Below are 117,113 nucleotides of genomic sequence, written 5' to 3'. Positions count from 1 at the left end.
CACTTTATCTTAGGATATTAAAAACTATATATAGATACATATATATATATACATGTATATATATACATGTATAATGATTTCATGGCCAGCACCACTAAAAGCGAGAGGGCCCAGTTCTAATGCCACTTCCGGGTTTCCTCAGCTGACAAGCAAAAAGAAAGAAAAAAAAAAGGCCTTCAGCACAACTCTCCTCTCTGCTGCAACTTACGGGTTTCTTCTGCTGACAAGCAAAAAAAAAAAAAAAAAAAAATTTAAAAGACATTACCCGCACTTCTAAGCCCTCTGGTACAGAACACCCACATACACACACAATGCTTAACATTTGTTTGTTTGTTTTTTCTGGTGCTACTTCCAGGGTAAAAAAAAAAAAGTGGGGGCCCCAAGTGGTTAGACCCCATGTATTCATATGTACCATGTATTAAAAAAAAAAAAAAAAAAAAAAAAAAAAAAAAAAAAAAAAAAATTGGGGGGGGGGGGGGCGAGCCCCCATTTCCCCCCCCCCCCATTCCACCGGCCCTGTCAGTATATCCATTTAAGTTTTTCTCATCCCTTTCTCTCTCCCTCCATCTACTGGGAATCTCTCTGTCAGTTCTTGTGTGTGTGTGTGTGTGTGTGTATTTTTGTTTTTATCAATACGCAGATATACATACAGGAAGATGTATATAAAAATATTGGGATATAGATTAGAGAGCAGTAAGATATTGTAAGGCTTCACAGCTGAATGCAAGTGATAAATCCCATACATGCACTGTGTGTAGCTTTCATAGTTTGAGTGCGTAGAATAGGTTTGTTGAGTCATGCTTAATATGGAACTGTGTCAGTCATCAGCCCATGACTCCACATATGGAAAACAATATCGAGAAAATATAGCGAATCCCACAAAATTTCGTTTTTCATGCTAAGTACAGATTCCTTTGACTTGTTACTGACATATGCTGACATATACTGGGACATGTGAAACATCGCGGCGATGGCTATGTACGATAGTGACACACCACGCGGAATGTCGAGGGGGGTCCTCTGAGGCGCCCCCCCCCCCCCCCCCCAACCTAGTTAGGGTTAAGGGTAACATCATACCCCTGCTTTCTAAAAGATGTAAGTCAAGTGCTCTTTCATTATGCTAGAAAAGTGACAATATCTTTAATTTTCTTTATTTTGTTTTCCATATGTGACATCATGAACTAATGACTGAAACAGTAGTTCCATTTGTGGCATGACATGACAGACCAATCTTATTTGCTTGAATTGTCACATGCTACACAGTGCATGCATGGGGTATATACACAAACCATTTAATGATTACTGAAAAAAATAAAACCACTTTCATTCATCATGTCCAAATGTAATATCACAATCACAAAACTGCTGATGAAATGCTTTTTTGTTGTTGTCAAAACCAGTATAACAGGAAGTAGTCCATCAGCAAATTTACCAGATGAATCATGACTGAAAGGTCTTTCCCTTTTCTTTTAAAAATCAGATGTTTCATTTACAATATATTGCAGATCTGAACGATATGGTGTTTCCACTTAACATTTGGGAGCTTCCTACTTATTTGTTCTGTACGTCAAAATGATAATTATCACATATGATTGTGTATATACGTTGATCAGTTAATTCTTGAGCTTACAGTACATTTTCCTGGATTTCATATATTCTGCAACAATACTGTTCTATTTGAACTGATGAGTACCGCTGGCAGTATCAATAATAATTATAATAACACTTTCAGATTTCCTCGTTTACCTGCATTATTGTCTCCATTACATAAAAGCCGACTACAGTATATTGGCACACAGCCTTTCATGAGGTCAAGTTCAGGGTAATTGTCTACCGATAAAGCTTTCCATCTGGCAACAACTTGCATAGGTGGGAATTGCACTTTTTTGTCTCTTGAGTCACTTGTAATTTCTTCCTGAATTAAAAATAGATGTTACTATAACATACTAATCAAATATAATGCATCAAGTCACGCTTTTTAGTTAATTCATTTGCTTGATAGTCATCTTCCTTACTCTAAGATAATCTTTCTATATAAAATCTGTTTACAGATAAGTCTAAGTCTTGGATATAAAATGCCACACACGTATGAACTGTGATGTAAATTGTGCATCTTCATTACAAGATCCCATCTTCCTTTCTTTTTTTTTTGTACAAAATGCTTTAAAGTTCAACCATTTTCATTTACAAACACCATCATGATAACATGCAAATACTGTAAGCATCCTCAAATTCATGATAAGATTATTATCTAAAGCATAGATGTCTGAGATATAATACAAACTTTATTGCTGTGTGATTGGATAGCTGTCACTCTGCAAATCTTCATCTTTTCAAACAGGGGCACTGGAAGAATCACCATTTAAAAAATGCACATGTCCTTTCCCTTCTTCTTCAGTTAGAGCCAAATGTCCTCTTTTTGTATGGATCAGAAGGAATGATTTGAGTTAGACTTGCCAAACATTACCAGCTTCATTCTGTACATCTGCTTTATAAGCAAAGCTATTGTAAGATTGTGATATAATATCAACTGTTTCAACATTCTCACAAAATGATACTACATTGTAGTATTGCTATTTTTCTTGATCTACTCTACATGTAAAATTCCTGGTGTGTCAAAAATCCACCAACAATCAAAGTGTTTCCAAGCTTCCTATATCTCTGCAAAATATTGCATTTACGAAACTCTTGGAGCAAATGAAAATTCGAATCTGTGGAATCATTTTCCAGTACATGTGACATCAGGATAGTACTGTCTCAATATGTATCTAATTTTTGTCTCAGTATTTCTTTAGCTTATATAAGAATTCTCACTCATCTAAAGAAATGCCCATTCAAATGCTCTTTGCTCTGATGCAACAATTTAACTTGCACTTACATTTACTAATACTGAGTACATTGTGATTGATTTCGATGAAAATCTTCTCTTAAAATAGCATCTTCCATTCTAATGGTGGACAAATAATACTAAAGACAAACCACTGGTATTTGGACTAGCATTTTCCATTACCACACTTTAGTGAATTGATTCAAGATTCTTAATGAAGAAGAACTTTTGGGAAAAAGTTGTGATAATTTGCATGAAGTATTATAATTATTATAATTACAGACTTTTGCAATCCCATACTGGACTTGGTATACATTACCAAATTCTGTCAGAAGAATTAAACAGAATCAAAATTAGAAAAGAATATTGGGGTGGGGGGGGGGGGGAGGGAATAACAAGTAAGAATTAAAAGTGACAACAGACTGGATTTAAAAAGGTTAATGGTCAGCTAAAACAGCTTTTTATTTTGATCTTATTCAATCCCTTACAAGTGTTGTTCCAACAAAAATTCTCATCTCAGAAGTGGTCAGTGCATTGTTTCATTTAATATTTATTTTGATATCCATGCAAGTAAGATGTTTGTGTTTGTGCTTGTGGCTGTTGTTATGATTTCAAAATCATCATATTATATTGATATGTTAAAAAAAAAAAGTTTAATCATCAATTTTTGACAATCAAAATGTCTTCCTCCTATCTACACCACAATATGTTGACCTCTCTTTGTCAAAAATGAATGACCTGCAAAATTAAATTGGCAACAATATCAGATGCAAAAAGGGGTCTATATATTTATGTTAAACTTATGAAATAGAAGAACACTTCAAAATATTGTACTAATGATGAATTTCTCTTTGTCTAAACTCAGATCAGATCCCACAGTTCTGATCACACAATCTGTCAGACCTAGACTCATATCCTGAGCACAACAGCCTCCACGAGGGAGCCCTTTGGGAGCATCGGAACCTCATCTGTCCTGCTGGGGAGGGCCAAGAGTGCGTTGGCCTGGCGGAGACTGATCAGGCGGCTGCTGATCTGGTTGCCTGTCGTGGTTGCCCTGGGGACGCCATCATCCGTGCTCCAGTCTAGAAGGACCCGCTGAAACTCAGGGCGTGGGTCAAGTTCTATGTCACTCTCAATCTGTGTCATGGGAAAGTGTGTATGAGGAAACCATGCCAAAACACAACATGTAGTAGTTCCTCCCAAAAGAACAAACCAACAAACAAATCACAATAGAAAAGTAAAAAGTTAATGAGCAAATTTTAAAGTTTCAGCTCATTCCTTTATTATGTTCTCATGCAATTTAAGGACATCTTCAATTTATGTGAACAAAGTGAGAATTTAGCCATTTTCAAAGATATTGCAGCTTGCGTGAAATGCCATTAATACATAAAAGAGATTCGCCTTACAGATGAGTAGGCCTCATGAGCATATGTGCACCATAACATTTTCTTCATCAATATAGCAATGAAAACACTGCCACAATCCAGGAGGCTCTAGGGACCATTTTGAAGTTTTCTGCTTTTACAGACAGCATTTAATTGATGAAGAGATAAGTTTACTCACCCTGACTTTGATCCTCCTGAGGTGAGGATTTTCATATCCCATCATCTTCCGCAGACAAGGTAAGACGAAGTGGTTGAAAGTCACAATGCCCGACACAGGATTGCCTGAAGACAGGGATGAAGTAACCAGAACAAATACTAGTATTTAATAGTATGAAAGAAGCACAAGTCAAAAGACAACACCAGAGATTGCAATAGCAACGGTAACAGTTATACTTTGACTAGAATTGGGTATATCGTAAAGAATTGAAGGAGGTCCCTCCTCAAGACAAAGGCTCTAAACCTTTTCAGACTGTAAAATATTCTTGATCATTAAAAAAATTGGTGTGAAAGTGTCTTCTCGAATGTTTGATATGTACAGACTACCACACAAACTCAATTTGAAATTAAGGTTTCAGTATTGACTGGTGAATGATTTGATGTCACATATGCATCCATTGAAAAATGTGCCTGACATGAAAATGACACAAACCCCCAACTCTGTTCTCTCCTCCCATTTTGTTGTTGTTGTTGTTGTTGTTTTTTACTTAAAAATTCCTTAAAAAATTGATGAATCTCATCCATGACAGGAAAAGGATTAGCCTAATTGTCTGCCACTGCCTATTCTTGGACAGATATAACGAGCTCCTGTACATGTTACCCACACAAAACGAGAATAACAGATCATACAAAAAAAAAACGTCAAATATGTCTTGCACTCCTTTTTTCATTCTACATTTTGTTAGAGGTTGTGAGGCATGTATCATGTAACATCATATCAAAAGAAAATCATGACTCCTTACAAAGCCAGGATAGCAAACACTAAGGATCTGAACATTTCACTTCAATGTTTTCTCACCTGGTAGAGAGAAGAACAGCTTTGTTGATCCTTCGTGTTCAAAAGTACAAAATGTTGTTGGCTTCCTGTAGAGGGTCAAGCAGAAGAAAATATTCTACATCATTAACAAACCCTAAATAATCAAAGTATTAGTCATTCTTTTCAATTTATATTTTCTTAATTCATATTTGTCACTACATCTGCATCTGGCTACTCATAAAGTCTTGCAGTTTATCTTTCTTTGCCCCACCATCTGTCACTTTTTTTTTTTGGGGGGGGGGGAATTATTTTCTCTCTTTCTTTCTCTTTTTCTATTCCTCTGTCATTTACTTTTTTTTTTCCCCTGTCTTCTTTCTCCCTCTCTACCTCTCTCTTTCTCTTCCTCTCTCTATCTCTCCCTCCCTCTATCTATCTGTTTGTACCTATCTATCTATCTATCTATCTATCTATCTATCTATCTATCTATCTATCTACCTACCTATCTATCTATCTCAGCCTCCTTACTTTTGCACTTCCCTGACACTGATCCATGAATGCCAGGAATCTCTGCAGCAATAGACTATCTATCAAATTCTACAAGGAATCACTGAAGTTTGTGAACTTCAAGTCTTGATACTGCCTCCCTTCCTCAGCAACACTCACCCTGGCTTGAGGAAGATTCTTCCGAAGAAGAGATTAGCCTTGAGCTCCTCGGACAAGACATACTTGAGGAGGTCCTTTTCTCCCATGGATACACCTCCTGTAGTCACAATGACATCAGACTTGGAAGCTGCCCTTAGGAGGAGATCCTTAGTAGCCTCCACCCTGTGAGTGGACAGGTGGTGGTATAAGTGTTTGGTAACCAATACAAAAATCAGCATCAGTAACAGAAGCAAAACATCAAATGAGAAAATAGTGGAAGAATGTTTTCTTTCTGTCTGCCTTTCTGTACTGTTTAAACAATATCAGCTCAGGAAAATTGTATGACGCAATAAATGGGGACAAAACTGTGCACATTAGCAATGAACTTCATGTCACATCTCAAATGGAAAGGAAAATAATAATGATGCATCAGAGATTATGGCAAAGGGTGCACAAGCAGCCTTAAATGCTAGGTTGGACAGGAAAATGTTACACTATGGTAGCATGCATCATACATTCTACATTAAAACAATTATCCTGAGGTATAGCTTATCAAAAAATACAAGTGTATTTATGTCTTGCATCAGTTCGTTACATTTTAGGTGTAATAAACCTCTGTGCTTTGTAGCCCCTCTCCACCAAAAATAACCTTGTCAGAGAAAAGGAATGAACGATTGAGTACACTGTGCAGATTACATCTGAAGACCACTATGTCATTAAGTGATATTTTGTTTAGAGTATCAATGTAAAATGATGGTAAGCTTTTGTCATGGTACATAGCTGAACAATGCAGTGTATCAACACTCCCATCTGCCTCTTCAGATTTCACATTACTTTTTAAAATAAATGTTGTGTAAATATATAAAACTGTGATTATTGTTGCATATATTGTACACAGCAAGTCAGTTGTGTATAGTTTATGCTATCATGTATCCTCAATTTTACTGTACTTTTAGTGATATTTATGCAATTTGCTGTTGTTAAATGTAAAAAACCAAATGTATGCATACTTCAACATGACATAAACTTATCTTGAATCTTGAATACCAAACACTGAAAGAATATTTTATGAAATACGCATTTCTCCATCTCATTTTAATATTACAAGTTGAGCCGCAGGAATTGCATCATTCTTTGTAGATATGAGGTTTAAATTGCTTCATGTGTTGCTGTTGTGGTTGTTGTATTATCCAAAAGTACAGATATGCTTAACGGAAGAAGATCCTTACGTGTCAGGAGCAATGCCCATATCAACTGTTGGCATGTCCATTTCTTTCAAGATAGCCAACATGGAGGTACGGTTGCTGTCATAGATATGGCCTGGTGGCAGTTTCTCCCACGGCTCAGTCAACTATGGGGAAATGGAATGAGTGATGTATTAAAAGGTTTCTCTCATGGCAGTTTTAGAAAGACAAACATCAAAGATGCATCTTGGGACATTCATCATTATTCCCTTTTCACTAAAGATCCTCAATAAGACAACTCTTTGGTTTACACCATAGAGATGTAAATGAGGAATCATGGAGCACTCATCCTTAACCTCATTTTCATATTTTTTTTTTCTATCATTACTTCTGATAGCTTGTCATTCAAGTGCATCAAGAGCTCTGGTGTGCTTTGGTAAGGAGTTTCTTCAGAGCCACATGTCAGATCACCATGACATAGATAAAGAGATCAATAACATGACCACAGGAAGAGTTCTGACACAAACACCATGTCAAGAGCAGCAGGTAGAAAGGAATGTTTATAAGAGCAAAACAATTACAAATTCACATCTTCAAAACACTCCATTCTCATGCTTATATTGTGCAGACAACTTCATTTATGGTTTACATTAACAGAAGTAGTTTCACATTATGTTCTTTGTAATTTTCGTTATCAAAATCAGTCTACATTTATATATCTGTGGTTATCATTAAAGTCGTCACTATGCCAAGAGTTTAACAAACTTCTGTAAAAATATCACTATATTACTCCACCTACACATATGGCTAAATCAAGCCTGTAAAACACAAGACAATGTCCTTCTCTCAACTACAGAAAACCTTTTGCCATTTCAAGCACTTCTTGACATTACTTTTCTATATTAAAATTTTATTCCGTTGGGTACCACATTTTGTTTTTGTTTTTATCATTATGATTTTTTTTTTTTGGGTGTGTTCTCACTGCTTCCCTTACTAACCTCATTCCCAGTGGAGCACACTCCCACCAAAGGCTTCCGGTAGCACTGCATCTTGGTGATGCCTACCGAGGCGAGGAGACCCAGCTCCGGAGGACCAAGTTTGGTACCAGGGATGAGGAGTACGGTTCCCTCCTGCAGATCACTACCGACGGGTCTGGAGATGGGCAGGGCATATGGATAAAACTAATAAGAGAGTAGAGCTATGAAGCATTTAAATAGGAATTGTTGTGATGCTACTAATAATACTGTAAAACCAGATATTATCGCATGCACCAAATTTTCCATAATTTTGCCAGGAGCCCTGAATCATGAAATTAAAACAGTAATATCATATGCTAACTTCATGCCACGAAAAAGGCCGTCGGCTTTAACTTGCGAAAATTTCATGCCACAAATATTTCTGGTTCAATTACAATACTGTACTATCACCATGCCATTTGTAATATCCACATCTCTTTTAATTAAGTATATCATTATCATATCTCTTAATCATAGTTCATGAAAGTACTTCATGTAATTATTTCAAGCAAGTATACATTGTTCTCACAACTAGTCATTATATTTAAAAACCAAGCAGATGTTCTTCACTTCATTCATCTCTAATCTAACATCTTTTTCCACATCCTAAATGTGAGTTTCCCCATTTGCCGCCTTAAATCATACAAACATGATCTCAGCTTTCATATCCACTAACAAATCTTGTATCATAAATAGGCACCAATATGTGATGCATTCTGATTGCAATTCAATGTAGCTACAAATGAAACTAAGTATCAGATTTCTGTAAAATGATACTGATAACATACCTGATATCTTGACCACATTTTGGAGTGGATAGGATTCTTATTGCCACTTCCTTCCTGCCCTGTAAGGAAAAAAAATATACGAAAAATTCAGGGAAAAAAAAAAATCAGAAAAATTGTGCAACTCATTCCCTATGCTTCCAGTAGTAATAATGTTCATAAAAGATGAATACATTTAGTTCAAAGTGAGAACAGGATATGATATAGTGAAAGCACTCTCCCTCTCTCTCTCTCTGCACACAATTTTTTGCACAACACTTCTCAACTTTCCTTTATTTCTATACACAAATTCTTCCCAGAATCCTAAACTTAGGTAAACTTTTGTGTTTCTCCTTCTGTTTCATTTTACTCTGTAGACCTGTCTTCTACACATCCTGTTCTCCCTTTTAATGATCTTCCAATTGTTCCCATAAAAGCTTTCTTTGTAAAGAAAATAAACACATGTATACCTTGCTCACAGCTCACCTCTGCCCCTCGATTGTCACTATTCACCTTTTTTTTTTTTTACTCTTCCTATGTTGCTTCCATCCTCCACTCTCCTCTTTCAAGGGTCTTCTATCACAAGGACTACATACATATGGTGTTACTGTAAACCTCTCTTCCTCATTTACATCACCATGCAGACTTTCACAAAACACAAGCATACATATACCTCTCGTCCTCACGCAGCTTTGCATTCTATCAAACATCTGTTTATTTCCACTTGACAATTGTGTGGTAATCTCTGCTCTCCCCTACCAATACTCTACAATACCATCACATTTGTTAGACATTATGTCAATCATCGCTGTGATATGGCAAAAATATAAACAGGGACAAACTTTATAGTACAATCGTGTCACATATGGGGAATATCATGATCACGTTATCTCCTAGTTTGCCATACATACAGGCAACAAGTCATGACTGAACAGATTTTACAAGCTTACATCATCAGCTTCCTCCACAAGTTCTGTATCCTCCACCTGGACGACAGCATCAGCACCCTTAGGGATCGGAGCCCCGGTGGTGATTCTGATCACATGACCTGGGATCAGGTCACAATCGGGAACATCACCAGCGATCGTGTCACTGATCACTTTACGCACACCAGGACCATCGGATGCTGGCAAGGGGAAACAATGTGACAAGAAAGTCTATGTTTAAAATGAATCTTAGTCATTGCTCATCATAGAGCTTTTTGATCAATGTTTGATCTCCTTGAAATGACAGAAATACAAAAAATAGACTTCATCAAAGTCTGTTACCATTTTTGTTGTTATTGTGAAAGTAGACAATAGTTGATCAGACCAACACTGATTGCCAGGTACATCTGGATGATAGAGAAAGAAGAGTGCCCCATAAGGGCAAAGGAAAGTCCATTCAATTACTCAACATAATGGCAACTGTTAAAACTCTGCAGTCAGTGTTGCATCAATAAGACAATTCACCATTATGAAAAATGGGATTGAATAGAGGCGGTGATAACCTTCCCCCCCCCCCGAAAAAATAACAATCTTTGAAATAATTATTGGCAAAAAAGAATACATTTATATTCGTGGTAATATCCAGAGACTGTCAGACATTTCAGTTACTGCACAAACAGGTTGCTACAAATATGGCTTTTACCTTCAAATTTTTACAATCCATTCAAATTATAGCCTCGCCACTGCATGTGATTTCATCTAAAATTTGGCAAAAAAACCTCCCATAAAATCCTACACACAACTTTTATGTATATATAAAAAGTAAAACTAGACAGACAGGAAGCCCACTTCAACACATCCAGTACTCTAAAATGGGAAGCAACAAAAGACAAGTAGGCCCTACCCAGTCCAGAAAAAGAAAAGTAACACTTACCTATGACAGCGTATCCATCCTTGATGGAATTCCGAAATGGAGGCAAAGAGATGGGAGCCTTTATCTCCTCTGACACAATTCTCCCTAAGGCATCTGAAATTGAAACAGTTTACTATGTGTAAGGACTGTAACCAGCTGCACAATGATTGTCCAGACTGTAAATTCCTCAGCAGCAGGCTTGGAAGTATGGATCTGCTTCAGAAATTTGATAATAGTTCCGCATGACTGCCTAAAAGTAATCTAAAGGCCTTAACATCGTGACAAATGACAATTTGAGTATAAATGTTTGATATTTCTTCACACAACTGAGTCTTACATTACAAGAAAAGATCAATAATAATACCAAAGAAAAAATACAATGGTAGTACATCCCTCCAGAATGCTGATAATCAAGCCTTTAGATGAACTAATGACCATTCTGATAATGGACAATCATTTTAAATGAAGTGATTTCTATTCACAGGTATTTAGAATAAGCCGCGAATACTATTTCATCCGTAAATAAGTGGACAAATACAATTTGACTGGTCTTCGCTTAACAGGAACAAGTCTGAGTGCAGACACGAACCATGATATCATGTCAAACAACAACAAAGAATATACAATATTGCTTCTTCTGAAACCATTAGTAATGTTATTGACTGCTGTGCACTCCTATAAAGTTGTCTGTTTAGAATGAGAAGGGCGTTAAGTGGTCTTGAACACTATGGGTTCAGTGGCAACTTAACGCCCTTATCATTCTCAACCGACGAAGTATGCTTGAAGACATATGTAGAGACTTACCCTTCAGATCCACCTCTTCCGCTGGTAAGACTGGGGTGTTTTCCATAACGATCTTAAGGGCATCCTTGAAGGGGATGACAGGGTAGATGGAATCCCGGGGCCGGCGGGCCACCTTCTCTACATCATGGTGAACTGAAAGCAGGAAACTCACAGTGTCTCATTCATCCATTAGAAATAGAATACATTGTACAGAATGGCTATTAAATAGGTTGCCAAACACTGGAATCACATCATTTGACAGAATCCATCGGAGAGAAAAAAACAACAACAAACAAACCCTTGGGCATATTGTTTGATATGTTTTTTCATATAAAAAATGAATGATCCAATTCCCTTACATACAGACTTAGCTTGTCATGACAGTACGAGATAATCTTGTCAATCAATATAATTACAACATGCTTTGGACAATAACAAGTCATATCCTTGGGAAATTGGGAAGTTACCCACAGCATGATTTATATAACACAGAATCAGGCAGCCTTGGCAGCTCTGATGTAAGATATTTTATGATTACTCTAGAAACAAAAAAAAAACAACAAAACATGAACTTACATCCATGAAACATTGGTGTTGCTATTGCTACATATTAGTACCTTGGAAATTCCAACCCATCTTAGACCACAGACCACTATTCATCATCCATACTAAATTCAGAGCATGCCTTTATATTGCCTCTCTGTAGAAAGCACACAATACAGAGCTCTTGGAAAATAAATGCATTAAATGCTCTGGGACTTACCAATTTTCTGGCAGTGATGGTGATCGTGATGATGATGCGGATACTGTTTTGGAGGACAAGCAAAGCAGTGATATTGCCTTCAAACCCACAAGACAGGTGACAATTTCACATTTTCTCAGGCCAGATGAGTCTTAATACAGGCATTCTGTGATTTGTAACATATACAATTTACACAAATACACACCAAATAATCATCACATAGATCCATCAAATGGCTGACTCGCTACAGGGAAATTATTTGTTGCAAAGCATAAAAAGAGAAAACCATTAAATTCTTCTCAAACGAATCAACCTGTTCAAAAATGTCAGCTTTCATGAATTCATTTTTGTGAGAAAAACAAAATGGTAATGAAAATGATAATAATAATAGTGGTCATAGTGGTAGTGGTAGTGGTAACACTAGTAGTGGTAATAGTAATAGTAGTTTGTAGTAGTAGTAGTAGTAGTAGTAGTAGTAGTAGTAGTAGTAGTAGTAGTAGTAGTAGTAGTAGTAGTAGTAGTAGTAGTAGTAGTTTAATAATAATGATGATAATAATAATTATTATTATAATAACAATCATAAGACAATCAAATTGTATTTCTGCATTTAAGTGGGCAATCAATCAATCCCAATAAGGTGCTCGAGAAAATTCTTCAGTTTTTGTAGCCGTATCGACATCTGTCAGAAGCTAAATACATAATCATAAAAGAACTTGAACAAGGCTGCCAGTAATGTCAGCCTTGTTCTTTGGAATGATGAAACTGTGAGGTTCAATAAAGCACACTCAAAATACAGCAATTCACCAATCGCCCTGCACTAGCAAATAAAGAAGCAGGCATTGGCACATGCAGGTGCTCACAACATATACAGTAAAAACCCACAGGTGTTAATGAATGCATTTGTAACCCCATCCCTCCTACTCCCCCCCCCCCCCAAAAAAAAAAAAAAAAAAAAAAGAATACTGAAATTGTCAAAAAGTCTGTAGGCTCCTCAAATAAAGGCAGAACTATATGAGTAACATAAACACACCAACAAACTTCACAATATTCCTTTTCTTTTTATTCGCTGTTAAACATTTCAGGTTGTGTTCATGCATGTGACAAATCAATGCAAGTTCAAGTCCGGTTTATCCTTTCCTCATGCATTATTGCAGTGGACTCCCGTTATAACAAAGCCCTTGTGACTGACAGTTTTCTTTCGTTATATTGAAATTTCGTTATAACCAAACAAATAAACAATAAAAAACATAGAGCAGATAATGTTGCGGCCCAAATTCTTACTTCATTGTAACTGGAATTTTGTTATAACCATGTTTGTAATAACGGGAGTGCACTGTATTATGGAATATATTAGAACATACAACAGGTTCAAACAAAAGACACATTGAAGTACACATAAGTCATGTACATAAGCAATTTCTTTATTCAGCCATGTCTCAAAAAAGATTGTTCTGAACGCAAACATTTAAAAAAAAATATCATTGCTCATTATTGACATAAAACACTTGTTTAGTGCACCATTTCACAATAAGTTACTATACATGACAGCAAATCTTGCTGCAGTGACAAAAAGCATGCCAATGACAAGAATCTCATTTCCTGATTGGCTTTTGCTACATAAAGTTGCCATTCTAGCAAGAGTTGGTTTGATGTTACAACATTTTCTATGAAATGAGACCCACATGTAATCATCCTTTGCATGATTTTGAACGTCAAGGCAAGAAAACTAGAAGTTGGGTTTGACAATAGATATTGTCACAATAAATTACATGTATGTAATTTACATATCTAAATCTTTCATAGACTTGCTCCTCCTCTTCAATGGTAATTATCAACATCATAATTCCCTATTTTCTAGTGACATCAATCTCCACTATGGTAACAGTGATTGGAATTCCTATATTGCACAGGATCCCTTCCTCATAACATTGTACAGATTTTCTACAATTTTCTGTTGATGTTGTAAGTTGTCTTCATGTTTCCTAAGATCCATCATGTCACATCATGAATGTGAAGGTATGTAAAATCACATCTTTATTTGTTTTATTATGTCTACATGTCTATGTGTTTGCAAATGTGATTATTGTGTCCATGGTGCAATGCATTATGATACAGTTACATCATGATACAGTGAAAAGTATCATACAAACTTTGATGTACTGAAGAAGCATCAGACAATACCCTGAGAAATATCCTTTTGAATTCATACAGTGTATAGCTCTAGCAAAAGGAACCCACATCCAATGAATTCCTGAACTATCCTCATACTCACAGTGAATACAATTTGATTGTTTGTTTTTTAACAGGAGTGTGGCGATTTTATTTTCATCAACTTTGATAGCCAATAATTTGACATATGCGTCGTTGACTTATACCGAGTTGAATGTTTATGATGATGAAGGATGCATAAATATTCATTTTATGGGGAGATTCCACTCTATGTTTAAGTCCACTGATGAAAAGAGGAAAGAGAAACCAAATATTTTGTTTATATAAAGATGACACAGAAATAAGAAGTTATGGAATTATGCAAGTTTTACATGTGTAACAGGGCAGTTTGCAACTGCCTTATAACAGAAAACATAAAGCCCCTCATTGCATTACACCCCCCTTCCACTTTGTAATAGAGCACATAAAGTCCCTCACTGCATTACACTACTCCCCCTTCCAAAAGAATGTAGGAACCCAAATAACATTCGATGCCTTACCCCTAACACACAGCCCCCTTTGTTTTACGGTATTGAGCAAACAAAGAGCTTCGTGTATAGCCTGTATAGCTGTCATTTTTGCTACACTTGTTTGTTGGAGAACACCCTCACACCAAATTTGTCTGCTGGAAGACCCCAAAAGTTATCGAGATAGTTGTCATCATGAGGAGATGTTGGAGCCTCAACCAAGTTTATAACCTCTAACCTGGGCAAATGGGTAGTGAGTTGTTATAGCCAGGGTTTTTTTTTTTTTCTGGTTTTATTCCCGGTGTGTCCGGAATAAAAAGTGATTGGAACTCCACTAAATGAGTCGAGCGTGCCTTTATCCTGTGTCACACATGCTTTTACAATACAGTGATACAGTCTCAACAAATATTACAGCACGCTCACATCATTCTTCATATACAGTAAGACGGGCAATTATCTATTCTATTCAAGTGTATATCAGGTAATGCGTCACCTTTGTTGTAATGTTCAGCTTACCAACATGAGGTAATTGGTTGTTGCAGTCCTACTTGTAGTATCTAAATTTCATTGAATTAACTAACTTAAATTGAAAATATTTGAAAATGTGTCATCAAAGAGCAAACATTACACAATTGTAGAAGTCTATTTTACAGTCACATTATATGTGTATTGTAATTGCAAAAAGTTGGGCATAATTTTATTCATGTCATTTAGAACATGGAATATATACCTACAGAACTGACCTGAACAGAATCAAAACACCTTCTTCAGAATAAGAATGACTGGAAATTGCAGCAAACAAATGAATGCGAAAAGAAAGAAGTTTCCACCATTGGGATGACTAGCAAAGTAGTGAGTCACGCAGTGTGTTACCTATTTGGTAGGATGAACACATTGAATGAACAAGACAATTTGGCAGTTGTGAGATAAGCTGTGTTTTTGGAAACCGCCACACAAACTAACAACAACCATAGAAACAGTCTGTCATGTGCCGGGCTCCACTTTCTGTTCTTTCTGTCGATCATTGCATATCCGCTTTGTCTTGAGGTGCTTGCTGTTGTAGAGAAGGTTTGTCATGCGTCTCTTGGAGGGAGTGATGCGGGCGAGGAGAGGGTCCTCCATTAGCCGCTTGTGGATGTCCTGAAGGCTCTCGCCTTTCTCCCTCTGCGAGACGATCAGGTCCCTCATGTCCACGTCGTGCCGCACCTTGTCCGGTGGGGGCGGAGTCCAGACAACCTGGCTGTCGGGGGCGACGTGGTGACCATTGATCTTCACCGACCAGTGGTCCAAGTCTCCTAGGAAGAGCTTGAGGTGAACGACCACAGAACAGTTATGGCGGTCCTGCTTGTGGGCTGCTCCTTGGCAGCCTATTGGGAGGAGGAAGCCATACAGGAAAAACAAGAAAAGCACAATCATGTCCTTATGTAAAAGCTTGCAGCTTGGGTGTTTGAAACTAAAATGCTTGCTACAAACAATATTCCTGTCTGATTTGCATAATATAGCCTGCGGTGATAACTTGGTATCACTATTTCTCTAGAGATCTCTACATTCTCTGACATTTCAGGAAACTTATACATGTAATGAACTGATCAAAATGATTTACATAGAAATATGAAAACTGAATGTCAGAAAAAAAATATATAGTTATTTATTTCACACAGCATATTTATACAGGATATTTATGAAACTTGGGCCATCTGCATGGATAGCTTCTACTACTAAGTGAATCAAACTAAATGCAGAAGCTAATACTAAAAAGAAGCAGTCATACCATGCAGATCACTATGAGGATTCTTTGTCAGAATGTGTAACTGTTTAATGTAAACACAGAAGCAAATAAAACATCTTTTTCTATCTGTACATCAGAAGTCAGACTAGTAGAATACAAATCTCCTTTTCTATCTGTACATCAGAAGTCAGACTGATAGATTACAAGCTCCAAACACGCAACTGTAATGCCAACAACTAACTACAGATGAAAATATGGGCGATACGTGTAGAGTTTGTACTAAGAGAGTCAAAGTCCAAGACTAAAAGGTGCATCAGATATCGACAACTCACCTTCAGAACACCTGCCGTAGCTTCCACATCTCCTGAGACAATTGCCATGACCTGGGCACCACAGATACCAAGCCACGACATACTCATTTCTCCTCTTGTTCTTCCTGATCAGCTCCTGCAACTTCTGCCCTTCCTCTGTCGGATCAAAGAGATCGTCAACTCGGTTTCTCTCTTGGATCCGCTCCATCCTCTTCCAGATGCCCGTGTCCACGCTCTCGTCCCCTCTCCGCCTCATCACAAGGTTACGCTTCACGCTCCGCTTCCCGCGGGAGAGAGTGATGTCTTTGAGCAGGGGATGTGTTCTGAGGAACCTCATGAGGGGCTTTCCTGCTTGTATGCGATGTGTCTCCGCGTTGGACTTCCCTTTCTTTGCAGATGTTTTCTTGATAACTTTTCTTTGCTTGCGAGTTCCAAAAGGTCTCGAGAGAACGATGACTCTTTTTGATTTTACAGGCGGTGACTCATTGGTGTCCTCTGGGTCAAACTGAAACACACCCAAATCACCTTTTTTCCTTTCAGTCTTCTGTGAGGCACTCTGACTTTTACCATTGTCCTCTCTGAGGGCACTCATATCAATGGTAGTGATAGGCGAGAGGCGTCTCGCTGCTACTCGTAGATCAGTTGCTTTGGGACTGTCCGCCTCTTCATTTGAAGAATTACAGACATCAGCGTCATCAACATCTGTGTCATTTTCCTCATCACAGGCTTCATTTCCTGGGGACGTCCCATAATCCTTATCTCCATCATGCTTACCACTTACATACGCTCTATCCTCACAAATGTCAGCCTTACTGACATTCTGGCCTACATTATCACAGACGCTGCTGTCACTGTCATCTATATTTTCCAAATGGCTCATAATGTTTTCAATATCCACAGGATTATGACTGGCAGAAGATGCAATATCATCATCATCATCATCATCAGCACCACCACCATCATCAGTATCTGTTGTGTTTTGCACATCGTTTTCTTCAATCTCTACTTCCACATCTTTGCCATTGTTTGTTTCCTTCTCAGTTGTTGTCTCCTTCCAATGGTCCTGGTTCCCTTTGGGAGTCTGTTTGCTAGCTTTCTGTACGATGTGTTTGAAACTTTTGCTCACATCGACGCCAGATGTTTCTCTCAAGATGTCTCGAGACCTTACTCTATCCCAAGCCTCCATCCCATGTCTGGTCCTAATGCCACTCCGCTGTGTGTCAGAGTTCTCTGAAGGCTGGGGCTCACATGTATGCTTGTGTTTCTTCTTCTTCTTCTTCCTTCTTTGAGCAGCCTGGACACACAGACATAAAGAAAGCATCCTTGAGAGTTCTTGTTTTGGAGGCAGACATGTGGCTAAATCTTCTTCTCCTTCCATCTCTCTTCCTTCCTTCTTCCGTTCCTATGGTCCCTTTCTTTCAAAATCCTAGAAAAATTTGAATGGTTTCTCACATAGCCGATCAACAGCAAATGCATGGAAACTGATGCAAAAGCCCATGCAAGTGAAAAATCAGTGAAAAAAAAAATCTTGATTTCTAAATTTCATGTTAATACCGCATAATGTACAGCCATGTCTCGTTAAAATGCATTACATCACAATCTTACAACTGCTTTGTCAAGTTATTCCAATGACACTGCAAATGTAATGTAAGTCTTATGAATGTTCCATCACAAGCATGCATATACTTACCAACAATAAACAAGATGTCAGCTTTCCACTCACTGACTTTTCTGAAGATGCAATACCCACCCTTATTGATGTTTCAACACACCACATTCATCAGAACAGTAAATTCAAGATAAAATCAAACACATTTAAGAATAGAAACAAACACACACTAGCACTCTTTTGATGAAAAAAGACAACCCTTCCTTGATATAATCATCATGTCCATAGTGATGAAATTGAGGTGGGCAAAGAATTGCATTCGTGCCTTGCCAGTTGCAGTTAGACATTTGTTATATTTCACAAATTGGAAGCCACATATACCTGAATACGAGTTATCATTAGTGGTCCGGTGGTGGCCAGTTCTTTATGTGTGGCTGCTACACCAGCTTTCTCTCCTTTGAGGAGCTGAATGGCATGGCGCAAGGTAGGCAGTGCAAAGCCATAACATTCCTGCAGATGAAAGGATATAAAAAAAGTTTTTACACATATCTCCTACAAAGAAAATCTGAAGACATGTTGCTATATTGCATGAACAGGATATTACAGCCTTTCCAACCTGTACATTATTTTCAAACATATTGTTATAACATGTACGGGTTATTTCATCTTTTTCAACCTGTATATTATTTTTAAGCATGTTATTGTTATAACATGCAATGGCTACTACATTTTTTTTCTTAGCCTCCATATTATTTTCAAGCATCGTCATAACATTTACAATATCATTTACATGCACTGAATATTACATCTTTTCCAACCTGTATATTACCTTCAAACATGTTATTGTTATAATGTGGACTGGCTATTACGTCTTTTCCAACCTGTACATTACCTCCAAACATGGTATTGTCACAAGATGGATTGCTATTGCATCTATCAAATCCTGCATATTACTTTTATTCTTCTTGTGGTCATAAAAAAAAAAAACACTGGCTGTTACACTTTTTCCCATCTGTCTATCGTTTTCAAATGTATTATTATCATAACGTGCACTTATCAGCAATTTCAATTTGAAGTTATACAGCCAAGATCTAAAACAATTAAAAGGAAATGACATGAAATTTTAAAAAATCATGATACATTTACATTACTTTGAGCATTCTTATGCCTTATTGATTCAACCTCAGTATACTTTTCTCATGTTTCACGTTTTTTTTTTTTTTAATTCCTGAAATCCTTATAAATGTCACTGTGGAAAAAAAAAATGTCACTATGTGGCAAACCATATTTAAAGATACAACTCATGTAAAGTTTTATTATTTGAAGAGGCTTAAGGAGAAAAACCAGACAAAATAATTTCTTTACTGAACAACATGATACCATGTTTTACCAGTCTGTGCCCTCTGCTCTGACGAGAACTGATTTTTGCAGTTACAAACTGCTGTTTTGCATTATACTATTAGCATGTAATGCACATATTTGATAATCAGTGATAACTGATTTGGTGTATTTTCAAAGGACCAAATCAAGTGTCTTACCTGGGATCCCTTCACACTGCCAGGAAGATTGATTATTAGCGTCCTTTTTCTTATACCGCACATGGCTCTAGAAATCAAGAAGATCAAAGTTATTCATGACAAAGCTCCAGCTACCATGCAATTATTCATTATTTTGAAATGGGCTTCATATGTTTCCTTTTTAATTCACTTTTCTGCTAAATTTGCTGATGGTCAGTATCATGACTCATGATCACATTCAAAAACATTGGTTTGAGTATCCTCAAATCTGTGACTGCTGATCATGAAAACATTTTGGAAGGTGCAAAAACATGTAGTAACATAAAAGTCTAGTAGCTCCAGCTCACATGGAGGAATTTGTATTTGCAGAACTGTCCGAAAATAGTTCAAATTGTTTTATGACGTACAAAGACACCACCTCCTTCTGAAACAGTGTCTCCTTTTTTCTTTTTTTTTTTCTTTTTTTTTTTTGAGGGGGGGGTGGGGTTGGGGTTGGGTGGGGGAGGGCAGTTGTATTTTCAGTTTACAGGGGTGATATTGAGGTTTGTTGAGAAAATCGGGAATCAACATCTTCAGGTGATTTTGATACATGGAAAAAGTAAAATGCATGTAGACTTGAGAAAAAAAAATCTGAAATCAGATATAGTAGAGCAGATAAGCCCTCAAAATCACGTGAATTGTGCAAAATTTGACTAAAGCATGAAACTTTCACCAGTGCTAGTACATACCATAAGATTTATTTTAAGATCGGGAGGTAAGTCTGATTTGACCTCTGATGACCTCCAGAGGTCAATGTACTTTAGATATCAGAAAATCGATGTTTTTAGACATTTGCAAATGATATATGTGGTTATTTTGCACTAAACATGCATTTATACCACAGAGAAATCATTTCCAGATTCAACAGAGCACTGACAGGTTTTTATCTTTGACCTCTGATGACCTCCAGAGGTCAATGAACTTTAAATATCAAAATATCGATGTTTTTAGACATTTGTGAATGATATATGTGGTTATGATTCACTAAACAGGCATCTATACTTCAGGGAAACCATTTTCTGATTCCACAGAGCATTGACAGGTTTTAACCTTTGACCTCTGATGACCTTTGGAGGTCAATGACCTCAAAATATTATACTGATCTGTGATGTCATTGGTTAATGGTAACCATTGTTAAGATGGTAACCATTGTTAAGATGGTAACCATTGTTAAGATGAGGCCTCCATCCATTTCAAGCTTAATCGCTTATGATGGTGGTCTCCTGCATTCAATTATCTCTGTTGTTTACTGAAAAATACTGTATATTTTATTTCATGTTTCTGTGTATCAACATCGCTCAATGCAATCACCTATGTGAATCTATTTATGTACTGTTATCGATTTATTTCACTGCACTTGTTATTCTTTGTCTTTGTACTTTTTGAAGTTTGCATTCAAATTGCATTTGATTGAATGCAGAAATAAAAGCAAACAAACAAACAAACAAATGTACAAAACAAGCATATCTGTCTTACAATGAAATTGTCTTCATATTCTAAAGAGCAGACAGGTTTCTACCTTTGACCTCTGATGACCTTGAGAGGTCAATGACCTCAGAATATCAGAATATTGAAGTATGACATCATTGGTGAAAGGTCAAACATGGTAAAGTTTTACAAAACAAGCATATCTGTGTACAATGACATCGTCTTCATATTCCAAGGCACACAGACGAGTTTCTGCCTTTGACCTCTGATGATCTCGAGAGGTCAATGACCTCAAAGTATCAGAATAGTTTGGCATCATCAATGGTAAACATGATGATGTTTTAGAGAGCACTTGTAGGCCCTGTTTATTAACGAGCCATTACCGTTCACCTATGAAAATCACACAAGGTCAAATACCTCGAATGAAATGTGAGGATGTTAATATTGATATTGCGATAGTTAATAGTTAATAATTGTTTATAATGTAGGGCTTACAAACCATGCATTTCTGTTACCAAAAAAGTGGCTACTCATTCCGCAGAACTTTTCAGGTAATTATCTAAGTCGGGTATGTGCACAGAGCAAGGGGTGTCGATCTGTTTTCAAGTGGGGGGGGGGGAACTTGGAAAATATGTAAAAGCATAAGTTCATGGTGGAAAGGAATGAAGCGGAGGGGGAGGGGGAGGATGTGGGTGGGGGATTGGATTTTTGCAGGTTTAGACCTGAAATCAGTGATTCAGTGTAGCTCTTGTTTAATGTGTGCGTCATCACTTATACGGGAGTTGATGGGGTGTGGGCGCATCTCACCTACCCTCCTCCCAAAGACGATTTTTTTTTTTTTTTTTTTTTAAGAATCTGATGCATACGTTTTGGGGAATATTTGGAAAATTATGGATCACCAAGATGTACCAAGTCTATATGGATGGGAACCCAGCAAGCGCAGCGTTGGCGAGGGTAGGGTATTCCACTCCCATTCGACAGAGCTCTTGTATTTTGAGAAATGAGATTCAACGACCTGGCACACAGGCACTTTTGAAGGAATACCTCGAACTTGTATCAAAAAGGTGTAGTAAGTCAGCCATCTATGGAGGAAGACCAATCGACAGAAGGATGTGGGTGGAGGTATCCCCCTCCCACATTATGGAGCTTTTGCATTCTTTTGTTTGCAATTCAATGATCTCGTGCCACTCTTGGTTGAACTACCATTTTGAAAAAAAAAAAGTCCATACCCGAATGTGTAGCCATAATCAATGCATGGAGGAGAGGTTGATACAGCAAGAGGAGGGTATGAAAGGGGCTGTCCCCAATCCTTCCCATGCGAGGGAGTCTTTGCAGTAAGAATAGAAATGTAAAAAAAAAAATAGTATACACATTTATGATGGAATATTTGGGAAATTATCAGTAAAAGGAGTGTACCAAATCTAAGGGTAGAAACCGAGGAGGGATTGTTAATTGAAAGATACACTACCCCATCCAACAAGAGGGATTTTCTTTAATATGTCGGAACTGAAATTAAAGATCTAGTACATACTTTGTGATGATATAGAACAAAAAATGGGACAAAAGCACTGAGCGTATATGGAAGGGGACATAACGAAAGATAGTGTGGGGGAGAGGGTATGCAAAGGAGATTCTGCCTTTTAATCTGGTGCATACTATAGCTGAAATGTTCAGTGACAATTCATTTTCTGTCAAAAAAGTGAAGAAAAAAAAATCTCAATCTCAGGAAATACTTGGAGGCAAAGTTTTATGTCCCCACCATTCCCCCTCCCATATTTTCTCGGGAGGCGGGGCAAATGCCTCTTGCCCTCCAAAATGAACAATCGTGCATATATAGGAAAGCCTTTTCATCTTTGAAATTCAAATAAAAATATCTCTTAAAAACATTTTTCATAGAATAAGGGAAATTATCATTCTCCAAAGTATGTTATATCCTCTGTGGAAGGAACCAAGCAGGGGGAAGGAGTCTATCGAAAGGAGATATCCCCTCTCACAGAAGGGAGATTTTGCATTTCAGAATTAAATTTTAACAATCCGATGCACACTTAAAGTGAAAAACTTGGGCAGTTTTCTGCCTAAAAAGCAAAAAACAACAAACAACAAAAACTAACAACAACAAAACATAGTCCACATCTCAGAATTTAATGGGGTGGGGGTCAACTATCCCTGCCACCACCCGACCCCTCCTCCAAACTGATGCCCCGGTATGTGCATGTGTTTTATTCCACTTGTTGAAAAGAAGAGAGAGTTTTAAGAAGCAATATTGTTCAGTGGTCGCTATCCCAGTCAAGTTAATTGTTTATCAATAAGGTGATTTCCTTCACCTGTATACCTTAAGATGATGTAGGCCTGGTATTTGCCTTGCACGTTATTACATCTATTTCTTTTTTAGTATTCTCGTTTATATTTTGATGTGAAAGTTGTTTACTTTGCCACGATTTTATTTGTACATAGAAAAAATAATCCAAGACTGAAAATGAAACTGCTACAATATTTAATGATTGACATGATGCACATATTGTGTATTTCTATAGCAATAAAAGTGAGCAATTCAAAAGGCGTGTACTCATTTCACATGAACATTAGCGATGATCCTCTGACCCCTGGAGGATATTGAAAGCTATGCATCAAAATGTAAGAATATTGATGTCTGGTCTCATTGGTTTGTAATGGCCAGCTGCTTATGAAATAATAATTATATTAAAAAAAATGCATTTTGTGTGTGTGTGTGTGTGTGTTTGTGTGTCCAAAATTGTATGCAGAGTATTCCACACACAGTTCAATTTTGACTTCCATCTAGGACAATGAGCGGTTACTTTTTTCTCAACTACACAGTAATATCAAAATCTATTGAAAAAACACGGTGGCGGCTGGGTATAACACATTATCATTCCTTTTCGTTGGAGATCCATGCGGGATGGTCAAAACAAACATAAAAAATAGATATCTCAGACCTAATTGTTATAACAAAGCATCATATCCTCATATACCCAACCCAACCCTCTATGCCCAGACAATGTAAACCACCCCATGGGCTTACTTGGAGCTTTAGAATATCCTTTGTCAACAGAGAGAGACATCCAAACCTTTGCAGTGCCGACTGAGATCTGCCATGGAACTGATTGGTATTGGCTCTGCATCATTGACAGCAGACCTCGTTTCCTATTCTCCTTCTTCTTCTTCTTCTTCATTATACTGTGTAATCTTGTAATATTCTGCCATGGAGCCTTTTCTTAATTGGTTAAAGAAGGTATCCAAAGAGCTATATGAAGCAAAAAACAACAAACAAATGCAAAAACAAAAAGAGAGAGATATGTATCTTTAATAACAGAGCTGAATATTGAGTATCTCTCTCCTGAAGTGTTTCAAAGAGATACAAGAGACAGTGGCCGAGAGTAGCCGCCACCTTTTTTTGGAGTAGGCCTACTTTGTGTTCTTGCAAATGATGCCTGACATTTTTGGTCATTTGCCCTTTTTGAAGAATGCAGCAATAGAGCCACAACTTCCTGCGGAGTGAATATTGTTTTGTTTTGTTTTATTTTGTTTTTCAAGTGTGGCTGTAACACTGCTTGTTTTGCATATGATGGTCATTGCAGCTAAAGAGTGCATATCTTCTCTGGATCATTCCAAACTTCATGATGTTTCACCTGGGTGAATGGATCCCAGATGATGCATGCATATTCCAGGACAGTCCTGAGCGGCATGGAGTAGCAAAACACCTGAACTTTATGATACTCGTATCTTCGTCTGGAGAGAGTCTTTGGTTGAAGTATAACCTTTTTAAGCTGCTGTGGCGATTTGATTCCAGCTGAGCCTCCTATTGGAACTCCAAAATATTTTGCACAATCCGCTTTCTCCATGGTTTGCCATGAATGCTGCTATTCCCTGGGTAGGTCTCGGATGGCAATAGCTAGTTGCAATACACAGGATTGCTTCATGTGGAATGCATGTTGGGCCTCACAGTATGTTGAAGTTTTCAAGATGGTCCATGATGTCGCAGCTGTGGACTGTATACTCCAGGACCATGAGTCATTCATCGCAGTCATACTGTAACAACCCACCAGCTTTACACTGGCCAATACAGGCCCACCAGCTGGAAACTATGCAAATATTGCCCATGAGCTTGACATTTAGGCAAACCAGTCCCATAATGAGTCCGACAAATGGGGGAAAAGATCTATGAGACTTACACTGAATAGATTAAACACTCTGTATATCAGTCTCGTGGGCCTTGTTTTCCTCGAGTGTCGAGAAAATGGCCATATTTTCCTATATTTGCTAGTCTACATAACTAACCCAAACATAACAGTTGTATTTGAGGTCACTGCCATCACTCAAGAAACTTAAGCTTATTTCTGAAGTAATTGACCTCTCACATTTCAGAGACCTGTTACTATAAACCAATGCTCTGTGGAACATGCATACATACTTGAATCAAAACATCAGTGCGTGATTTGTACATGATTAAGCATTTACGATTACACCAATGAAGCCAAACATCAATACAGGTAAGCCTACACATGTGACCTCAGTGACCTCTCATTGTCCTGAGAGGTCAAAGTTGGATATAATGCACAGGCTAATGACCAATGTTCCATGAAATGACAAGATTTTTCTATTATAGCATAAATGATTGTACATCGGGTATTACAAAGTTGACCATTGACTATACATAGAATATCAATATTCTGATATTTTGAGGTCATTGACCTGTCACCTTCCTCAGAGGTCAAAGGTAGAGACACGTGAGTAATTTCTCTTGCTCTGTGGAATAGGAAAACAATTTAATTGTAATACAAATGAATATAACATCCAAATCATGTTTGTCATCACCCAATTGCACCAAATATCAATGGTCTGACATTTTGAGGTCATTGGCCTCATCATAGGTCATCTGAGGTCATTAGAGGTCAAAGGTAGAAATCTGACTCGAAAGGCTCAGTGGAACATTGAGGCAATTCCTCTTACAAAAATTAGTTTTTAGTACATAATTATCGTGTTTCAGTTATGAGTGACGCATTAAAATATCAATTTTCTGACATTTTGAGGTCAGTGACCTCTGAAGGTTATCAGAGGTCAAAGATAGAAACCTGTCAGGGCTCTGTGGAATATAAAGACAATTTCACTGTGACAAAAATTAAGTCTTAGTACATCATTACTGTGTTTTATCATTAACCAATGATGCAAAATATCAATTTTCTGACATTTTGAGGTCATTGACCTCTGGAGGTCATCAGAGGTCAAAGGTAGAAACCTGTCGGGGCTCTGTGGAACATAAATACAATTTCACTGTGACAAATATTAAGTTTTAGTACATCATTACTGTGTTTATCATTAACCAATGACGCAAAATATCAATTTTCTTAGATTTTGAGGTCATTGACCTCTAGAGGTCATCAGAGGTCAATTCAGACTTACCTCCCGATCTTAAAATTAATCTTATAGCATGTACTAACAATGGTGAAAGTTTCATGCTTTAGTCAAATTTTGCACAATTCTTCGGCTTATCTGCTCTACTAATATAAATCTACTGAATATCATACCTGTGTTTATGATATCTCGGAAAAGTTCAAAGAGGTACAGTAATCCAAATTATTATGAGTCCCTACTTATGAAGATAGGGGGGAAAGGGTATACATTTAAGTGTCTTCTGGTGAGTACTGTGAAGATGAATCAGCTTTACCTTGATAGGGCAGCAAGAGGAGTGACCTTGAGTGACCCCATAAGCATGGTCATAGCTAATCCAGGGGCTTCCTTCTCCAGCACAGCCTTTGTAGCCTTTGTTGCAGCAAAAAAGCAAAATATCACATACTTGGCACTTTTTTTTCTTTTTTTTTTTTTTGTATTTCTATTGCTAGCTTGGGTGTAGTCATTTTAATAGTGAAATTCTACTTACAGGATATTTAACTCAAATACATGTGTAAATAAAGTGAATGCAGAAACATCAGTAGTACTCATTATCAAAGGTAGGGACTCCCATTTGCATGCCTCAAATGAAGAGTTGTATAAATACAGTGGTATGTTGAAGAGAGTATCATTTTAGAAACTCCCATTAAGTATTGAAAGTGGAAGGTAACATTTAGTACATTTTTATTGACCGTTAGATTTTGAACTGAATTTTTTTCAGGGCTCACCGTAAATTCCAGTACATTACTAGGCTACCTTTGCAGACCCATGCACTGCATGTGTGTCCATCATGTATATTTTGTGAAGAAAGTTCATCAAAACTTACAAACATTTCTATATACATTCTTGTCACACACTCTATATGTTATTACATCAGCTCTTATACTTTTAGATTTGTGTTTATAGATAAAAAATACAGAAGATTGCAACAAAAAGGTTTAAGTGTGGCTGACACACAGAACTACTGAGTAGTTGAGTTTTGTGCATTATTCAAATTGTAGATAACTGTTGACTTCCAAATTTCTCAGCAGTGGCCTAAACAAGTCCCCCGAGGTTCATATTTAATGTTTTGCTGTATTTTGGGAGGTCTGTCAAAGGTATCCCCTACCTTTAAAGTTACAGGAAAACAGGACAATCCTTTCAAAACTTATGAATTTCTAAATTTTTGGTTATTTCTATGTGCTATCATTGTTGAATAAGAAGACTACAATTTGCAATCTTAGAAGGTAAAATTTATGATCAATATCCATGGTGCTGGAGTAAGAAATAAGTTTCTTCCATTTTCAAAAATCAGTGATCTCCCACTTTGAAGACTACAAAAAATGCCCTTGCATTGCCATGGGCAATACTTTGCCTTGTTGTTAAAGTCACAAGTACCAGTTGACTCACAAAACATAGACAAACATCAAGCAAAGACAAATTGAAAGACTAGAAATGTCGCTACGGCGACTGATGCCTCCGCCATAATGCATGATTCTCCCAATAGGTGTATAGTACAATGTCTTGACAATGTGTGATGACAGTTTCACATAACTGGCAAAATATCGAAATAACAGGTTTGTCAGAAATATCTTGAATGTTCACTTTCCACGAACTGGGTTTGCTATAATTGTCTATTAAAGAGTGCAGGTACACATATTTGGGGAATTGAAAATTTTTACTTGACTTCTGACCGACCTTATTATAAGTTTATGCATCAGGTATAATTTTCAAGGTATGAAGAAAGAGTGTAATTACAGTACAAAATATTTTTTTTTCATTTAAACCTGACCTTTGACCCTTAACCTTTGACCTTTGACCTTCTGGCTGGAAATTTCCAAGAGAATCTCCATCAAGTAATACATGTACATATATTAAACACTTTTAAAACTAATAATGTAATCATTGCATATACTAGTATACATGTATGAAGGAAATACAGTAGTAACATTTTGAGGAGTTGACCTTGACCTTTGAACCCCTGACTATTGACCCATGACCCCTAAATTCCCTAGATAATCCCTGCCAGTCAGTACATGCATATGTACCATGTTCCATGAAGATACATTGAACCATTTGCGAGAAAAGTGATATTGCAACATTTTCACCTAACCTTTGACCTTTTGACCTTTGACCTTATGACATGAAACTCTCTCTGGAGAATCCTTATGCAGTAGTACATGTCTACACTAAGTTTCAAGAAAATAACTGCGGGCATTGCATAGATATGGGGGAAATAGCAACATTTTTTGCATTTGACCTTGACCTTTTGACCTTTGACCTCTTGTCAATGTCACTAGAATCTACTCAACTAATTGTCCCATCATACATCATCCTTGGACCAAGTTTGGTGAAAGCTGCTTCATCCAGTTTTGAGTTATCACATAAACAGATAAATTTTAGGATTTGACCTTGATCTTTGACCTTTGACCTCTGTCCGATTTCACTGAAAAACTAATCAAGTAATTGTCCCATCATACATCATCCTCCAACAAAGTTTGGTAAAATTTGCTCCATACAGTCTTGAGTTATCGCGTAAACGGATACAATTTCATGATTTGACCTTGACCTTTGACCTTTGACCTTCAGCCGATTTCACCCAAAATCTTATCAAATCGTTGCCCCATCATACTTCATACTTGGACCAAGTTTGGTAAAATTCCAGTAAATATTACTCAAGTTATCGCGTAAACGAAAGCGGACGGACGTACGGACGTACGTACGGACGGACGGACAACCCGAAAACATAATGCCTCCGGCACCACTTCGTGGCGGAGGCATAAAAATATTTGCCATTTCTTCTCTGATTTCAATAGAATCAAACCAATGTCACCTAAAGTCATTTGTGGCAATGCCATGATATGTAGAGGTGTAGTAAAGAGGACTGCATATAAATCTACTAGCAGTACACCCACATATCTGAGGTTTCTTCACTGATACAAACAGCTTCTTTCCTCAAAGGATGATATTGACCTACATACCTCTGGAGTAACATCACGGTCGGCAAATCCTGTGCCACCAGTCGTTAATATTAGATCCAGATTATCATCATCAGTCCATGCAATGAGAGTTTCCTATACAGATAGAGTGATAAACAAAGATGGAAAATGATGCATTTTGATTGTAAGATGATATCAATTAATCAATATCAATATTTCACAATCAAATCTAAATGCATGCACATATAAGCACACATCCGTAAGTGTCCTCATACATTAACAAATTCATATCATACATAAAAATACACACACAGACAATATTAAACACTAAACACCTTTGAGACAATAATAAAACAATCTCAATACTGCACATGCTGTCAGATTTTGCTCATTTATGGCACACATACATACCTTGATGCGTGATATTTCATCTGGAACAATCTTCAAGCTAACAACTTCACCTCCAAGCCTGCATTGAAATACAAATGAGGTCTCAAAAGAAGAATTCTGACATTCATAATACATACTATGTTTTAGTTGGAAAGTAACATGCAATATATGGGCAAGTATTAAAGTTTTCTTGTTTACAATGAAATACCACAATACACACCTCCATCATAAAGATCTTGGAAAGATCACTGCGTACATAAGCGATGGAACTGGACGTACCTACTACATGTTCATACACCAGTAAAAATAACTGCAAAGGGAAATATAATATTAATGTTTGCTTATGTTTACAAACATGTAATGCATGAAAAAACTCTGTCAATGTCATCTGTTAAAATGCAGTGTTCCAAAATATGTTGAAGGAATAAGGTTAAATAAAGGTTAAATAATTGCAATGTGACTTACCCATCACTGTCTTCGACCAATGTCTTCAAATTTGGTCCACTCTTATCCACAGCTTCCTGCTTTGAACATCTGTCACTCACTGTCATAAATGGAAGAAAAATGTAATTCTATCAATTGAATGCTTTCACCACCAACAGTGTACAATGGGTCAACTTTCTGGACATATGACAAATTCTTCACGAACAGAGAAAAAAAAAAACCCCTGCAGATTCTCTTGTACTTATAAACTTGTAATAATTTTTGTGTATTATACAAAATGTGGTAGCATAGTTCACATTCATTTTTCTGGTCAAAACTTATTTAGGTACAGCTTTGAGCTTGAAAACATACATTTCGTCTCTGCAACATCCCATTAATGACTAAACAATCTCTTGGCCAGCCCCTAATGGTGGAAGAATGTATGTATACAGGCACACAAGAACTTGAATTTTTCATAGAACATCTATTAAAATGAGAACTGATCATTTGGTTTTGTCTTCCACTGATGCACTCAGCTATGCATACCTCTGCATTAGTACTCACTGTATTAATCCATACTACTACATATTTAAAGGTTGGTGAGAAGGTTCAGTTGGTAGTGTATCTGTATTGCAATTCAAATGGCTTAGAATGGAGTTGCGGTAATAGTCCACCTACTGGGGGTAAGCAATAGTTTGTGTACATGTACCAATACTGCCCCCTCTACAAGGAAGAATCAAAACAATCTGTCCCTCAGATAGAACATTAAAATAGAATGGAGATCCTGTGTGTGAAAGACAGATGATGTACATCGACTATATTATATGTTATCTAAATTGACCCTTGTCATTTAATTGATTGTTCTGACATTGATCATTTGTCCCATTTTACTATTGCATCATCATTCATGCAATTGTGGCTCCATTTACAATGTAATCTTGGATCATTGCGATTTGCTCCATTGCACAGACACCAAGTGCCCGGCACACTATGTACATAACAACGTGCATTCAATCAAGCATATTGACAGACAATGAGCTAATAGCATATAGCGCTCAGCACTCTCTCCATCTCAGATCTCGCACATTCTGCCTTGTTTCTAAATTCATCAAACATCAAAAGACAAGGATCTATTTTTGGTGCTAAAATATAAAACAAATAATAAATGTTTTTCATTCGTGCAATGAACAGAATATTTCATAGTGAAAGATGAAATTATTGATCCCTGCGTCTCATTGAATGGATCACTTTATATTTCACCTCATGAAATATTCTGTCCATTGCACTCATAAACATTCATTATTTGTATAATCATAGAATTGGTTTCATTTCTTCGCAAAGAGCAAGGTGCAAAAGCCTGGTGAAATGGTGTACTTTACAATGACGAGAATATCCATAGCCCACAAGCCACATCATAGAATAGGGTTTACAGAGATGCCAAGTTCAAAACAATTTTATGAGTGTGATTTTCATGACTCAGCGTCTCGGCGCGCGCACATGCGCACAAATGAGGGAGCGAAGCGACTGAGCGGGGGGAGGGTGAAACCCCTCTCCCCTGGTACAGGAAGCTTTTTTAATTTTTAGCTCTTAATGGTGCAATGTCGTGCATACATAAGTGACTATCTTTTACTTACTACTATTTTGAAAGGCAAAAGGGAAATACACCTTTAATTGCAACTATCACTTTAATCCTTTGAGCTAAGCGTGGGGAAAAAAGGTGCCATTCGTGAGACGGACCCTAAATGCGTGAGTCTCTACCTTTACCTTTACCTTTACCAAAGATACTGGAAGATTGCTGTGTAGCAGCAGTCGAGCTTCCAGGTCTATTCTCATCTATCATCAGCCCACGTATTGGTGGGTGGTTTCTTGTCCAGTTCAAAAGGCGGCAAGGTAGACAGGCTGTAACTTAGTAATTTTTATACTGCTCATCACACATCAGAGTTGACTGTTGGGAATAGGGGGAAAGGATCGTTGGTCTTCCCAGTGCCGATCAAGCCTAGTCTTAAAAGCATCTATAGATGGAGCTTCCACTACTTCTTCCGGCAGAGAATTCCAGTCCTCTATCATCCGATGTGTGAACGTATCCCTCCTTACATTTGTTCTGCATCTCGGCTTAGAAAGTTTGTACCTGTGGCCCCCTGTAGTTGTGTCTGCCAGTACAAAGAAGTCATCAGGGTTTATCTTGTATTCTTGTCATACTCATGTATGATCTTGTACACCTGTATCATATCTCCTCTTCCCCTTCTGTACGCAAGGGATGGTAGGTTGAGGAGTTTAAGCCTTTCTGTATAAGGCAGGTGTCTGAGAGAGGGGATCATCCTGGTTGCTCTCTTCTGCACTCTCTCCACTGTCTTGATGTCTGAAGTGTAGCGGGGAGACCAGACTGCAGTACCGTACTCAAGGAGGGGACGTATTAATCCTTTGTACAATTTGGGGATGGTGGAGATATCATGACATTGATATGTACGCCTGATACTTATGAGGACTTTGTTGGCCTTGTTTACTGCATATGTGACCCTGCACCTCAAAACAAACAAAAAGTTGCCAGACATGAATTTTTAGTTAAAACCATATTCTGAAAGAGCAGACTTTAAGCTTTAAAATGATGTATAACTCAAATCAAATGGACTCTCCTAACCTATCTAAATATTGGAAAGAAAGCACAAACTCAGGGAAAGTGTGAACTGAGAAAAGAGGCTCTGAAGTACAGTGTCTATTCAAGCGCTTAATTAATCTTCACAAAACCATGCTGGCTGCGCGATGAATGGGACAAAAAACAGGAAGTACACCACCAGAGTAACAACAATGAAGGGATTATCAGATTAAACTGAAATTAAGCAGGCCTCATTAACACATTCTGTCCATAATTAATGCCAACTTTCAAAGCAGTAGCACTATCCTTTCAAAAGTTATTATAGTTGAAAGTGAAGAGTGTGGACAAGGTTTTTCAGAAATGAAAAAGGGATTCTGAAGACACACCTAATCACACTATTCTACCAAAAATGTTCGAGATAAACTGCTAAAAAAACATACTTTCCTGCCCGTTTTATGATACCAAAGTTTAGCATAATGTAAAAGAAGACCCGCTCTTTCAGAAAATATGAAAAAGTCAAGTTCGGCTAGGTTGACCCATTTCACTCATCTTCAGTCCTCACGCAAAATCAGTGTGTGCGACTTTATGTTCGTTTTGAGGGGCACGGTCACATATGCTACATGTTGGTGGAATTTTAAGTTGGCATCTATGATTACTCCCAGGTCAGCTTGTAATTCTTGTGGATGTTCTGGGAGGGAGGCACTGGAGAATACCTTTGTGTCATCTGCGCAGATTCGTGCAGTACTGTGTAGCACCTCTGGAAGGTCATTGATATACAATACAAATAAGGTTGGTCCCAATAAACTTCCTTGAGGGACTCCACTCATCACATTACACCATTCTGATCTAGCTTTATTAACAGTTACTCTTTGCTTTCTGCCTCTGAGGAAGTCTGCTATCCAGGCCTTGAAAGTTCCCTGAGATGTTGTATGCGTCAAGTTTGGCCAAAAGCCGTTGGTGTGGTACGCTGTCAAAGGCCTTTTGGCAGAATGTGTGAAACCTAGTAGCTTTGGGCTTAGGCAATTGATGCCAACTTTATGTGGTTCGCTCTGGAGCCTGGTAAGCCCCGGTAAGGTAGGTGACGAGAAATTTGTTAAGTAAATTTTAGTCAGCAAACAGTTGGGGTCCATGGCCATGGCATGGGGTAGCTACACGCAGCCGCTGTAGCGACAGCGGCTGCACCTCTATTCCTTTGCAGACGTTGTCATTTTTCAGTGTGGTTGTGCGACTCCTTCATGAATATCTTTATTAATCGTGGAAAACTAAAATACAAGGAATTATCGTAATCTATGATAATCATTCAGTAATCGGTATGCGATTTTTTGTTTAATTACGTCAAAAACTCACCGAAATCTGTGGCTAAAATCAGGTCTGTAAACGTCCTTATTGCTTCACTCCTCATCTGCGTGTTATTTGAATGGCATTCACTCTCGTATACAACAACGTACAACGTAGGTAGTCGGAGAGGCGCCCTCTAGCTCTCCGACTACCTACGTTGTACATTGTAGTACTTAGTATACGAGAGTGAATGCCATTCAAATAACACGCAGATGAGGAGTGAAGCAATAAGGACGTTTACAGACCTGATTTCAGCCACAGATTTCGGTGAGTTTTTGACGTAATTAAACAAAAAATCGCATACCGATTATTGAATGATTATCATAGATTACGATAATTCCTTGTATTTTAGTTTTCCACGATTAATAGATATTCATGAAGGAGTCGCACAACCACACTGAAAAATGACAACGTCTGTGAAGGAATAGAGGTGCAGCCGCGTCGCTTCGCGTCAGCGGCTGCGTGTAGTTATGCAGCTGTCATTTGTATGACGCACCTCTTGACCCCCGGGATAGGTGCGTCAAAGTACCAATGTGCGTCATACCTTTTAGGTACCATGACGTACCCTCCGTCACAAAAAGTGACCCACCTCTATGAGACATTGACGCATTAACCAGTCAAAATGGTGACGCACCTCTTCGTGAAAATGACTGACCCTTGACGCACATGTTATTCGCAGTACGTGCCAGACTGGAATGCTGTAGAGCTCTGTGTGCGCTCAGGCAATTCGCTGCCTGCGAACTGTGTACACCGAACGGAACTTCGCCCGCGTGAATCCCTGTCGCCTACGGACCCTGGATGTTTACTTCGATCGCCGTGGTACTGTATCCCCATGTTGTGGGCGGCTGGGGAGCGTTAGTATAGTAGCTTAGCTGCACACTGTAGCCAGCTGCCACTACACTCCAGTACCCTGTTTCGATTCGAATCGGGGTAGAAGCATTCCGTTGTGCAATGTCTGCTTCTTTTTCTCTTCTTCTTCATCCGCTTGTCCCTTGCCTCCCAAGTATGAAATGATTTTTAGAGTGTTGTGTGTGTTTTTTGTAACGTTATTGCATCATTTTTCTGCAAGGAAGAGGTGAGTTTCTGTTCGTGTATTGATGTGCACTGCAGTATGTGCAGGTGAAAAGCGTTCGAACTGTCTTTCCCGAGTATCGTGGAAACTCGATGTATTTCTCGGCCTATCAAAGGAGATCTCATACAACAGAATACTTATAACAAACTATTTTCCGGTCAAAATGAATTGATTTCCTTTGTTTTGTATCGTTTATTGACTTGATCCTAAGGATCTTGTCGCAATACCGAGTTTCCAATGTGTATTTATTTTCACCTTATTTTCGCGTAGCTTTCGGTGCTGTAAGGCCTAAGCCTACTACTAAACTTGCCGTTCTCCACTGTCGTTTCTCACACATCGTTTGGTACGATTTCTTCCATTTTATATCACTTTATCCGTTCCCTTTATACTTTGAAGTATTTGACGTAATTCTTTCAAGTGTCTCGCACTGCTATTTTCGTAACGGCGATTTCTCCGCTTTGCTGCAATACTTTTTCGAATCGAAGCGACGAAGTTTGATACCAGCCGCTGTAGTGTGCCGTGTGTTGTCTTTTCTAAATATTTGTGTTGTTGGGAGGTGTTGATACTTTGTATTTGTTATTTATTTTTCTTATTTGTATTTGTTATTTATTTTTCTTAATGTTGATAGGAAAAGGCTAAAATGGTCTGAGTGATGTCTGATGGTGATGATGATAACTATGCTGGTGTAAAAAGACGGCTTACTGTGAATGCTGAGCGTACGTGCCGTTCGTTCCATTTTACTTTCCCTCTTATTCTTCTTTCCCCCTTACTCTTCTTTTCCTTTCCAAGAATGATTAAAAAAAAAAGAAATTACATACACCTCACAACAAAATAGAACCACGTGCTACCAACCTTCGTAAAGTTAAATCTAAATGTTCAATATCAGCAAAGAATAAGGGGAAAGCACGAATGACAATAAATTAGAGCGAAGAGATTGTTTTACATGCAGTCTCTTCGGCTCGAAGAAACTTGACACCCCACCCCTCTCCCCTTGTGGAAATTTCCACAAAAGCATGTGCCACACCCAGGTGCGTGCCAGACGGAAGAATGCGCGCACTGGAATAAACAGCGTGTAAATATCATGGAAATATCGATCGAAGAACCAGCTCATTAGTTGAATTAAAGGAATCATTGCAAAGATATCGTGATTCTATAGCCTTTCTTTTGGCGCATAGTAGGAAACATCAAACAGTCGAATATAATGTACTTGATCGTATATCTTATGTTCCCTGAACAATAAAAAAAAAAAGATCGATTAATCAGTCAATTAAAAATGCAACGTACTGAGCCAGAAATACTTAAAAGGTCTCGTATGCCCAGAGAAATTCACTACGAGTAGGTTCAATGAGATGCAGTCATCACCTGGTTAGACAACAAAATCATGACAATTAATTTCAGTTCACGCTCATGATAACTGCTTATTACTTATCAAAGTTTTGGCTATCAACATTCGTTCGTAGGTATTTTTTGTTTGTTTTGTATGTTTTTCCTCGTGAAAGACGTAATGATTTCTTCGTATCGAACGTAGACTGCATGTTTACCGTTTATCCAAACAGTAGGCGCCTCTAGGCGTACTTTCTGAATATATTCAGAAATTTCTATCAACATTTTAAATATATTACAAGACTCCCAAATACCAGTTGAAAAAAATTAAGAAATCGAATTTTTTTTTTTAGATATGAACAACAACAACAAAAAAAAAAATGCGTAGGAAAAAACCACTTCAACCTCGAATGACTTCGAATTTCTCTAAACCGTTCCCTAGTTCATGGACATCCCATAGAAACGCGTGTTTTGATATACACGTTGCTATGGCAAACTATCTAGTTTCGCGAAACTACGGCCTGGCCACAGTAATTTTTTTCCGTAACCTCCCGCCTCCCCTTCCCCGATTCGAAAACAGCTTGATTGAAGCCCCTGCCTATTTAAACACGAACCTTATTAAACCCAAGTTAGGTATATGGTTTATATGGCTAGTGTTTAAATAGAATTTACTATTTTAAGTTAATGCAGGTTTTAATAGACTCTCAGTAATGTTAGTTCCATAATCGTTTGTATGTGTTTTGGGGCCTGGCCTCTGCCATGCCTCGCCTTCTGTATACGTATGTACGCGTGTACTGTATGTATACATGTACCACATGGTCGACATCACGCACGTGGTTTTGCTCGCTGCAGGTTCCACGGTCGACGGTCGATGCTACACTACAGTGAATGCGATTGAAGGATAGCGAGCTTCGCGATGCCGCGGGCTGTATGTGATGATTTTAATCACAAATCGTGTTTGGTAGTGTGGTTTTGGAGCAAATTTGTACTCAAACTTTCTGAAAAGACCTTTAGTCTGACATCAGATAGAAAAAGAAGACATACGAGAATGAAGTGAGTATCAGTATGTTATAATAAAACTGATTGAAAATTGTGTCATTTTCGCGTTTCCAGGAGCCGGTGAATTCGGCCGACTCGCGATCGCGAGTTTGTTTTATTCTGTTACGGAGGGATACCATGCCCCATGCAAGAAGCCTCGCAAAATTACATGACGGTCCCATTAACGAACCTTTTGACACACTCTGGTTAAATGACCGACTATGACGCACATAATGGGTCAGTATTGTGACGGACATTTTGCTCCCGTGACGGCACCACGCGTCATCAAATTGGTGGTACTTGACGCGACCATGACGCACATTTCCCGGGGGTCAAGAGGTGCGTCATACAAATGACAGCTGCATTAGGCATGGGGTATCATTTCACTTCAGGGGCCCGTTTCATAAAACTTGTCATCAGTGACAACTGCCACATTTCTATGACAAATTTGCTCTCAGCCAATCAGATGCAAGGATTTCAGCAGCTTGTCACATCTATGACAACTTGTCACTGATCTGCTGATGACAAGTTTTATGAAACGGGCCCTGAACTTGATGCCACACGTACACGTGAAGAAGAACCTCCTCTGTCCTCATCCATCCTCCCAGTACAGCTTCATGAGTGAGCTACAACAGAGATTACTAGTAATCTACCAACTACCGACCGGGTACTAGGTTTTAATTCCGGTACGGATAGTGCTGGACAGCATAGATCCTACACTCACAGCATGCATATGTGCATGCACGTCAGTCATGCACTGCCACTGGTCTGACTGGAAGTTCCGACAGCTACTTGAACAGGTGGGACTATGACTCGTTGTGCTTTGCCACCCGACGCTGCTGTCAAGAGTCTGGAGTTTTACAACACACAGAAATTCATCTGTTATGCAATTTAATTATATTATGTTTATTACGTGAACTTACCAGTCAAAACTCCTACTCGAACTCTCTCACTTGCTGCTGCTGCCATGTTGGTAGTTTATCAAGAGCTAAGTTGCATACCATCTACACTCGGGACTGCCTTTTATGGCTGTAGTGTGTTATCACGTAGAGTTTTGTTTACCACCTGCTCTGACGATCGAGGGCACCCACCATCCTCGATGGGCGGTCGATCGAGCTGAGATTGTGCGCGCAGTGATGCGGAATGCGCTGTGCTAGCTTCGTTCGAATTCGCAGTCAATGAAAGAACATAAATATAGTAGAGAAAATACTTCGACGAAAGAAAGACAAAAAATAAAAGGAAAATGTACTTAGGAAGATAGATAAATCAGAGGAAGTCAAACAAATCATGTCATCAAACAAACTTAATTTACGGACAGATCGAGATGCAGACAGATGTCATAGATAACAAGAATAGATACAATATAGATAGATAGATAGATAAAAGCAAATTTCTAGGAAATCAAACATAGATAGAAAAAAAAATAGTGAGAAGGACTATGATCATAATATTCGGAGGTATCAATGTTATGTGACGGTGTGAGATCCTCGGCGAGGGAGCGAATCGACTGAGCGGAGGGGGGGGGGGGGAGGGTGTGCCCACGGTAGGGACTTTTTGTAAAAACAGAGTACAAAAGTTGCGTTTATAGAGCATTTAAAAGCAAATTTCTGGGAAATTTAACATTAAAATAAAATGAATGCGAAGGACAATGAACATACGGAGTACATTTAAGTGACGGTGTCAGATCCTCGGCGAGGGTGTGGGAGGGAGAAACCCCCCTCCCACGGTAGGGACTTTTTTGTAAAAACAGAGTACAGAAGTCGCGTTTATAGAGCATTTAAAAGCAAATTTCTAGGGAATTTAACATTAAAAAATTAGTGCGAAGGACAATAATTATAATACGGGGGGGGGGGTACATTTATTTTATGTGACGGTGTGAGATCCTCGGCGAGGGAGCGAAGCGACCGAGCGGGGGAGGGGGGACACCCCCTGCCACGGTTAGGACTTTGTAAAAGCAGAGTACAAAAGTCGTGTTTGTAGAGCATTTAAAAGCAAATTTCTAGGGAATTAAACATGGCGAAAAAAAAATTAGTATAAATGACTACGATTATTATTATACGGGGGTGTACATTATGTGACGGTGTGAGATCCTCGGCGAGGGAGCGAAGCGACCGAGCGGAGGAGGGTATAGATGGGAGGGGATATCACGGTAGGGACTTTTTGTAAAAACAGAGTACAAAAGTTGCGTTTATAGAGCATTTAAAAGCAAATTTCTGGGAAATTTAACATTAAAATAAAATGAATGCGAAGGACAATGAACATACGGAGTACATTTAAGTGACGGTGTCAGATCGTCGGCGAGGGTGTGGGAGGGAGAAACCCCCCTCCCACGGTAGGGACTTTTTTGTAAAAACAGAGTACAGAAGTCGCGTTTATAGAGCATTTAAAAGCAAATTTCTAGGGAATTTAACATTAAAAAATTAGTGCGAAGGACAATAATTATAATACGGGGGGGGTACATTTATTTTATGTGACGGTGTGAGATCCTCGGCGAGGGAGCGAAGCGACCGAGCGGGGGAGGGGGGACACCCCCTGCCACGGTTAGGACTTTGTAAAAGCAGAGTACAAAAGTCGTGTTTGTAGAGCATTTAAAAGCAAATTTCTAGGGAATTAAACATGGCGAAAAAAAAATTAGCATAAATGACTACGATTATTATTATACGGGGGTGTACATTATGTGACGGTGTGAGATCCTCGGCGAGGGAGCGAAGCGACCGAGCGGAGGAGGGTATAGATGGGAGGGGATATCACGGTAGGGACTTTTTGTAAAAACAGAGTACAAAAGTTGCGTTTATAGAGCATTTAAAAGCAAATTTCTGGGAAATTTAACATTAAAATAAAATGAATGCGAAGGACAATGAACATACGGAGTACATTTAAGTGACGGTGTCAGATCCTCGGCGAGGGTGTGGGAGGGAGAAACCCCCCTCCCACGGTAGGGACTTTTTTGTAAAAACAGAGTACAGAAGTCGCGTTTATAGAGCATTTAAAAGCAAATTTCTAGGGAATTTAACATTAAAAAATTAGTGCGAAGGACAATAATTATAATACGGGGGGGGGGGTACATTTATTTTATGTGACGGTGTGAGATCCTCGGCGAGGGAGCGAAGCGACCGAGCGGGGGAGGGGGGACACCCCCTGCCACGGTTAGGACTTTGTAAAAGCAGAGTACAAAAGTCGTGTTTGTAGAGCATTTAAAAGCAAATTTCTAGGGAATTAAACATGGCGAAAAAAAAATTAGTATAAATGACTACGATTATTATTATACGGGGGTGTACATTATGTGACGGTGTGAGATCCTCGGCGAGGGAGCGAAGCGACCGAGCGGAGGAGGGTATAGATGGGAGGGGGTATCACGGTAGGGACTTTTTGTAAAAACAGAGTATAAAAGTCGAGTTTACAGAGCATTTTAATTCAAATTTCTAGGGAATGAAAAGTAGAAAAAAATCACTGCGAAGGACTATGATCATAACTTAAGAATTAAACTGTTCATTTTACGATATGTACGGGCAGAGCGAGCGAGCCACTTTCATTTTGCCATTCGTCTGAAATGTATTCATTAAAAGCTTAAACCTGATCGCATTGTTCGAGCAATAAGAAATATTCTTATATTGCTAAAAAGCATAGAAGAAAGGAAAAATATAGGGTTTACTAAATGTATGTTCCACGGAGCACCCCCTCCCCCACCCCCTCCCCCCGCTTCCGGCGCCCTTGAATCCATAACCCATTGTTTGTTAATAAAGAATATTTTATTACATGGGCGACTTTAATATAGAGGTTCTGAAATGTCACACATCAAATGCCTCTTAAATTACTAGATAGTTTATTTCAGCTTCCTTTTTACCACTCATTACTATAAATCAACCAAAGTAACAAATAATACAGCTTCTCTTATTGATATTTATCATTTTGTTATGTTACGCCCACCCATAAATCAAATATTGTTTTACCTGATATATTAAAATAGACCACTATCCAGTTTCACTTCACTATCCCAGTTACCAAGAAACCAATTTCCATTTGAGAAGCATTCAGAAAAGTTACACCGGATAATTTACAGAATTTGAAGAATGGTTTGAATGAAGAAACTTGTAAACAAGTATGATATATAGCACTCACGATACTGATTTATCATATTTTGATGTTTTATGAAATTTTGACATTTTGAATTCTCATTTAGATAAATATGCTCCTTTGGTTGAAGTTAAATGTGATTATAAAAAGTATCCCAGATTAAAATGGATAAGAAAATCTTTTACGATCTATAAATCGAAAAAAAAATGTATATATATATAATTTATTATGCAGATAAAATCAAAAGTACTGAACAATCTCACTGCTAACGATACGTATAAAATATTCTTACAGGAATACTGCGTTATGAAAAAGGAAGTTGTATTACGCAGATCAGATATCCTTTGTTAAGCATGACGTAAAACTTGGAAAATAATAAATAGTGCCATCAATAAAGAAAATGATATAGCAAGAGTTGAATTTGATGATAAGGAAATAACAGACCCTCCGTCGATTAGTTCTGATGCATTTAACCTTTATTTTTCTCAGATCAGACATGATCTCGCCAAAAAATTCCTACATTTCAAAAGAAATTGTGAATTTCTTTAATCACCAAATTTAAATTCATTCTTTCTTTTTTTTTCTTATTCGACTGCTAGTTAGGAGGTAAGAAATATTACATATTAGGAGTTTGGAAAGTGAAAGAAGTTTGAGACCTGATTGTATTGATAATGTTATCTTGAAAAAAAAATGTAAATGAGAATGTTGTTGAACCTTTAACTTATATTTTTAATTTGTCATTAAATGGTGTTGTTCCGTCACGAATGAAAATTGCTAAAGTAATTCCAATATTTAAGAAAGGTAACAAAGGAGATATTTGAAATTATAGACCAATTTCATTGCTGTCATCTTTTTCATAACTGTTGGGAAAAGTTGTTTATTCGAGACTCTTTAAATTTATTAATTGTTATGATATAATTTCCGATTCACATTCGGTTTCCGTAGAGGACACAGCACTTTTCAAGCAATTCTCTCCTTTATCGAAGATAACCAAAGCTGTGATTGATAGGGCTCATCACACAGTTGGTGTGTTCCTGGACCTCTCCAAGCTCTCCAAGGCCTTTGATACCAATGATCATAAAATTAAAACATTACTTCGTAAATTATGTCACTACGGCATTCGTGGTAGGGCCTTGGAGTAGTTCAGGGGCTTCTACAGTATACCTTACAGATCGCAAAAGGGTATACGTTTCTTTATCTGGTCAAAACTCCCACGCAACCAATCTGTCAACTGTGGTGTTCCTCATGATAGTTTACTGCCATGGGACCTCTTTTGTTCATTCTGAATACATAAATGATATAGTAAACTTTCTTGGAAGTCACATATTGATGGTGTTTGTCACACAATATCTCGAAATATTAGTGTTACTAATAGAGTTAAATATTATTTTCCCACCCCCAGTTTTAGTTTCTGTTAAAACCAAGTAATCACTGCATGCTGAGCGGCTCCAACCACAACTTTACCTCTCGTCTTATTATAGTCTTCTTCTATCTCTTTTTGTCTTTTATCTTCACACCACGTAATAAGTTTTTTTTTTCTCTCTCTCTCACACACACAATGCTTAGTTTCTTTTGCGTTTCCACTTTTTATGTACATCGTATATCAATCATTTTGTTGTACGTGTATTACGTGCTATGTACCCTACAAGCACTGCTTTTTAACATTCCTCCCCATTCCAACATTTCCGTATACTATACAATATTTTGTAAACTTATCCTTTATTATCGTGATGAAATTTATGCATTCAATTTCTGTAAAATATTTATGTTTCTGTTGGAAATAGTAAAATGAATGAATGAATGAATGAATGAATGAATGAATGGGAAGTCGCGGGAGTCTTATTCGCCAGTGCCGTATAAATACGGCACTGTTATCCACTATGCCACGCGCCCCTACAAATTGATTGATTGATTGATTGATTGATTGATTGATTGATTGATTGATTGATTGATTGATTGATTGGTAATCAAGCGCGCCGGAACACTTCTGGTTTTTTTTTTTTTTTTTTTTGGGGGGGGGGCAAAATCTCAACGGGGGCACATTTTATGTGACGACGTGAGATCCTCGGCGCGGGAGCAAAGCGAGCGAGCGTAGGGAGCTTTTGTAAAACAGGGTACAAAAGTCGCGTTTATAGAACATTTAAAAGCAAATTTTTAGGGAATTAACATATTGAAAAAAATCAGTTGGAAGTACTATGATCTTAACATACGGGGGTACATAATAATGTGATGGTGTGAGATCCTCGGCGAGGGAGCGAAGCGACCGAGTTGGGGGGGGGGGGGTGTGGGAGGGGGGATACCCCCTCCCACGGTAGGGACTTTTTGTAAAAACAGAATATAAAAGTCGCGTTTATAGAGGATTTAAAGTAAATTTCTAGGGAATTAACATATTGAAAAAAATCATTTGGAAGGACTATGATCATAACATACGAGAGTACATTAATAATGTGATGGTGCGAGATCCTCGGCGAGGGTGTGGGAGGGGGATACCCCCTCCCACGGTAGGGACTTTTTGTGAAAACAGAGTATAAAAGTCGAGTTTATAGAACATTTAAAAGCAAATTTTTAGGGAATTAACATATTAAAAAAAATCAGTTGGAAGTACTATGATCTTAACATAAGGGGGTATATTATGTGATGGTGTGAGATCCTCATCGAGGGAGCGAAGCGACCGAGCAGGGGAGGGTGTGGGAGGGGATACTCCCTCCCACGGTAGGGACTTTTTGTAAAAACAGAGTATAAAAGTCGCTTTTATAGGGCATTTTAAATCAAATTTCTGAGGAATTAAACATAGTAAAAGAAATCACTGCGAAGGAATATGATAACTTCTGAAAACTTTTCATTTTACTGTAAGTACGGGCAGAACGAGCGAGCCACTTTCACTTTGCATATTTATCTGAAATGTACTCATTAAAAGCTTAAACGTGATCGCATCGTTCGAACAATAAAAAAATATTCTTATACTGCTAGAAACAAAGAAGAAAATTAAAAATGTAAGGTGTACTAAAGGTATGTTTCAGCGGGCACACTCTAGGACACGAGGCTACCATCTATACACTAAATTTACTCATGAGTTCCTATTAGTGTATAGATACAATGTTGTTAGTGTATTATGATTTTTGCCCCGTTAGGGGCGAAAATTTTTGTATTTTCAGTTATGAAATTACAACATTTAGACAAGAAATATGCCTTTATTGTTCATTTTGGTCTTTAAGTCAGTGATTGATTATTTGTTACAGGGGGCACTTGGGGGGGGGGGAACTCGTTTTGCCCCCCCCCCCAACATTTTGAATGCAAATCTATCTTATAAAAAAGTTGTGATTGAAATTCAGACGGAGAACTGCAATCAATCAATCAATCACAGGTTGCCAGTGATTGCAGTCACTTCAAGAGATTTGAGATTGATTTCTATCACGTCTTTATAAGACAGGCCCCTGTTTGTAACTTGAAATTTGTCTTGGCAATTTCAATTCACGTTCTGGTATAGGCCTACCATGGCTATAGACTTACCTACACCTATACCTGCATCTATGATTATGCCAAAACTCGACATACTGAAGCAGTGGCTTGGTGGGTCAGCCGGGGCCACTGAGAAGAATGATGTCGGGTCATCATTACCAAAAACTGAAAAAGTCCATCTTTTTCTGTTACCCGATCGACAGGCACATTATGTTTCCTCTTATTTCTGGCCCGAACGGTCCATCAGAGAGGGGAAAAAAAAAAACTTAGTGTCGATCCCTGCCTATGCCTATCATCATAATGCAGGGCTATTTTAGTTTCCTTTATGGGTTGGCACTAGACTCGTTTGTTTCCGACTCGAAAGATAAGTTGTGGTGGAAATAGTACATCTGACAACGTTAATATATTCAAAATGGCAGCCCCCATTGCAAAAGTTTTCGGTGGTAGAGATTCCTTTTACGTGCACTATGTATAGCGTGTTCTAGTTCTGCATGCGGTTGAGTGTTAGCAACAGTCCCGGCGCCGGCCCCGTGCGTGGGAAGATGTCTACGTTAGTTGTCTACGTTAACAGTTTAACACGTTAGATATCCACATCTGCATCTGGCACGACGACCACGTCTGTCACCATGGATGAATCATACGAAGATCATTTTCGGCCAGAATTTCAACGCTACAAGAAAAAACAACCTCCTCCTGATATGCACGATGTGTTGGACGTGGACGACGAAGAGAAATTCAATGGATTGGTAGGTTAAACACTTTTCGCGCGTGTTTAGTCCCACATGTTTTATTTAATGTGTGTGTAGATCTATCACTCTTTTGTAGATTTTCCTAATTAGTAATGAAAAGACCTACGCTAGTAAGATGTGGTAGTAGTACTCCTTTCGACATACCGATGAATGTACGTTGGATAGTAACAGCATGTGATTTGTTGATAAATGTGCGGGGATTCATCACGTTTATTCAATTACATTTAAAATAGAGTCTATAGTAGCAATTGACATTGAGGCCTAGAATCTAACAACACTTAGTTCTAATCTAAGACTAAATCAAGCCAAAAAGGCAAAGCAAAGTCCAGTTCTCCACACAGGGAGAACTGATGCTGAAATGAAATAGGTCTAGTGTAGACTAGAATAAAGATATAAATTTAGTTCATGGGCTTACAATAGTAGAATGGGCAGACAATCATCATCATCATCTCTGCGGTAGTGTCATGCACTAGTGTCTGTCGTCAACAAAACATCAGCAAACATAAACTGATGGTTCGTGGTGGAAGTGCCCCTGGCATGGGTTTGCCTGGGTCATGGCAAATGGGATCCTGGTGCTGATTTTTGAATAAAATTATGAGCAGGTCAGATTCTTTAGGCAGTATCGAATCTGCAAGATCACACTTGTGATTTTGCTTACATTGATTTCACTTGGGTGTAGAGACTGGAAACTAAACTTATTAATTTTGTCCCTTGTTACTGTTCTTTTCCATCTCAGCTTTGATAGGGTTCAAACTTGATTGGATTGTTCCCGATATCTTTCTAGGGGTGACTTAGATTGGTTTATGGGGGTATAGCATGGCATTAACTACTCCCTAATAGGTGAAGGCTGCATTCCATTTTTTATTTTTATTTTTTTATTAATGGAGGACTTGTGTTTTTTTTTTTATATATATGTTGTATATATATTTGAGAGTGAAAATCTGAGGGACTAAGTTCTCACACAAAGCACAATACTGGTCAATATGTATGTTACGGGTATCAACTGTTGTCAAGTCATACACATGTGAAAACAGAGATAACATATATTACACTGTATATTTATACTTACATGTATTTACTTTGTGATGGTTTCCAAAAATAGTTACACAGGATCATATTCTTACATTGTCATTGAGATGGTAAACAGATTTGACATCATTATGCCTTGGATTAAGAAAGCCATTTTGTTTGTTTCTATGTTTTAATGTGTTTGGGGTTTCTGGAGGATAAGAGGGACATGGAAACAATAACATTAGCAGAAGAGAATTACATGTTCATGATTGTCTACATTTTTCTTGAAGTATGAGAGCAATCTCTTATGCTACACAATTCAAGATATTGATATTATACATTTGATGGTACCTTCTATTCATATTCATTTCTTTTTTTCCCTTCTGCTAGTTGTATAAACTCAACCCCAGAGGTGATGCAATAGCTTCATCAGCACCATCTATTTCTGCCAAGCTGGGTTTAACAAGCCCATTCACTTGGAGGTGCCATGCAGTCCATGGATACCCAGGTAACATGATTGAACAAAATAGAATGACAGAATTTGTAACTGGTGAATATGTTGCTTGTAAGTGTTAGTTTAATTACCAAAATGATATTTAAATGATGAAGGCATTTGTAGGTGGCAAATTATGAGAAAAAGAAGGATCAGTGAAGAAATGTATAGACTTGTATGAAGAGACATGAAATGCTTTCATATGATAACATCATGTTCATTGTCATCTTTCCTATAAAGATAGATATTGCTAGGCAATAGTCAAATGTGTAACTCTGTAAAAAATACCTTTAACCTGTTGAGGACGAGTCCCGAATATACTTGGGCAAGTGTCTATGGGAAATGTGTGTCGTAGCAAAGTCGGCCCATCTTCAATGGGTCGAAGTATGAATAATGACTGGAATGTTGGGTGCATTGTATAACCAAACAAAATCTAAAATGTACTTTCTCTAGGCATAAAAACTGATTGTTTATTGTGTTTATATGTAAAACATAAGTCAAATACAACATTCATGAGCTCCCTTACACCTACACAGATTATAAGACATGTGTCTCTATATGTATTTGACTTTCTATCAGGCTTTCAGTATATCAGAAACCCTTTCCTACCCAAATGGCAAAGATACTGGGTAAAGCGCTGCATAGCAGACTACCCTTGCAAGCCAAATGTCACCAATATGGATGCCCATGCCCATGAGAGCAGTTTGACCAATCCATGGGAAGCAAGCAAGCAAAACTTCTGGTAAGTTTAAGTGCATAGAATGATCTTTGATAAGCAGAAAGAGAGAGAAGACAAAAAGAAGAAGTTATTACAAAGTTGACTTGGTTTCAGGACTAAATGTAATGTGAGACACTTTTTAGGGTTCAAAAATGTATAGATGGTAATGCATAGAACAGCAACCTGAAATTTAAATGGAAACGTGATGTTGTCTAGAATCTATTAGTTCCATTGACTCAAAGGAATATTTGAAAAAGGATGGACCTTATTTCAGGATGGAAGATGAATTTACAAATTCTTTGTGCAGGTATTTTGCAAGAATTGTTTTCTTTTCTTTTCTTTTTTTTAATTTTATTCTGTCCCAATCACTCTGTACACAGTATGGGTGCTGAGCGAGGTCGCACTGTCATTGACCAGCTTCGATGGGTCACCCTTGGCTACCACTATGACTGGAATGACAAGGTGTATCATGAGGACTCCCATTCCCCTTTTCCTGAGGACCTCCATCTCATCTCATCGTTCATTGCCAGAGTTCTTGGTTATGACAGCTTCCAGCCACAGGCAGCCATTGTTAACTTCTACCACATGGACTCCACGCTGGGTGGACACACTGACCACTCGGAATTTGACCTCACCGCTCCACTCATCTCATACAGGTGTGTGCAAGCATATATATATATATATTTTTTTTTTTTAATGATTACATCATACAGTGTGCTGTTGTTCCAAAAGCTGATGTCTTGTCATGTGCTGGTACAAGTACACACATACATGTATGACTGTGTAAAGAGATGAAATATACTGACTGTCATATAATATGGCATTTCAAAACACTGCAGAGCTCACTGAGCTGTCTGGATGTCTTGATGTAACTGTGTCATGTATTTATGTTATGTGTTATGTGTGGTCACATGCATTATGTTGTTCCTCTAAAAGTTGCAAACACACTGAATGTATGCTGAGAAGATTAAAAACAAATGACATAAGTCAATATTTAACATGCATGCATTTGCTTTAATCATTTATTTGGTCATAATACTTAAATAAAAATGCATCTGACTGACTGTAATCTACACTCGCAAGGCATTGTTTTTAAAAGATACATTTTCAATCTGACATAAGCCCAAGAACTTTAACCAGCATGGGAGCACTGTTGTTAACTTGCTTATTCAGAAATATGGAATTGGACATAACACATGTTTGACTGAATATGTGTTTTTTACAGTTTTGGACAATCAGCCATACTTCTGGTAGGAGGCCAGACCAAGGCAACAAAGCCCCTTGCCTTGCACCTGAGGAGTGGAGATGTTGTTGTGTTGGGTGGGGCTTCCCGCCTTGCCTACCATGCAGTTCCAAGGATCATGTATGCCAGTGAAGATGGCCAGCTACCACCATGCTTCAGTCTGTCAGAAAGAGACTCTGCAGGGAACTGCAAGGAGGAGGATATGAAGGCGTCAGGAGATGCAGAGGTGGGAGGGAACCATGAGAGCATCACTGGTGAAGTTGCAGTGGGTTCAGTAGATGGCAGACCATCTGAGGTTGTCATGGAAACCAACTCTCCCGATGCTTGTACTCCCCAAGAGATGAGTGAGGATAATGGGGCCATAGGAAATGGAGATTCTGCTGAAAAGAATTCATCAGTCATGACTCATGCTTGCCAAATCCGTCCACCTTCCAATCAGTGTCAGCCAGGTAGTGAAGCAGAGAGCAACAGTGACTGTGGTGTTCTCATGGCTAATTCTGTACTTCACAAACACTGCTCGATTACAGCAGCCATGTCGAGTGAAGTGGACCAGCTGTGCAGTGCCGAGCAGTGGGAGCCTATTGATGGCTATCTCAGAAATGCCCGCATCAATGTTAGTGTGCGACAGGTGACGGGCCCCGGGAAGGGCTTCCCACCAAGAGATGGAGGCATTGCGTACAGGGATAATCATGACTCCAAGCACAATGAAAACAAAAAGATGAAAGCTGGTGATGGATGAAAGCCTAGTCACATGGATGTGAGTTTAGGATTGAAGTCACATCTTTCTTTGATTTCTAATCTTTTAAATATGTACTCTTGTAGATAATAATATCATTATTCTTTATGCTGCTTCTAGAGCATATCACATCATCTCTTTATGAAATCATTCCTAGCATGTACAGCTATAATCATCTCTTTGTTATGAAGAAGTCACATGGGTCATTCTGCTGGCAGGGTTCCCAAATGTGACATCGAGGCAGAAATTCTAACTCTATCTTCAATGAAATTTGTTGAAATGTTGCATTCATGACTATCTTTGTGCTGATTGGCAGTCAACATATTTCGTGCTGCACATTTCATTTCTCATTTATTACATGTACCAAACAAAAAAGAAATTATAAAGACATCGTCCATAAAGTAAATGACGTATAAAAGGGCAGAATGGGGGGAGGGGGTAATGTCGTATCTAACACTAATCCAAGCTGTGTACTACTCATGGGATGAAATTACTCCACACACTGGAGTGTTCAGCAAATTGGAAATGTGTATGGATAGACAACCATGTATTGTGACTGATTAACAAATTGCCCTGCATCGAAGTAATTTACGTCAAATGTAGGGCAATTTGTTGATTAGTTTCAATAATAAACAACTCGATGGAAGAATTTCATGAATTTGCATATCATACATGTCTCTAGCAAGGAATGACTCCTAAAGAGGGTTCCACCATGGGGCAAAGAATGAGGTTTCAGCATGAAATAGAATATATGTTGTATACGAAAAACACTAGAAGAGCCAAGTTCATACGAAGAAGAAGCAAGCACTGAAAACTTGACTGTCTGGGACTAGCCACTGGCAGTTGAGTGACCAGCATAAATTTCCAGCCTTGCTCAACAGAGTAGATTCAGACTTATGATTTTGTGTGTCTTTAAGGATGTGGTTGCATTATTTGGCTTTGGGCTGCTGAGTAAAAAGTTTGGTGATGAGACCTGTATGTTTAGAAAGCTGTATGTACATGTAGGGAAAGTACATGGAAACACTGAATCAATTTCTTTTATTTGTGTAGTGTACATGCACCAATGTCTGTTCCTCGGATAGGACATTAAATGGCAGTTCCATGTATGAGTTAACCACAACTCACACACGTAAAAGATCCTACTTCATTCATTGATTGCAAAGAGCAGGGTGATAACCTGGTGAAGTGGTCCACCTACCTACCTACACAACTTAACAACACAAGAAAACAGGCGAAAGATGCTAGCCCTTTGTGGTTCACCCCCAGGTGACAAGCAATAGTCAGCAAACAGTACATGACTGTACCAACAAAGCAAGTTGTGCCGTGCATTTGAATGAATGAATGAATGTACCAAAAATGTCTGAATTAATGAATATATCAAATGTCTGATATGTCTAACAATACACATGCAAATGCCATGCCTGTGAATGTCGGTCCTTGTTGTTTAAGATTTATTTTGAAATTATGCAATTACTTAAGTGCCTGTATCATATGCAAATATTTAAGTTCAAGAGCCTTCTGCAGGTGACCATATGCACCAGATTAGTGTCCAACAAATATATACTAAAATATTGTTCACTATATATTGCTGGGGAGCAGCTGCATTCATCATACACACAAAATCATATCACTCTTTTACTATGAGGGAGTGGTTAGGTTTGTTACTTTACTGTCTCTGTGCCTAAGAGGATTATCAGTGGCCCATATAGTGTAAAAATAAATGAATAATGCTCAGGTGAGAGTACATTATTGGAGATGCACCACACTTGAGGGTATTCACATTTTATATATTTATATTGTTACACTGTGAGATAAAAATGTGCTTTGAAATCAGGTTATTTCATTGTACATACAGTAAGCCTTGCATTTTGACACATGCAGACCAGAGAAAATCTGTTGATTTATATACAACAGAAGAAATTAACATGAAAATTCAGGACCCTTTCAGAGAATCAACTTATTCAATTTGTTGACTTCTGCAGTGTTATCTCATGCAAGATTTACTGTATGTTTCGTGTAGTGTCACTAGGAAAGTTTTGCTACTTTTGTGTCTATGTCTTTTCTGTTAATCACAATAACGTTCAACAATCAAGAGTATTGACATGAGCTGCTAAGAAGTATGTGGTGCATCAACCATTCGACTTCCTTCTGGGAGCTCTAGTTCCTGGGATCTTGCTAAACTACAATAAATGCTGCCCTCTGTAGTGCGAGATATGTTAATGTTTTTTATGCCTCTTAATTATTTCTGTAAATCATCAAATTGTCTCTGTAATTGGCACTCTCTCCTGCACACTTGAGCTCAATTAAGCTTTCTTTCCCTACCCCAGCCCACCCCACAGAAACTGTGACTATAAGGAAGTATAAGATATGCTTTTTCAGTATGTTAACATTTTCATTTACCTTGAAGAGGCAGAGAATTTTCTATATCAAATGTATTTTTGGAGCTTGATGTATATTTGCAGAATATATTCAGAAAGTGGTGTAAAGTGCAATAAAGCAGAAATAAAACGTATTTGTGATTGAATGTTGTCTCTTTTATGAATGATTATGTAATGTATAATTCATTAAACAGATGTTGCTCGTGTTGAATCCAACTCATTTTCATTGTGAACATTTTCATGTCATATTTTGAATACAGTAGTAACTACAGTGCATTCCTGTTATAACAAAGTCCTCAGGATATGGAGTGGGTTTTTTTTTTTCATTGTATCGAGATTTCATTACAGACGAGCAGTAAATTATATACAGATGTATAGATATAATTTGGGTGCCTGAATTTTTACTTGATTGTATCAGAAATTTCATTTTAACCACATTTGTTGTAATGGGAGTACACTGTAGTTGTAGTTGCTGAGTAAAAAATCAATGAATGTGGGCCAACAGTTTCTGTTCCTGTACATTCTTGTATTTCAGGCAGCATCCTATGGAAAGAAAACATTTTCAGAGAACATGCCTTGATTCTTTGATACATTGATAATGTACAATCGATGTTTGTGCATGATATTTGTAATAAGATTGTGTGTATCAGTGTAATATTGATGCTTTCTATGTTCTTTTAGATAGCATATGATATAGACAAGAAATATGATATACTGTTGTAAAACATTTGGGGTGGGGCAGTCTTCTCATTCTGTTGAGGACGGATTGATTTTGCTACAACACACATTTCCCATAGGCACCTGCCCGAGTATACTCGGGGCTCGTCCTCAACGGGTTAAGGTGGGGGGGGGGGGGGGACCTCATACTGTTTTATCAATATCATACTATCTTTCTCTCTTTTGCAATTGATACATATTCTGTTAAAAATAGAAGTGAACTAATGTATATCAATTTATGAATAACAATTGATTTAAATACTGTTTTTTTTCCAAAATTTTAATTGAATTCTGAATATCATTTTACAATCAGACTCAATATTGTATTATAATTGTTTTTGTTGATGTAATATTGTTTCAATGTTTGTGGATGTACAAGTATACTGTTCGTGCTAGGCCTCCATGAACAACAGTGTTCAACCCATTGGGGGAGATACCCTGTAAAAATAATACAAGTAAGTAAGTAAATGAATGAACGAATGAATGAATGAATGACTGAATGAAAAAGTAAATAAATAAATGTAGAAAAGTATGCATTTACAGTTAAACATTTACAGACCCTTAAAAATCGGGTATATTTAATGATATCAAGATACATGTACATGTACTTCACAAATCAGTGATCGTATTATCTTGAAAATGATAATCATGTCCTTGTGTACCGCTTAAAATTCAATTGAGACATGCCTCCAAGCAGCTGACTTTCAAGTGCTGGGTTTTGCTACAGCGTTGAGCAGTGACTGAGCCAACACAAAACTTAACTGCTGGTCGACATTGTATAAAGAAAATAATAAAATTGTTTAACAAAAGTAGGAGGCGTGCTCATAATAATATTACTGCGTACTAAAATGAAGTTCAATACATCATGTACAACAGGATAGCTCGGCACGCTTTCAGAAACGAAATTATACAAACTGGCGTTTATGTATATGCGTCACAGCAATAGTCTGTTTATTGTGAGTGTACATGTTGCACTGCCTGATGTCAGGGATGACCGATGTAAGTCTAAACATATAAAAGTTATTCTGTATATTTAATGACACGCTCTTCCATAATAAATTGGATAGTGTGAAACGATGCATTTGATTATCCTATACCGGTATTATGTTATATAATTATGGTAAGTAGTATAGCATGTGATAAAATACCGCATCCTTGTGACTATTACTGTATATGACATACACGAGGGGACCATTCACAAAGCATTCACTGTACTTGTTATACGGTGTCTCTGCTCCCTTATCTAATTCATTTATTCGCACATGTATCATTAGCTGCCAAGACTTTCTTTTCATTGGCCCTTCGTCAGACTATACCTTTGTAACTCTTTCAAGAAGATCGTTTTTAGATCAAAATGTTTTCATTTGAGAATGCCGTACTTCTGTTTGAAAAACACAAGATGAAAATCTTATTAGGAAGACGAAACCATTCTCCCTTAGCCAATGTGTCTTTTATCGCCAAAATAAAACCATTACGCATTTTCCGATTGCAACAATAATACGGATGCTATAACCACGCATGAGGAAGATAACGCCCATAGATACAATATGTACACAAAATATATGTTAGCGTAACCTGTCTTACTTAGTTATACGAACATATACAGAACACAATAGTCATACTACATTATAAGTACATTTCCTCTTAAAGGGCAAGATTTTACTTGTGCAGATATCGACTTCAGCCATCACTTGTAAAACATGCAAACCGCATCAAATTTCATTTCCAAGCAAATATAAGACCACGAGGGCAGTTTGATGGGTGAGTCATTTAGTTTTTGAGGTACTGTATGTGGTACATGTTTATCCACATTTAAAAAAAAGACAAGGAATGCCTTATTTTTCAAAATGTTGTGCATGCATCGGTCATTAATTTGCTTCATAAAGAGTACGGTACACACACAAAAAAAAAAAAAAAAAAAAAATCACACTAAATGTGCCAATCTAAAACTTGTCAAAAAATCACCGATGTCGATAAATGGCGTCAAATCTGAATTTAACGGTCTTTAGAACACTGATACTGGTAGAGTTTGTCAGAGCAAGAATTGTCTAAAATCGTTGTCTCAAGCCTTATTGTCAAATAAGTTTGTCAAATGCAATTTACAACGCTCAGTGAGAAAGTGTGCGTTTAATAAATCTGCGCGGTATTATTTGAAATAAGTTTGCAGTGCCTCAAGTTACCTGCGCAAGTAATTACGTATATCATGTATTGCCGAGTAAGGATGAAAATTATACTGTTTGTAAACGCTGTAGTATTATAGTGTCAGTCTGATTTTTATAACTGTTATTATTACTAAAGCGCACTTATACAATATATGCAAGAAGGAAGTTTATGTACGTGTAATTTTACACCTTATATGCATTTCCCTAAGTTTCAGTTTCATTGTGTACTTTTGGAATAGGCCCCATGTCACAGTGGAAATTGACAAAAGTTGCCAAAAATTGACAAAATTGACCAAAGTTGCACAAAATTGTACAAAATTGCATAAACTTTTCACAAAGTTGCTCAAAATTGCGCAAAGTTGTACAAAGTTGCATAAACTTTTCACAAAGTTGCACAAAATTGCGCAAAATTGTACAAAGTTGCACAAACTTTTCTCAAAGTTGCACTAAATTGCGCAAAATTGTACTAAGTTGCACAAACTTTTCTCAAAGTTGCACTAAATTGCGCAAAATTATACAAAGTTGCACAAACTTTTCTCAAAGTTGCACTAAATTGCGCAAAATTGTACAAAGTTGCACTAAATTGCGCAAAATTGTACAAAGTTGCACTAAATTGCGCAAAATTGTACAAAGTTGCACTAAAAATTGCGCAAAATTGCACAAAGTTGCACTAAATTGCGCAAAATTGTACAAAGTTGCACTAAATTGCATAAACTTCTCACGAAGTTGCACAAAAATGTGCAAAGTTGTACAAAGTTGCATGACCTTCTCACAAAGTTGCAAAAAATTGCGCAAAGTTGTACAAAGTTACATTAACTTTTCACAAAGTTATGCAAAATTGCGCAAAGGTTCACAAAGTCACATAAAATTGTACTAAGTTCCATTAACCCGTTGAAGACGAGCTGATTTTGCTATTACACGCAATTCTTATGACCCCAGCCCGATTATACCCGGGACTCGTCTTCAACGGGTTAACTTCTCACAAAATTCCACTTAAATTCTTCTCCCTTCCCCAAATGAGGTCCAAATGTGCTTGCTCCGTGCATTCTGTGCGCTTTCCTATCTTGTTAACTCTAATATCTTTGGTACTATCAAAGAGTTAACAAGATAGGAAAGCGTGCAGTATGCATGGAGCAAGCACATTTGGACCGCAATCGGCAGTCAGGCACAAGATCGAAATACCGTTCTTCCCCAAAAGAACGGTTTATGGCTGTTTTGGGGCCTGATGACTAATACATAAACCTTAGTCCCGTCATGCTTTGCGATGCGTTGCGTGTTATACCTATGGCCAACAAATGTTTGGTTTGCAGTACCGTTTTTCAAAAAATATTTACGGAAAATGTCATGGCTCAATATTTTTTACAAAGCGCATGAATCATGAAGAATACATAATGATACTTCTCTGTTAATATAAAAGAAAATGAGCCGTGACATTTTTGATAATTTCCACTGGAATACGTAATTAGGCTCGATATTTTTGAAGATTTGAACGAACCGTTCCTTATAGACGTGTTCGAACAGGCGCTTTGTCAAATAACGCAATCTGGTAAGGGTATTGTTTGTTATCAGTTGGGTTGCAACTCGCTAATGTTTATCAATGTAACATCTTATCGTGAAGCTCAGAGACATAGAGTAGAAGGGGGGGGGGTGGAGCAGAATAGATGATTTGGTAATGTAGACAAACTATGTATTCACCTGTCAAATACAACCACATCACAATAGTCAGAAGGCGAACTGCATACATTAGTATTGCCAAGTCGGACAAACATTGTAGCTTGTCAAACCTATAGCAACATTCACTGCGGGTGACGATCATTCCATCCATTACAATGTTATTGTTTGTTATCAGGTGAACAAATGTTTGCTTATCGAAATTTAACAAAGGTGTGTGCATAAAATTTGACATTACGAAACCCCTCTATTGAACCGGGGGGTAAGATTATGTAATTGTACTTGTTTTGATTTCTTATATACCAAGATATGCAATTGAATTATGACAAACGAGCAGGGGAAAACATTCTAAAACGGTACTAAAAACATCTCCCGCTCTGCGTATAATTATGGGTCAACACCCTGTTTGGTTTTCAAATTATGGGGTTTGCTTCTCCTACTTGACCCCCCACCCCCCCCCCCCCCCACCAAGCATGCACATCAGGCCAGGTAGTTTTTGGACCATAGTAATCGCGAAATGGAACTGCATTGTCTTAGAATAAAAGTGCTACATATTGAGACACTAAAAATATGTGTGTTTGTGTGTATGTATGTGTGTGTGTGTGTGTGCGTGTGTGTATACTACTAATAACGTAACAAAACTGCAATACCTTCAAAAAGAAACTATACTGAGAAATATTCTGTGCATGTGTGTGTGTTTGTGTGTGTGTGTGTGTGTGTGTGTGTGTGAGAATGAAGTTACCATGTCACCCGTTCACGTATACGCAACTCCTATCATTCTTGCGTGCAGATCGATTAATAATTTTGATGTTTTTGGTTGTTTTGAATAAACGACTGCGTAGAGTCTATGTAGCACGATCTCAAATTCTACGCCATCACGCGGCGGGTGATTGAAAACAGCCAAAAACCATTCTTTTCCATAAGATCGGTAAATCGATCTTGCGCCTGACTAATCGGGCAGAACTATAATCACAGAGCTAAGAATACAACTCAGTCCGCCCGCAAGCATTGATTATTTATAAGATAAATGGTGTTAATATTATCTTAAAAAGATTTTAAAATTATACACGATTTTTGTGATATAAAGTGCTTGAATCGTAACAAAATATTTTAGAAAAATAAGGATTAATTCGTGTACATGAAAAATAGGCAATGCCACAATACGCCAAAACACAATCAGTGACAAAAGAAATACGCGCATCAATCACCAATCAGTTGCGTCGAATTTATTGATCACGCGCCTTGCCATGATCAAGTTTCACTGCGCAATATATGGGTGATTGCGCACGCGTCCATTTGTATTGTACATTAATTGGATATTGCGTACCACTATAACTGAGAAACTACCCACCAAGTGCGACTGAGTATACCCGCGTATGAATTAATTAGCACGCTTGATGACCGCGCGCTGTCCATTTGTTTTGTACATGAAAATCGCGCAGTTTCCAGTCTTTTCAATTAAGCGTCTTTGGTACTATGCTATATCCAGTGGTTAGAGATCGAAGGATAAAACCCAAACAAACTAAGAGATGACGTCATTTCGATTCATGGTGCGCCGGACGTGTCAAAACTTGAACTACTTGAAAAACGATTCTTTGCAAATTTGCGGCTGTTTCATTGGTTGAAAGTTAAAATGAGGTCTGTATCGATATTCACAAGAGATATCGATACGCCATCTTCATTCTTTTTCTCAAGTCGAATACTGTATAGTCGAGTCGAGTCAAGATACAAAAATATGTCGTCAAAAGCGAGCCCACTGCTGAAGAAACTCATGGAGTCTCATTTAGATATTAGACCAAGTGACTTGATCATTATTAATGATAAACACATAAAACAAATTATTTCTGATTTACGCGATTTCTTTAATTCTAAAGTGTTTATAATTCCATTTGATCAATTATTTTTTGTTTTTTGTTTTTTTAAATCATGATGATTATAATTTCATAACCCACATGTTACCGGAACAAGATAACACAGGAAGCCATGTACATGGCATCTGATATAAAGGTAAGCCCTAAGATTTATATTACTATTAGTCTATTCGAATTTGGAACAATTTAAAAAAATATATATTTATTTATTGTTTTGTGTTTGTTTTTATTTACATTTTTTTGTGTGTTGTGGTTGTAATAGAACGTGGCTCTAAAGGCAGTTTGGATTATTTAGGAATGGGGTGGGGGTTTTTCATTGCATTAGGCAGCTTTCTAACGCCAGACCGAACGTCAAGCTTAGTACGAGGTGACGTCTCAAATTCTTACCCTCGGGTCGTCTTCTAAATCTGAGGACGGGAGTCGGTGGAGATTTCCCCGATTCCACGTCGTCGCGACTTGTAACGACGTGAGTGACACTGTATTTCTTTGTAATGCCTAGATCTATATGATTATGGATAATAATCTAATTCTGCTAGTTTAATCTTCACGGGCCTAAAAGATAGATTGAAGTGTTAAAATTCACATAAGTTAAAGAGAGAGAGAGAGAGAGAGAGAGAGAGGGTGGGGGGGGGGGGTTATAGGCATTTCCCCCATCAGAAATGTTCCCCCACCCCCCCAGTTAACCCAAACACTAAAAATGACCTCTAACATGTTGTTAGAGACTTTAGAGGTCAATGACTGTCTAACATTGGCAGTCGCCAATTCCCCCGAAAATGTCAATCCAACTTAACACCCCAGGTTCTTCCTTCCCCTTGGCCTTCTTCTTCTTTCCTCTTTTTTCTTTTCTCTTTTCCTTTCCCCTTTCTCTTCTTCCATACCTAAAGAAAATTTGTGACAAATTTTAGACAAGTTGTCTGATTTTACCACACACTGGTAAGTGGCCTTATATTTGTTATATTTCAAAGTTTTTCTTTCATTTTTATATTACCCTTTCTTTTGAAAGCAACATCTATTGGTGAATCCATAGGATCTCATGAGCTCTCATAATAGGCGGCTGCCACGCTAAATGAGCATATCCTATAATGTCAAATAACAGTGGCGTATCTGGGGTCACTTGTCATGAGGGGGCAAATCCCGGTCAACGGGTAGATTTTCCCGGCCAGAGGGTTAAGGGAAAAGGGCTGATTTAGCAGAATTTCCCATTTTTTCCTTCCCGGTCAGAGCCATGGGTCAAAGTGCCCCCCCCCCCCTTTGACCCCCAGCAGATACGACAAATAATGCCTTAATAAAACTCTTATTTTGATGGGATCATTGATGGTCCCTGTAGGTGGGCAGCTTCACGTTTTCATTTATTCCCCTTGATTTTTAAATGTTATCTTGTTCAATAATGAATATAGGCCTACCTTGTGTTTTTGTGCCAGTGACAGAGATTCACAATGAGTAGATCTACATGGCTATTAAATAGTTAAATGCACGTCTACTTTACTTGTAAAGGGCAGGGCGAGTTTGTCTAGACCTAGATCAAATTGTTACGGGGTCAATATACTACAAGCAAAATCCACAACTAACGGCGCGTGCATAGCAGTTTCATGGCTACATGTAGCTACCATAGACTAACTAGATAATAGACAGCTAATGTGCGCGTAAACGTGATGAGAAACGCCTATTAAGCGACGTAGACGTAGATCGTGTTTATTGGATTTGCTCTGAGGCACGCACGAACGCACACGTATTTCAAGCTACTGGGCGCCGAGTCGGTCGGCTCAGCTGAGCTAGCTCGCTGCTAGCTTATCTTGCTAAGGGCATTTCACGCGTCATAGCCGCTGCATTATTACTGTATGTAACAGTACTCTAGTAGGCCGGTGTAACAGCGGAGCGGGTCCCCCCAGAGCAGCGCGTCCCCCCTTAGAGCAGCGCGTCCCCCCTCGTGGCTCTTTGCTAGAGGAGCGTGTCCGGGACTGTTCGCTGCGCCGTGGCACGAGCAGTGTGTACAGTGGCGAGTGAATTACTGATTTTAAATTCAATAGGCTGAGCGTAAAGGTATATCGATTGCGTTTCCTCGTGTGAGATCGATTCCGCACGTGCGCGATCGATTCCGCGCGTGCGTGCCTGTTATAAAGCTACGGGGGACGCTCTGCTCCGGGGGAAAACACTCAGCACTAGCATAATGAATCTCATGCGCATATTACGGCCGCCATCTTGACTCAGATCCAAGTAATACTGTAATCTGCGCAGGGGGGACAGGGGGCCCGGGACGCGCTCTCCGCTGTCACACCGGCGCCCCACCGAACTAAAACATAGTGGAATGCGTGTTCACCCAGGAAATGCGCAGCCACCAAAACTTGCTACCACCGCCATTTTGTTAGGTCAATTTTTCCTTAGTTAGTGTGGAGTGCGGGCTGTGTCTCCGAAGCGTAAGCCATTGTCATATACAAACGTGCATTGTTACGTCATAATCACTAGCCACTGGACGGCGTACTCTTGCTTGCGCGCGTACCAGTGGCCCAGTCTGACCGCGCCTAAGCGCGCACTCCATATAAGGAAAAATTGCCCTAAGAAGATGGCGACGCAACACGTTAATTTGGCTGCACGGTCTCGTGTATGTTGGGAATAGGGACACGCATTCCACTATGTTTTAGTTCGGTGCGGCGCCCCGGTTGAGCTGAGCTGAGCTGCGCTGAGCTCACGCGATATGAACAATCGAATATATTCATTAAGATTAATTTATTTCATTTCTTAAAGTTTAAACAATTAAATAATATTAACATATATATATTTTTTAAAATATATATAAATATGTTGTTGTATATAAAATTGTACATTTATTGTAAGACTAATGGTATTTTGAATTAAATGCTACTCAGACTGTAAATAACGTTTTGTGTTCCCCTGGGTGCATGTAAAATGTGGTCGCTTCACCTCTCTAACACGCAAGCCTATGGGGAAAAAAGACGACACTCGTTAAACACATGAGTGAATGCGCGCTTAGCCTTCTTGGATTACTTATTCTATGGTAGCTACGTACGAGCCGTAAATAAAACCTGTATTTTTAACACTAGGGCACCGGCGCGGCACGCACAGTTATCATGGCGAAGACATCCATTCGGTCTTGAAATACATTATTTTCTTGAATGTGCTGCTGTACCATGTACCTCTTCTAAACAGAGTTTTTCGTCAAGTCTACTACATGAAATCGTATATTCTACTAGCGAGATTACTAGCTAGGCCTGGCTACTAGATCTAGTGACTAGTAGTGGTAAGGATCTGCTTAATTAATATTCTAAACAAATGAAACATTCCATCATCGGCCGTCAATGGCGTGGTATGGGTGAGCAAGGGCTTGGTGTGCGAGAGGTCCCGGGTTCAAATCCCGGGGGAACCACTCTTTTTTCAGAAACGTATGGGCATTAGGGTTAGCCTTTGAAATTAATGGGTGTGGTGCACTGTGATTCAGACTGCAGTAGATCTACCAATTTTTCAAATTTGGGTAACCCAGAAAAAATGAACAGTGAGGTATATTCATGATCTGGTTATTGATTGTCTTTTCTCTGTATTTTTTTTTCTTTTCAGATCGACTAGTGTATATACTTAGATGGATAACATAAGTCCCTCTAGAAGTCATCACCGGTATGACGCTGGAGGCAGTAGGTGTAGCAATCGCTCCAGAAGTTATCACCGGTATGATTCTGTAGGCAGTAGGGATAGAAGTCACCAGAGAAACAGTCAAAGGTCTACATCTAGGTCCAGAAGTAGGGATAGAAGTCGCCATAGAAGCAGTCGAAGGTCTACATCTAGGTCTAGAAGGAGGGATACAAGTCACCATAGAAGCAGTCCAAGGTCTACATCTAGGTCCAGAAGGAGGGATAGAAGTCACCATAGAAGCCGTCCAAGGTCTACTTCGAGGTCCAGAAGGAGGGATAGAAGTCACCATAGAAGCAGTCCAAGGTCTACTTCTAGGTCCAGAAGGAGGGATAGACTTTCTAGAAGTCACCATAGAAGCAGTCCAAGGTCTACTTCTAGGTCCAGAAGGAGGGATAGAAGTCACAATAGAAGCAGTCCAAGGTCTACTTCTAGGTCCAGAAGGAGGGATAGAAGTCACCATAGAAGCAGTCCAAGGTCTACATCTAGGTCCAGAAGTCATGATGGTATGTATGTGTCCTGTGCCAGTGCCACTCACTGTGCCTACCTCATAGAGCATAAATAGAAAGATTTATAACTTAAGGTGTCAATGCACAGTGCAGTGTAAATATTCAACATACCTGTAGGCATGATAGGGGTTGGAGCTGTGCAAAATCCAGAAGCTACATATTGGAGATTCAAGCTGTCTTTCATTCCCGTACATAGTACTCTCTTAATGTGAAAGTGAAAAACAAGCATGAAAACTACTCCAAAAGAGTGAAACTGTTCCAAAAGAATGTAAATAAATTTCACATTCTGAAGGAGGTAAATGAGGAATAACGCTTAAACTTAAAGGGATGCAGTAACATTGAGTGATATCCAAATCACATTTATTCGATTTAGCTTATTTTGCCAACATAATAATAAACACTTAGGTCAGTCTGCAGGGGCGGATCTAGCTTTTTTTGCAACGGGGGGGTTTGCCTTCCCCCCCCCCCCCCCCCCCGTTGCATGATGCATATGCCGGGCCCATCAGCGTAACAACCTTTTTTTTTTTTTTTTTTTTTGCCAGCCCAAGGGCCCAAGGGGGGGGGGGGTTTAAACCCCCTAAACCCCCCCCCCCCATAGATCCGCCACTGGTCTGGTATCTCTTCAAAATTGCAAGCTAATTGCTTGCTTTTATACCTTCGAGATATCAATGATTTTCACACTCAAAATTTATTAACCAACACCGGATGGTTTATAAAAACCATGTGCTTTTCCACACACCCATTTCCTGTTGTAAAGTCCCCCGTCTCTAGCGGCCTGGTGGGCTATCAGCAGAGGGTACTGGTATTCGACTATATGCTTGGCATCGTTTGTTACACTGTTTTAAGGTAGTAAATGATTTTCATTTGATCTGAAACTTTCAGTAGTTTGTTTTTACTGTTGGAACAATATAATATTATTAATCTTGATATAATTGCTCTTGTTTTTGAAAGCTACTAAATCCCTTTAAAGAAAAATTTTTCCTCAAAATGCACTCTTTTTGCAGTTGTTTTCAATATTTCTTGGAGTCATTCTCACTCTTTTAGCAAGTATGTGTGTCATTTACATTTGGGGAGTGACATTTTCTGGAACTTACACTTTAGGTATCCCTTATAATGAAACCTTGAATCTGAATCCTTAAAATTGCCATCTTGACAACTCAAATTGCTTAATATATTATTAAATTGGATGTAATGCATGCAAATCGGATGTAATGCATGCAAAGGGGACTGTAATTTGCAGTAAATGGTCATCAAGTGATTCTATTTGTTAAAAACAAATCATTTGTGAAAATTTCACGTTTGTAGACCAACAAGACCATCTCTTTGGGGAGATTTATCTGCTTTACTCCAACAAGTAGTACACCTCAGAAATTAAAAGAGACCTGGAATTTATTTAAAAAAAAAGAAAAAAAAAAGAAAAGACCTGAGATTGTGATATTGTTTGAACTGAAACCTGTTGTATGCTTTTCCTTTCCCCTTTCCAATTTTCTTGTTTTCTTCTTTGATTTCAGTGTGATTTACCCAATCCTCATCCCCATTGTTATGCCATATTGATTTCAAAATTTGCAATATTATTACCCTTTCTCCCTTAATCACCCTGCTCTAGTAATGTACTTTCAACTGAATTTTCCAGAGATATTTTGGAATTGCATGGCAATCATTATTACAAATGAATGAAAAAATGCAATGTTCTGGGCATGCATTTTCTAAAAACAAATTTCCTGTCAAAATTATTTCCCCAGCAAAATTGTATAAAGAAGCCCAGATCTGATCCAAACCAAACATGTTCCCTGAACTGGAACAATTAAGCTGGTAAATGTGTGGAATTATGTGGACCCCAACCCTGTTTTCGGTTGGAATGTGGAAATTGTGGTGGTTACTTTACTGTGGTAATTATTATGGGAATAAAATGAAATCTCAATTGTTCCAACAAATTCAATTACTTTTTTTCCTACTTGTTAGGTGAGTTGATGGCCACTGTGGTTGAAAGCAGATTATTTCCCAAAGCAGGCAGTATCCAGAAGAATGGTAAGAGCATTTTGAAGTACAATAAGTGTACAATATTGTTTACCTATTTATTTACTTTAATTTAGTTATGTAATCTCTCTTTAACCAGGTCAGCCTCTTCAGTATCTGGCATAGTACTGATCTTTAAGAGGCACTGTACCTAAAAACAATTTTTGTTCATGTGGCAAACAAATAAGCGTATTGAGTATTAACCCATTCGCTGTTGAGACTTTGAAATGTCTGTTTGGTAGTGTGCTATGCACTTTCCACAGTGATGGAGTTTGCTAGTGTGTGCTAGTCTAAGGCCAAATTTCAAGTTCAAGTGTAGTTCATATGCGCTATGCACTTTTTGTTTATGTGTGTGTGGGTGTGCAATGGGGTAAACATATACACTCGTGGCTATCTGGTTCAATGCTCAGACACTTCTGCTTGGAGAACAGTTGCTCTAGTTGGCCATATCGTGTTTTCTGTCACTGGTGACATCTTCTAACACGTACCCGAATATCAGACCGCTTGCACGCTTCCGTGATTTTGAATGAAAGCTTTTGTTCGGTGCGTGCGAAGCTCTCCTCACACAAGAGGCAAGCGGTGACAAATTTCCACCACGCATTTACCTATTGATACACTATCTCCTGGCGGGACGATGAATGCTCAGACACTTTAACTTGTAATACTATGTAATAAATAACAGAGACTCCAACCCAAAGCACCTTCTGATCTGGAGATTCTCCCGCCTGAAACCCCTAGCAAACGGGAGATTCCAAGTTGATGTGTGCGAAGCGCGAAATTCCCAGGTTCTAGATGCTCTCTAGTGCTATCTAAGGCTTATTTTTTCAACATACGATAGCAATAAGTAAGAAATCCTTTCCAACGGGAGACACAGAGCCATGGCGGGAGAAATTAAATCATAAGCGGGAGAACGGGAGATTTTGCAAAAATGGGTTTTCGGCGGGAGATCTCCCGTCGAAAACGGGAGAGTTGGAGTCTCTGAAATAATAATTCTCACAGGAAACTCTCTATTACTGATCGTGGAATTTGTCACCAGCCCGTGTTAACTGCAGCCAAAATCCCATAGGTGGTGACAAATTCCACGATCAGTATATATAGGAAACTCTCGGCAAACTCTCTATATACTGATCGTGGAATTTGTCACCACCTATGGGATTTTGGCTGCAGTTAACACGGGCTGGTGACAAATTCCACGATCAGTATCATAGAGAGTTTACCAAGTCTCCTTAAATTTACACTAAATAAGTCGTGGGTTGTGATCTATATTTTTTTCATGTTGGATAAGATAACATTCTAAAAGTGGTAGAGTACGTGGTCTTGAAGAGAAGGGAAAAGTGGGGTTGATGGAAAATAAACAGGTTAATTACGATTTATTTAGTTCGGAAGTGATCATGTGACAAAACAGCGAAAAGAACCAGGGAAACAGTCGTGGATCGCTGCGACCTCCAGCGATCAACTACGATTGTGCGAGTCACTCTCTCGCAGAATACGCGAGCTGTCAAAGGCGAAATTGTCCTGCCGTGGAAATTTGTCACTGGTGACAAATTTCACGATAATGCCCTCTAGTTTGCGTTCCTAACAAGAAATATTATCCGTAGTGTTGCTCCACATAACAAGTCATGATGTACAATTTTATTATAACTAGCGGGTACCCGTGCTTCGCAGTGGCCATGGCCACTGTGCACAGTGAACGCGTCGCCGCAGTTACCGTGCGTTCGCGTCTGACGCGAGCATCACCGTCATCGCGCGTATAACATGACCCTGATGTTGCACGCGTAATCCATGTGTAGGACCGCATAGCAACCAAGCTGTTTATTATTCATTTTTTTTTTTTTGTTATTTGCATAGTAAACGATTGACCCCCTACTCTAACCTACCCATTGCACATCTTAGATACCTGTTCTATCATTGTACGGGGTCAGTTCAGTATGAAAGTACATCATTTAGGAGCCTATTCGTGAACAGACAAAGAGAGAGTCTCTGATTTTATTAGTTTAGATTTCAAACGGGTTAAGTTTGCATCATGTTTGCTCTAAATAGTAGGTGCCAAAAGAGGTGTTGCTAATGAGTAATGACATCCAAATAGTAGGCCTAATAATGTTACTTCTGAAAAACTGTTGCTGCTTATTGTCAATTAGAGAATGAAGGTATTGTTTTTAGTTGCTGACGTGCATCTGTCAATTGAAAGGCTATGAAATCCTCATAGCCTTTCTGATTTTTAAATCGGGGAGGAAAAGCTTTCAAAAAAGTAATTTTTAAAGTAAATTTTACATCATAAAATAATTTGACAGTTATGAATGAGGTTAATAACTTTGCATCAGTTCTTTTTCGGGCCTTGTGAAAAATCAAAACATTTTGCTTTGGCCCTTGAGAATATCCCTCAGGGCTGCGCCCCTCGGAATATTCCTCGGTTCCAAAGGAAAATGTTTTGATTTTTCACAATGCCTCCCGAAAAAAACTGATGCGCAGTTATTAACCTCTAATTGTAATGAAATTGTGCCAGTTATGAATGACATGAAGAGCTTTGCATTAGTCTTTTGGAGGCATTGTGAAATATCTTAACATTTTGATGTTGACCTTGGTTCCAAAGAAAAAAAATGTTTAGACTTTTCATAATACTCTCAAAACAACTGGTGTACAATTATTAATCCACTGCAAGTGATAAAGTTTACATCATAATATTTTTTTAATTTTACGAACTGCCAATAAATCTCATATACGAGACCTATAATTTTTTTAACCTGACTTTGCGATGGAACAATACTACATAATTTCAGTATGTTTGAGCTGTAGCAAACATTTCTCTTTTTTTTGTCACCCTAATATTGAAAAAGAAAATGTTGAATTGTCTGGAGTAATAAGGATGAGTCAAGAGTTATATACCTCTGGCAATTGGCAGTCTTGTGACAAGATGTGTAAAGTGTCAGTGCGAAATATCTCCTTTTCAAATTGCTAGTTAGTGCAAATTAAATAGTTAGAAAAGAAATGTATTTTCAAGAATTTCCATCACCCTTAAATGGCTTAATGTATCATTCAGCAAGATCAATGCAGTATTTTTCTAGAATGTGCAGTGGATCTGGGCCATACTAGTGTCCCTGAAAGGAGTGGCAATACATTCATCCCCATTTTTGATTCTTGTAACATTTTCCATTATTTTGTTTTATCCTTAAAAGGCAAAGTCACACTTTCGCACATCAGTGGGATAACGGCCTTGGTAAACCACTTGGAGAATCATACAAAGAGAGACAAGGTAGCCTCATTGCTGGCAAGACGATGGAAACGAGTGATTGAAGACCGATTCATCACAGATCAAGAATTGAATGAAGAGGGTGTGCCATTGGCAAGTGATGTAAGTATTCCTTAGATTTAAAACTGAATAAAACCAGTTTGATTTGTATGTACTTTTGATTGAAATGCATAGTCGGACTGGTCATATTGATGGTCGGGGAATTTTGAAATGGGCTGGCTGTTTGTCAGGGCCGGTTGGGCCACCGGGGCCGGTTAAGTGTATTACAATATCATGTTTAGAATTGTAGTTTTGAGTTTGTAATGGAAATCACATGCGTAGTTATGTAGGAATGTCATTCCTTGCCTTTCCTTTTTTTTTCTTTTTCATCACCTAAAAAATCATCATGGGGGGGGGGGGGGAGCAATACTAACATCTGCCTTTGGTTGGGATGGTCATTTCAAAATTAAGAATGTAATTAATCATGTACCAGTGTTGTGAGAGTAAAATATTTTAAGTAGAACAAACAGGTGAAGCTGAGTTGTTCAGTGTTAAAGAATAATGGTAGATTGAAGGCAGCTGTTAAAAGCAATACCTTTATTCCCTATAATAATTGTTGATATGACTGAACTGACATAATGTTTAGTGCGTGAACACTCCCCAGCACAACTGAAACAATCTTATTTCCATACAGAGTATAACTATAAAAAAAAAATCACTACCCCCCACTCCATAAAAAATAAAACACTAATCAATGTGGTTGACAAACAACTTCCATATCATCATAATTTAATTAGCACAAAGTAGGAATAAAACATTTTTTTTTTTTAATTTGCTCAAATTGTGGGTGAAAAAAGCACCCCAAACACATATTTTTCACATTCTTGTCACAGAATTCAAAGACTTGGCACAAGCCTTGGCATTTGAAAACTTGTTGATTGCATTGTAAACTGTGCATATTTTTATCATTATTTTTATAACATTGGAAAATAAAACCAACAACAACAACAAACATAATTGAAATTATGTCTCGTTCCAAGTCTTGCAGCTGGTTCCAGTGTGCAAAAACACCTAGAAATTGATGACATTTGAAATGTCAAGTTTTATTCCCAATAACTGCTAATTGAATTATTGGGGGAGAGACATGTGTCATGTAGGCCTATTTATGGTATAAATGTTTTTGTTGTTATTTTTCTGGAATGGGGAGAAGCTAGGTAAATGTCACAATGGCAAACTTTTATTTTAATGTACTCTGTTTTAATATCGCATCTATTTTTCTACCACATTGCAGATACGCAGCCCAGATACAGCATGCAGGTCAGTATATACAGAGTTGCCTGCAGTAGTAACTGGCAACCTGCAGGATCAGAATGACATTTACAATTTTACTGATGAAGACGGAGTGGAAGATATGGAAGGTGGAGAGAGAGAGGTACAAACAGGGCAGAATGAAAAAGGCACGCCAGGAGAACATAATGAAGGCGAAGGAGGTGAAGAACATAATGAAAGCGAACCAAGTGAAGAACATAATGAAGGCGAACCAAGTGAAGAACATAATGAAGGTGAAGCAAGTGAAGAACATAATAAAGGCGAAGCAAGTGAAGAACATAATGAAGGCGAAGCAAGTGAAGAACATAATGAAGGTGAAGCAGAAGATAATGAATGAAAGTCACAATTGAAATTGGACATTTAACAGAGAGCTGTGTAACTCATAAAATTGAACTTTATATGTTATAAATGTAACTATTAAACACTCATCCCTCGATCATTGAAAAGAAAACAGCAAACAAGAGAATGGTATTAATCATAGACGTAAAATCAAACAAATGTAGTTATTAAACACCCAAAATCAGTGTCTACCCTCACCATGTGATCTACTCAGACACAAAAAGTGTCTACCCTCACCATGTTATCATTATTCATGCTTTAGTGCAGCAAGCATAGTGATGTCATGTTCACATAATTTGAATGGACTGACGTCACTGTGCAAGCATTAGAGCATGAAATCTATCCCTCCCTTCCTTCCTTTGAACTTGAAGTGCTACTCTTACTGATTTCAGGAAAGAAGAATTGGCATCAGCATATTCAACATCAGTGTGAATTTTGATGATGTTGAGAATGGACACATTTAGTGTATTTCACAGTAAACATCATTCTGTTAATTAGCAAGAAAGCCAAGAGATGGGTCTTTAAAAACTCCATTTATAACTTATCAGATTTAATGATTGAGTGGCAGCACAATGAAGTGACTCACAATGTGGATGAGTATGACCAAGGATCTTAGATTTGCCAACAGGCTATTCATAAAAGTGGGACAACTGTTACAGAGGAAAGGGTCTCGCCATTTTATCTACAACTTCCATGAATAGTTTACAAATGCTAACATGCACGTGATGAAGCAAACTTGCTTAAGAGTTTGTGGGACCATTGTTTGGAGAAGCACCCAATGTTTCTTTCTAAGCACACAGGCAAGCAAAACAATCTTTAACCTTCAATACATACAAGTGTCACCTTATGTGCTTTGGGTGCTCAATTTGAATACATTGATTGAACCTGCTAAGGATTTGATCACGTACAAACGGAAGCAAACCACCCAATCTGGAATAAAAGACAGTTATATTTGCGTGAATCTAGGCGATATCCTTAAACACACGCATATAATTATGCACAAGTGCATTGTGTGAACGCTTGTAATTTGTAGCTGTGTGCAATAAAGCACACACTGACATCACTGCCAAGCCTTGTTGCGACAGATTATAGTGCTAATTAAAGGATTGCAATATACAGGTGTTTCATCGCACAACGATTTAGTATTTATTTTATGTAGGAAATTTATTGAGCACTGTATTTTTCTGGAATGAGTAAATGAAACTTAACTTACTGAAATGTATTCCTGCACATACCCACTTCAAATTTAATTGTTAAATGTTTATAAATCTTTCGCTGTATGGAATTTCTAGTCCGCCATTCAACGTGTCAATGCAAAGTTGGTGATGATAGACTGATGTGTCATGAACTCATCTCTAGTGTCAACTGTCCCTTCAAGCATAAGTGTCGTGTGCCATGGTAACATGCACAGGGAAAAATTGTTCTATCATTTGACTTAGGGCAGAGAAAAAGGGCACTATCATTTCAGCTTAGTAACTTTTTCCCTGTGACAAGTTTGTGAGATTGATAGTAAATATGACCAGTGAACAATAATCTTATGTATTAGGTATATATATATATATATATATATATATATATATATATATATATACAGTGCGTCCCAAAAAGAACTATACACTTTTTAAATAGCTACCAAATAGGAATATATATGATTATTGGGGAAAAATTTATAAATACATGTATATAAAGCTCATATCCTCAACTATCAATATGATACAAAAAATTCCAAAAATAACGCATGCTTCAGTGAGTAATGCCCACTTTTGTATAGGACACAAAAATTACCCTGCACAGGAATTCACTATTCATTTTGCACCTGGTTATGGAACGCCATGATAAGTCAAAATTAATGATGGAATCAATCGGCCAACAAAGACAAAAATAAATTGAAGTACAGGCAAAAATCAATGATATGAAAACAAAACAGTAAAATATTACATTTTTGTATAATATTGATTGTTTTTTTTAACTCTTGGTTTATTTTCGACTCTGTTTGCTGATTTATTCCATCATTAATTTTGACTCCTTCATGGCGTTTCATAACCACGTGCAAAATGAATAGTGAATTCCTGCGCAGGGTAATTTTTGTGTCCTATACAAAAGTGGGCATTACTCACTGAAGCATGCGTTATTTTCAGAATTTTTGGTGTCATAATGATAGTTAAGGATATGAGCTTTATATAAATATAAACATTTTACCCAAGAATCTTATTACCTTTATTTGGTAGCCATTTCAAAAGTGTATAGTTCTTTTTGGGACGCACTGTATATATATATATATATATATATATATATATATATATATATATATATATATATATAATAATAAAAAGTAATGTCCAAAAGCACCTAAAAGTGGCATTTGTACTCTACATATGAATCAATATTCGACCTTTAGGGTCATTCACAACTAGTTCAATGCCAGTTTTGAATTCTGTGGGACATACAAGCTTTGGAATGTTTTTTTGTTTGTTTTGTTTTGTTTTCCCTACCCTGAAGTACATGAGTGGGGATTTAATGATCTAAACTAGATTTTGTGCGTTAATCCCTACTGGAAAATTTAGGATATAATGCAAAAGTGTTTCAATATTTGTCACATGCCTGTACCTGTTTACAGTAATAACTCATTTGTACTATTTATTCAGGTTATAAAGGCATTAATAGGTGATGTGATCAAATGAATTCAGTAATTTGTCAGATGTGTTGGTTTTGAGATATAGCCAGTTACAGTGTTCAAATCCCTTTGTATTTTGTTATTTTCAGCTGCACTAAATTGGCCATACCATTACAACAGTAACTCAAATAATTTTAGTTGGGTTTACAGCAAAATCCAGCTCCAAATATGCTTATTATAACTTAAGACAATGGAAAAAAAAATTAAATTTGAGGTAAACTTAAGGCTACAGGACCTTTTGACATAGGAGATTTGGTCGTTCGTCGTAACTTGCGAGTCCTAATCGGCTATAGTGAAATTTGTAAAGATTTTAAATCAGGTGTGATGCTGAATCCAAATATCCAGTTACAATTTTGTGGGTCTTGTGGTTCTTCAATTTTGATGTAAAAAGAGTTGAAATGGACCATCTTCATAAAATGACACATAACTGAAAAACCACAATACATTAAGAAATTATTTAAAGTGTACAAAATGTACGACTTGTATTCCATGACCAAGAAAAGCATTCAGGGTTTATTTGTCATTAATCTCCTATTCTAAACCATGAAAATTGTCTTTTTGTAGCTGCGCTACCAAGAAAGCATCCTGTACCCTTAACCCTATTTCCATTGGGCTATTTCAGAGCAGATTTTTACTGGGGGGGGGGGGGGTCAATTTGACCCCACCCCCCCCCCCCCCCAGATCTCGGTCGCGGAAGGTCCGATCGGCGCGAAAATTTGCACGCACGTGAAGACACGTGTAAAGAACGTCGCTGCATTATTTTTTTTCGCAAAAGTTCTTAATTTTTTTAATTATTATAATTTATGCAAATGAGGTGCATCAAATTTCATAAAATTCACAAATATATCAATATTTCCTTCAAAAATTATAATTGGATTCTAATTCTTTGCAGAAAGTATCCCAGAAGCATTGTCAACAAGATTATATGGTAATATTTTCAAATTTCAAAACATTTTCTTTGTATTGTATTGTTTTCCGAATTTCTTATGTATTCTATTGTTTTTATTTCTTATGTATTTCTTTGTTTTTAAGATTTTTTTTTGGTTTTCTAATCTAAAATTAGTTGATGTGAAGTCACATAACATCTTTTAAATGGCCTAGAAGATTGAAAAAGCTGTGTTTTAGAGCAATTTATGAAATATGCTGCTTTGCACACAAACGTATGGGAAAAGCAGGTTTTTGCCAAATTTTGGGCAGACATGCACTTACGAAATGTCACGTGACCTCGCGACCGGTGGTCGGATTTTCGCAAAATTTATTTCAAAAGAAAAAAAAAGTCACCAAAAATTATCACGCGATCAGCGGCGGTCGCGCGGCAGCAGAAAATTTTGTACGGGGGGGGGGGGGTCAATTTGACCCCCCCCCCCAGTGGACATAGGGTTAAGGGAATCTCTTAACCATGATTAAGTTAAAGGAAGCACATAGTTTAAGGGACTCATGGCGAGTGTTTTATTACACAAGTGTTAATGGTGAAAATGGCCACAGGACAAAAGTTCCTTCTAAGTCAGCAATATTTAATTCTCCATTTTCAGTGCCACAAAAATCTTCTTAATGTGTGTAATTATGGAAGTTATATCTCACTATGATAAATGCTTTTTCCTGACCCCCCCCCCCTACTATACTTCATGATCAATTTTGCCAAAACTGGTTTATGTCATTAAGAGACAATGCCGACGAACTGTTCAATACAGTTAGAGGAAGGGTAGTAAACAAAATCCAGCAGTCATATCACATGTATCACATTTTTAAGTATAATAAATTGTTTCTTCCATTACAAAATATTTTTGCAAGCAGGTCTTTTTATTTTGTTCACTAGTACCACATAAAATACTCCAGGCATTGCATGTCATCGTTAGATTTGCGATAGTATATTTAATTAGTTAATGCTAGAGTTCCATGTAATTATCTCCCAAAGAATTTAAAAGGTGGGTGATCCGTTCCACAGCATCATCCCCCACTTTACCGTATTGCATATATGGAGATTTTGGAACCACATGAATGTTAATATTTTCTCCATGATCCCTTTAGATATGAACAAAATATTATAGAGGGCTAGAGGATTAAAAAATTAATAAAAAATATTTAAAGAAATCTTTTATATACATGCACATCTGACATTGCACCATTCTTGGTGTCCTCATACTCTGTGACTGAAGTACATGTATGAATACAGAGTTTCAAAGATGATGTTCAACTATGTGATTGTTTGGCAGAAGTGCATGACCACAGGAAAGATGCAATAGTATTATTATAAAGTCCTGATATTTGAAATCATATACAAGATAAGATTTTGAGACGAATGAAAGAGAGCAGGCACCAAAAGTCAATATATTTTGAAAACCTGCTCAAAGTGGCATTGTATTGTGTGCAGGTGCTAAAAATTGCTAAAAAATGTTTGATATTGTGCAAAGTTCCCTTAAATTGTGCAAACTTTTCCAAAGTTTCCTGAAAATGTGCTAAGTTGCACAAAATTGCTGGAAATGGCGCAAAGTTGGGCAAAATTGCCTAAAATGGCGCAAAGTTGTACAAAATTGCCTGAAATGGTGCAAAGTTGCGCAAAATTGCCCGAAATGGCGCAAAATTGCACAGAAATGCCGGAAAATGGCGCGAAGTTGCGTAAAATTGCTGGACATGGCGCAAAGTTGCGCAAAATTGCCGGAAGTTGCGGAAAATTGTCAGAAATGGACACAAAATTGCCGGAAGTTGCGGAAAATTGCCAGAAATGGGCGCAAAATTGCCGGAAATGGCGCAAGGTTGCACAAAATTGCCGGAAATGGCGCAAGGTTGCGCAAAATTGCCGGAAATGGCGCAAGGTTGCGCAAAATTGCCGGAAATGGTGCAGGGTTGCGCAAAATTGCCGGAAGTTGCGGAAAATTGCCAGAAATGGGCGCAAAATTGCCGGAAATGGCGCAAAGTTGCGCAAGCAAATGCAAAGTTGCCTAAACTTGCATGTCAACTTTGCATAATGTTGCGCAATCTTTGTCAATTTTGTCAATTTTTGGCAACTTTTGTCAATTTCCATTGTGACATGGGGCCTTGGAATGTTAAGCCGAAAGACGCGAGGTGTACGTACATTGTACCACGTTCAGTTTCAAAATGCAGTTACACTGTACATTTGTGTATGATTATGCCTGTGGCGATTGTCGTACCAGTAACGTGTGGTTTTAGAGAAAACATCATATTTTCTTTGTGACTCGACATTTCTCATTGGTAACTCATTCCGTACGAATTGTATTCCCACAGCATTAATAATCACGTATGAAAGTATGCAACTAACATGGAATTTTGCTTTAACCATCGCCTTGTATTATGATCACATAATTACGAACATTTCTATGTGACAATCAACCACAGTAGATATACGTACGGGTTTCTGATAGCACTGTATACACAATTTCTAGTGAATAATGGTCTAGTACAGTGTACATCATGTATACTGAATTTTACGTTGGCAGGAACGCACAATATAATTCCCACTAACCATTCTAACACTGTAGGAATGTATAAGCCATTCTCGAAGCACAACATTCAAAGTTTAGGACGGTAATAAATACTTCTTTCTTTTTTTTTTCCGGGGAGGTTGCCTTGTAGGTCGTCGGGGAGGTCGTAAACAGGTGGTTGCATATACATCAGAGTGAACTTCATGAAAAATACACCGGCAGTACTCCTTTGTACTTGTTTGGGGGCAGGAGTTGGCAATATCTTGGTATATTTCATATTCATATACCCTTAGTATCTAAGCAATCTATACACTGTGACGCTTTTTCTGCAGCGATTTGGCAAGAATAAGCGCTATAATTTCATTCTTAGAGTACTTATGTTACCCTTATTATACGGCTTATAATACAAGAGGTATATCAAGCTTGGTTAATACTGTCGACTGGGTTGCTCCCCAAGCAGTCCCATAAGAAAAGATATCATACTCTTCCTGTTAAACACATTTCTACGACATTACGATCCTATGTAGGTGGATCTCCCTGCTATAAACTCAGCCTGTTCCGTTCACCTGTTTTATCTGCTAACGTCATGTTTCATCATGTTCTGAGGAAAAGGCGTGCTGCTGGATAGGCGCCTACATGTATTTAGCAAACGTAAGTACGATCTACAATCTGCCATATGAATGATAAACCATAAAAGTATGTATCGCAAGGCTAAGAAAGCCTCTTTTTGCATCCTGTTCAGCTGCACCTGATCAATGTCAATATTGTCGCACTTATACTCAGTGTCTCGTTTGACTTTGAGGGAAGATATTCAGAACGCTTCCTGCGCTATGTCTTGACAATTTTCCGGAAGAATCGCTTGGCCTCGATACCCTTTTTGCTCTGTGCCAGGACGAGTTGATCTCCTTGGAGATACCTAGCGAAGACGGGTTCGCTCCCATCCACGTCACCAACGACCCTGATGACCAATCGACCATCTTCCCATCTGGCCAGCATCTCTCGCTCGCTATCCTCCCACGGGATCGTGCTGCGGAAGGCCTGGTCCACCGTGAAGCAAAGTTTCTGATCACGAAATCGAGTACTGGTGGTGATTTCGAAGGAGTCCATGCCGCTCTGTTTGATGTAGACTGTCGGACTAACTCTTGCGGCCATGGTTCTGTGAATCATCCCCACCCCACAAGCCTTCAGAAATGCGTCCATGTTTTCGCTCGAAACGAGCTCCCATTCTCCGCTCATATCCACCACATCCATTGCATGTCCTCCTCCTTTCCTTCCTGACACAAAGTATATGAAAAGCCTCAATTACAGTTTTGCTTGTCATAAGGATGAGTCACGGATGAGAATACGAACATATGAATTAATCGTTAATGTGTTTTGCTGCTCGTTGTGCTAGGGCAGTGTTTACCTTTTTGTGTAGTACCACGCGTTTCAACCAGTCCTCAGCAGCTTTGGCTTCCGTTATTCCTGAGCGTAGTTTGCCACGCGAATATACACGAAAGTGAAAAAGGTGCTAACATGTAAATACATATTGTAGTTTGCTGTATATTTCTGAGCGCAACCGGGAGATTCAGTTACCATTCATTCTGTTCAGCCAGCCATGTAACTCTACTCTTCGTGTTGAATAAATGTATCCATTCGGCTGCCTGCTGCAGGCCCTACGTCATCGGCCAAACGGCGTATTCAGTATGAACTGTGGCCTCTTCACGAAGAAATGTCGGCTGCTTCGGCTCGCACTGCGACTCTCAACATGCATCTTCCTTGAATACATGCACAGAAGCAGCAACAGTGCAGCCTAAGAATTGCCTGAATAACGGCAACCCAGTCGTTACTTACCGAGCAGCGCCCCGCTGTGGATGGCAAGGTGATTATCATCACATGCCTGCACATTTCCCCTTAGCACTTCCTGTCCCATAGCCAACCCAGGCAATCACACATAGTAGATAGTCTCACTCCGTGTCGTTTAGGGTAAGATATTGCTAAGCCTGCAACCCCTACTATACAGCAAAACCTTTGAGTAGTCCTGTACATACAAGCTACACTTCTTTCCCTGCACAGTATCTTTAATTGTTTACAAGTGGTTCAAGTATTTACCTCGAACGTTACTGCGCAGAAATTGGCTTTAGATTCGACACCAACCCGAGAAGCGTTCAAATACAGAAACATGCAAAACTATTTTATAGTGATAGATTTATCATAATTTAGTGAATACAAACCATCTCAATAGTGGAGGAATATAAGAGTCACACCATATTAGTTGCATCATGGAAATACATGTAGTGTGATCTAGGTTATTTGCTTGTTTTTTAATGGACAAAAAATCCTTGTGCAATTTTATTATACATTGTGCACGATACTATATGCGTTTCATTTACAGTGCACATTAGAGGCCGTATTCGTAGGACTGCGTGTAAACAATGGTCCATTACCTTACGTCTATATCCTTGTGATAATAAGCTGGGCCCCGTTCCATAAACTTGTTATCAGTGACAAGTTTTCATAGTTGTTATAAGCTACTGAAATCCTTGCATCTGGTTGGCTAAGAGAAAATTTGTCACAGAATAGAATGCTAACATAGAAAATAAACAGGTGAAAGAAAATAATGAATCATATCGCATTTGCCACACAATTTTGTGGAAATTAAAACACGATAGTTGATTTCATGCAGCCTTGGAGAAAAATTTCCATACTTTTTTTTTAAACAGATGAACTATTATAATCTATCTATTTCAGTTTTGTTTTGTTTTTTGTTTTTTGTTTTTTTTTTTTTGGTTGTTATCTCCTTCTTTTCTAGTCAAGATGCCTAATCATAAAACGAAGCTATTCTTAATAGGCTATAGTTGTCATCAGAGTATCTAAAATGATTGCAATACTTTGCTCGCCAATATTTTGTGTGATTGTAAACGCACAACCACTCGCACGAGCATATGCGGGTATAATACAAGTAATGCGATTTAATACTTGTGCGATGATGGTCTCTTCTAGTCGCTTTTGTTGTATACGACAGCAGCTGTTGCATTATGTGAATGCCTTTTTGTGACCTATACTGAGATCGATGGCGATTGAAGCCTATTGTAGCCTGTCATGGAGCCAAAATTAATGGTTGCAAACGGTTGCAGTCTATTGTGACAGGGGCATTACAAGATAACCACGGTAATGACGAACAAAGAGGAGGGGGCGGATGTAAAAGTTTCGAATGAGATAAACCCTGCATCTGCTCAGCTAATGCAGGGCAAACGTTAAAGTGAAGGGCGCCATCACATTTTCCATGGCGTCATTGCTGTTTGTCATGAGACACAAAATAATATTAGATATTATATTAGGCGTGTGGATCGAGGAAATGCAGCAGTGTGTAGTAGACCATATCAGGAGGTTTGAGGCAAATCGGGCTATCACTTAAAAAGCCTTGAAATTTTAAAGCTTCGGTGCCCCCATTGCGGAATGAGAAGACTACAACATCTTTTGACGTCACGTGCGGTAGACATAAGGCCCGAATTCACGAAGGTGGTACAAACAAAACCATGATTTAAACCATGGACAAAAACCATGGAGCGCCAAGTGTCGCACGGAATATTTTGTTACGAAATTGGTCATTTCGTCGATAAGATGACAGGTTTCGTTAACGAAATTATCATTCCGTGGACGAAATGTTCATTTAGTTACAAAATGTTGTCATTTTGTTACAAAATAATAATTTCATCGACGAAATGACTGATTTCGTGACGAAATATTCTATGCGACACTTGGCACTCCATGGTTTTTGTCCATGGTTTAAACCATGGTTTTGTTTGTACCACCTTCGTGAATTCGGGCCTAAGAAACTAATAAGGAAAGTTCAACATATTTTCACTTTCCCAGCATTTATGAAAGAGCACTTGACTAACCTCTTTAAAAAAGGGGGGAATAATAATCTAAATTTGTTAGTAACGAGTCGAGAGAACGACACGTCGTGTACTTTTAATGAGGAATGTAATGTGGGGGAATTCTCTTTAAGTTTTTTTTTTTTTTATTTCATACCGTTGTCCATGTGTGACGTCACGAACTAAAGTAATCTTGTCATTCAGCGATGGTGACACTTAGACTATAAAAAATAATAACTTTTCAGCTGATTGTCCTACTTTCCTCAAATTTCGTTTGATGTATCATTGTAATATTACTGTAGGTTTCCCCCTTTAAGAGTAAATATTAAAATATAATTATGTCATTATTTTTTGAAAACAAGAGAAAAAAATAAATCTAGACTAGCCGTTTAGTTACTGAATTGTTGCATTACTTTGCTTTTATACAGAAGTGCGAACCACTGACGGTATCAGCTAACAATATGATAATAGGCACCTTATAAGCCCACATTATGCATTGCAGACACACATAAATCCTATGATATGAATATAAAATGTGCGTGTGTGTGTGTGTGTGTGTGTGTGTGTGTGTATGTGGTTACATGTTTGTATAACTCTTGTATAATTCTCTTATAAAAACAGGGTATGATTTGGTAAAAAGACCCAAAATTGTACTGTATGTTTGAAAAATGATTTAGCAGCACAAGAAAGAAGAATACAGCTGTTTTTTTTTTTTTTGTTGGTGGTGGACATATTAATTTTATTGTTAATATGGATTTGATATTGAATGAAACTCAAATAAAGAATATTATTAAAAAAAAAATAACCAGGCATGCAATTTTAGTCCAGACTGATTTCCCTTTTTTCTGCTTTCGTCAAGTTGCACAAATTTCATTCATACACACACAGACACACTGGTACGCACAAACACACGTGAGGTAAATATAGTGGGATAACGAGTTAATATTTTCTCATGCAGTAACAGTTTCTATACAGACGAACATTTACATTGGAACAGGCATCTTGTATCATGATGATATCAACTGGAAAATGTAGAGAAGCCTTCGATGGAAGGCGCTGATCTTTTGAGTGTATCAAGTTTATCTGGTATTTCGACAAAAAAACTATATTTCATAAAAGAATAATAATCACCCGCAGAGAGTCCAGCGCTCCGGGCTGATGTTGTCAAGCCATGTTTATTGCTTCCTTTAATTTATTCATGCACATTGCATGCAATTTCATTTAAGTGTGATATGTGGACCAGACAGTTTCCTGACAACTTAATCCCGCGGTATAAGAGGGATGATGGACGAGGGGCTGTTAGCATTTAGATTACAACATTCAAACAACAGCAAAACCTCAGTTCGCATTAGATTGATATCGGGGCGCACATTTCTCTATAAAGGCAGCTATATCTGCAGACATCTATGTGGACCGCCCTCACCTGGCCCTACCAACCGAAAGCGTGAGGCAGGAGAACACGTACCATGTTATTTAGTATTATATTATGTTTATGTTATGTGCGTTTAAGCCTTTATATGCCCCCACGGGGCCAAAAGGTGTTATTCTCAATAAAGTTCAAAGTTCAAAGTTCAAAGAATGAAGTGTTAGGCTTGGTTCCAGACCCAAATCTTCATTTCCCTATCTCGCCCACTTTCGATAAGGTGGGACCAGGAACCCTTTACTTAAAGCAGTCCGCGGAAAATTTTGACAATAACTTTATTATGATCTCTGGTATCATTCTTAGGCATATCTTCTTACCTCAGTCTACTTTCAAAAGATTTACTTTCACGATCCCAGACAGCGACTATTATTTTGCTATCTTTTGAATTTCGAGCTACTATAAGGCCTATTTGACAAAATCCATGTGCCAGACATTAGATTCTCCCGTATCGGATTGAGGATGATATAGAGGATATACATGCATACGGCTTTAGCTCTGAGAAATTGTGGGGTTGTCATAACCCCAACATTGCTCAATTTGACTGATGACGTCTGTGTGATGATAATTTCAGAACGAATTGCATCCAGAAAGAGGACAAACCGTTTGGAGGAGGTGTCCAAATACGTACTAGTTATTTGTGTCCGTGTTTACCACTATTCACTAATTTCTTTCTTAAAGTCCAAGCGTAAATCCTGTTGTGATTCCGTGAAGTTTTAGAGTTCAAATATCACAAAGCTTATTGTTATACAGGACATAAATGGTGTTAAATTTGGAAAGAACTCACTCCTCTGTCCATGCCATTTTACATTAGTTCATGACAGATATTACAGGATGGGGTCGTATGCAGTATAAGGTGAAGACTGGGTAAGCCGAAAAAGCACATAAAGATAGGTAGAATGTTAAGAAAAGAAGTCAAACAAGCCAGTAATGATGGGAGTGGGAGAAGGAATAAGTCAAAGTCCCTCCCCATAGCATGTTGACGGCTATGACGTCAACGTTGTATGTCATCCATATAATTCCTCCATTATACCTGAACCAAACAATAAATATACAAACCTAGTCAGGGATATCACCAAACCACACGCATCAACACCTCAGTTCTCGAACTAATCGAGATTTCTGCTTAAACTCGTTTCAAGGTTAAGAGTTTGTAAACCAGTTTGCAAACTTTTCCTATAGGCGGCCCTTCTTTTTCACATTGTCGGTTGAGCCAAAGGCTCTTTCAACTGCGATACTGCGGCTTGTGCTCTATATCTGCCGTTCGTTTTCAGAAACTATAGAGTGCAACAATCCACTCCAGAGCCAAAAAGTAACAAAGCCAAGTCGTTTTACTAGTATTTTGTTGTTGTTTTGCTGCTGATGATAGTGCATTCATTGTTCAGTTGGTGAGTATTTCTCACCAAGACTCAGAATATAAGATTGCAGTGATTACACTGAAAGTGATATATTTGATATATTTGATATTGCTCATAAAAGTTAGATAGCTTGGAAAGTAATGCGGTGAGTTAGCTCAGGCCATAGCGCGTCTGCCTCACGATCCAAAGGACCCGGGTTCGATTCCCGAGTCCCACTGAGCATTGTTGTGTGTAATCATACCGTCCCCTCTAGCAAGAGGCAAAACACTGTGTCCCTCTGTTAGGACATTTATTTAAGGAGGTCCCGAGTATGAGAGAGTCACAACTCGTGCACGTAAAAGATCCCGCTTCATTTATTCATTGCATGCAAAGAGTAAGGTGTTTCACCCAGTGAAGTGGTCCCGCCAAATATCCAACTGGACCCCATGGAAGACCAGCTACTGCGGGTGAATATGGGCTATCCAGCCATCTTCTCGGATGGAAATAAAACAAACAAACAAATAAACAACAAACAAACACAGTCTTTACCTTGTCGACCTATTGGCAACCCCGACACGACATGGGGGACGGGAGAAGGGAGGCCAGGGCAACAGTGCGTGATTCCTGTCCGAGGCCAAAATATATAGTTATACTGTGAAAATATTTAATCGACAAGTAGATTAGATTTGAATCGGAACAGGGATGTGAGCCTAATAATGTGTCGCATGATCTTCGTTATTAAACCTATCGGTTAAGCAAGGCTACGTCAATAGAAATAATAGTCATATTGCCGTATCATCTGTATGAAGTTACTATTAAAGGTAAAGAATTGCTACTCTATTTGCCACTCCATAGTGGGGGTAATAGGGGCGATATTAGGGGCCTAATGAGGCGGAACGGGAAGGGCAGGTTAGGAAGGGGTCAATTTGTTCAAGATGACGCTTTCATTCTCCTCTCTCGGAAAAAAAAATACATGGTCATGACAGCGCATGGTGATATGCGCTACGGCTCCAGTAAAAATTTAATATTCTGAGGCGCACGCAGGGGACTGTAAAACAACAATATAAATAATAATAACGTTAAATAATACGAAGACAAATCCCTCGCGAAAATCAATAATATACATGGGGAAGGAAAGTAAGAACGTCTTCATAGCTGCATAAACTGTGAAGCAATTTGAGAGGAAGTGACATTTACGACATAATTAAGTGATGGAGACTCTAACGTTTTCTGGGAAGAATTTCCTTGTAAATAAGGCCTATCAACAATTTTGTTTGAATACCCAGATTGACATTTATAACATTGATACAAGCAACCGTTGACCTTCCGAATCAACTTGCACACCATGCAAGCTTCCTCGTATATTGATACTGGATAAACATCAAAATTACCACTAACACAGTGAGTGACTCGGAATTAAGCTGGGGTTTTGTCGTGATGAACTGAAATGCACTCAGTTCATCATCACTCAGTTCATCATTCAGTTACGAGTTATTGTGATAATGTTTCCGAATCTCCTTTCAAACGGTTAATAATTCACCCTGTGCTTCACAGGAGTTAGTAGAAGTATTCGGCTGCTTGTCGAGTACTTGTAAATATTGATGATTATTGTGAGAAAGAACGAAGATGGAACAAAATAAACACTTAATCTGTTGATCTATATCAAAATTCATTCCAGGCAGATCCTCTGAGGGGATCATTGGATAAGGACATCTTAACCAATGCTGTCAGTACATCGACAAGTAAATCAGAACCGTTCCCTTAAATCAATAGACTATAACGTTCCTTTGAACCTTCGCAGAACAGACTTGGCACTCTCAAGCTCTGCATGATTTAGACAGACCACAGTGGCTCAGATGCATTATGTAGATCAATTAATTCTCTGTGTAGACGTTCTATAAACTAACCATTTCAGGAATTTCGAGATAAAGTTCAGTATAACCATAAAGAACGGTAATTTTGTTTAATAAACCAAGATCTACACTTTAAGCTTCTTGAACAGAAACTCTGCTACAGGTCTATTAACACAATATTGGGAAAGTATCGAGTTTCGATGATATCGATTCGCAATGAGTGAAGTACATGTCAATCTATAATTGGTATAAAAATGTGTCTAATTTTCCAAGTTTAATGGAAAGTGGATTGTGAGAGCCGTAGTTTGATACTGACGATGATCATTTTAAGGAGTTCATCTTAAGATACACGCGCTCATCTTGTTGGTTTTGTTTTCAGTCTGGAATTACTTCTGCTATCAATATTATCTCAGCACTCTCACAGATAGAATACAAGAACCACAAAACTGGAGATACAGCGTTCATTCTTACGTGAATATCCTTATATTATAATCTTGATGGTAACTTGTCGAGGAAGCTGCCATCTTATCAATCTTGTAACCGTCGCGGAGCACCAAAGAGAAGGGGTAAAATTCGACCAGTTCGGCGAAGATGAAGTCCAACCCCAGGACTTGTAATTTCCTTTTCCCTTTTAACCCTCTTCGTTATCTCTTGATTCAAACAGACATTTCCAGAATAGTGTGAGGTTTGAAAGAATATATGACATAAACTTTAACACTCACAAATCTATATCAATTATATTAAGATTTATTTAACAAGGTAAAAGAAAAAGAGGAGAGAAGGAAAAAACAGCAATACATAACATTGCGATGCCTTTATCGTGACACAAAACTCAAGTCATAGTTTTATCATGTCAGTGAGTAATAGTTGAATATGAAGAGAAGAGCTGTTTTCTCTTTCTTTTAATTAACCGCGATTCGGTTTAGTATCTTTGTGAGAGGAAAAACTAAACTCAGTCAATGCACGCTCGACAGAGTTCATTTCGTGACATCGTCGTGGCTTTTTGCCCCCATCGACATCTTTACTGTGATGTGACTTCTTTAATGACCCATTAAATTGTCTCGATAAAATTCGTTTTATGAGCGTTTTTCAAATTTTGTGAAACGGGAAACTTATTTTAGGTCAAAGACAAGAAATTGCATTACTTTTTATCCTTATATCGGCAATTTATTCTTCGTCCATCGCAGCGTGGGCATTATAATGTAGCACGTGTTTAGTGGTTTCAAATACAGAATATATATATATATATATATATATATATATATATATATATATATATATGTATATATATTATATATATATAATATATATATATATATATATATATATATATATATATATATATATATATATATATATATATTAATTGTGAGACAAAAAAAGTGAGTCAAAGTTGTTCGCAACAATGGAAGTGACAGTAAAGCCGTTTATTCACTGAAGGCAAATCGTTTTGATTGTGAAATGACACTTGTTGACAACAGAGAAAGAAATAAACTCTGTGTTTTGAGCAGTGAAGTCACGTATGCAATTCTGCAATACCTGTATGAATTAGGCAGGCTGCAAAATAAGGGCCTGTATGATAGGCCGTGTAAAAGTGATACAGGACGCAATTTTTCTATTAGATCTAATCGCACTAAATACGTAGAACATACATTTGCCCTATATGTATAGGTTCACAACGGTAGTAATTAAGGAAACTCTGTGAAAGACTTTGCTTTTATGCCCATAGGGCTTTGTGAAGCTAATGACAGATCTTATTTTTAAGATGGTATTAATCAAATGACAGATGAGTCATGCAGTGTGAGCGCGCCCATTATACTTTTAATTGTTATGAATCATTACCTTCGTAGACTCCGATTACATACATATACATATACATATATACACACACACACAAACACACACACACATATATATATATATATATATATATATATATATATATATATATATACATATATATATATATGTGTGTGTGTATATATATATATATATATATATATATATATATATATATACAAAGGTAAGGGGGTGTATGCGTGTGTGTGTGTGTGCGCGGGTGTGTGCGTGTGTATGTGTGTGCTAGTCCAGCTACACAGGTATAGTCATGAAGATCACCTACACAGTTATGATCTCCGCCTAAAGGTAATAAAGCAGGTGAGAGATAATGACACAGAGAGAAGCAGAATATTGTATGACGAGGCAAATGAGCCCTCCCGAAACTGCCGTGGTGTTCATAAAGAAAAAAACACCACCACTATCACATGCATAATGACTATTCAATTAGGGGATGTGCGTGTTATGGAGGCCGTCTATACTGGGGTATTCTCGTTGCATCGGAAATGAGTAACGCCATAAAATGCATACAGCTCTTCTGTACGAATTATACGACCAGAAAAGTGTGACATTCAGCCGGTGAGCACAGGTAAAAGTAGGCACTTTACGTATACACGTAAAGATTCGGTTGGAATGCTCACGAATAAATGCTACAATCCATTTATTAAAAAGAGAAAACCATAATGCTGGCTCTTTATTACCTCTCCTTATGGTTATGGGCAAGCCCAATATCTTTAGTTGACTTGTTCTGCTCATAATCATGTCGAATACTTGAAAATTTGAAAAAGAGGCAACTTTTTCGTTCAGGCCACTATAGCTGTCCATAATATTTTGTGTTGTTCATGTTATTTCTTCATTTCATTATGACATGCGGGCTAATGGTGTCTTTGTGTTGAAAAAAATATCAGATAAGACAAGCTTTTGAAAACATTGTGTTGATATCAGATATTGAACACGTTTGTGAACAAGTGAACCGAAAACTGTAAACACGTCACGCATTTTTCCTTTGAATGGGGATGGCCGGGGATTGGTGGTGGGGGGGGGGGGGAGGTTGATAGTTTTACAAGTAAACATTATAGCATTCTGCAAACTATTCATTTTTTCAGGTTTCACGTCTTGCAAGACCCCTACTCTGTCAGCTATAAATGGGCCCGACGAAAAGTGCGCAAAGAAGCATGGTGTGGCAAGGCACGCTTATACATAAAGAGAAGGGAAAGAGACCTTTTCGAAAGTGGGGTGATCATGAAAAGTTTAGCATGGACACATACTCAACACATGCGTCATCCATGCAGGCGTCCATTGGGTGGCGACGGGGAGTCTGCCGGAAGGGGAGATGCATCAGAGAGAGAGAGAGAGAGTCATCACCAAATTCAGGCTGACGGAATGTACTCCAGGATGTCTATCACCTATATCTCACTGGTCTTTTGCATAATAGATCTAAACTAAAAGATTATCCTTCACCCGAAATCTAGGTGCTGCATAACGAAAAAAAAAAAAAAACATAGTGAAATCAACTCCGAGATATGATAAGGATTAGGGTTATGTATGTCATTGATCGTCAAGCCTAGACGGCTAAAACGACTTTCCATTTACATGATAACAATCTCGACTACTACATTATAGGAAAGGGCAACCTCGAGATCTGAATGTGGTTAATGGCAGATTTAAAAAGCACCGCCAAGGACAGATCAAAAACAAAGTCGTTCAGACTGACGTCACACATATTTTGGGAATATGAAGGTGTATGTTGCTCTATTTGACAAGCTATCATAGCGTAATCTGAACACAGATAAGCAAAACACAGTAATTTCACAAAGGTGAATGGACTTCTTGTGCTTAAGATACTGAGTATTTCAAGTGCTTGCAAGTACCTCAGTGCTTTGAAATGTCTTATGAATGCACGTCAATAGATGTGAAGATAAGTTTACACTGTGTTGATATTCAGCATTAAATGTTTTTATTGATTTCAATCGATTTGGTACGCGCCAGCTATGGACGAGGACTTTGACAGTGAGGATATAAAGCGTCTTGCCTAATAGGGGCACAGCCGCTATAGCCACGGGGCTCGAACCAGGGATGTCGTTATTGAGAGTTCGGGTTCTTATCCACTTCTTCGTCGTATCCAACATCTACATAGTCATTAGATCTTTGGTCAAGGCTTGGCACATGGCAGAGCCGTCTCATCTGCAGACATCGGGTCGTGTCGTTTTGGCTATACTGTTCCTCAAGGCTATATAGGGCACTGGAGAAGGTATGGCATGGTTTTAGGTGTACCACAGTCACAATTTATGATGTCATTAGTTGAATATCCCCACATTTTCAAGCTGACTTTACATCAGTCCATGTGCAGAGTCGGTTTAAAGGATCTCCGTGTCGTCCTGTCGTGCTTGTGCCCTGGGGGTACCTGCTCCTTAGTAGGGAGAGGTAGCTTGTCATGATCATGGTTGCTGCTCCGTCTCTCCTCCCATTGTCTACATCTGACCACCTGTGGGGATTAAGGCAAGGATTGAACAGTTTGAAGGAAGCTTTTCCTTGATTTGAGCCATTTCTGGGCTGGTTGGGAGCCGTCATATAGCATGGGTGACGGCAGTCCTGACTTTGTCTGAGACGCTCCATACTGCTCGATACTGACCGGCGTATGTCAGGTGGGGCAATGCCGGACAAGACATACCAGTTTACATTACTGTTTTGTCGGCTTGAGACATCCAGTGATAATTCTAAAGCTGTCGTTGAGACTTGAATCAAGCTTCTTGGAGTGACGGGATCTTTCCCAGACTGGGCAAGCATACTCTGCAGCTGAGTAGCATAGGGCAAGAGCAGTCGCCCGTAGTGTAGGAGCACTAGAACCTAAAAGAAGAGTTTGCCAGTTTCCGAAGAAGGTTGTTCCGAGTTCTCACTTTCCCTTTCACCATTCCATGTGAGTGACAGTTGTTTCCTAACATCTCGGTTGCATATAGATAAAATAAGCTAACCTGGGTCTTGGTAAGATTCGCCTTCAGCTGGTTGTCTCTTTAGTATGTCGTCAGATTGTCAAAGGCTAATATTAAGGTGGCTTCTATCTCACTGATGTCGCTGGTCTGACCTGCGGTGCCTGAGGGAGTCAATTCCTCTGTATCCTCCACCTACTGTGCTTCCCATCCAGTTCCACGAAGAAGCGCCAGTTTTCTAGTGGCAATTGGACGAGCTTGGTGAAGTGAATGTCACTTGTCATCTTGCTTATTAAGGGATATATAGCCAATGGTTCACTGTATCATATGCAGCTCTAAGATCGACAAAAAACTACTCCGGTAGGTTGGCTCTTCTCAAAACCATCTTCAATGAATTGAGTCAGGTTTATAACATGACTTGTGCATGATCTCCCAGGGCGGAATCCTGCCTTGTCAGGGAATAAGTGTTGTTCCGTAGTAGGTCCAAGCCTGTTCAAGATGAGGCACTCAAAAAGCTTGTAGAGATGACATAGTAGGGAAATTGGTGTGTAGTTTTTGGCCACATTTGAATCTTTGTCTGGTTTGAGAATAGCGATTGCTCGAGCTTTCTCCAGGTCTTTGGTAGTTGGGACTGCAGCACACAATTGTCATACAGGGTGAGAAGCCATAGTTGAGCAACCTGTTCAAAATGTTTGAATTGCTCAGTACAGATGTCATTAAGTCCAGCTGCCTTGTCATTCTTAAGACTGCCGATTGCTGTCTGAAGATCTTTCAAGGTGAAAGTCCAAGTGAATTCTTCTTTGGACGGGTTCCATGGTTGATGATCTTTTTGCTGCAGTTTATGTTGAGTTTTCCCATTCAACAGAAGCTGGTGGGAAACCTGGTTGACAGTAACGTTGGAATGCACTGTTGCCCTCTTTGGGGTCATTGTTGATTTTTTTTTAATGGTTGACCAGGCTTTCTTGCTGTTGTGTGACATATCCATACTTTCGATGAACTCTTGCCAGGATTTCCTTCGCTCTTCTGCTATGGCCTGCATAAGCATCTCTCCTGCGTTCACGGTGTCATCTGAGAAGGGATCCTCATTATGAAGCCTCGGGTACTCATCATAGAGGGTTGGGCTATCTGCAGAGATACCAGGAATGTAATGTTCCCTGCATCCACGGGGATATGCTTTTTGGGATATTTCTCGTATCAACTTGATTAATCTGTCATAGCTGGCTGGAGTAGGGTCAAGATCAGCCAAGGCGTTGTCGAGATCGTTGGTAAAGTTCTCCCAGATGGCTTTCTGGAAGTTGAAACGTCGCCTGAAATGAACTTCCTCGGGCACCACAGCAGCAGTGATATCGATAGAAATTTGCCTGTGTTGGGAATGGGGTACAAGTTCTAGTATATAGGCCTACTTCCTACTGATATAGACTCACTAGTGAAGTCTAGGTTTGGATTGTATCCCTTTTTACAGCGGCAGATGTTGAAGGAGGGAGGAAGTTTTGCGCCATGTATTAGGCTGAGTTGGTGAGTTTCAGCCCACTCCTCGACCAAATTACCATCTTCATTTGTTTCACTGTAGCCCCAAGTAGTGCTACGACTGTTGAAATCTCCAGTGATGTGCATTGATTTGCCGGTGGTCGAAGGTGTCAGGTTCCTTAAATGCGAATTTAGTGCCAGGTGAATTGTACACGGAGGTCACCGACAGTCTTCCCAGACTGATAGACAGGACCTCTACGTTTTCTCTTTCAGTTAATGATGTCTGGTCGATAATTGTGTGTCGTTTGGAGAGATTGCACTGCCATATCTCTCATGAGGCCTTTCAACAAGAAGCTTCATTCCAGGAATTCTATGGGACAAATCTGTTGATGGCCTCTGTGCGTCTCTTGTAGACACAAGATGTCACAGTCATTCTCATGGCAGAGCTTTACGATCAGTTGTCCTTTCACTGAGGAAAGTCCTTCGACACTGATGGACATCACTGTTACCGTCCGTCCTGAGAAAGACGCAAGCTTCCGGGACGCAAGCTTATGACGATGACTGATGGAAACCATTGTACTTTGAAGAAGTAGGAACATAGCAAAAGCTCGTGTAGATAATGTAAATGACGGTGGTGGTAGAATTAGCTCAGGAGAACTCCTTATCCATTCTTTTGTTTTTTTCTTTTAGGAAGCATTAATCGATGCTGCCTGAATAACCGGAAATAATGACTGAGGATGAAACAACTTCCCAAAGGAAGCACATTGGAGAAAAGGGGGGGGGGGGAAGCTACTAGTAAATCAGCCGCAATGTGTGTAATAAAAGAAAATACATAAACGAATTGAGTACAGAAGGGGAAAGAACAAAAATGGAAAGAGAGGAGGAGGGAGAGAAAGAAGGGAGAGAGAGTCTGTTGAACCACTAAAGGAATATTTAAGTGAGGTGCATTCAGCAATTAAGTTGATTATCCCGTGTGTGCTCATGACTGCTTGCACTAATTGTCCGGGTCCCGCCCGCTGAGTCCAGAAAGGCGTGTACGCATTTTCATCGTCCGAACCAGTGGCGACATACACGGTTGAGTGCGCGATGAAACTCTCCTCAATGTTCAACCCCGGTTTTCAAGGCATTAAGTCTTTGGCACATTGTCAACAATGGGTAGTTTACTCGTATGTAGGTATGGTAAACACAGGTCATAATAATGCAATGCACTGAAAGGCTCTACATGAAATTGTCGATTTCGAGGAGGCAGAAATAACACTATTTTCTGACGGGTGCAGTCCCGAAGAAATAGTTCAATTTTTCTGTCACCAAGAAATCCATGATTTTGCTCGTTACTAGAAACATTGCATTTATATTTGTTTTATAGTCCTCCAACATAGCACAGCAGACTATCAGTGTATTGCGATTGACGCGATTTACACAGTTATCAATGAGAAAAATACAAATACCACATTGAATGCTATTGATTAAAAAAATAAATAATCGAGCACGCATGTTAAATAATCATGGTATAGTGCACTATGCACAGTGAATGTCGTTATGCATGGAAAAACACATTTTCTCCGTATGCATTTTGTTTTTATTATACCATCAAAATCCCAGCAATGTTATGCTTGGTCACATGACGCAAATCACAGACCAAGTACTAAACAGGAGTTCATTAAAATGAGGGATGTGAAAAATATCTTCACCTTAGCCAACAAAATCATATACGCGCATGGATAAGACGACGTTTTCCTTGGTCGCAATGAAGGGGAATGCGAAATGTACCTTCTTCTCTGTGAACACTAAAATATTGTCGGGCAAATATACGACGGGTATCTCGACTATTTTGCACATTTCATACAAAGAAAAACAAGGAAAATAGGCATACGTGTATGTGAAAGATAGACAGATGGAAAGATGTTAAAAGGGGAAGAAGAAATATTATGCATTGTGGGGTTATCTTGCGTCTTCATAATTATTTTGTCCCTCTGCGGTCACTTTACACGACGTAATACAACCTACCGTTCAGTGTCAATCAATTCGTCTTTCTTCGCTCTCCCTTATAGCGTCCGTTCTGTATTCATTACGAAGAGAAAGGTAACACACATAATCATAGTTCAGTGCATGACACAGTGTATTGTGTAATCTGGTGTTACCTCCCTTGCACTGAACGACTGGAACGATAGTTTGACTGTTCTATTCATTCAATGATGTTACTTTATTAGATTTTAAATCCTTCGATAAAGTACGTCCAAGCGGTGGCATATACAGCATTGCAAATGATTGAGCGCAGACCAATAGGACAGATTAGAATCTATGAAGATGCACAAAGTAAAGTGTTAGTGTTTAGCAAAGTGATATACCAGACTGTTCATGCCATGTAGATTTTCTTCTTGAAGTATTTTCCTTACTGCTAAACAACATCCGTACGAACCATCGATTTATTGTACATGACAGTTTTTTCATATCTACCACAGACAGCACTACAACCGGCTGTGCGTCACTGTGTGTTCTGTGCCGTGTCGATTCTGTAGCAAACGTTGGAGAATGCATTTTTGACGTCAGCACAGGTTTTCTTCATATCTTCAAGGACAGCGAATCATCAAGTACAGCGAGTATTTCCTAGCTTTGATAAATGTAAGGTATCACCTAGAAATAATTAAAAAATATAATGTCGATGAAATGTCTGATTCCATATATTTTAGCCCACATTTATTTTTTAGTAAACTTAGGCTGTTATCTAATAAATTGTTATTAGATACATCATTCCGGAGTGGCCTTGAGAGAATCCTGGATTTCAGTATGTCTATGATTATTTAAGAAAAAATGACATTATATTGCTTTTTTTTTTTTAATTTTCCAAAAGTGGGGACTCAGCACTTTATGCCTTTGGCGGGCAATATACTTCATCGTTGTAGTTAGCAAACAATGTGTACATAATATTACAATTTGCACGAGAACTAAGTATTACAGACTTGTAGAGACTGCATGTCAAAAGGCAAAACAAGCTTTTGATATGTGAGAACGTGTATCGATTTGGATCATTACTGACGGTAATTTCCAGCCTTCCTTTTTTGCATCTACAAAAAAACACACGCAAACGAACCAAAACAAACAAACCCAAACAAACAAACAAACAAACAAACAAACAAACAAACAAACCAGGGACACACACACCTTATCAGTCAAATAAACTTAATACTGATACTTTGAGATGAACATACCCATTTTCAATATCCGTTTTGGCACATTCATAAACTAGGTCGTCGAGGAATTATTCTTCATGTCCGTTGGCTATTTTTTTTTTCCTGATAAACGATCAGTATCAGAAATGATGAATATTGAACAAAGGGCATGATTGCCATCTCGGCCCGACGTTTCAGGAAATGGAGCAAAGTGGCGTCAACAATGTGATATTTCATGTTTAGCTCAGTCGGCAGCAACGAAACTGGATACCACGTAAATACATAGAACGCCGGAGGGTAAGACTGATGGATATCATGTTTTGGACACCATCTCTTGTTCAATTTTCAACTTCCTCAGCCACAAAGTCATTCTCTTGGAGACAAAAGCTTGCTCATAAATTACCTATCTCTCACACATACAACACATATAAGGACAAACAAGTATATACGGACACAAGCAACTGCACATGAAGCAAAAAAAAAAAAAAATATGCATTTACATAACACTCTATCGATGGCTATACGATTATAATAATAGAATTGACGAAACAAATGTATCCGCCTTAACCTTGGCGTTGACTTTGGATTAATCCGACGTTTCTTCCAATGCAATAGCGCAATGTCTAATGAAAAAAGGGACACGCACTAATAAACACACACATACACACACACACACACACACAGGCACACACACGCACACACTGGGTATATAGCACGAAGACTTGTCGCTGTTAAAGTGGTCTTGTGCACTGCCTTATTTTTCTGCTCCGTTTGATCATGTAGAAAAACTGCTGCACACCATCGTCAGCTGGTAGCGGGATGAGTTTATTAGACGAAGCAAATTTAATCATCTTTCTAAATACGGTTTGAGAGCGATGAAAGAAACCACTTAAGGGAGCAAGATTTAGGAACTGCTTGTCATGTATCCAGAGGGGGTTCGTCACTAAGGAATACACGTCTGCAATTACACACCGCCAATTCATTTTTTTTTTCTTCACCCTTTTCCTGTGGATAGAGTATTTTCATTTCTAGCACAAACACGTCTTTCGTTTCTTTCATAACTTCATTAAATCTTTCTCGAAGAAAACACATTGAACAAATATCATTAACACCAATGAGTCGTAATCAGGTTTTTCACATGATTATTGAATGATGAAGAAAAAAAGATTTCTCAATCAAGACCAACTACCCTAACTTTGTTCCTTAATTCTTCCCTCGCCCCGTCGGATGAAAGCATCCAATCAAGTTTGTAAGGTTTACTTTCATCTGATTAAACACCACATATGCAAAAAATATGAGCGAATCGTGGAATATTGGTTGACTCTTTCTCTCGCTTGATTGGCGCTCTCTTTAGTCGCAAACATGACCTGGATAAGGTGCATAAAACGTAGACACTTCAGCGGAATAAGTGGGAGTAGTTTTAATAAGACATTGTTTTAGCGTCTGGGCTCCTCCCGGTACATTAAGTCCGGTGCCTCGTCGATATCACTTTTCCTCGAAAACATCGGAGTGACATTCGTGTGGCGCGCTATTGTCGAGATGGTTCCATACAATGCCTTTTCTCCCGAGGTGTGGTGATCATATCGCAGTGCCCCTTCGTTTTGAAAAGCGTTGTCTGGGCCGGAAATGCACGGGAGTCTCGGTGGCAAAGGCGCGGAAAAGTGATGGGGCGATGTTTCCTCGCGGAGAGCATTCGACTTCTGCCATCGCCCCAGATTCCGAAGGAAGGAGTCTCTCAGCCCAAAGTAGAGGGGGAACTCAATCATGCCAATGAACTATTTCTTTCACATAACAAAAACAAAACAGCATATAGTTCATCACAGGGCAGTTGAACAACCAAGAGGATCGAGAATGAACTTTTGAACTGTTGCAGGCAGCAAACCATGTTTTGTGAAAAGCTGTGTCACCCCGTCCCCATAAGTCTGTCTGCGATGTATGACGGTAAAGAAGCGCCAAACACTTTGCCTCAACTGAATGTACTGAGGCCCTCTTGAATATTTCAGATTTTGACCCTCCGTGTCATTGTTGGAATACACGAGCCAGTATGCACCCCCGGCAATTATCATTATTCTTGTTCTGCAAGTCATACATAATTCCAGTATTGATATCCGCATAAATTATTGAGCTGAAAGGCATCATTCTCATAACAAGAGCTTGACCGTAAAACACAGCTTCTTTTTGATCGCTATCTATCAAGTTCTCGGATGTCTCTTAAAGAAAGTTTGATTTTTTAGTTTCAACTGTTTTTTTTTTTCACACTTTGTAAAATAAAAGGTACATTTCAAGAGGATACTCGGAGACCTATATACTCATTTACATACTATTATTGTCATTAAGCGTATACCGCATATTCTGTTCGTCTTTATCTTCTCACCTGTAGGCCTATCCCTTCAAAGGACGCTCGCATACACCAACATATTATTATCATATTCACTGGCCCGAATATTAGAAATGAGTTGCCACTCCTCATAAAAAGTGCTAGCTCACTTAACAGGTTTGACACAAACATTTTTTTCTCATTATTGTCACTGTTGTGGTATGCATTATTTTCTTTGATGATGAGTGTTTCCATTTTCCATCCTACATTGCACTCCCCTTGTCCTGCATTGCATCTGTTATGCCCATGTCTTTTTTGCTATTGTTATAGGTAAGTCACGTCGTTGTCAACGTCAAAGTCCATTACGTACGTTTCTGTCTTCCACTCCACCGCTGTATGTCTCTGTCCTTGTCCTTGTCCTTGTCTTTGTCATCGTCTCCGTCTATTGTATAATGATCTCAGTTTCTGTATATTCATCTCTAGTAACTCCGTATATCACTGCGCATAATATTCATTTATGTTATGGGCACATTAGCCACAAGTTCTCTACTTCTAGAGATGTGCCCCCATAAATGCACCATATTCAGAATTTATGTTATTTGTACATATCCGTCGGGAATATATAGTTTGTTGAGGATTGATGAAAAGTGCTCGTCGCTGTAAAGCAGAGCTTATTAGGCTCAGTCAGCCTGCCTGAAGATCGCCCCACCGTGAAACCGCCGGTAGCGGACAAGACGCCAAAGCACAGGTACGCCTATTATATTACATATATATATATATATATATTTATATATATATATTGTTTACAGGAAGTAAACGTCATTGAACACGAACGGAAGCAGACGAGACATATGATCATGTGTTGCCTCACCTTATATACAATCTATATCCAGCCAATCAGATTAATTATGGATTTTCATTCATTGGTTGATTATGAAATATGTTGACGAAGTATGTTGGAGTCAAAAGTAAACTAACCTTTATCTCGCTGCTCTCGACTAAAGCAAGCATGCATGGTCTGTTCAGAGGAGATCAAGTTGTTCAAGGTAAAGCAAGGAGAGGACACCACATCTGGGTCACCAATATTACCAGGGCCCCTCGATATCACGTTGTATTACTACATTGGCAGTCAAAATGAATTGGCAATCAGACGGCAAAATTTGCCTGAAAACAGCAAGAGGACTCTTTTTTGTTGTTACTGCAATGTTATTGTGTGCGCTGGAGGCGCGTTCTTTTTTTTTTTTTCGCGGTTTATTGATGAACAATATTTTCCGCGTATTTGTCAGCTCCTGACCGAGAAAATACATTATTGGCAGCACTCTTGTAATCTTATGTTGTTGGTTTCGCAGAACCTGTGGTGGCAAAACAAATTTTGAAAGAGAGAATCGACGTAATGCGGATAAGAGAAACATTTTGAGCCCCATCTCCGGTAGTGCAGGGAAGTTATTACACTGCGATCCAGACGAGGGAAATTCTCTCCTTTGCGCTTTTCTTCTTCTTGACTGCGCGATGTTTACCAGGCTCTCCGCAAATCAATACCAGTGAGCCAAGCAGTGCGCTCTGATTAAATCATGCCACGTCGTAATCTGTTGCAAATAATTTTTTGGCGATTGTGGTGTCCTAACCTTCCCCTTTGTAGCACTGTTGACACTTTCTCGCTCTTGCTATTTGTGTTGATTTAACGATCATTTTCTGGACTTGGGGCGAAACACCCAGAGCCAGTCGTCATGTTTCATTTATGAGTCGGTGGGGTCATTGAGGGCATGCCCCGGCATAGTTTTCCGGAACCCCCGTCCCCGCGCCGTGCATTTCCATAATAGCATGTAATCCAGAGAACTGTGTCTTGACAATTTGCTTCGATTGGCCCCGAAAACCCTCGTCTTTCAACATTGGAAGCATCAGCGCAATTTACCAGTATGCACGATGTATTGTTGGAGCAGAACCCCAAACTTTGAGTAACTCTTGCACGTAACATTCATTAAAGCTATCATGAAATGTCTGAATTCCCAGAGTTCATTTAGCTGCACAATGTATTGTTGGAGAAGAACCCCAAACTTTGAGTAACTCTTGCAGGTAAAATTCATTAAAGCTATAATGAAAATAATGTCTGAATTCTCAGAATTCATTTAGCTGCTCAGCGTGACCGTCAAATTGTCACTGCTGAGAGCCTCTCCTCTCTCAAGCTTTCTCTTAAGCTTTCAAAAGCGTGTTTTATTTTTCCCAAGACATTTATTGACACATGCAGCTACGCATGAACCTCCTGTAAAAAGATATGGAGTATAACGCAACAAAAGCTTCTTTTTTCCTTTTTTTTTTTCTTCGGGGATGAAACTTGGAGAAACAAGAGTTAGAGGCGAAAGGCTCATCAGATGCAACGGGTGAACATCACGAGCTCGACACACACGAGTCATACTGCCCACGAGTCATTCAGCCCACGTGTCAAACAGCTCACGAGTCATACAACTCATTAGCTAAACACATATAAGTGCAGAAAGCCCACGAGCTCGACATCGACTAAAATAGGTCCGCGAGCTATAAAGTGGGCAAAAAAGGCTCACGAGTTCGACATTACATTACTGGGCTTAAAAGATATAGTACGTGATGCCGAGATCTTGGACGTTTTTGCCTATAGTGTCGAGATCACTGGCCTCATTTGCTTAGTGTCAAGCTCATGGGCCTGTTTTAGTTAGCGTCTAGCTAGTGGGCCTGTTTATTTAGTGTCTAACTCATGGGCTGTATATGACTCGCTGGTGTATGACTCATGGACCTTTTTCATTGTCTAACTCGTGGGCCGTCTGTCTGGATCGTGGGTGTCTAGCTCGTGGGATGACTACGGTGCAACAGTCACGGACCTCAAACAGTATCATCCACGTTCTTCATGTATTAGATGTGATGTCGTTTGCATGGTTCTCAGGAGGAACATGAGCAAGCAAAAAATAACAAAAATAAATAAACACCCCTGTCTTGCGTGTGTTTTGAAGAGTAAATTATCATTATTTTACTACGCCATCAGTATTCATAAAAAATGCATGTTTCGAACACAACAATTTGATATGTTTCAGTGAGTGATGTCCCGGACAGTTTTAATGATAAACAGACCTAGTGGTGGTGGTCCTAGTTAGCTAATCTGGTGACTTCTAATTCTGATATAGAGTGAAAGTAAATGGTGTTGCCTATAATCCATGGGGTTAGCGGTTACAGCTCTCTATTCCGAAGATTCGTCAATACCCATTTTGTTTCATTTTCGAATTAACGAACGTTCGGAATAAGAACATTCTTTTTCTTTTTCAGATTAACGAACCTTGCCATTTTCAGACGAAGGAACCTTTGTTATTCCGAAAATGAAGAAAGGTTCATTGTGCCGAAGGTTCGTCAGTCCGAAAACGCAGTGAAGTTTGTAATTCCGAAGGTTCGTTATTACAAACATATTTTCTTTCCTCATTTTTTTTAATTCATTTTAGAAATAACGAACCTTCGGAATAACGCCACAAATAATGTTCGGATTAACGAACTCTATTTCATTTTCTGATTAGCGAACCTTTGGACTAACGAACATTACCTGGGGTTAACGTCCTTCTATATACGTAGTCCTCTCTATACTTAGAATGTAATTATGTTGTATAATCATTGAGGACAGCATTTTAATTTCCTTCGTGGGCAGTTTAATGCTAGATGTGAAGAGCAATTATAGAGAGCAATCAATATAGCAAGTATACATACTTTACAGCACAAGGGGTACAGGCTGTTAAGTATCCAGAGTATTCTCATCAATTTTATTCCCAAAGAAGTTTGTTAGAATAAAGGTTTATTCATGTGTGCAGGCATATATAAGAAAGCTCGGATGCGATGACATCATCGCCTGTTTACTGCGTATGTGGTAACATCCAATATAAGGTGGTGGGGAAGGTTTTTGACATGTGAAACTTCAAAATATCATGCATTTTTCATTTCAAGATTTGTTGACTAAGCAAAGATCCAGCCACTAGTCCGTATAGCTTAATTCGTTGCGTACTTGAGACAGCTTGAAAAGCCTTGAGTTATTAGTTGAAGACACGGAGTCATCTTTAATAGACAGGACAGTGTGCAATCAGACGATATCCTGCGAAGAGAGACATCTTAATGAGAAGTTTGATTCCCTATGCACTGACAAATAGAAAATAATGTTTTTACCATTTTTTCCCTATCATACAAAAATGTATACGTCTTAAACGACTGTGAGTGTTGCGCAGTGCAGTTATAGCTCGCCCGCTATTCATAAATCCAGGTCCTTGCCCGTGGTTATTTTATCAGCATCGGAAATAGCTTTCTGTGACGTGAGACGTGTGCTAGGATCAGTTAGCAGCAGCACCAAAACACCCTCATTGTGGCACTCCGCACAAAAACAAGGCTGGCCCAAACAATCTTATCAGTGTAATTGAAATAACTAACGCTAATTCCTCCTTCCCGAAGGATGGCTTACATGTATGTAATGAACGGCTGAAAAGTAGAGTGACGCGTGTTGTTTTTGGAGTAGTGAACAGAAGTGTAGGACTATCATTTCATTATTCTCGCATAACTACACACACACACACACACACACACACGCACTCAAATACACACACACGCGCACTCACTCAAGTACACACGCGCACACACACACGCACGCACATAAACGTACGGTATTCATGTTCATGGACCCCTTATTTTTTGTTTCTTCCTGAGAGCATGGATGATGTAACATGTATTGTATATCCTTTTAATTCGTTAATTACCTCTTATAATTTTTGTAACATACAGTCAATTATAATTGTGTACTCAAGATAATTTTCGCATATTATGTTATGTTCTGTGAACTAAAGAAGTGAAAATGAAAGTTAAACAAATCAAACACAACATACGACACTCAGAAACACCGGATTTGAGATGTTGCACCATAGGTTACATGAATGGTGTTTTATCAGCTTAAATTTGGCCCAACTATATACAGTATATGTTTACTCTGAATGTAATGGTCATATAGGGCCTACGCGGCATGTATTCAGTTTTCGGAAACTGCATTTAATGTAACAAAACAAACAAATATGTCAAGAAACACGGAATGCCAATATCTTTTAGCTTCTCTCAAAACAGTCCTTTCGTCTACTGAAGATATGAACATTACTGAATCTGGTAGTATAATGGATATGGATATATAGATATGGATATAATTATGGACATGGATAATGGTTATTTGAAAGTGACATAGTAATATGATGAATGAAATATAGATATGTGATTATATATTATGGATATTTGAAAGCCACAGAGTAATATTATCGATGTGGATCTATGGATATGGATATGGATAATGGATGTTTGAAAGTGATTATAGTAATATAATGTAAATGGGAATGGATAATGGATATTGTTGAGGTGACTGATCTCTTGTAATTCATGTTTTCTGAGGATATGATTTCCAGAGTCTGAAGTGGTATTCCAAAGTTGGGTCCTATGTGTTGCTTTGGTTAATATTATGAATGATCAAGTATTTCATTGCATTTCCATTCATGTTATCTCACTGCTATATGCATCCAAATAATTACCCCTCTCCCTCCCCCCCCCCCAAAAAAAAAGGTGTCTACTCCGAGATTGCGCCTTAACATTATCTAGCCAGTAAAGTCCAATCGAAGCGCTTCATAAAGTACTTTGATTTAAAAAAAAAGAGAAAAACCTATTTCTTTCTGTAACATCTTTGCTATCGGGAAATATTTTTTTAATGGTTAAAGTGACAACAGTGAGAAAGCACTTGACTTACCTAATTCAGAAGGTAGGGGGCAGAAAATATTACCCCGACATAATATTTCAGAAGTACTTTTAATGAAAAAATAAGATTTTGTGGAATTTTTCTTATATTTGCTTTGCATTGTAGTCCCCAGAGATTTATGAAAAAGCCTTATTATCCAGCGATGATGGCAACGAAACTTTAAAAATTTATAACTCTTCAATCGATTGTCCGATTTTCCTCAAACTTTCACTGATGTGTTCTACTATAGCTTCTTTCACTCAATCGACATTATTTGAGGTTTATTTCCTTTAAGAATATACTTTTAGATTATCTTAATTAACATTGACTGTAGGCCCAATACGACAGTTCAAATCGCTTTTGTTTTCTTGACTGCCGTGAAATGTCAAAGACCTGGTCGCGCCGGGTGGTGTGGGTTTCAAGCCAAATTGTGTCGCCATTTCCCTCGGCTGCGGAACACGTGGTTGTAAGCGAGAAGAGCGCTGTGTCGATTGACCACCTTCTCGTCGCGACGTGGCCGGGATTCGGTTACAACAAGGGGTCGACAACCACCTTTAACCCGCCCAGTCGGAGCTGTCGCGGTTCCCGTCCTTCTTACACGGTATGTTTCCATAGAGACATGATATTACGGCAAGCATGCTTCGACACGTGTTCTCAGAATCCTTCTTCCGCACTTGGATGCGTTGAAAACGTTTATTAACAACGCTGCATGAGAGAAGGGACCTAGAATGTTCCACTAGTATTGATGTCGTCTGGACGAGGGTTTCGATACAAGACATTAAGAATGCCGGCCTTTTTTCCATATGTTGTTCCATTTTGTCCCGACAAACATGAATTTGAGAGACATTTCGGCGCTCTGCCCTGACACTAGATCCTAACTGTGAGATGAGCAGAAACAATACTCTTGGTTTATCATTGTTGAACGAAAGTAGGTTAAAGTGTTAACGACCTCCTGCAACATTCATGCCTTATCGGCGTCTTCTTTGTACTGAATGTCCCGTAGCCGGTAGGTGATGTTACTCAGTGTAGCGTCGCCATACTTTAACCTTTCTCAGATACATTCCATCATAAACTAATCCATTTTCATTTGAGTAATCTACTGTTTCATTTAACTGGAAATTGTGAACATATACATTACAAATCGGTATTTATTTCATCATCAATATGATATTGAGGTTGCGCTGTGTGCCGAAAGCTTAACTGTTCGCGGCTTCGCTCAGCTAAGGTTTCTGCAAGAGCGGGTATTCCATGTTAGGATGTTTAATGACACATTCCTCTTTCCCACGTGTGCGGATGAATCAAGCCTAGCAAAGCGTATGATGCGATTCCCAGCTGTAATGTATTAATAATCATCATCTGTGTTGTTATAAGCCGTAGCCCTCGTATCAATAAATGAGTAAACCACACTGTGCACTACTCATCAAACACAATGTATGTGAATTTCCGTTGGCATAATTATACAAATAGCTTCAGGGATCTTGTCGCAACGTGTCTAATTGTCATGAAATCTACCATAAAGAAATGATAGATTTTCATAAAATTTCACAAAACTTCATAAATTCATATGTTCTTACATGAATATGCATCATCAAACAGTAAAACAGCCACAAAAATTGTTTATCTACTGATTCTACATTATGTCAATTGATATATTTGTTTGATAATGTCATGGGTAATGAAAACAGGAATGACAACCTACGGCTTTTGTTCTTAAACAAATGTGTATAGTAAACGCAACAATAGACAATCAAGGCATTATATTGTGTTACCTCAAGACACCTCAATTTCGCCATTTTGAAACGAAGGATGCGTTAAAACGTACATGAATCAGCAAATTAGAATGAAGCCGTGTGGAAACAGACGGAATGAGGAATTTCACACTGCATCCGGGTGGATGAATCTAAACACGCCTTTTAATCTTTCAGATGAGTGCGCACGAAGAAGCTCCGGGGAAGATAATATCAGGAACATGCCGCCCGTATGAGTCGAGCCAGCGATAGTGCTCGCTCATGCCTAGAAGATCGAAAGGCCTTCTATCGAGCTCGTGACCTACTTCTCGAGAAATAGAACAATGTCTTGCATCTCCGCGGCTTTTTCACGTTTATCTTCTCTCTCCTTTGTTTTTTCTCTGTTTTGGAATATCTTGTCATCTCCCCCTACTCCACCCCTCGTGAAGATGAAACACCATGACGTTGCTTTGGGACTGCGCAGACGATGAGTCTCATACATGATTCACATGGACGGCACAAGGGTAAGAAAGCTCAAACCTGGCAAGCAAGGATTCATCACGATAATTTCAAAGTGCGATCATCTTTTGTCCTAGAGTTTGAGACGCTATGAAACTTGCATCTCTATAAGCGCACACAAACATGAAACATTAATGTGAGGCCGTAGGTTTAACACGATTGGACGCTAAGGGCAAACATTAATGTTGACGATCCAGTTTCTTCCATGACACATTTATGTTGACGGAAGCATCGCTGGTTAGCTGGTTGTTGTTGTTTTTCGGATATGGCGTATATATAGCCTTGGAACATTCTTGAGAAAAATCATACTTGTGGACAAAATAATGTTTAAAACAAGAAGGAGTAGGAGGATCTTGCAAATAGTTGAGCAGTTCCATGCTCAACAAAGTTATAAGAGAAATAATCGTGCAGGAGTGGGCGATACATTTATTTCACGCATATGCTATATAGAATTATCCACAAAGTTAATAACGTGGATGGCTAAAATAAGAGCAACCTGACAATACAATGAAAATACATGATACAAAACTTCAATAAGGCACTTTAGTTGTTAAAACTGTATTCAAATTCATGATATAATATGAAAGTACTAATACGATTTTTAAAAAAAGGACATTGGAATGCATCTTTCCCTAGGGTCTTCATGTTTCCATGTTACAATATGATGAACAAAAGACATTGCAGGGAAACATGAAAGTTAAGCGCAGTGTTCGGGAAGGTTCATTCCAATGTCTTTTGTTAATCATATTGGGTGCTATTCGTTATTCCGAAGGTTCGATATTCCGAAGGTTCGCTATTCCGAAGGTTCGTTAATCCGAAACACACAAATTCCCTATACCCAGAGGTTCGTTAATCCGAACATTTGTGGCGTTATTCCGAAGGTTCGCTATTCCGAAGATTCGTTTTTCCGAAAATGAAATTTGGAAAAACGAACCTTCGGAATAACGAATCTTCGGACTGAAGAGCCTTCGGAATAACGAACATTCGGAATAACGAGCTGTAACCATCATATTAGCACCAAAGCAATGATTGACAGATGATGTCAGTTGATGTTTGTTTGTTTGTTTGTTTGTTTTGTGAGGGTAATCTGAAAAAATTGAATAGAAATTATTATTAAACATATGAAATTTATTCAGATATTCTTTTGGTCACATTCCAGTGATGATCAGGTATTATGAATCAATACAAGTCAACATGCATTTACATTGCAAAGAAGATTGTTGGCGAGTACTGGTTCAATAGTTGTTCAGGAGTCGCTGTTCGGAGCATAAGTACGGTACGTGCATGTTGGATTGAAACTATCATATCGATTGTTCGTAGATGGAGATCTAGTCTTGCACTTACACAGCAATCCGTTGACTACTTAACTATGTACCTTGTACCTGTTATTACACTCAAGTTACAAACTATTCAAGAAGCGAACTAAGGTTGATATTATTTCGATCATTTTTGACATACCATACGAATCAGTTTTATTCGGACTTTCGGAGCATGACAGCCGATATGTAAGAGTATGGGTTCATGCAACAGGATCAAAGGTCCGTTCCGTTTATACTATTTTTATTAACAGAACAATAGTTCAGCAAGTAGCATGTTGTAGCATACTTCGGAATGTACACATCAGATTCTACGCTAACACGGGCGACTTTCATGCAAACACGTGTTCATCATGTGTAAGACGCTCCTCGTCATAACAAAACACAGTCATAAAAACACAGTAAATACATTCACACACACACACACACACACAAACACACGTTTCTCCCCCATCCCGTCTCATTCTCTCTCTCTCTCTCTCTCTCTCTCATTTATATGTGTATGTGTAATGAGAAACTCTTACTAAACAGTTTGTATCAAAGGTTACTTTAGGAAATGTCTCAGCCAAGTGAATAAGAAGTGATTAAATTTTCTACAAAAAAAGCAGTATGACCAAGCATGAACGATAGAGTCACTCGTTCAAAAATACGCCTGAAAGCCTGGAGTTAAACTTGAATGGGGCTGAGTGAAAGAATCCACAGATACCACTCGTTCTTGGAGACTGAAACAACATCGAGAAACTATACAAGTAAAGAGGCAGAGGGCATCCTTCCAGCAAATCTTACTCACTTATACAGAAATTTTGTTCGAAGGTTATCAACCAGCAGGTAAGAACAGTGCGATGAATCGTTGTAATACTGTTAACCTAGCTGCTCTGACATGGAATGTCTTTGAACCCTGCCTTGAGTACACTTGTTCATTCAGTAAGATGAATTATTGCAACTCATGCTCTTCCCCTATAGCTATAAAGAAAGTAATGTCGGTCAGTGAAATAGGGGTCGAACTCGCCTTTTTCTTCTTCTCTCTCTCTCTCTTTCATTAATAAGACGCCTCCTCTGTGCATGTCATTTCAGCATCTTTCTATGGCCAAGGGCAACCTTGTTTCCGGGTGTACGTTCCATTGCGACTCGAAGACTCTTAATGTGTAATTTGATGAATAATTTATATGGATCATCCTCCGGCGCTTAGGTTGAGTAGGGGTGCGAAGTGAATGGCCGTCATGTTCATATGTCCTAATTACAGGCCGGAAATCAATAAATCAAGAGCCTTGTTATATCACTATTCGCACGATTGGGGACAAAGAATTGGATTCGTCCAAGCTGCATAAATATGATTTGTTCGATGCAATATCGACAGAATAGTGCAATATTTATGTATTTATTGACAAAGATGAGAAATTAAGTCCTGTTATTACGTATCAATTTGCTAGTTTGCCAACATCTCTTAAGATGACTTTATAGCACCATCATCATCAACGTCAACAGTAATAATGGCAGCCAGTTTGAATGCGAGCAGCAACCTCGGTTCGATTAAGCAAATTACAGTTATTGCTCTGTCAAGGCCATTACCTTGCTTAATAATAATATTGCTGTCATTTGCAATTCAGTTATTAGTAATGCACATGATAGGCCTAACTTCATTCGAGGACATCGTTTGTGGGCTTGTGACATTGACCTACTATCATCCTCGTTCAATTTCATGCACGGACATATCCTATACATTGCAGTATTGCAGTTCAAACAAAGGAAAATCCTCTCGGATAATGGATCAGACTTTATCATTAATGTCAGAAATCCACCCTACTTTGTAATTTGAATGCATACCTTTGGCAGACAAAGGTCACTATGAAAAGTTAGGATATTGTTTTCCCCTCCTACGGGTATATTATCATACAAATTATTGCCAGTGCCAATTTTGATATGAACTGCCGTCGTGCCTTACCCAGATGTTCATCTTTTGGCTGCACTTAAACACAGCATATTTTCAACCAGCATCCGCGAGAAGAGATGCTCTCTATCACGATGACGTAGACGAAACTGCCAACTTGCCGACCAATCAGGAGTTGAGAGTTGGCATCATAGGCCGAATGCGCCAAATTCACTGCAGACCCCCCGCGAGGCTGGCATTCACGATGTGTTTTGTCGTCTGCTCACTATATAAACCACGGTGTGCATCTTGCGACCATCAGCAGCCAGCCAGCTAATCCTCCGCCCCAGACGAAGTCATATCAAATTCTCTCCCTCGCCAGCACGGTTGTGAGACAAGACGAGCACCGGCGCGGAGGCATCATCCACGAATTATGCCAGCCATTTGGCGGGAGTCGCCCGAGCTCCACTCGTGAAAAATTCCGCGGCAAATCCTCCGTAATCCTGAATCGAAACTTCTTAGACAGACTTAACATCATTCCGTCTGGTCCCAATCTGGCGCCATTTCGTCAACAAGAATATCTGAAACAGAATACTTCATTTCCGGCACATTTTGATCACCCACATTGAAAGATTAACAGTACTTGTTCAATTTGAACTTGAAGTTAACAGAAGCTGGTCACTTTAAGCCTTACATTTTCACCTTTTTCGTAAACTACAGCAGTAGTACTCCAAAAAGCAAAAAACCATGTCGCAACTCGTGGGCAAGTGGAAATTAGTTCGCAGTGATAACTTCGAAGAGTACTTGAAGAAGATGGGTGTGAACGCACCTATGCGTAAATTAGCCATCCATATGTACCCCACGTGCGAAATCACGCGAAATGGTGACCAGTTTGCCATTAAGATGAATGTTCCTGTCATAACAATCCACGAGCAGCAGTTCACACTGGGGACAGCCTTCGAAGACCTGCTCCCGAGCGGAGAGAAGCAGATGACCGTGGCAACTCTGGAGAGCGAAGACAAGCTGAAACTTATCCAGGAGGAGGAGTCGGACGAGCCCCACATCGTCGTGCGCGAAGTCGTGGGCGAAGAGATGGTGATGACGTGCAGTAAGGGATCCGTGTCGTGCACCAGGGTTTTCAAGAGGCTTAAAGACGGTGAGGAGGACTAGGCGAATTAGCATGAAGGAAGATCACCACGGGCAGCTACCACCAAGGCTAAGTGTAACGTCAGCTGCATACCCCTACAAACCATGTTACGATAGCTTAGATAATATAACCTTCTCAATATTCTCAAAGTACCAGATACACTTGGTAATAGGCTCACTGCTGTCCGATGCACCTGCATGAGAAGTCTATATGAATGTCTCTCATAATATTGGCAGTGTCAATTGCGATTAATGATGGCGTATGTTCTGAAGATAATCAATCTGTTGTTGATTTGTGTGGCAATTGTGACAAAGTGTTGTTTTAGAAGGTGTACGTGCCTGGTAAATCGAACATTACGTGATCTGTAGGCCTAGTTTGTATAACCTAACAAACAATTTACAATAAGTACTCTGATGAGTATATTTTGGCCGGATGCATTAGATATTTACTCGTACAAACTATTATCTTCATTCATGTTGTAACAGCAGCTGCCATCATATTGTGTGTACTCTGATCTTATCTAAGTCTGTATATTAGTACAAGGACATGTGCTTATGAAGATAAATGCAACTTGACCAAAATCATGCCATTTTGTGCTAAATTGTAAATAAGATTCATTTGTTAAAAAGTACACATAACGGATTTCTTACGAGCATTGATTGGATAAAATATGACAAACCGATCATTCTTAAAGTCCTTTTAATTGTCTGTATTTACTTTTTTAGTTGTATGATAACCACAATAATGTCTAATGTTCTCTTCTACTAAAAGTCATTTCCCACTACAGACGATGTTCACGTATGTTTAGATATGTGAACTATGTTACCTTGTGTAGGGGTATAAATAACAAAGCGCAATATATATTCTTTTCTTCCTGTTAACTGTAATAGCGCATTCGAGCGCATTATTCCAAGCGACAGCCAGGCTTGTAAAACATAGAGGCAATTTAGTCACGAAGTGTTGTCAGTTGTGAACATACAGCATGTATGAAAACGTGTTGGTTTTTTTTTTTTTCAGCGAAATGTTTGATTAAAAATCAATTATTTTAAGAGTGTCATATACATCTTTCGTTTTCCTGATATAATCTGATGATTATCAGATACTTTTCAAACGCTGCAATGTTCATATTGATATCATGATGTAACTAAAGTTTATGTTGAATGTATAATGGTGAAATTGTTAGTGTCAATGTTACATTGTCTTGATAGCAAGAACGATGTAAACGTCACGGAAGGAGATATATCACAGCAAAGGATATGCATCGCTTGATAACTGTACAAGTGTAATTTGCTCGTAAGTCATCATTAACGTACCATTTCACCATGAGAGGAGTTAAAGTTGTTATTGTACTTTGATGCAAATGACTGTGATTTCATCTTTACAAAAACTTTCGGTGTACTTGTATTTGAGCAAACACAATGCTTTGAGCAACCGCATATTTCTCGGCATGAAATTTCTTTCTTTGTTGTGACTGATCAAATCATTTTTATCAATTCTTGCCAGATTCACGAGGTTGCTCCCGTGGACCATTGATTTGGGGTGTGCAGCAGGGCAAAAGTAATATTGATGGCACCGAAAGAGCGGGGTAGATGCGGGTGATCGCAATCTCAGCTGCACAATAGTTATCGCTGAGTTTTGATAAAGTAGAGAGAGAGAGAGAGAGAGAGAGAAAGAGAAGGAGAGAGAGAGGGATCAATATGCGGCCGCATCACGGTTAAGGTCGCTCGTATCTGTTCGCAACGCGAGCTTGGGGAGTTGTTGTGGTTAGCGAATTGGAATTGGGGTGGGGTGAGTGGAGGAAGCGTTAATAGTACATGTACATGAATGTCAAGCATGAGTTGGGGTGATTACTCATGGCGCGTTCCAACTTAAGCTCTCAGCAGTGATGTAAGTCCAGGCATAGTACTGTAAGGTTCCCAATATCACCCCGGCTGAAATCAGTTTCATAATCCCCCTCCAAAAATAATAAATAAATAAAATGCCACTCCTACTGCCACGGCATGGAATTTTCTGATTTATGGGATTTTGGGAAAAAGCGCATGGGGTTGACATCACATGTGAATAAGGTAGATGGATTCTTGAAAAGACTCTTGTGGCCGTCAGACAATTAGATAAGATTCTCATCTTGCTGTAAAATTAGGGTAAAGACTGTAAGTGAATTAGCATTCTCGGCCTCTCACTTCCGAAAATGGATATGTATGAGTGTATGTGTAGAGCTACAATTTAACTGAATGTAATATTGTGGCATTCGCTCACTTTACATAAATTTTAAGTACTCTGGAGAAGGATCTCTTCATACCCAAGGTTGTAGAACAGTACCATAAAGTCCTTGTTTTTTTTTTTCTAATATCAATTGATTAAGTCTTTCGACCATCTAAAAGTTATATCTTATCAGTTTGCATCAAATGATATTGTTTATTTCATTGGTAGATTTGTTAATTTGATGTCTATTTGCTGTATTTTGTTCACGATTTTACCATATAAAAAAAAATTGTGTTGATTGTCGCAATATTATGGACACTGATACAAACAAGTCCAACAAACCATTGGAAATCAAACATCGCAGCCTCCGAATGACCCTCTCTCCTCCTTCCTTCCTCTGTCCCATCTTTACCCAGAGACCCTGGAGACAATTCAAATCGATATCTAGGTCTCCTAAGGGGAGTTGGCGGGAGAAATACCGCACAATCATCTCTCCACGTTTGGCAACCGCTCTCTCCATGACTAACGAATTCTGGTGCACTCTGTTGTCAGGATTTTGGCCGATTTTCAAATGTATGTTGCTAATTACACCGAATCTGTCCCTGGCTTTCATTTGACTGAATGGCGGAAACAAGATTATTCACTTTTGATTTTGTCTGTAACAAAGATATCGCGGACTTATGTTGAGTTTCCTGTCCCAGTTACGATCAAAGTTTAAATTGATGTCGACATTATTAGTGAATATATGTTTCCTTTGTCAGCCCTGTTAATTATATATGCCCGTAGCTTGTCAGTAATTACACTACGCTCACAGGGACTTTCAAGCACGGTCCATTCAAAATTAGATCGTGCGATTTGACTTAGATAATCTTGCCCAGACTGGAGAATAGACGTTCCAATAGATGAAAATGGATCGATCAACAAACCTGTAGCAATGATGTTATTGCATGCAGAATGTTTTACTTGGTGAAAGGATGTTTTAAGAGATTGAAACCCTCAATGCGCATAAGACAGATAATGTTCCCACTGGCCAAAAGAGTTTTCAAAAGGTATTAAAGAGTGACGGACATATTCTAAGAATGCGGACTGCCCGTAGCTCAGCAAACACAGCACGCTTCTCTGCAGATGCGGATGTCATCTTTAGGCTGTGATTCTTTTAAGGTATCAAAACATCTATTCTCATTAGAACGGGAACCCATGATACTTTGAGCCTGCCACGACTTCTCAAAACATTCGCCGCCAACGGCAATCCAATGGGATGTAAAATACACCCCTCGCTCGCTGTTTTATCTCACCGGCGGTGCATGCAGCCTTTTATTAGTGGCTACGCGATTCATACCATACTCCTTAATGTAAATAATTCGACAGAAATGAAACCAATTTTCGGTCATTACCAATACTCACTAGAAAAAACAAATTTCATAGAGGAAATGGATTCATTTGTGGGGACATTTTGTTTCATTTCCCGCTGACGACTGGCATGAAAATTAAACGAGCTGACTCTGAACTGAGCCATCTTTTTAAACCACGCGGAAAGAAGAATTGTTCAAAAATTGCAGTACGAAACCAAGTGAATTGACTATGTAAGATTTAAGGTCCACGCCACTCCAGACAGTAAAGATGTGTGTGGTGCGGAAATTATTGAATCTTCTGCAACCTTGGTCTAAACAAAACAATGCTAATTTCACCTGTCTTTTTCTCCAGCAACTTAGATTAAACAAACGGTGGTAAAGCACATGGTGCTCTCATCATTTTTCATATTCTCCTGTCAAAATCGCTTTAAAGAGAGGTGGGGCATGGAGCAGGCGGGATATTATAGGAACACGAATCGAATCTAATGAGTGTAGGATACTTGATTACAAACCTAGGGCGCAAAAAAAAAAGTGTTTATATCATCGCACATTTTCCATTACTGTTGAGTATTATGAGGTGATTTAACGACTTGTGTAAACCACAACCAGTATGTTACCATCTACTCAAGATAAGAATCGACCGAAAATCAAGTATGTCTCTGTTAGTGGAAGCCGAAAGCAAGCTTACATTGCCATTTTGAAAAGAAAGACAAAAGTGTTGATTTTTTTTTTCGGTCACCAGTTTCGAAGTACTTTATTGACAAGTGTATGTGTCATTGTTGTATAAGGCGAATGTTTCGAACAGTGATTCACTAAAGAGATGTGTTGAATCCTCGTAAGGGATTATCAAATTTTGTGTCTACGTGTGTCGCGTTCTTGTTCAAGGAGAGATGTGTGTAAGATCGATTGTTTGGGTGTGAGCATGTTTGTCCGAATGGGCACGTTTTGTGTGCAGCGAACAATCACAGCGCGTCATTGAGTTATCGATTATCACCTTTACCTTTGAGAAAATTTATCAACTCTGTTTTCAACGGAAAAAACTATATTGTGAGAGGATGTCACAGTATAAAAGGATATACAATGTTTTTCGCGTTGCGTTTGTACATGACAGGGACCGCTGAACGGGGGGAGGGGGAACTTGGCTGCAGTCCCCCCCCCCCCCCATACACACACACACACACATAGCTAAAAAAAAAAAAGGGGGGAAGACCAATGACTTTCGAGGATTCCGCCAAGATTCTTTTTGTCGAATGGGGGGGGGGGGTGTGAAGGAACTATTGACCCCCCCCCACACACACACAAATACACACACACACACACACACACACACACACACACTACAAAACTTGCACAAAACCCTGCATGAAAATGTGCAATCTCTCCTTTCTAAAGATTGGAGGCACGGGGCCAGAGTCAATGATTATCATGCGGTCACCATAACTGACTATAGACTAGAAAAACTTCTCGCCATCGCACACAAAGTTGAAGGAATATGATTAAGAATGTGAGTATACGTGCGTTTAACTTTCGGTCTTAATGGAGATCTGTTATGATCTTATCATCCTGATAATGATTTAGTGTAGAGAAGAATGAATATGTGTGTGCGCATGTGCGCATGTGTGTGTGTGTGTGTGTGTGTGCGTGTGTGTGTGGGTGTGTGCGTGTGTGTGCGTGTGTGTGTGTGTGTGTAAAGAGAGAGAGGTTCAGAAGTTCAAACACATATCTAGTACAGTATAATGTATCTCGGTTCCTTGGTATTTTCCTTATTCCTCATCTATACCGCGCTCTTTATCGTTCTGTCTTTCTGTAAAAACGTCTGTTGAGAATGAGAAGGGCGTTAAGTGGTCTTGAACACTACGGGTTTTGTGGTAACTTAACACCCTTAACATTCTCAACAGACGCCTTGTTCTTTCATGTCAGTTCAACTCAAATTAATTTTTTTAATGTGTTAAACGGCTACGATTAGAACGATCAGGTCAGTTCGCAGTTCAGTTCGCATAAAGGTGTTTCGGGAATCGAAATGTCGATGTAACACCTTCATGCTGCTTAGCAAAAGCCTACACCAGACAGAATCTTCGTCAGACGTGAATGCACACTATTTGCACACTAAAGTCTTGTATGAATGCCACTGACTCGCCTTGGCCTTCGTTATTACGCTGATTGACTCTTTTTTTTTTTTTTTGTCGTTGTTTCTGGCAAAGATATCGTGAGAAGTCATTCGCTATATCACCTCGTTCTTCTTGTTGTTGTTTTTTCAATATTCGTTTCAGAGTGTTCAGGCGATGAACGTTTTTGTTTTTGTTTTTGTTTGTTGTTGTTGTTTTTTTAATTTTTTTTTTTTTTGCTGCGTAATTAGCCTTCAGCCGAGAGTTTACTCACATCCAGTAAATTGATGAGGACAGCGAAAGTAGGCTGCAGTTGACTTAAAGTTCTCTCACCTTCCCGTGATCCCATCAGTCTCTTTGGAAGTTCATCCCGCAGGTCAACACGCTGTTCGGCAAGCCTTGACGATCTAATTATCAATGGATGTCATCCAACGGTCAGTTTAAGCATAATTCTAGGGATAGATCTCAAAAGACCGTCCCCCTCCCCCCCATCAACGCCTAATTTGCCTGTGAACGATGAGTCAATCGAGTCCATACTCCATGCCTTGAAGTTAGCAGTTGCGTTCCAGTAACGTTTGATAAAGATGTATTTATATGTATATATACAAACAAACAAACAAACACACACACACGCACACATACACACACATGTATATATATATATATTTGTTTGTGTGTATATATATATATAATACATATGTATATATATATATATATATATATATATATACATACGTACATACATACATACATACATATTTTATACAAACAACATTTCCAAATATCATCACAGTATATTACTAGTGATGCTGATGCGGTCTCTCTTTAAGACGATTTATGAAGTCACGCTGGGAAAAAGGAGAAGGTACTAACCGTTATTTTCCACTCTTTTTCATTATTTAAGCTCTGAATTTGCACTTGTATGTACAAATGCTTTTAAATATATGCAGACATGCACGTATCATCAAAGTATAGTTAATGTGTGTGCCTTTACTTTAAAATCATTGTTCTTAGAGGTGAGTGATAATGTTGCTCAAGTTATACCGCAACATTCTAATATAGTCTGATTCATTTGGTGATATTATGAAGCAGTAGATAAAGAGAAGTATAACGCGTGTAGTTTGATAGTCACAACCAAAGTCCCACTTTAACAAACGGAACAGAAACAAGAAGATAATGTTGTGTTTGTTGTAAGTTTAATTTAAAGTAGCCCTCGGCTTTTCCCTCTTTTCAATTTGTCCTCTTCAGTAAACAGATATGGCCAAGCATGCACGGCGCGCATTTTTATTCATTAACCACTTTAGGGAGTAAATTTGTTTAAACACCAAGTATCAATCAAGCACAAAGGGTGTAGCTTGTTTATTCACAAATGACGACAAGCGATAATAATACCGGAGGTAGTTGAGTCCATACATTCAAGGTTAAACATTTGACACAATTCACGCTCAATTATCACAGGTGAAATGCATCGCTTTGGTAATTAGACCAGGATATCTCTATTAATAGGAAATGCAAAACTTGCAATGTGCAGTGCCGTCATTATATTCTAAAATTGATTAGTGCCAATCCGAAATGACAAAACCGATAGAATGCCAGAGGCTGATACCTCATAGTTCAAGGCCATTGTCGCTTGCTATACCTGAGCTTATTCTATTAATCAGTATTGGCTCACCTGTTGCAAAAAGACAACAACAACAAATACAAATTTTCAATACACCGAAAACTAATTGATGAAAAGAGTTGGTGGCTGTCATTTACTTAAAAAAAAAATTCTGGGAAAAGGATGAGACTGGTAGAGCTCAGATGACCTCTCTTTGAACAACGAAAGTAAGCCATCTGTACAAGGAGAAAAGGGTGATGGATAGGTAACAGCATAGTGGTAATGCAATCAAAGTGTTTCAAATACTGCACCTACGCTAAAAACAACAACAACAACAACAACGAACCTTACATTCAAAATTGTATACAGATCAACCAGAAATATCACCAAGGCGACTGGGGTGCCTCCGTCATATCACATGGTTCTCCCGATAAATATATAGTACATTTTGGCAATGGAGACGACAGTTTCACAATCACGTTTGGAAGAAAATTGAAATGACGAGTTTGAAAGTTTAGCACAACCACAGAATGTGTTAATGTTAATATTAACTTCCGTGAAGCAGGTTTCATTGGGATGGCTGAATTGTTTCAGAGAGCAAGTATTCGAGACTTTTGACATTTTCAGTTGACCTTTGACCCTGCCGTTATACACCATGGCTAACAACTTTATTCAAATTATCATTAACTGGTAACACCCAATTTTCACAACAGTACTTTCAGCTATTTTCAAAATATGGAAACATTGTGACATTCTAACATTTTCATTTGAGCTTTTTTGACCCTAATATGGCAAAAATCTTTCATCATAGGATCATTGTGCAGCAATGCACGTATATACCTAGTTTAATTAAGTGTATGCCTTGAGTAATCTCCCTGTGTGTGTGTGCATGTGTGTGTGGGTTTGTGTGTGTGT

General features: G+C 38.6%; 4 protein-coding genes and 1 long non-coding RNA gene across 5 annotated transcripts; 3 read left to right on the top strand and 2 right to left on the bottom strand.

Annotated features, from left to right (window-relative positions):
• Positions 1 to 742: 742 nt before the first annotated feature.
• LOC140237421 (gephyrin-like) lies at positions 743 to 39,004 on the bottom strand. The gene is made up of 21 exons (XM_072317345.1): positions 38,888 to 39,004; positions 30,643 to 30,721; positions 30,199 to 30,256; positions 29,830 to 29,922; positions 27,147 to 27,241; positions 20,018 to 20,084; positions 18,861 to 18,989; positions 16,892 to 18,164; positions 15,823 to 16,197; positions 12,960 to 12,972; positions 12,177 to 12,253; positions 11,435 to 11,566; positions 10,652 to 10,744; positions 9,742 to 9,917; positions 8,816 to 8,874; positions 8,010 to 8,163; positions 7,057 to 7,178; positions 5,849 to 6,010; positions 5,228 to 5,292; positions 4,391 to 4,494; positions 743 to 3,964 (listed from the first exon to the last, which is right to left on the bottom strand). The coding sequence occupies exons 1-21, from the start codon at positions 38,931 to 38,933 to the stop codon at positions 3,737 to 3,739; spliced, it is 3,600 nt and encodes a 1,199-aa protein (XP_072173446.1). The 5' UTR covers positions 38,934 to 39,004; the 3' UTR covers positions 743 to 3,736.
• Positions 39,005 to 46,123: 7,119 nt separating this feature from the next.
• Positions 46,124 to 50,450, top strand: LOC140237410 (nucleic acid dioxygenase ALKBH1-like). Its single transcript, XM_072317333.1, has 5 exons — positions 46,124 to 46,243; positions 47,648 to 47,765; positions 48,330 to 48,492; positions 48,849 to 49,124; positions 49,694 to 50,450. Exons 1-5 carry the CDS (start codon positions 46,124 to 46,126, stop codon positions 50,448 to 50,450), a joined length of 1,434 nt encoding a protein of 477 aa, XP_072173434.1.
• A 12,404-nt stretch (positions 50,451 to 62,854) lies between these two features.
• LOC140227711 (uncharacterized) lies at positions 62,855 to 70,391 on the top strand. Its single transcript, XR_011901062.1, has 4 exons — positions 62,855 to 63,391; positions 65,357 to 65,422; positions 68,584 to 68,759; positions 69,928 to 70,391. It is a non-coding gene; the product is annotated as an uncharacterized lncRNA (long non-coding RNA).
• Positions 70,392 to 77,246: 6,855 nt separating this feature from the next.
• Positions 77,247 to 78,330, bottom strand: LOC140237399 (myelin P2 protein-like). The gene is made up of 2 exons (XM_072317323.1): positions 78,252 to 78,330; positions 77,247 to 77,692 (listed from the first exon to the last, which is right to left on the bottom strand). Exons 1-2 carry the CDS (start codon positions 78,328 to 78,330, stop codon positions 77,247 to 77,249), a joined length of 525 nt encoding a protein of 174 aa, XP_072173424.1.
• Positions 78,331 to 108,539: 30,209 nt separating this feature from the next.
• LOC140227701 (fatty acid-binding protein-like) lies at positions 108,540 to 108,962 on the top strand. Its single transcript, XM_072308115.1, has one exon. The coding sequence runs from the start codon at positions 108,540 to 108,542 to the stop codon at positions 108,960 to 108,962; it is 423 nt and encodes a 140-aa protein (XP_072164216.1).
• Positions 108,963 to 117,113: the final 8,151 nt, after the last annotated feature.

The sequence above is a fragment of the Diadema setosum genome, chromosome 1, assembly GCF_964275005.1.
Source record: "Diadema setosum chromosome 1, eeDiaSeto1, whole genome shotgun sequence".
Classification (NCBI taxonomy): Eukaryota; Metazoa; Echinodermata; class Echinoidea; order Diadematoida; family Diadematidae; genus Diadema; species Diadema setosum.
Note: the sequence above shows the minus strand (reverse complement) of the source record. Positions and strands in the feature narration are given on the sequence as shown.

Coding starts and splice junctions, on each gene's coding strand:
- LOC140237421 (XM_072317345.1), bottom strand. CDS start 38,933: ATGGCAGCAGCAGCAAGTGAGAGAGTTCGAGTAGGAGTTTTGACTG. Junction 29,923..30,198: donor ATGAAATATCACGCATCAAG/GTATGTATGTGT, acceptor CTATCTGTATAG/GAAACTCTCATTGCATGGAC. Junction 20,085..27,146: donor CCTCTTGCTGCCCTATCAAG/GTAAAGCTGATT, acceptor CTTGATTTCTAG/AGCCATGTGCGGTATAAGAA.
- LOC140237410 (XM_072317333.1), top strand. CDS start 46,124: ATGGATGAATCATACGAAGATCATTTTCGGCCAGAATTTCAACGCTAC. Junction 47,766..48,329: donor TGCAGTCCATGGATACCCAG/GTAACATGATTG, acceptor ACTTTCTATCAG/GCTTTCAGTATATCAGAAAC. Junction 48,493..48,848: donor GCAAGCAAGCAAAACTTCTG/GTAAGTTTAAGT, acceptor CTCTGTACACAG/TATGGGTGCTGAGCGAGGTC.
- LOC140237399 (XM_072317323.1), bottom strand. CDS start 78,330: ATGGGACAGGAAGTGCTAAGGGGAAATGTGCAGGCATGTGATGATAAT. Junction 77,693..78,251: donor CCACAGCGGGGCGCTGCTCG/GTAAGTAACGAC, acceptor ACTTTGTGTCAG/GAAGGAAAGGAGGAGGACAT.
- LOC140227701 (XM_072308115.1), top strand. CDS start 108,540: ATGTCGCAACTCGTGGGCAAGTGGAAATTAGTTCGCAGTGATAACTTC.